The 144,179-nt window shown below is 41.3% G+C and overlaps 3 protein-coding genes and 1 long non-coding RNA gene across 6 annotated transcripts; 1 reads left to right on the plus strand and 3 right to left on the minus strand.

The window, feature by feature from the left end:
- The first annotated feature begins 20,763 nt into the window (after nt 1–20,763).
- Nucleotides 20,764–23,004, plus strand: LOC143138472 (uncharacterized). Its single transcript, XR_012990227.1, has 4 exons — nt 20,764–20,990; nt 21,686–21,716; nt 22,237–22,355; nt 22,702–23,004. It is a non-coding gene; the product is annotated as an uncharacterized LOC143138472 (long non-coding RNA).
- A 13,366-nt stretch (nt 23,005–36,370) lies between these two features.
- rnf213b (ring finger protein 213b) lies at nt 36,371–93,774 on the minus strand. Of its 3 annotated transcripts, none has more exons than XM_076298061.1 (63): nt 93,560–93,774; nt 92,063–92,825; nt 91,068–91,223; nt 90,744–90,907; nt 89,961–90,229; nt 89,600–89,850; nt 89,030–89,236; nt 88,095–88,308; nt 87,925–87,980; nt 87,677–87,833; nt 87,423–87,575; nt 86,508–86,606; nt 86,252–86,380; nt 85,648–85,813; nt 85,133–85,297; nt 84,866–85,012; nt 82,469–83,094; nt 81,798–81,957; nt 75,936–76,153; nt 75,674–75,817; nt 75,417–75,569; nt 60,627–61,914; nt 60,164–60,348; nt 59,864–60,022; nt 55,889–59,752; nt 55,613–55,749; nt 55,421–55,519; nt 55,009–55,127; nt 54,305–54,418; nt 53,784–53,833; nt 53,533–53,683; nt 53,232–53,370; nt 52,920–53,108; nt 52,481–52,611; nt 51,866–52,041; nt 51,526–51,729; nt 51,071–51,258; nt 50,704–50,824; nt 50,505–50,605; nt 49,918–50,097; nt 49,374–49,519; nt 48,721–48,820; nt 48,108–48,219; nt 47,533–47,746; nt 46,974–47,164; nt 46,490–46,612; nt 45,916–46,026; nt 45,395–45,637; nt 45,102–45,192; nt 44,950–44,984; nt 44,582–44,833; nt 43,756–43,912; nt 43,424–43,518; nt 42,313–42,561; nt 41,433–41,565; nt 41,028–41,111; nt 40,603–40,780; nt 40,193–40,394; nt 39,769–39,846; nt 38,556–38,753; nt 38,227–38,316; nt 37,400–37,575; nt 36,371–37,120 (listed from the first exon to the last, which is right to left on the minus strand). In XM_076298061.1, the coding sequence occupies exons 2-63, from the start codon at nt 92,821–92,823 to the stop codon at nt 36,988–36,990; spliced, it is 15,381 nt and encodes a 5,126-aa protein (XP_076154176.1). In that variant the 5' UTR covers nt 92,824–92,825; nt 93,560–93,774; the 3' UTR covers nt 36,371–36,987. The 3 variants fall into 3 exon arrangements, with proteins under 3 accessions (XP_076154176.1, XP_076154175.1, XP_076154174.1); XM_076298060.1 differs by having other exon boundaries at nt 53,232–53,367; nt 53,784–53,839; XM_076298059.1 differs by having other exon boundaries at nt 53,784–53,839.
- Nucleotides 93,775–98,801: 5,027 nt separating this feature from the next.
- On the minus strand, nt 98,802–118,966 carry nploc4 (NPL4 homolog, ubiquitin recognition factor). Its single transcript, XM_076298062.1, has 17 exons — nt 118,838–118,966; nt 117,598–117,678; nt 112,907–113,016; nt 112,462–112,740; nt 112,194–112,242; nt 111,975–112,069; nt 111,287–111,410; nt 110,517–110,696; nt 109,724–109,810; nt 108,457–108,528; nt 108,055–108,181; nt 107,172–107,332; nt 105,617–105,688; nt 104,392–104,484; nt 103,775–103,891; nt 102,338–102,440; nt 98,802–101,729 (listed from the first exon to the last, which is right to left on the minus strand). Exons 1-17 carry the CDS (start codon nt 118,850–118,852, stop codon nt 101,569–101,571), a joined length of 1,926 nt encoding a protein of 641 aa, XP_076154177.1. The 5' UTR covers nt 118,853–118,966; the 3' UTR covers nt 98,802–101,568.
- A 5,014-nt stretch (nt 118,967–123,980) lies between these two features.
- On the minus strand, nt 123,981–124,761 carry pde6gb (phosphodiesterase 6G, cGMP-specific, rod, gamma, paralog b). Its single transcript, XM_076298929.1, has 3 exons — nt 124,625–124,761; nt 124,284–124,324; nt 123,981–124,057 (listed from the first exon to the last, which is right to left on the minus strand). The coding sequence occupies exons 1-3, from the start codon at nt 124,759–124,761 to the stop codon at nt 123,981–123,983; spliced, it is 255 nt and encodes an 84-aa protein (XP_076155044.1).
- Nucleotides 124,762–144,179: the final 19,418 nt, after the last annotated feature.

Raw genomic sequence — 144,179 nt, forward strand, 5'->3', positions numbered from 1 at the left:
AACCAAAATCTGTGACCACCTCCCCCTCCACCACTGAGACAAGCCCCAGCAGCAGCAGACCAATGAGTTTCATGATGATGGTGATGATGATGATGTCTGTCAGGTCAGAGCATCTCTGCTAAGAGTTGAAGCTTAAATACTCACCACACACACACACACACACACACACACACACACACACACACACACACACACACACACACACACACACACAGACACACAAAGGTCAAAAACCCTGGTGATGATCATTTACACAGGAACTGAAAGCAACCATATATTGTGAAGTAAGCTGTACAATAGTGCAGGCTACTACTTGCAGCACATTTACTTTTTTCATTAGCCCTTACATGTCAGTATCAGCCAAGTCCGTAGCAATATTGCATCAAAGTAAACTCAGTAGTGTAGGTGTTAAAGTTGATGTATAGACCCTTTCAAGAGAGTTCCATTATCAGCATCTAGTTGGCTCCACAAGGCTTCCGTTTTTAACATTCCATATGTTATCTTAATGCAGAGGAAGTAGATTGGGAACAAAATAGAATGTTCAAGCATTGTTTGGGTTTTTATTGTTGAAAGGGTCTATAAAGCCAAAACAAACAGGTGAATTACCGGTGATACAGTACATCCCGGAGGGGACCTCTGAGGCCAAGGTCAATGTGTGGGGCGCTGAAAGAGTAACATTAACTCTTACCGGTTGTTTATGGAAGGTCAGGAATGAATGGTACAATCTGTTAATCACTGGCTTATCCAGGTTATTTCCTGGAAGTTAAAGAAAGAGAAAAGCATAATTTTGTAATGACTGATTGTGCTTGTGAAGGGTATAATCTTCATCCAAGAGATGAAAGACATCTCCATACACACACTCCTACAACTTTCCTGTGCTTGTGTGCCCATTATACACATGAATCATACTTTTCACCCTCAACAAGTGCAAGCCAAGCAAAGGAAAAGGTGCACACTCTGTGCCCCCCGGGATGTGAAAACTGGCATCACAAAGCTTCCAAGGGACACTGCCCCATGACTGCAATTTGCCATTTGTGCGTGTGAACCACCAATGTTTGCACACACATGCATGCATGCACACGCAGAAACACACACACCCACAGACACACACACAAACAGACACACACACACACACACACACACACACATATACACACATGTAAACCCACTCTCTCTTTCTCTCTCTCTCTCTCTATCTCTCACACACACACACACACACACACACAGTTCATGTTGTCATGTTGCCACTTGTGCATGTGAACCACCAATGTTCGCACACACATAAAAACACACAAACCCACACACACACAAACATACACACACACACACACATGTACACCCTCTCTCTCTCTCTCTCTCTCTCTCTCTCTCTCTCTCTCACACACACACAAACACAAACACACACACACACAAAAACACAGTTCATGTTGTCATGTTGCCACTTACATGTGAACCACCAATGTTCGCACACGCATGCATGCACGCACACAGAAACACACACATTTACACCCACTCTCTCTCTCTCTCACACACACACACACACACAGTTCATGTTGTCATGTTGCCACTTGCGAACCACCAATGTTCGCACACACAGAAAACACACACACTCACACACATGTTGTATGTTAATGTTCTAATAAGGTACTTTTTACAATAAATGTTCTATTAAAGACACTTTTTGTCATTTGTATTGGTATTTATGTTCAAATAAGAGCAGTTAAAACTGTCCAGTCAAATTTGATCGCGAACAGTAAATTAAGGGGGGTAGCAAAGAACAGTGTTTAAAGGTTAGTACAACATACCTTTGGTATTGATCAAAAACCCTGGATGATAATTTACGGGAACCGAAAGCAACTATATTGTGAAAGTAGGAAGCAGACTAAATACCTGTCAGACATGCTTCAACAGTACACACCTTCTTGTCCTCTTAGGTCCCAGGTGAAAAACCTGCTAATAAAACCTACTGTTAGAACTAAACATGGTGAAGCAGCAGTTTTAGCTGCTATGCGGCTCAGCTGTGGAACCAACTTTCGGATGACATCAAAAAGGCCCCAACTGTAGCCAGTTTTAAATCTAGACTTAAGACCAAACTGTTCTCAGATGCTTTCTGCTAACTGTGCCGAGTTACAAATTCTGAATCTGCCTTGATAATTATTCTACCTTGTCTTTTATTACTTTTTTACTACTTTTGCCTTTGTTTTTTGCTTACTAATTATTCTTTATTTTTAAATTATTTTACCTTGTGTTTTATGTTTTCTTTTTATTATGATATTTACCTTTTAACTATTCTTTGACTATATTGCCTTTCTATGCTTTTATTTGTTATTTTTGTTTGGTTTTGTTTATGTAAAGCACATTGAATGACCTCTGTGTATGAAATGCGCTATATAAATAAACTTGACTTGACTTGACTTGACAGACTAAAGCAGTGTTTCTTAACTGGTGGGTCGGGACCCAAAAGTGGGTCGTGGAACCATTCTGGGTGGGTCGCACAGCTTGTGATTAAAAATAAATAAAAAAAATCAGCAATTTAAAATGTTACCTTATCAGATCTAATGTTGGACCTTTATTTTGATCAACTTTATTCATAGCCTACATATCAGTCATTGCCATGGACATTGTTAGACATAATTTTAGTGGTAAACGCAAGTAGGCTGCTATTCTGTATATTTGAAGTAGCCTACAGTAGGCTTGGATATGGATTCACTTAAACTGAGGAAAAAATAGGACAGAAACCCCATTGTGTGGTGTGCAGTAGATGGCTGGCACATGAGAGCATGAAACCATCAAAACTAAAATGCCACATGGAAACAAGGCACCCCTGTCAAAGTCATACCTGTCAAGTACTTTGAAAGGTGACATCAAGAGTTGAAGACTTCACAAATGTAGGCTAATGCCAAACAAGTAGGCCTACAGGCACTTCACTTGTCTTACCATGTAGCTCACCATATCCATTGGCTTGAACGCTAAAATATATATGGGTCGCGACTTTATGAACATGGGAAATTGTGGGTCCCAAAGTCAGACCACTTAAGAACCACTGGACTAAAGCACATTTAGGCTACTTGAGCTCTTGAGGTTGAGCTCTCTGGTTAAATGATCAAATAGACAGTAGTGGGGAAATGCAATACATGGGCATACACTCAAAACATCGTGCAATGTGATACACCATAAACAGGACCCTAGACTGGATAAGACTGCAATTGTATGGTTGTTACAGTAGTATTCCATCAAAGTACACACCACTCATTTGTGTAATCAGGTATAAAAGGACAGGTGAATTACTGTGATACATCCCTGAGGTGACCTCTGAGGCCAAGGTCAATGTTTGGGGCGCTGAAAGAGTAACATTACTCTTACCTGTTGTTTATGTTACGGAAGGTCAGGAATGAATGGTACAATCTAATAATCACATTATCATCCAGGTTATTCTCTAAAGGAAGTTAAAAAAGAGGGGAAGAGCATAATTTTGTAATAACTGAATGTGATGGTGTGTGTGTGTGATTAACCAGCTGGCCAATGTCCACCACAGGAAAGCAAGACACTTCACCAAAATGTAGGCTACTTTCTACTATAGGCCCGTTAGCCATGAGTATGAAGAGAAGTCTGTATGTGGTTTGTCTGTATCATGTGTGGTTTTGTTTGGTGTAGGTGCTGTTGTCCTTAGGTACTGAGTACTTTATGCTTAATTATCACCCGGAGAGAAGAAATACTCTTTTCTGATTGGCTGGCGGGTGGCCTTTAATTCTGAATAACAGGACACCGTTCCATATCAATGCTTATGAATGGTAACTATAACAACCATAGTAGGACGACGGTTGCAGCGCTCTAGAATCTTTTGGTTGCAGGCTTCCCAACAATGGAATCAACTGTAAACAAGCTAACTGTCCATGCTAAAGTTGTACAACAAGCTGAACTAGTGAGCTTCTTTTTAAACAGAACCGCGTGTTTACAGTGTTTACAGTGGCAACCGGGTGATAAGCGGGATAACGGCCTTCGAGGTGTGTCCAGTTACGGAATTAATGGACTTGGGCGGAGGCTGCGCGTCGGGGAGTTTTTGCCCCTCGCCCTCGTCCATTAATTCCGTATAACAGGACACCTCGGCGGCCGTTATCCCTTACATAACTCATAAGTACTGTACTTAAATCATTACCATGTATGGTTGTAGGATTAGGTTTAAGTAGCGGTAGAGATGAGAAAAAGGACATTCAAATGCAGCACTGATATGTTTTTATTTACACAAACACCTTCAAATTGACCTGTCGCTAAGCCCCGCCCCCCATTGTTACCGTGTGAAAACTCGGACAAACAAACCAAACTTGAATAGAAATACATTGTGGACAATGGCAGCTGACAGTATATGAAAGCAGGCTTTGAGGACGTTTTGGTCGATAAAAGGATTGACTTTCCTCCAGAAGCTATCAAAAGGGACTTAATTATGCTATGGAGGGGTGTTTTCAAAACTTTAGAATACATACAAGGTGACAAGCAGTTGTGGCGAGTAGCCGTGCAAATCACCTGCAAAAACCACTTACGTTAATGCTAGCTAGCTAGCTAGTGGAAGATTGATACTAAGATATGTTAGGTTACGTTAATATTTCATGTAGTAACAATATAGTAGTTGGTTAATGAGCATTTTCATCTTGGGATTTAACAGGGAACCTGTGCCCACGTTGTTGGCTTAACGTTAGTAGCCTACATTATGTCGAGCTGTTGCAAACGCGAGAGACATCCTGTAGGCTACTGTTGATGAAAATATAGCCTACCCGTTTTCTAGGATCTCGGGGTACCGGCTATCAGTATTACACATCCCCCATGCAAAACGTTTGACCATGGGTATCCGTCGGGTTTTTTGAGTTAATAAACTCCATAAATAACCATTAATTTGTCATTTTATGCCTGCTCCCTGTTGTTTCCTATGGAGTTGTCCGAGCTGATGTCCGAGTCCCGTTGAGGCTGGACTGTCATTGGCTCATCAGCGTTCTAAGGGTGGCGCTTAGCGACAGGTCAATTGCATGAAAACATGAAAAAGGAAAGTGCACTGTTACTTTGAAAGAAACGTTTCCAGTCTATCAGAAGAATATTCCTAAAGAAATAAGGCACTGACACAAGTGGGTCATATATTATTAAAGATACATTTATAAAACTAAATAAAAGTACTGGGGTGTGTGTGTGTATGTGTTTATGTGTGTGTGTTTTTTTATTTGTGTGTGTGTGTGTGCATGTGCCTGTGTGTGGTTTTATGTGTGTATGAGTGGGTGTGTGGTGTGTGTGTGCATGTGTGTGCATGACTACGTCTGTGTGCGTGTGTTTATGTGTGTGTGTGCATGCCTGTGTGTGTGCGTGCATGTGAGTGTGTGCGTGCCTGTGTGTGTGCATGTGCATGCGTGTGGGTGCATGTGTATTGTGTGTGTGTGTCTTCATGTGTGTGTGTGTGTTTATGTGTGTGTGTGTGTTTATGTTTGTGTGTGTGCGTGTGTGCATGTGTGTGTTTATGTGTGTGTGTGTGCGTGCATGCGTGTGTGTGTGTGCGTGAGTGTAGCTGATATGGCCCCCCATGAATGGAATTCCACAAAATTTGGCATGCATTCAGAGGGTGTCATGATGATCCTACACTTCATATTTTTTGCAGTTTTGAACATGGCAGCCAAAGATAGCTGATTACAACGCCTCGTTTTTGCTTTTTCATTTTTAACTAGGTGGCGCTATACATCAAATGAGTGGATATGGGATGGGATGTCATGGCCCCTTGACACCAACATACAAAAACTGTTGGTAATCCTAGGCCCTACTGTTCTCGAGATTCACAGAAAATACACGAATGCACACACACTCACACGCACACACACACAGGCACGCACAAACGCACACACACACAAACATACACACACATAAATGCACCCACACACACACACACATGCACACATACATAAACACACATGTACGCATACACACACACACACACACAGACACTCTCACACACACGCGCACATAAAAAACACACACACATACATGTAGGCAAGCAGACACACACACAGAGACACACACACAGAGATAAACACACATGTACGCATACACACACACACACACACAGACATTCTCACACACACGCGCACATAAAAAACACACACACATACATGTACTGTAGGCAAGCAGACACACACACAGAGACACACACACACACACACACACAGAGATAAACACACACACACACACACACCCCCCATTACCCCCAGTCCCGACACACACACTCACAAGTGAACACACACACACATACACACACACACACACACACACACACACACACACACACACAGACGTACATACACGAAAGCAAACCATCATTAAGGACAGCTCACACCCTGGCTCTGATTTGTTTAACCTGTTGCCCTCAGGGAGGCGATACAGGTGCATCAGAACAAGGACTAAAAGATTCAAGTTTTTTCCCAAAAGCCATAACCACTCTATACAGTAAATTCACACATGCACTGACTTCACAATATATGTATATAGCGTCCCAGAACTGTGCACCTTACCCCCCCCCCCTGCACTACTTATTTTATTTCACGTTGTTATTTATTTTATTTTATTTATCTTACGTACACGTTGGCACTGGAAAAAGGAGTTGCTCTTAATCTCATTGTAAATGTGTATAGTGACAATAAAAGGCATTCTATTCTTTTCTATTCTATTCTATTCAAACACACACACACTCATTTACATACACAAAAGTTGCAAGAGTAGGAGATGGAGACAAATTGACAAGCAAAATTTATTTTCTGAGGAGAGAATGTGCAGGATTGAGCGGCGGTCATATTTTAATAATTTAAATGCTTCATTCTTCTATCACATAGTCTATGTGGCAAGTTCATACTGCATCGATCGAAGGCTTTAAGCCAATGTTAACTTTGAAAAAATATTAATGCTAGCCTTCTAGTGATATTTTAAGTATTTTAAAATATATATATTTACTTAATTTTAACTGACCCGCCCGCAAATGACCCGAATATCATTACAGTAAAATATTTGTTTTATGACTCGTAACCGCGGGTGACCGCGGTGGTCTGCGGGCTACCGCTCAATTTCGGGCAATCTGCACAACACACATATGTTGATCACTACCTCAGCACCCAGGAACTTTCAGCTGGTTTTGCCCTGGAATGCCACTTTGCTTCACATTTGCCAGATTTGCATTTAGCTGTCCAAAATACATAAATTACGGTCACGTCACCTGTGAAAACAATGGCTAACATTTTGTGACATACCTATCATAATTATACTTGTTGCACTCATCAGCTGCTCAGCATGTGGTTAGAAACATTCTTGAAAGGACATCGCTTTGAGGTAGATGGAGCCTTTGGCTATGAATGTGGCTTTGCAGGTCTAGGTGGGTAAGAAATCCCTTTTATGACACTTTTCTGTACTTCTCTGCCTGTGCATGGTTGAGTATGGATTCTTATTCCGATTCTGCTTATCGATTCCAGATCCGATCGATTCCTCATTTCAATTCCAAAATGTTTAGATAAAATATAATAAGGATTTATCTAAACATTTTATCTAAGGATCATGCCCCTCTCCAATCCTAGTCTTATTTGCCATCCCATTCTCCTCTGTGTATATGAGGAACACCTATCGTGCCATTTCAGGATGTTTTTATTCTTGAATGAAATACATTTTAGAGGCATTTTTAAAAATAACTAATAGGCTAGGCCCCGTCACATAATGCAGTAATAGGGCTGTGACTAATGTGACTAGAATAGTTGTTGCTGGCATCAAATTCAAAATGACTATATATTTTCCAATTTTTTTTTTTACATTAACAGTGTCCCAACTTTTTGGAAACAGGGTTGTACATATGTTTTACTAAAGAATACCAAGCAAATCACAATAATTGTAGCTAAAACCATAAGACGAGGGCCGATTCGATAATGTGTTAGAATTACAACTAGCGCATAGGCTGTTACAATGAACATTCTATGGCGATAATGGTTCCAATTGAAAGGACAACACAAAATAATATAGTGTCCCTGTTCTTTTGACCTTTCTCATTGTTGCAGTTGCCTGTCATGCTGTGGCCCCAAGGCTTTGTCCCTGGTGTCACTGCTGGAGGCAAGATCGGCCTCAGTGCGATCTGTCAGAGAGGGACTGGCATGTCTAGTTATGAAAAGGAGCCTTTCAGTATAGGAGGCTCCGGCTCATTCAGCTGCCTTTGTGAACGCCACAGCTGTGTACAAGTGAGTTAATCTATTTATCTGTCTCTGTGTCTATCTATCTATCTATCTATATCTATCTATCTATCTATCTATCTACTATATCTATCTATCTATCTATCTATCTATCTGTTTGTTTATCTAACTATCTTGTTTATCACAATTCTTCTGATTTTCTCTGCAAGATACCAGTCTATGAAACCAGGTTTTCACTTGACAATTGCATCTACTGTCAAGGGTGAAATTGGCATTTACTATAACACACCTTACTTACATGAATCTCTGTAAGTTATGAATGCTTTCATTGCAGAAGACGACACTTTCTATTTCACTTTAGTAACTGAACCCTTTGAGACTGACAGCCTAAATCATTTCTACATTTTATTCATTTCGTTTGACGCTTTTGTCCAAAGCAACTTACAGACATCCATTATTATAGAGCCAGTGTCCTCAGACCAACTCAGGGTTAAGTGCCTCGCTTGAGAGCAACCGGAAATCCAGCCCACAGCCTTTATAGCTACTGCATGCATAAATCAAGAAAGATAGATCTTGTCATAATGGCACCCATTTTGCTATAATATAACAGCATCATGTTAATATTAGCAGTAATTGTTAGTAAAATATGCCATTACTGCTTGCACTACAACAACATATTGTATGCCATTACAGTTTTTCTCAGTCGCTTTGGTGCTCTTCTCAGATCAGAATGAAAATTCTCATAACTATTAGTTCAACCTCCACAACATTTAGTCATTTGTGCGCATCATAGAGCAATTTCTCCTTCCTCTGAACAAATTGCAAATGTGTTTGGACATGTATCAGTTGCTTTCATACAATTCTCTGCTGTTTTATAACATTATAATTTGCTTATCGTCATGTAAGTTAAAATGAACTATACTTATGGATGCTGAATAGTCGTTCCCAATAAAACTAACAGTCTTCATTTCAATTGCTTGAGTCATTACATACAAAATTGTTGAACTAGTTATCTAATTCTGTCACAATGCTGTAGAATTGCAAATAGCATATACAGTAAAAATGTGAAACGTACGTATTCAGTGTCTTGTACTCACTTACCCCCCTAACTACAGCAATGTGTAACTTTACTGTAGTTTTCAAATGGCTGTACAAGTAGTGTATAGTGCTGTCTTGAGCATGTTTTGTTCAGGTAGTGTCACCGAGCTTTTATTTTGCATTGGCCGTTTCATTGACATGAATACTTGCTCTTGAGGAATGGACTATCCATTTTGAGCAAGTGACGTGATTTTGCAGGTTATCCACTAGGTTTTGCAGTTTGCACTAATTGTTTTGAGAAATGCACTAATTGCTGTGCAAATGTTAATGGTGATGTGAGAAAAGCACCAAAGCGACTGAGAAAAACTGTAATCTAATGATAGTGTGACATTTTTAGTGTATATTAACTGTTAAAGGTTGCATCAGCAATTGCAGGCCCAAACATAAACGGTCACATTTATCTAATCTTTCCTCACGATCCGCTAGCTGCCCAACTCATAAGCAGGCCATCAAAAAACGCGTCTTTGTAGGCAGCCTAGGGTCCGAGAGCTGTACACAAAAACAATTAGTGCTATCAACCACTCAAAACCAAAATAAATAGTGTTCCAAACAATCACAGACGAGATGCACGTTTAGGAGAGTTGCACGGGAGGGAGGGGGAGGGAGTAGCAAGCTAGCTCTCTGTTTTGTTTGAACGTCAACAGAAGTGACGTTACCCGCAATCGCTGATAGAACCTGTAACTGGTATTACATGGTTATATCAGTCTTCTGTTGTGTTTTATGTTATTTTTTATTCTAATAAGGCACGTAAAGAAACGGTAGACTGCATTTCGTTGTACTGTTGTCCTTACTTGTGCAATGACAATAAAGTTGAATCTACCCAGCAAACATGCAACCTTCCAGGAACGTTACCTAAAGGTCACAAAAAATAAACCTTTAAAAGACGTTCTGGGCATGTTCTCTAAAGGTATTGTGTTGTGTAACCTTCAGAGAATGTTCTGTGGTATGAACCGTTTTAGCCAGCCTAATCAGCTTCACTTAGAATTGATAATATGTTATTTTTTATATATAAAAATATTTAAATCTTCCTTTAAATTCCTCTGTTTTACTTTAGTGCATCCTGCTTCAAATTTAACAGGTATGAGTTGAAAATATGTTATCTCTCGCAACATGTTATAGATGTACCACCATTTGTGGTTCTTCTATGCAATCATGATATTTATGATAACATATCCTTTTTTTATATTCTAACACATCTATTTCCACGTTTTTCTCAGCATTTTTAATTTCAAGTATTTTTCTGCTAGCTGGTAAGTGATTTTGAGACACATTGTCCATTAAGGAAATAAATTATGAATGTTTCAATGCCATAGAATTAGGTGTTGGGGGAGATTGCCATATCACATTAACTTGCTGAAACTTCCAGTGAAGCATTTTGCCCTTTGCCCAGCATTTTGCACAATGACGCAATCAACAAAAATCTATATTTGATAAGTAGTTAGCCATGTTATAGTTGACTCAGACAGTGATCAGATAAACTGAACACCTTTTCCTTTCTCTTTCAGGTTTGATAGAAACAATAGCAGGTGAGAGCTTTTCAGTCTTATTATTGATCAGTTTTATAATTAAATTGTTTTTTGGTATATGGTGTATAAGCACATACTATGTTCAAGGGGTAACACTACTTGACAGTATCGACATAAGAGTGACAGGACACCGTCATGAACATATGACACTGTCGTGACACATGAACCCTAATCCTAATCTCTAACTCTAATCCTAACCCTAAACCTAACTTGTTATGACAAAAACCGAATGTTAACAGAAGTGTTATGTCATAAACATTTATGACTTGTTTATGACACATTCATGACAGTGTCATGTCACTCTTATGTCGATACTGTCAAGTAAAGTGTAACCGTTCAAGGTTCAAGGTGTCTTTATTATCCTCAAGGGGCAATTTTTATGCAGCCAGCAGAGAGAGCATATTCATAAATAGACAATAGTACAATAATACAAATAGATGTAAATACGACATGAGGGCTCACCGAAAACAGTGGACATAAAAACATAAGAACATAATAAAAACAATAGAAACATAAAAACATAATAACAATATAATAAATAATAAAAGTGCATGTAAAACATGTGAGAGTGTTTAAAAAAAACTGATGACAATGGGTATAAAAGAGTTCTTATTTCTATGTGTCTTACATCTCTTGGACACAAATCTACGGCCAGACGGAAGCAATGCAAACTCTGAAAACAAGGATGACTGGGATCATCCAGGATCGACCCGGCTTTTTTAAGTGTTCTGTTCTTGTGCAGGGAAGGAATGTTAATTAAGGTAGCCCCATGCAATCTTACTACATTCATTAATTAAACATTGGAGTTAAAGACCCATACTAGCAAATAAAAGAAAAAGTAACAACAGATTAAATAAAACAACTATAAAACATCTTCATAAAGGTGCTGTCCACATTAAAATGTCTGACTTTGCGGTAAAAGTACATGCGTTGGTGAGCTTTCTTACACACATTGTTGACCTGATGCTCAAATGTTCATTTGTTGTCAATCACAGTAAATAATAAATATCCCAAGATATATATAATTCTGAACAGTTTCCACAGCCTGACCATTTCTAAAAACAGGGGAAATGGCATCCTGTCTTTTCCTAAAATCATTAAGAGACATACAATGACGGAGTCGTCAGCAAACTTGACCTTCACACGTTGGGATCTGACAGTTAAGAAATCCATTAGCTAGCATAAAATTCCCGGGTCAATGTTGTGTAGGCTTTTCAACCTTTCCGCTAAAATGTGGAATGCAATTAAAAGCAGAAGAAAAGTCAATAAAAAAAGCCACCAATGCCATCAGGGCCTGGACTTTTCCTGTTCTCTGCTAAACTCATGAGTGTTGAAACGGTTAACTGTTTAGTTCATCATAGACTTGTTGCCAAGGGAGATTGGGGCCCTCCTGGACTGAACGGGAGTTGTTGGAACAGAGCATTGTCTGCACTTTAACTTTGTAGCTACATTTGGCAAGCTTAAGTTCCTTCTTAACTTGTTTCTTTAGCTCTCTGTACCTAGTGATATTGCCTTGGTTATAACAGCTATTGCACTGGGCCCAGTTTCCCGATAACGACGGAGACACGCTCTTAAGAGGGTTTTCTACGATTCATCTTACGATCGTTCGTTTGGTTTTTCCGACTGTTTCCCGAACATGCTCGTAGCGTGAACGCATTCACTGTTTCTAAGATGCTCTTAAGGGGAGCTGTCCACGTTAATAGTTCTGAAATATCCTCTAATTTGACGGTGATGTCAGGTGACTGCACGTCACAGCTAGAGGCCTACCATTTAAACTTCGGATCTACACATTAATTCACATCAATACGAAAATAGAAACACTTTGACATCTGCATGTAAGCATCCCAAGTAGGTTATATACCACACATAGACATAAATAATTGTAATTATGACCGCCGCGCAGCGAAGCGGCGGTCATATAGGTTTAGTCAGATTTTTTCTTTTTTTTTCTTTTTCCCATGTCCAAATTTCTGTCAAGGATTCCCGGGACACTGAAAGACCGGGGTACACGAAACTTGGTGAGCATGTAACCCCACATGGATAGCATGGAACCATCGTTTTTCGTTTTGATCTGTAGCCCCCCCGCTGGACTGGACCCCCGAAAGGAGGGTAGGGCAGACACATTTTTCGGTGAATATCTTGAGAACCGTAGGGCCTAGGATGACCAATTTTTTCCGTATGTTTGCCTCCAGGGGTCATGTTAACCCATTCCATGTGCACACATGTGCATAAACAGATACACACGCACACACATACATTCACAGTTATCATACGTATGACACATACTCACACAGTAGACATATGTACGCATGCATGCACATGCACAAACACACATACGCAGGCACACACACAAGCACGCACACACACACACACACACACACATAAACATACCGGTAAACGTGTACACGCACACATACACACCATTCAAAAATTTCTCAGAATTATGAACAGGCAAGATGGGGGTAGGGTTGTATAAAATTAATTTTACATGTGAAATCTATGAATTAATCATGTTTTGGTACTTTTTGTCTAGCAGATACCAGTGAGAATTGAGTGTGGATAATGCAATTTAATGAGACAGTTAGAATCATATAGGCCTTTCAGCGTGATTTATTTTTGTGGAAAAAATGTGCTGGACTGGGCGGCGGTCATATTTTGTACCGCTCTGCGGTACATCTAGTTATTTTAAGATTAGATTGTTGCACCATGCAATAATTTTTCGCGGTGTCACTTAAGAACACGTTTGAAGATAAGAAAGAAGTCGAGTAAAAAAGTGAGGAAATGTGTAGGCCTAGGTTAGATTTTTAATGCAGTACACACTAAACCACATGTTGCTTTCTCTGCTTTTTAACTCATAGGCCTAATAAAATATAGCCTTCACTTAGCAAAGATAATGTCAAACTATTTTGGCAACGTCTCGTTTGATTGCCTTTTTGTCCGCTTTTCATCACATTATTATGACCATTAAATGTAGGCTATGCTATTTTGCACGCTAATGGGAACGTAAATTGGATTATGTATTCTAAGTTGTAATTCCTCTGTATGTCCTGTTGGTGACCTCAGTGAGAAGTACTGTTAAGACGCTCTTAGCCGGTAACGAGAACTCTGGAGCACTCGTAGATCTACGAGTGTTTTCACAACGCTCTTAAGCTACGATGGTTTCGGGAAACAGTCGGCAAATCTTAAGACGTTCGTAAGAGGAACTTTACGACGCTCTTAGGCTTAAGATGCTTTCGGGGAACTGGGCCCTGGTTAATTGTGTTTTTGAGTGATTTAGATACCCAAGGTTTGTTGTTGGGGTAGATGGAAATATGTTTTAAGTCCTCACAAAAAGTGATGTACCCTGAGACTGACTCTATGAGATCATCTAGGTCGTTGCAAGCGTCCTTGAATATATCCCAATCCGTGCAACTGAAACAGTCCTGCAGACAGCGAATTGCCTCCTCCGACCAAACCGGAACAAACCATTGCAATGGCTTCTGTTTCTTCAGGATCGGCTTGTCGGAAGGAAGAAGGTAGGCCTACACAGTGTTATGGTCCAACGAGCCAAGCAGAGCTCGACAGACCGACATATAGCCACCCTTAACTGAACCAAAGCAGAGGTCCAGACGTCTTCCCCTGGTCGACAGTGGTTAAAATCACCCATAACTAGGATCGGCGCATCAGGGGACATCCACTGCAGCCACTGCACAGACTTGGTTATAGCCTGGGTAGCTGCCTCGGCATTAGCCCTTGCGTTAATTGTTAATCAGGACTGCCTATGCAGGGGCCCAGGGTCTTGTGCTACACCCCTGAGGATGACCATAAGTAGGGGTATCCGACGGAGCCTCTGGCACACGCCTCCCCGTCTCCCTCTCTTCCTTACTCTGTCGGCCTGTATGTTCCGCCACGATGAATGTGGCGGAGGGATCCACGACGCCCGCATCGTTTTTCCGTAGAAGCAGGAGGAATTCCCAGCCATACTGGAGAAGTTTCCTGGAGAGTCCACTCAAAAAGTGCAACAAAGTATAAAAAGCAGCACTATTGTCATACCCTGGTGAGTTATTATTTGCTTCCGTAGCACGTAGATCAGATTAAAACAAAACAAAAAATGTTAGTATAGTAGAACGATGCAAGACAGTTAGGACACACAACACTACAACGTGTACCCTCCACTGTTACTGCCTGTCGCCATTAACAGCGTCAGCCTCTAATGCAGAATATTTCTCCTAATAGGGCAGACAAATAAGTAGGCACCAAACTGTCCACTGCAGGGTTAATAAAAACAACTGTGAAACCCTACCAATGTATTCTATCGGGAGTGTGGCAGAAAATAGGTTAAAATGTCTGTTAATCTCTTACAGGTTTGAATTTAGAAGAAGTGCCATGGCACACAGAACTTCAATATGCAATTATTTATTAGACCAATGTTTCGGCTTGCGCCTTCATCAGGGTCATTTTCACAGGCGCAAGCCGAAACGTTGGTCTAATAAATAATTGCATATTGAGGTTCTGAGTGTGCCACGACACTTCTTCTAAATTCAAGTCTTATTTACCATCATGAGCACCTCACTGTGTGCGTTTACCATCATCAAACAAATCTCTTACAGGTAACATAATCTGCAATGGATCCATTGCACACATTGTGCTGAAACAATCTGGGGAAGGGCAGAAGCTGAGGATTGGCGATTCCAACTGCACTCTGTTGTCAAACGGGACTCACCTGTCAATTGACATGCCCCTCGATGAGTGCGGCACTGAAATGGAGGTGAGACTTCACACCCTTAAGCCATATTAGAGCTCAGACTGATAGAATTCTAAGCAGTTTACAGTACATACAAATAAGCACACCATATAATCAAAGAAGAAATCGGAAATGCAGACGTTTTGCTCTACACACTTTTTACCTCTGCCTTCGAGTGGATACTGTGATCTTCGGTAGGCTCAGACGGCAAACTTTGATCTTTGCTACCCCAGAGCTAACTTACAATGCAACTTGCCATAGTTAGCTTCAATTAACACCTGGATCTCCTTATATGGGCAAAGATGGCAGCTTTACTTCCTTTTTATAGGCAAACTTCAGAGGTCTATTAAGCAGTCGGAATCAAACCTTAGTCATCCGCTTGCATGCTGATGAATTTAACCACTGTCTGGAATTGTAGCATGTTGTTGGTGGTCAAAGAAAATCTTTGGGAATGAGTATGAACATGAAAACTGAAAGTGTCTACATGGAGTGTCTCATGTGATGTCAATGATACGGTCTGCGGGGGAGAGTGTCAGACCCAAAGCAACCCCAGCAAGCCAAGGCAAGCTTGGAATACATAGGAGCTTTACTTCAAAAACAGTAGCAACCACCAAACCGTGTGTAGAAAACAACAACATCAACAAGCGACGAAGACAGAGGGCTTAAATACAGTACACAGGAGTAACAAGATTAACATGGCACAGGTGGACAAGGAACAAGGTAAAACAAGAGACTTAACAAGAGGATTAATAGGACTAATAATCAGGGACAGGTGACAGGGACAGGTGAGGAGCGGAGACAGTCAAAATCAGGAACAGAAAGCGCATAACACAGGACGCAGGAAGAAAATACAGGAGCACATGTCACAGGAGATAAACAAAGGACACACAATGGAATTCTTTTACACAAACTCGCGTCACAGATGTACGTCACAGACTTGGAGGTGCAAACAATCGGATTTTTGGTTATTTGACCATCAGTTAACTTCGAAACAGGCATTTTACCTTGGATAGACAATAGCAATACATCATAGGAGTGATTAATGTCAAAAAATCTAGATTGGAGTAACTCAACATTTGACACCTCTGATGTGTTGAGTGTTCTAAAGACATCAAATAGTCCGCTAGAGTTACCAAATGAATAGCCAAGAAGCCAGAAGTGAACACGCATGGATGGTTACAAAAGCTGTGCTTTCATCTTGCAACTAAACACAACAAAATACTTGTATAACCCTTGAGCCAGCTCCTTAATGATCTCAATGGCGATGCAGCGTTTGTTTGCACCTCCAACAGTATGGCGCACTAGCCCGGAAATCCAGACCCTGGAAATCTAGAAAGATTAAGATGACTAAAGGAATTATCCGGAGTAAAATGCACTTTAGATCAATGTACGGATGATTGGGAGTACATACGTTGAATTGACATCCAAATCATGTAATTCGGATGTGTTTTGAGAAAGTTCAATGTTACCGTTTTTAGTCAAAACTCGTTACCGTGGAAGTGAGAAGGGCATATTATTTTGCCGCCAGTGTTGGGCAAGTTACTTCAAAATCGTAATGTACTATGCATTACTTATTACTGTCATTTCAAAGTAATTTGTTACATTATAATATTACTGTCTCTGAATTGTAAGGCATTACACTACTATTGCATTACTTTTAAGTTACTTTCACCAAAATATCTAGAAATATGGATTTGCCATTCTAAATGCAGTTTATTACACTCAATGCAGCTTGCTCTTCCAATGGAGGGAGATGTGGTATAGCATAATAACTGAGCTAGGCTTAAGGCAACAGTAGAATGCAATAGGCGCAGTGCTCATAATGCAATACAAGGAACAATCATAGTCAAGTCAATCAAGTCTGGTAAATTGTGATAGAAATACTGTAACTTTAAGGCCTAGGCCTACTCATTAAAATCCATAGAGAGCCTACTATATTGTAAATCAAAGCTTAAAGGAACCGTATGTAAGATTGTGGCCAAAATGGGTACTACAATCACTTTCAAATTACTGTAGAGCGGTGTATCCCCTTCCCCTCCCCTCTGACTGGCAGAGTTGGCAACCGGATGACGAAACACTACTGACTTTGTGATTAGTAGCTAGGTGGAGGGTGGCGCATTAGGCCAAAACACAACATGACAACATCAACATCAGTTGAGGGCTGCAACTTCACTTTTTAAATCACAATATCCTGGCCAGACTACTGTTGTCAGTGATATAAGTATTTGAAATGAACATGATTTCTTAATGGCTAGTGACATATCAGGGCAATTTTATGATTAATTGAAATACATTTTTTACATACGGTTCCTTTAATAAAGACATGTCAAGATGGTGGCCTGCTGGCCATTTCGGTGCCCTAAGTGAGTGGCTTTGAGTGAGTGACATTTAAATGATAACTTAAACACCTAAAGTAAAATAAAAGGCCTATTATTTACAGACCATTACTGTGTATTTTTAAACATTAATTTCTGAAGAAATGCTGTTTTACTTATAAATGGTGCACTGTCACTTTAAGAGCATTGATCTTTACGTTGTCATAATGCCCTTTTGCTAGCTCTTGTTTACAAGCCTTATTTGTTTGAGTTACATTGATAGCACAATATTAACAATAATATGCACAATGTTAAGTTGTTTTAAGCAACCTTCATTGCTTTGGAAATGGAAGTATGCAATGACATGTTGCTTCACATTTCGTGAATACAAGTGAATTATGAGCCTGGTATCCATCTAGCTATCTGAATGGAATGCGTTTCAGTCGACTCAGCATATCATGTGCTTCATGTAGCCTAAATGCTTGGAAAACGAATGATTGAAGACCCACCAATTCTACGTGGTGATTGAGAGAACCCAAAATGTATCAAACTTGCATGTAACATCGTGTTAGTGCATTTTGACATTGTAAACGTTATTGATGAAGAGTGAAACGCAGTTTGCAGTAAAGCTACTATTCATTGGTTACATTTGGGTGCCCCCTCTGTCCTTTGGTGCCCAACGCAAAGTGTGTGATGCGCGTGGTGGGAGCGGTGGCACTGCCAGGCTACACAATCTTTTTCTGCATTTCTATCCCTTTATTCTCTTCAATTCAAGTTCACAGCACAAAGCTGGCATGCACAACAGCATAGTTTGTGTTTTATCAAGAATCAAAAAGATTAGCGTGGCACTACTTTAGATGTTTCATTAATTTACTTGTGCTATTTCGCGAGCTGAGAGATCTTTCGGTTTCGCACACAAAGTTTACTAACTATTATGTTCTTCATAGCCTTGTCTCTGACAAGCTGAAAATAATGAGCGTAGGCTTATGTCCATCCAGCAAATAGAGTCCACCTGCGAGTCTGCTGCAGCCACAGTCATATTCAACCAGTATCAGGAGATAACGTTCTACTATTTTGCGCGGTTAACGGTTAACGTTCTACTATTTTTTCTCCTCTCTTGTTCTCGCGTGGTGTTTGCGAATATGTATCAAAACAAAACAAGCGCTTAATTTTGGGTTAAACTGCATTGTAACGCGCGTTACTGAAGTTTGTACCGAGTAAATATTACCCAATTTTTTTTTTGTAATGCCTTACATTACCGCGTTTCCGCAAACAGCAATATATTACAGTAATTACATTACTTTTGTAACGCATTACTCCCAACACTGTTTGCCGCTACAAAACGCTATTTTTATACCTCTTCTACAGTTCCAAACAACATTACACTTACGTGGTAGTGAGTAGAGGGTCCCTAAAGCCAAACCGAAGTATCCCAAGGTCTTTATGTGGTCGGATAGAGAGTCCAGAATGAATTTCATCAAGCCAGTACCTTTCCGGAAATGTTGCCATCTTTGCTGCCATCTTTAGGGGAAAGTCCATAGGAGTCGATTGCCAAGTGTGCTCTGGAAATTCACAATTTCGTCACCGTTTAAAAAAAAAAAAAAAAAAACATAGTCCAGTATTTCTTTTGAAATTGAAATGAAGTTGTATGTACGAACTTTCTCAAAACACATCCGAATGACATGATTTTGATGTCAACTCAACGTATGTACTCTCAATCATCCATAAATTGATCTAAAGTGCATTTTACTCCGGATAATTCCTTTAAGCATAAACTGCTCACAGAGTGTGACGCCTTTTGTCCACGAATACACAAATTAGTTTGCATTGTGTCCACAAAATGCTGAAGAGAGCACATGGTTTGGTATGATTTTTTAATAGTTATTTTCAATTTCGGTCTTCAGTGCTAATCTGCCTCTGTTCTTATTACAGTGCATGAAAATGCACTGTACTGTTATTCCAAGGCATTTTATTATAGTGCATGAAAATGCACTATACTGTTCTTCCTAGGCTTCTTATTACAGTGCATGAAAATGCACTGTACTGTTCTTCCAAGGCTTTTTCTTCTGCTTCTTCTTCTTCTTCTTCTAACGCATTTAATGCAGCTTCAACCGTTTAACGTAGAAACTTCATTCAAACTGCGTTGCGTAGGTCTTACTTAGGACATGGGTGCTATGTATTTTTCATCTTTGTAACTTTTATACTTTTTAAACTATTAATTAAAAACTACTCAAAATACTTAAAACTTAAAACTTAACATTATGATTATGACATCACAATACGGCCGTTAAGCAATTAGAATCCTATGGCAGGTGTTCGGGCCAACTGCATCAACTGCCAATCTCAGGCTTTAAGCATACAAACTGGCCCTATTAAGACTACACATCCTGTTCAACTGCTTCCTCTGCCAAAAACTGTTTCAAAATAAAAGTCCTCACTACAATATTTCACTGTTAAACAATTTAACCCTTTAAACTACTGAACTTTTTAACTGTTCAGCCATTGTAACTGTTACTTGTCATCAACTATCACTCCTACCGGTTGTGGCTAGATGGGATACAGCTAACAACGGAAGTCACGTAACAGATAGTGAAATCTCCAGTGAAATCTCCATAGAAATGAACAGTATCAGGACAGGAAGTAACCTAACCCTAATCCTAACCCTAACCCTTAGCTGTATCCCTTCTAGACACCACCACTCCTACCCACTGTAGCTAGTTAGCATGGTTAGCATAGTTAACATGCTAGTTAGCATTTTTAGCAAAACTGCTAAAAATGATTAGCTAAGTTAGCTAAGTCACATGGTTAGCATAGTTAGCATGCTAGCATGTTAACATGATAGTTAGCATTTTTAGCAAAACTACTAAAAATTATTAGCTAAGTTAGCTAAGTCACATGGTTAGTATCAAAGATCCTTAATATACAAAGATAAAGCAGCACAGGCTTCTACAATGGAATGGAATTGTACACAGTTCCTGCCTCCTAAAAAGGCGTGGTCAGAATGCGCTGACGCTACCTCGTTGATGAAAACGTCAAATATTTTTCATTTTCGCGCCTCTCTCTTGCTGTGACCAACTGGAGCTGGCCTGGGTGACTGAATTTGGTACATCGTCGTGGCAAGATGCGGTCTGATTTCCAGGTAAGTGGCAGTTTGAAATGTGGCAAGGTATTTGTGATTAGTCTGTGTCAGTGTAACGAGTTATCTATGTAGTAAAATGTCTGCGGAGTTTAGGTAATAACATTATTATTATCTCGTGTCGCCGTCATGAATGTTAGCTCATTGAGGAGTAACGTTAGTTGACGTTAGCTAGCTAACCATCTGATACCGATAGCAGAGCTAGCTGAGGCACTAGCTACCAGATTAATTTGGTAGTTAGGCTACAAAGATAATTTACGAACCTGATATTTGCTCTACCTAAATCGGCATCACTATAGCTTGTGGATCAGATCTACTGCAAGCGACATTGATTTAGCAGTTTTGAAATGTGTTTAGTTGCTAGTAAAAAATGAGTAGCTAGCTACCGTATGTACACAGTTGTTGGTGCACTGAATTTTATTATCAGCCTAGCGTAGCAGCTAGTGAAACATTTAGTTTTACGCCATATTCTCTGTCTGTCCTTGATGACGCGACGATTTTCTCTACTGATCTCTGCCCCGATCCTGCACATTACATATTTTTGTATTAAGTTTGTCTCTGATGGCAAATGTGTAGTCAGGGTGGCGCTCAACGATTGTGTTGAATAACGTTACATCAGTTGTGAGTAGTTTTTCTCGGATGGTCTTGCACAGACCCTTATCAAGCAGCCCTAAAATGAACGTCAATTCTCTCCCCAGTTGTTGGACGAGCAGAAGGACGCTATGGATGGTGAGGATGAACCCGCGATGACAGGGAGGAATGCACTTGAACCTGTGTTATTCAGAGGATAAGTCAATGCTATGTACTGTGTTCTGTAACTGTCCGCTCTTGTGGCCATTCAAATGTATAGGGCAATTCCACGCAAAACTGTAACATCCATAACACCAACACAATGCCATGGTATTTAGTTGGCATTATGGATGTGACAGTTTTGCGTGGAATTGCCCTATACAAGTTACAGACTTTCAAAGTTAAACATATCAAATATAATTTCATATAGGCTACTAACAATCAGACCTGAAGACTTCATGAAACACTACCAAAATAAAGTTGAAACTAATTCTACAAAAGGCACTCCAAAGGAAAAGCCTTTTTGGCTGCATTGGCCAACATGTTTCGACCAACAGCCTGTCACTATGAAACTCTGTAACTAGATTTAAACTTCCCTCTGTATGGAAAAAAAGATCTATTATTCAACATTAGTTAACACACTGAGAATGATTGCTGCACTATATGTATTGTTCTCTAGCAACCTGAAGGTCCAAGACTCAATCCACTGAAGGCTCTCCGTAAGATGGTGGATCTGATGTCTGCTTTGTGGTCCTATAGGACGACGCCATGGATTGGGGTCAGAGATGCGCCTGAGAAGTAAGTGTTTGTGTTTGTAATCAAGTGCTGTAATCACAATTTGACTGATGCTAAAACTGGAGTAGGGGATTTGAATGGACATTTATACCGTGAATTTAAGACATCAAAAAGCCTGTTCATGGCCTCAAAGAAGTCAGTCGTAGTATTTGCCTAACTTGGCAGCCTCTCCAGCTGTATCATAGTCTTCAGTCCTATTGTGTTATCACAGCATTTATAGTATGAAGGATCATATTAAGCAAAGCAATGTGCAGGTGTAGTAACTTAATTTCAAGAACATAAGAACATAATTGTAATTCATGATGTTTTTTTTTTTTTTTTACTTTGCGTGGTGTTGTCTCTGTTTTAGGTGCTGTAAATGCTGGCCATATGACTTCAACCTTCATCCAACAAAACGAAGAGATCCTGCTTTCCTACACTCCATTCAGGATGTTAGTTAATTCAAAGACAATAACAGTATTTAGTTTTGTAAATGCTTAACTACCACTCAATGCAGGACACATCTACTGGCAGTTGATGGAGGGGGTTTAGGGCAGTTGTGCTATTCTTTTCCTTGTGGGTAGACTGCAGAATGTGGCTATGTATGCAGGTGTTAAATTGTGGGATTTGTTGAAAATGTGAATTTCAAATAAAACCATACCATTCAAAGTTAGCCTCACACACTTTATACCCTCCTTTCCTCAGGTTTACTTGTTTGGATCGGATGGACAAGTCGGCACTCCTTATATTAACAAGCTACCTCTTTCTTCTACTAGTTCAATAATATGGTATCTGAAAGAGAAATGCCAGTGTTCATCATATTTTTAGCCTTATGTCAATGAAAAAATAAGTGGTGTATTTTCATTGTAATTTGCGTGGATAGTAGGCCTAAAGATATGGCTGTGTGGCGGCGCTGTGGGATACATCGATTGGCGCTACTTTATCAAACATCAGAGGTAAGGCTAATTGAGAAAGCAGACGTCTGGTTAGGTGTGCTAGTTAGCAACTTGTTAACCAGGGGCACGTTTCCCATAACCATAGTTGCTAACTAAGTTAGCTACTTTGTTGGTTACAATGCAAACTATGGTTTTGGGAAACGCACCCCTGGCTGTCCAGATTATTATGTGATATGACCTACTTGTTAAACAATAATATGCAATACTATAGTACAGTGGTTCTCAAATGGGGGTACGTGAGATTTTAAAATATACAAATAATTTGCAATAAATGTAGTCATGGATTACTATCCAAATGTTTGAATTTTGTACGTGTTTATTAGTTCCAAAGTTTAATAAATTAGACACTGATGGCACAGTGCTCTGTTTTAAATCTTTTTTTTCTCAACCAAAAATGCTTTGCGCTGGTTAGGGGGAAGGCTACTTGGCTGAAAAAATATTTCACAGGGGGGTACATCACTGAAAAAAGGTTGAGAAACCACTGCCCTAGTTTATGTGTATGGCCGTCTGCTATACAGCCTATTTGAACGCAATCCATTTTCGCGATTGAGTGATCAACATCGAAGTGGTAAGCAACGGTAACTTATTCCAGAGAACCTTCGGCTACTTAGTAGATCGCGTGCCAGTGGGTTACAGAAACAGACAAGTGGCAAACAAAGTCGTTTTTCTCATTAACTGTTCATCTGAAAAACGCCATGTCGATGTCAGAATGTAAGGAACACATGTGAATTACAGAAAATGCATTAAAATGCCCAATCTCGAGCTGTATAATTAAGGGCTGGGGCATAATCCGAGAAAAAATTATTTCTTCCATAGGGCCACAGTGTAAAGAATCTCTCGCTAGTCTCCTAAAAAGGCGTGGCGCTAGTGAACCCTACGTCATAGGGGAACAGGAAGAACCCTTCTGTGAATCGTCTCGCTTTATCAACCGTCTCTGTTAGTATAGTTAGCATGTTAACATGCTAGTTAGCAGTTTTAGCAAAACTGCTAAAAATGATTAGCTAAGTTAGCTAAGTCACATGGTTAGCATAGTTAGCATGCTAGCATGTTAGAATTAGAATCCTGTGTAGAATCCAGTCTCAGGCTTTAAGCATACAAACTGGCCCTATTAAGACTACACATCCTGTTCAACTGCTTCCTCTGCCAAAAACTGTTTCAAAATAAAAGTCCTCACTACAATATTTCACTGTTAAACAATTTAACCCTTTAAACTACTGAACTTTTTAACTGTTCAGCCATTGTAACTGTTACTTGTCATCAACTATGACTCCTACCCACTGTAGCTAGTAAGCATGGTTAGCTAAGTAACATGGTTAGCATAGTTAGCATGCTAGCATAGTTAACATGCTAGTTAGCATTTTTAGCAAAACTGCTAAAAATGATTAGCTAAGTTAGCTAAGTAGCATAGTTAACATGCTACTATGTTAGCATGCTAGTTAGCATAGTTAGCATAACTGCTAAAAATGATTAGCGAAGTTAGCTAAGTCACATGGTTAGCATGCTAATTAGTATAGTTAGCATAACTACTAAAAATGATTAGTGAAGTTAGCTAAGTCACATGGTGAGCATAGTTAGCATGCTAACATGTTAGCATGCTAGTTAGCATAGTTAGCATAACTGTTTAAAATGATTAGCGAAGTTAGCTAAGTCACATGGTTAGCATAATTAGCATGTTAACATGCTAGTTAGCATAGTTAGCCTAACTAATACAAATGATTAGCTAGGTTAGCTAAGTCATTTGGTTAGCATAGTTAACATTTTAACATTGTTAGCATGCTAGTTAGCATAGTAACTTGGTTAGCATTGTTATCTTTGTTAACATAGTTAGCATAACTACTAGCAAACATTGGAGCCATTCCAACTGTTAGTTATCGTCAACTATCTGCCTAAATAATTTAACCATTTCAATTATCAACCTATTTAACTGTTCAGTCATTCCAACTATATTAAACCTTATCTACCAAGCAAATAATTTAACCATATGAACTCTTCATATTTTTGCATTTTCATGCACTATATTTCCTTCAGGAAATGCTTTTCTAGTTGATTATTGACTTGCCTCTGTGAAATCTTTGCCGCTAATATTTTGCTCCCCTCTGTTTTTAAGGATGATGGAGAATATATCATCTTTACCAATGAGATTGTGTCCTATGATAACGCTGTCATAGACAGGAATCCTTTCGAGGATCTTGGATTTTCTTGCAAGTATCCCAAACTGAGTAAAGTGGTGACTTTTAAATACAATGCTCACCACCAGCCAGCAATCAATATCACGTCGCAGAGAGGCTTTGGTAAGTTCACATTGCAGTTTGAATTCTTCAAGTCAGAGGCATACAGTCAAGTAGAGGAACCAAACTCCTACCCTCTGGAGTTCGACCTGGGAGCGATGATGTACATGCAGATCGAGGCCATCTCTTCTATTCCCAACACCGAGTTGCGAGCACTCGATTGCACCGCTGCTCCTACTGATGTTCCTAGCGATCAACGTAAATATCCGATTCTTCAAAGCGGGTAAGATCAGTTGTGAACGTTTATGAAGCATCATGCAGGTGCAAGATAGATCATCTACTAAAGAATTAACCAGGTCTATCTGACATCCACAAATTAGATTTATGAAGTAGTATGAAAATGACTTTCATTAATATTGAAAAAGGGATTATGTGTTGATGAGATATTAAATGCCCATATAGGGGAAATTACACAAATGGAAATTGACACAAATGTTTAAGTGATAACCCCTTACAAGACAGACTTTCTAATGAGGAGACACAGCACTCAAAAAATCCTCCATAGAAATGCTAGGGGTTAGTTTGTAACGCCGTTGTCTACACATATCCCACCCTGATCCCACCCCTTCCTCGCCAAAACGTTGACATGTGTATACATTGAGCAAATTATGTGGTGTGTTGTACAGACAATCGCGCCAATCATGTGTTGTGAGCTCGCTGATGGAGCACGGTTGGTGTCGTGAAACCTTGCGCACGCACATTTCTGCCGAATAGGATGCCCGATGAGTACTCAAGTGTTGCATTATGGCCGCTGAGTGGGGGGACTTGCCTAAAAGGACTTTGCTTATACTAGCCATGTCTCACCAAACCACATTTGAACAGAGTCTGGGCACACATTGCAGACTGTTTTCAGTCATTGCCAGTGACGTAACTATAGTAGGTGCAGCAAGTGCAGTCGCACCAGGGCCCGTGACCTCCCCCGCCCTGCACTAGAACTTTACCATTAAGAATCAAACTATCAAATAAAAACGGCTAAATCAAATTACCATCTTTCTTTGTCGTCATACTGTTTCGCCAGAGTATCTTTCTTTATTAAATATTGGGAACATCGTTGACGAAAGGCTTGTAAGATGGCCTTCTTCTAATGGCCTAATTCACGCATATTGGGGATTGTATGCATATGAATGATTTTGGTTTCTGCACGGTTAAATAAGTTAGGCTACATTAAGTTTTGTTTCTGCACAGTGCGAGTTTATAAGCAAGCAATCTACGCTTGCAGTTTCAGCAGAGGGTTGAAGAGGCGCATTGAGCGCATTGAGTGTTCCCATAATTCCATGCGAGTTGATGTTAATGCAGTAATATTAGATTACCCTGGCCTGCAGGCTGTTAATAAAATTATTTTTAATGTTTTCACATGTAATGGATCCTATGTAGTCGTGTGTTTTTTATTTGAATTCTAATCTGTAACTACTAAACTACTCCGGTGCCTCAGGCCCTTTGCATAAACAATTGAAGTCATCCTTAATGTGTATTGCATGTATCAGAGCTAATTCATCCTGGGCCAAAGTATGTCGGTATGGGGCCCGCGTAGCACTCTCGCACCTGGGCCCACCATTGGTTTGTTACGCCACTGGTCATCGCATGCTTATGGATGTGTTGGTTAATTCCAAAACCATTAGTGTCCAAACTATATTCTCTGATCTCAACTAAAAGCAAGCTGGCTAGTGGCTACAATTATGCTGCTATTTTACAGATGTAAAGTGGATGAGACTGTGGAGATCTATACCAATGGCAATAACTCAAAGGTCCAGTTTGCAATGAAGGCTTTCAAGTTTATCGGCCTCCATGACCAGGTAATGATCATAGCTTATTGTGCAGACAGTCGACTGTTCATGCAATGTATATGTAAGCTCAGTTATTGTCCTTTTGGTTCTTGTGATTAAGCCATGTCCTCTGTGTGCAGGTGTTCATCACCTGCTCCACCATCCTCTGTAAGGCTGGCATATCGGGCAGCACGTGCTCTCAGGGCTGCCCTTCATCACGTCGGAAGAGGGAAGCTCCCAGCCTGACTGATGATGATTTTCTCCCCACTGAGGAGCATGAGAGCGAGCATTCTCTCCTGCCTGTTGGCCAGGTGACCTACCTCACTGAGCACCATAGGCGCAGCAGGGATGCCCTCCTCGAGACCTCACATCACTTCATCTCCCAGGGTCCCGTGCGTCTTAGGCCCCAGCGAAGTGTGCCCGATCAAGGTAATGTAGCCAGAGACCACTTGACCAGTGATACGAAGGGTAGCAATCAGTTAATTAGAAATCCTTTTCCTGGATAATAACCTCTGGTCACGTAAAACAAAACCTCAGTACCAGTGTCAGTGTGATTTTTGGCTCAGTTGGACAGAATAACAGCTGTCCTTTGTGCAGAAACATGATTTGTTTCAAAGTATTGTATGAAATGAGTCGCTGGTGAAGGATGCGCTCACAGCTGTGATTCGACCTGAGAGGCAGATGCCAAATGCAGAGTGCAGCAGTTACAATCACAAAGTGGGCTAACTGGTTAGTGCTTCAGACTTGTAACCAGAGGGTTGCCGGTTCGAACCCTGACCAGTAGGCACAGCTGAAGTGCCCTTGAGCAAGGCACCTAACCCCTCACTGCTCCCCGAGTGCCGCTGTTGTTGCAGGCAGCTCACTGCACCAGGATTCATTTGTGCTTCACCTCACTGTGTGCTGAGTGTGTTTCACTAATTCACGGATTGGGATAAATGCAGAGACCAAAATGTCCCTCATGGGATCAAAAGAGTATATATACTTATACTTACTATCATGCCTATATTAGCCATTTCAGAGAATTGGTGCTCCCTGTGGAGGTTGTTTTAAGTGCTGTTGTTACATTCGTGTTGTTAAGTTTACCCACTCGCCTCTTGCGAGTCATGAATGTCTCTGAAAACGTTCCCCTTTCTACAGAGGCCCAAAAGTTGGACGCAAACCTAGAGATGCTCTTTGGAGCAATCCTGGTAGCTGTTGCCATGGTTTGTGGAGTGGTGATCTACAAAACCAGGATGTCAAAGGTTACATATGAAAGGCTGGTTTAAAAAGGTCGAAAGATGTTTTTGTTTAGAAATTGCTACCATAAATGGGAGAAACAAAACACTTGTTACATGGGACTTTTAACTGGTTGATTTGCAAAGTATGCCAGTTTAAGTCATGACTTAGATGCCCTCTAATTCTCTTTGCTTTAACCCTCTGTTCTTGTGTTATCTGAATTGTAAGTCTCTCTATCTCTCAGTAAGTCTGGTCACTATTATGTATTCTAATTGTAATACATAATTACAATTAGTTGGATGTATTAAAGTATCTATCCCCTGGGGATCAATAAAGTATCTATCTATCTCTATCTATCTATTCTCAATCTCAAGTAGATTACTGTAGGATTGATTGGTCAACATGTTTTGTTCTGTTTGCCTGAAACGACATAGGACTGCCATAACATAGAAGGAAATTACATTACTTTCACTCCCTTTCAATGACACCTAGAAGGGACGAAATGACTTGAGCAACCTCTAACTGTTACTTTCTTTGTACAGGGAAGACAGGATAGGTGAAAGGAATGCTGTATAGGGGAAAGTGCAGATAGGGGTGTTGCAGTCTTTTTCCCTTCCCCACGTTACATCCCCCAGGGGAAGGTTTTTGGCTTTATGTCCCTCTGACAAGACAATTGGGAATGCGATGTTTTGATAGCACAACTGGTGTGGGCCTTAGGACAGCACGCCCACTGAGGCTGTAACTTTTTGCTTAGGAGAGGTCGATTCCCAAGTGCCTTCTCAGGAAGTCAGGTAAGAATAGGTTTACTTGGTGAGACTACGTAAAAATGTGGTATAAAATGTCATATAAATGTGGTATAAATTATCACTATGGTCTGTAAACATCACGATGAGACAAAGAGTTTGAAACAGTAAAACATGGATACTGTTAAAAATCTTGGTGTATTAATTGACAGTGATCTAAATTTCAACAGCCACATGAAAGCGATAACTAAATCAGCTTTTTACCACCTCAAAAATATTGCCAAAGTCAGAGGGCTGATGTCAAAATATGACTTAGAAAAACTCATTCATGCATTTATCACCAGCAGGGTTGATTACTGCAATGGACTGTTCACAGGCCTTCCTAAAAAGACTATTAAACAGCTTCAGGTGATACAAAATGCAGCAGCTAGGATTCTAACAAAAACTAAAAGAACTGACCACATTACTCCAATTCTTAAGTCCTTGCACTGGCTTCCAGTAAGTCACAGAATTGACTTTAAAGCACTATTGCTTGTTTATAAATCAGTAAATGGAGCAGGACCTAAATACTTGTCAGACATGCTTCAGCAGTACACACCTTCTCGTCCTCTCAGGTCCCAGGTGAAAAACCTGCTAGTAAAACCTACAGTTAGAACTAAACATGGTGAAGCAGCTTTTAGCTGCTATGCGGCTCAGCTGTGGAACCAACTTTCGGATGACATCAAAAAGGCCCCAACTGTAGCCAGTTTTAAATCTAGACTTAAGACCAAACTGTTCTCAGATGCTTTCTGCTAACTGTGCCGAGTTACAAATTCTGAATCTGCCTTGATAATTATTCTACTTTGTCTTTTATTACTTTTTTTTACTACTTTTGCCTTTGTTTTGCTTACTAATTATTCTTTATTTTTAAATGATTTTACCTTGTTTTATGTTTTCTTTTTATTATGATCTTTATTTGTTATTATTGTTTTGTTTTGTTTATGTAAAGCACATTGAATGACCTCTGTGTATGAAATGCGCTATATAAATAAACTTGACTTGACTTGACTTGACATGTAAAACATGGGATACGTTGGTATTTGAAACATTATGTTGTAGTTTCAAATGACTAATTACTTGGATTTTTATTAAATACATTTTTCACATCAGTATTTTATTTTTACATTTTCTGAGCCAGTATTTGTAGTTTGTAACAAAATAGTTTTTGATGCTCTGCTCTGTGAGCAGTTTATGCTTAATGACTCCCTTCATGCAAGCAAAAAATGTTACACGTATGATCAGTTACTTTAGTTTTTGCCTTTGTAGCCTAAACCACACTCTTCCTTGCTTGAAACACCTTCGTTAAAATGCAAAAAATTGAAGACTGAAACTAGGGAGTCCCAGTCTAGTGGGTGTTTGGGAATAAATGCAAGCTCAGATGCTCACATAACATTTATTTTGTGTAGACTTTTTGTGGTTGTGGTCTTAATGCAACATTTTACAAAGCACTGACAGAGCCCCCAAGGACTGTGAGCGGGTCAACAGCAGAAAAACCTATTTAGCAAGCAGAAATATCCCAGCCCCGTGTTTAGGATTCATCGTCATGTACAGTATCTTCCATCAGAAAACCATCGCAATAGCGAACTTTAGCATTGTGGCTAACTAACTTAGTTCCTGTCAGTATGGTCAGAAAATAATGGGATGACAGGCGAATCAGTTCCAGTGCTGTTATCAATTTGCTCGGTAAAACCGTGTTTATGTTTCACAAATAATGTTACACCAACAATCAAACTAGCCTCCATCACTCAACCAGTGCTAACGTTAACATTATTATGACATTAAGCTGGTGTAAGATTAACATACCTGCAGTAAAAACCAAGCATGTTCGATAAACCTGCTCAGGTTTATTTCGGCTTCAAGAAGAAATGGGAATTCAATTTCACATGAAAGTTCTCCTACCATACACAAGCCACAAAGCTGTGAAACAGTAAGCTATCCTGACCTTGTGTTGTCATAGTGAAGTGGAACAAGTCTAGTGATGTGGCATGTGTGTCTTACAGCAAGACGCTGCGCCATCTGGTGGACAAACTATGTAACGCCAATACTGGAAAGGATGCCATCAGAGAATAGACCTCTCCAGAATAAGTCCCGCCTCCGTAACTTCTGTATCCATCCAACTTCCGGGCGTGGATTGTCTTTGGGAAATAACATGGCGTTTCGAAATATCATACCGGTAAAACATCTGTAGGTAGCAAAGTTGAAAAAGCTGGTGGGCAGATTGGCCTACACACTTCTGCCATATAGTTTCCACTGGATTTTTTGATTGTCGGTGCCGTTTAAGTAGTATACTATAGACTATACTACTTAAACGGCACCGAAAATCAAAAAATCCAGTGGAAACTAGATGGCAGAAGTGTGTAGGCCAATCTGCCCAGCAGCTTTTTCTACTTTGTCACCTACAGAGTTTGACAGGTACGATCTTTCAAAACGCCATGTTATTTCCCATAGACATTTGACGACCGAAGGTTGGATGGATACGCAAGTTAGGAGGCGGGATATATTCTGGAGAGGTCTATAAGGGGAGAACTGCCACGCTCGGAAAACTTCCGGTTTCTGAACTGGTTGTAGTTCCTTCTGTGGTTCCACATGAGGGCGCTCGTCCACGAGTGCAGAATGCATGGAGGTCTATGGAGCTGTACCCCTCAAAATCCACTTTTCTCTGGTTATATATTTTTTTCAAGTAATTTGAATATTGTATTCGAAAGGGGGGGGGGGGGGCAAAGAAAATACACTTGGTTGAGTATTATATTTTTTAAAGTCACTTAATTGTTCTAAAAAGCCTTTCAAACGTGTCAATGACGTCATTCATTAGCACAATGTTAGCGTGTTATGGGCAACAATGACCCAACCTGTAAGAAATCAAAAGGATATAAGTACTCGTTCATTCAACTTTTGACCTATAACCCATGTTGAAGTTGAAGCTACAATCAAATCTGAGATTTGTCAAGGACAATCAGGTGAAAGAGACAAATTTAGCCGTCTAGCTCAATTGACTCCCATTCATTCTGCACTCATGGCGATCGCCCCCAGTGGAACTCTGGTGGAACTGCAACCAAAATTCGGTACAATGGGACTAAATAGAGCTGCACAGTCCCGCACACAGCCGATGCCGGATGTAAAAAGTCAATGCAATTTCTCCATTGACAATTGCGGTGTAAGCCATAAAAACTTAACTGAGAAACGCACAATACATATGTGGTGATATATACAGTATATGTACATTACATGTAACATCTAAAATATATGAGTCCTTCAGTTTTTCTCAGTTGCTAAAACACTAAAATCCATTGGCTGAAGAAAGTTCTCAGTTGCTTGAACTCATTAAGCTAATTATTCAGTCTGTTGTCAATACCCTAAACCATTTCACATGGTAAAACACAATTTTTAGAAAATCTTTAAACACATTCTGCACTAATGCTCATGTACTGTATCCATACTGGTAAACACAAGTGGCAAAAATGAAATAGAAATAGACATACACATGTCATCGATTAAACACAACCACTCAAAATTGATTTCACTTTTTTTAAATGATGTGACAAAACCAATATACGCCAGTTCAGAAAGCAAACAGGTTGTTGAAGGTGGGAATGAAAATGGATAGAAGAAACTATGTAAGAGGATGAGTGCATATGCAAGGTGGGGGATGAGGAGGAAGGGGAGGATGGCAAGAAAGAGGATTTTTATTGGACACTGTAGTACAGTGCATTGTAGGCTGTATACTGCACTGTAAACAAATCGTATGGCCCTGCCATTTGTTTACAGTACTGACTGCTCAATAGATTTTGACTGGTGCAAGTTCATATCAACAAAGAACAAGAATCAAAGGTCAAGTTTGTGAGATGCAAGATACTGTAAAAATAGAGGTACAAGGAGGAGGAAGAACAAAAAAATGCAAAGAGCAAAGCAAAGTAGTAATTTCTACTTGATGTTTCCTGTTTTGAGGCGAAAGTTTGATTTTGCAAGAGGAGTCAGAGGTTTTGTAAATAGTGCTTGTAAATAGGGTTTTATGTTTAATGCTTTAAGAAAATGGAGCAAAGTTTCAGAAATTGTTTTTTAGCAATTGAAAAAAACTGTAATTGTCGTCACTTGTGTTTACCAGTATGGATGACATGTGCATTAGAGTTCAGAATGTGTTTTGAGAAGGCGAATGTGTTTAGAGTTTTGCTGAAAAGTGTAAGTGGGATCTGCAAATTGTGTTTTACCATGTGAAATGGTTTAAGGCAGGGGTCTCAAACTCAAATGAGCTGGGGGCCAATTCTGCCAACGTCATCTGATTGGAGGGCCGGCTATTTCTGACAATGTTCTTTTTTTCAAATACCACACAAAACTGCAAACAGAAAGTGCAAGTGTTTTTATCTAGTTTTAGACACCTCTGCTAGCAACCTTAGCTTATAAATAAAATAATGATGAAATAAATATTAATACAAATTATAAAACAAATGAAAAGCATAAAAACAGGTATGTGTGTGTTTCACACCAAATACCTCTCACAACTTTTTTAAACCTGGCAAACTATAGGCGTCAGGGTTAAGAAAGCAACACCATTGGATTTTTATATCAAAATTTCAAAAGGCCATGGCTTGAAAGTGGTCAGAGATAAAGTCCTACTGTAAATCTTTGAGTAAAGCAAAAGTTTATGAAGGGGGTAAATTTACCCATCTAATTTGCCACTGGATGGCAAGCACCTCAAATTATGCACCTTTCAGTAAATACTGGATGAACATATTTGAGCAGGTTTACTTTCCTTTTTTCATATTACCCACATAACAAATTAACAGGAAAACACCTAAGATGTATACCAACACCTAAGATGTATATGGTTTCTAAACCACAAGGCCTACAATAAAGTATTCTGGTCAAATCAGTTCCTATCGCGGGTAATCTGAGTACCCAGAAGTTTTTTATTGCGGGTGACTTTGTAGTTTAGAGCCCTATTTCTACTAGCCCTGCTGTCTGTACCACGTCCATTACGGACACTATCATCACGATTACCACTGCAACTTCCAAGCTATGTTGCAGAGGGTGGAAATAAGCATGGTATGCTTAGTGGACACCGTCGTATACACGCAGAGGCACCTCCATTCAATAGACGATCGATCATAATCTCCAAAAGGATATTCTCCTTCAGAATAGGTGAATAACATAGCCTAACTAAGACTTCATCACACGTAAACGTTTTTCAACATTTGTAGGCCTATATTTCTGCTTAATTTCTGCTTCAATTTATGCAACACTATGGTCTGCATCGCTTCCGTGTCATTACAAATGCACGTCTTTGTGTTTCTCGCGTGTAATACAAGTATTTCCTGAAAACGTTGCACAACGATTTTGGATTTGAATGAAGCTCTGGATGTCTAGCACATAGTGGAGCAGAGTACAAATGAGATTTGTCACCGTACTTGGAACTATCGTCTATTTTAATCAGTATCGTTGTTTGTCGCAATTAAAAATAGTCTCAAGGGCCGGATTACATTATTATTTTGACATACGTCGCGGGCCATAATTGGGCCGGACGGGCCTGGTGTTTGAGACCCCTGGTTTAAGGTATTGACAACAGACTGAACAATTAGCTAAATGAGTTCAGGCAACTGAGAACCTTCTTCAGCCAATGAGTTTTAGTGTTTTAGCAACTGAGAAAAACAGTAAAAAACTTTAAAAAGTATTTCATAATGAGGGGGGAACTAATGTAGCCTAAGGTGTCTCTTATTTCATGTTGAGGTTTGCTTCCCAGCATGCATTGCAAGTCAGTTGCCTCGTTTATAGGCTATTATTGTTATTTTGAAACAATATGGTTGAAACAGTTTAGCTTAGGCTCAACTCTTACTGATGTTTTGAACAATAAATTGAATAGTTTATTTTTTAAAAAAAGAAACCGTGGACGTGAAACTACTAGTTCTGACCCAGTATAAAAGTCCAGCTGACAATTCCATTGTGTATCTTGTTGGAGGACATAAGCCTGAATGGTTGAAAATCAGCTACACACACAAGGTAAGTTCATACATACTATGTAATTAATAGCAAAATGGATAACCATGAAGATGTGATCTGATGTTACATAGGTTGTCTCTCTCCCACAGTAACAGTAATATCACCCGATCAAAGCATTCGCTGTGCCTACAGGTATTAATTGGCCTATGTACAAGTGCTGTAAGAAGGGTAGTTGTCATGTAAGGCACATACTATAATTTTATTATTGTTGCGGTTACGGATTGGCAAATTACGTTGCGGTTACGTAATGAAACCTTTCACTTGCGACGTTGCCGCAATGTTGCCTGAAGTTGTTGTTAAGGACTGGCGACGTCGGTAACTTACGTTACGGTTACGAAATGGCACCTTTCAATTCCACGTTGCTACAACATAACCTGATGTTGCAGATATGGATTGGCAACGTTGGGGAGTTACGTTGCAGTTATGAATTGTCATCTTTCACTTTGCATGTTGTGGCAACGTTGCTAAACAGGACTGGTGGCGTCGGTAACTTACGTTACGGTTACGGAACGGCAACTTTCAACTCCAGGTTGCTGCAACGTCACCTGATGTTGTGGTTACGGAGTGGCGACGTTGGGGAGTTACGTTGCAGTTACGAGTTGTCACCTTTCACTTTGCATGTTGTGGCAACGTTGCTAAACAGGACTGGTGGCGTAACTTACGTTACGGTTACGAAACGGCACCTTTCAATTCCACGTTGCTGCAACGTAACTTAATGTTGCAGTTACAGATTTGCAACGTTGGGGAGTGACGTTGCAGTTACGAATTCTCACCTTTCACTTTGCATGTTGTGGCAACGTTGCTAAACAGGACTGGTGGCGTCGGTAACTTACGTTACGGTTACGAAACGGCACCTTTCAATTCCACGTTGCTGCAACGTAACTTAATGTTGCAGTTACGGATTGGCAATGTTGGGGAGTGACGTTGCGGTTACGAATTCTCACCTTTCACTTTGCATGTTGTGGCAACGTTGGATATTTTGGGTCATTCAGTTACATTGCAGCAACGTACTGGCAATGTAACGGTGCTAGCTGGGAAAGGACATTCAAATGCAACACTGATATGTTTTTATTTATACAAACACTTTCAAATTGCCCTGGACTACATGAAAAAGGAAAGTGCACTGTTAACTTGGGAAGAAAGGTTTCCAGTCCATCAGAAGAATATTCCTAAAGAAATAAGGCACTGATGCAAGTGGGTCATATATTATTAAAGATAAATGCATTAAAGATCATTCACAGTATGCCATAGAGTGTTCAAATGAAGCATTTTAAATTACACCTATGTTGTTATTATACATTATGATGTATATCCCAGCAGTGCAAAGAATCTATATTTACAAAATGTGATCAATACATCTCATAAATCAGGTAAGTAAAGCCCACATCCAAAAGCATAAAAAGAGACCAACGCAAGGAGAAAAACAGTCCATCCCTCCACGTGCTTGTTTCAGGTAGGCCTACGGTTAATGCACATGCAATGTAATCAGTGTAAATTCAGAGAATGCGACACATAGGTGATGCAAGGAACAGTTGGTTGAGGGAGACAGGGAGACAGAATTTCACAACAAAGGACCTGCTGTTCAAAACAAAACTAGGACACAAATTTGTAAATAAACAAACAAACAAAGAAAGCCCTTAATTCTGACCCATTTGGATCAGTCAAACCAAGGCCACGGTAAATTTCCAGATCTCTGCTGATTTGGCCATAGTCAACTCCTCTGGTAGATCATCGAGTTCGGGCGGGGGTGACATGCCCTTTTGGTCTAAATGGTTCTCCAGGGTGGATCTGATGCTGAGAGAGAGAGAGAAAGAAAGAAAGAAAGAAAGAGAGAGAGAGAGAAAGAAAGAGAGAAGACAGTCGGACAAAAGAGGAGAGGGGAAGAGCAGTGGAGCAACAGTTAACATTCTAGTCCACTGTTCTCAACACACACATTCCTTTTCACTCTCAGCCCCCAGCTGCTTCCTCAGTGGGTGACCAGTGCAAGCTGGGATTGACTAGAATAGATGGACCAACAGACTGGGACTACGGGAGAGTGTTATGAGATGGATGGCAGAATGGAATGGGTCTTACTCCCAGTGCGGTGCGTAAGACTCCTCATTCTCAGGGTTGGTCTTCAGGAGAAGTATCTCATGGACCTCTCGAGAAAAGAAGTCAACGTCAGTCAGGCCAAGGAACCTCCTCAATCCAGTCCTATCCTCTTCTAAGAGTTTGCCCCGGAACTCCTTGGGAAGGCTTTGGAAAGGATCCTATGGAAGACAAAACACTTCAGTAAACCAAAAAACCAGATGGTCACACACTCTTTTGTGTAGCATATGATGGCGCAATGCTCACATGAGTGTATAGTAGCTAAATGTATTAAGACACCATATGCAATATATACAACAACAATATATGTATTCGTTTTCCCTATGCACAAATGAAATGAAGTTTTTTCCTCTAGGCCCAGCCGTATCCAGCAGGTTTTGAAGAATAAATGAAATATACACAAAATATTGATTATTGTATGGCAACTATTCAAATTATTCAAATATTTGAGAATGTTGTTGAAACACTGAATTTCATCTCAACACTTTTGGCCACCACTGTATATTGTATCTGACAGGGCATACCGGAAATGCTGTTCATGGAGGTGAAATGATTTACATAAAATGCAAAATCATTAATATCGCCTTCCTGCATACATCAAATATCATTGTCTGGTTGAGAGCAATTATTAAAATATGGATACTTTACAATAGCAGCCCAAGATTTCTCAGTAATCTAGAGTCTCTAGAATAACAAAGCAAGTATTACTTGTATGAATGGTCAGAAGGGCAGCTAATGACATCATCAATGACATAACTCAGTTAACTTTCAAGACCGATGAGCGAAACACACACATACATATACACACACACCTGTCCTTTTCTGAGCATCAGCTCTGATTTCCAGCAGGTAAGGAACTGCCAGGTGGCCACACAGTGCTGCAGGCTGTTCTCCCCCAGCGCCTGTGGAACATCAGACACACAGAGGAAGGGGGGGGGGGGGGGCAGCTGCATTAGGTCGCTTACAAGAATTAAGTTATCTAGGTTGACATTTGAATCACAGAAAGAATAGGGAAATTAAATAAAATGTTATGCTTTTCCCAAGAGTCCAAATTATCATGAAAAAAACATGCCTTCACTTGTGAAGATGACAAGATAACAAGAATGATAAGTATTGAACAGTTATCTGTTCCGACCAGTACCTTGACCATGTTGCTGGATATCTGCTGACCCATCCTGAGTGAGTCCCTGAGGTAGGGGACCAGCATAGGTTCTCCACCACCACCGGTTTTCCCCAGGAACCGCAGGCCGATCTCCACAGCGAACACAGCATCGCAGACGTCAGTGAAAGACTTTAGCACTACCTTCATGTCTCCAAGCACAGAGCCCTTCAGAGGTTCCTGGAAATGATTAAGCATTTTATTTACACTGGTGTTATTGTGTGTTTTTGTCTTTCCCATTCTCTCTATTCACATCAAGTCAGGATGATTATCAAATAAGAAGAATCTATTTTACACTATTTACACTAATGACTTAATTAATGACTTAATTCATTAATTAATTACAGTTTTTCTCAGTCACTTTGGTGCTTTTCTCAGATCAGAATGAAAATTCTCATAACTATTAGTTCAACCTCCACAACATTTAGTCATTTGTGCACATTATAAAAGCAAATTGCAAATGCTTTTGGACATGTATCAGTTGCTTTCATACAATTCTCTGCTGTTTTATAACATTATCATTTGCTTATGTCATGTCAGTCAAAATGAACTATACTTATGGATGCTGAATAGTCGTTCCCAATAAAACTAATAGTCTTCATTTCATTGCTTGAGTCATTTCATACAAAATTGGTGAACTAGTTATCAAATTCTGTCTCAATGCTGTAGAATTGCAAAGAGCATATACAGTAAAAATATGAAACGTACAAATTCAGTGTCTTGTACTCACTTACTCTCCTAACTACAGCAATGTGTAACTTTACTGTAGTTTTCAAATGGCTGTACAAGTGTATAGTGCTGTCTTGAGCATGTTCAGGTAGTGTCACCGAGTTCTGACCTTTTTTTTGCATTGGAACTGAGTCATAATGAAAACATGAAAAAGCCATTTGACTATCTTGTTCATAAACGATGGTGTCAAGACTTCTCATTTTGATGACACTGACAGTTTCATTGACATGAATACTTGCTTTTGAGGAATGGACTATCCATTTTGAGCAAGTGACATGCTTTTGCAGGTTATCCACTAGGTTTTGCAGTTTGCACTAATTGTTTTGAGAAATGCACTAACTGCTGTGCAAATGTTAATAGTGATGTGAGAAAAGCACCAAAGCGACTGAGAAAAACTGCAATTGACTGTTACACTGAATCAATTAAAAAAAAGCATGATATGCGTTGGGTTAAACAGAAATTTTACCTGGGGTATTTTACGGCTGACATCTGCCAAGATAACAGAGAAATCCTGCTGATGGCGGTTAAGGTACTTTGAGGTGTCCTGCAAGCAGAGTGATATGGTAAAGCATTGGTATGCAGTTATAGATGCTATTAAAATGCCTCTGTATTTACAGGGACATAATGAAAGTTTAGACCTATGTCATCAGGCTTACTGTATTTGTTTTAGGCATTTTGGTATTGACACAAGAGAAAAAGGGGGAAAAAACGGCAAAGACAGAGCTCAAAGAAAGACATAATTTGAACTGAATGCACAAGAAATATGTATTGAGCTCATGACCTGAATGAATTTTACCTAAATGAAAAGTAGTAATTGCATCTGTAATTTTACAAATGACATCATTTTGTGGAGTAGATCAAGGGGATAACATTAACAAAAAATAACTCACTACTTGGATAAGAGGTTTTCCTGCCAGGAACCTACGACAGAGTTCTCTCTGAATGCCCAGCAGGTTGTAGCTCATGTCCGTCTGTCTGCCTGTCACCAAGGTGTAATGACAGTGAGCCAACACCAGGGGCAGCAGCTCACGCTCTGGATGACACAGGGCAAGCTGGGTCTTCGACAGCCCCTCCACAGTGATGCTGTAATCACTGCATTGGTAATGGGGAGGAAAAGAGAGACTATCAAAGGAACTGTAATGGAACTCACAAGGAAATGTAATGCTTTGCTGCAACTGTCAGCCAACACAAGTACATTTACACACAAACAGCCAAACATACTCACACAAACACATAAACAGATGCATGCATGATGCATACAAACACACACACACAAACACACACACACACACCCACACACCTGTCATCCTGATTCAGTGTCCGGGTCTCTCTGACCAGACTGTTGTGGGTGTCGGACAGGAAGTCGATGAGAACTCGGAGGCAGGAGCCTGGCCCATGGCGACTGGGAGACAGGTACGCCCCTGAGCTCTCCATCGACAGGGCCTTTCCACACAGATCCTTTGGAACACCTCTCTCAGCTAATCATAGGACAGAAAGATCAATACATGCATGCCAAACACACACACACACACACACACACACACACACACACACACACACACACACACACACACACACACACACAAACATGAAAAATATGTACATAACATGAAAATATATACCGGTATATATTTATTCTAGATGGACATACACATACACATGCACCAACATTTGGGGAAAAAAAGTCAAGTGGAAATGAAGAAAAATGCCTTCAGCTATACTCACAGTCTCTTGCCAGCTCCATCCTGAGACAGTTCCACACTTTTATAAACGTCTCCACTCGGCCCACCAGCAGTGTCTTCTGATTACCTAACAACAAGCAAATAACAAGTCTTTCACACATGCTCTGTCTGCACTGACAACCAGTATCCGCCTTAAACTGATCTAATGGTATGAATACTCACTGAACAAATAGACAAATGAGAGATGAGTAATGTCAGTTTTTACTGTACACACAATATAGACTGACACATAAAACATGCTGGTTTTAAGCGGCACAATGCTACAGTTGATTTACAAAATGTTCAGTGTTTCTTGTAATCATATGTCATACGACTTAAGGGTAAGTGAAAGTCTAATTGACAGAAACCGTGATGCCTCTGTAGGAGTTATCCCCAGGCTGACACGAACCTTTGTGGATCTGCTGCAGCACCTCTGTGATGGTCCTGGAGGACAGGTCTGTCTCTGTGGGGAAGACCCGCAGCAGGTCCACCTGTAGGGCCGCCAGCTCCAGCAGATGGCCCAGCTGCCTCACACAAGGGACCTGATACGGTTGTACAGGAACAGTTACGAAGGATGAGAGATGACGTTTTACATTAACACGTTTTACAAAGTGCCATTTCACATTAACATTCATTTACAACAACTAAATCTGCTACCATCTTTCTAAAACATGGGGTTTTGGTCAAGTGTTTTTTTTTTATTTTTTTCCGATTAAATAAAAATTGTGATCCCACCAATATCTTGCGGTGGTTTGTTCTGATAGTTGTGGCCTAAAGTTGCGCAAATATGTGCGAAAATGAGAAAAGGCCGAATCATAATTGCAATTGCAATTCAGGGAAGTATTGACATTTCTGTGAATTTGGCATATGGCAAGATCATAAAATCTTGGGGGGCCTGAATTCTCTAGAAGCATTTACCAGCACTTAACAACATCCCCTCTTCTTTCTTGAATAAATGTCCAGTGTAGGGCAACCCGATATCCAACCGTGCTATTTTATTCCTTGTCAATATGCTCGATTAATGATTTGGATACACAGCTTTCAAAAACAGAAGTAATATTGAGCTTTTGCCTTTATTTGGACAGGATGGTGAAGTGTGACAGGAAGTAAGTAGGAGAGAAAGATGGGGTGGGACAAAATGACCGCAGGTCAGATTCGAACCTGGGTCCCCATGCGCACTTGTGTATATATATACAGTATATATATATATATATATATATATATATATATATATATAGATAGATAGATAGATAGATAGATACTTTATCCCAAAATTTTTGTAATGTTACCTTCTTGAGGAAGAGGGAGAGCAGAGGAACCGAGTCTCGCTCATGGCTCTGCTCCACCACCTGTGTGAGGCGCTCCACACTCAGGTTTTCCGGAACGTTCCAGAAGGAGGAATGGTGGGTGGGGCAGTCGGAGGGCAGGGGCAGCATGGGCCGGGGGTCGGAGTGGAGGAGCCTCATGAGGGGGCTGCCAGACAATCGGTCGTCCGCACTGACCGCCTCCTGAGCTTGTGTTAGCTTCCTGTTCAGATCCTACGGGTACGTGTTAAAAAGTCTCTTTAAAATCATTGAAATATCACACATAATCCACCTTTGAGACTATAACAATTAATGAGCAATATGAAGAGAAATTAAAGATGAATTAATTGTCTTGAGGGCATTTTGTCTATCTATTTATTGTTCCTGTCTATTTGCACCAGGGTGATACCAACGAGAAGGGGCCGGCTGCAGAGCCGCAGACCATAGCAACCGATCTACCACCACCAATCTACCACAACGGATCTAGCACCACATGCGCTGATGTTCTTCTTACTTAGATAATAGCTGAAACTAGTTTAGTTAGTTTAGTAGCTGGTGTGTCGTGTTTCATTGGAATAAAACAACATCTATTTTTTATATAGATATATTTTGTTTTGTTTTCTGTGTATTTCGGGAGTATTTCAACCACGATTGCACTGTTATCTCGTCAGTATATGATAACGTTTTGACTATGTTACAACTGGTACGAGCATGACAAATAAAGTGATCAAATTGCAAATTTCTCCATCCTCCATCCTCTGTAAAGGAGCATTAAAAGTTGATATGAAACTAAGTTAGCATAAGCTATTAGCTAAGTAGAACATCAGCACAAGAGAACATCAGCGCATGCATGAGCTAGCTGCTAGATCCGCTGTGGTAGATTGGATGCTATATGGTCTGCGGCTCTGCAGCCGGATACTATTGATACCAACAGCTGGAAGCAAATCATACTAAGCTAATAAAAGCTGCTTTTGGTTGTGATTCTGGTAAGGAATAATGAATAATTGCAAATGTACATTGTTCCTGTCTAGGGATTTTCATTCTACAAGATGCAGAGCAAGTAGCAAGTAGCAACAAGCAAAGGTGATTTCCAAACCTGAAGTGTAGGAGTGATGACAGAGTCACAAACTGTTTTCTCCCATCGCTCACGACCCTGTCTGGAAGCCAAGTCTGCCCTCTGCTGGTATGAATCTGCAAACACACGAAGAGCAATTGCAGTGTTATTTATTTCTAAATAACAAGAGAAGATTGTAAAGTTCTACTTAAAATAATGCACAATCTCTCTTTCTCTCTCTCTCTTTCACACACACACACACACACACACACACACACACACACACACACACACACACACACACACATACACACACACACACACACACACACACACACACACACACACACACACACACACACACACACACACACCTCTGGCTGAGGCGCTTAGAATCAGGTGCACGATGATGGCAGTGTCATCCATGTTCAGGTCCAGAGAGCGTCCCAGAACCTTCATGTCCTTCTCCAGGTGATTGTAAAGAAACTCAATGACATTGTGGACTCGGTGTTGTATCATTGCGCGAACTCCCTTAAGTCACAAAGGCATAGAAGGACTGTAAGTGTAAATGCAGACCTGAATCTACAACTGACGTCTAAAATCTGGGACAGTACAAGTAATGAACAGTACAAACAGAACATAAAGGCATCCAATGCAGTTTCAGGGGTTATTTTTGCTACTGGGCTACCCCTATATGTGGATTTGTTGACAAACCAGCAAAGATAAACTCCAAAGAGCCATGTCGACTGACAAGTAAATTTTATGTGATTTTATGCAAATAGTAGGCTTTCCTGTGTATAGGCCACATTGTGTATAAACCGCAGGACAGTGTTTTATGCAAGTTGAAAAAACAAAACCATATTAATACCATATTAACTGCCCTCGTGTATTAACCTCATAGCTGAAGAAATTTTGTAAAATCAATGTATAAACCATGGCTAATAGTTGGGAAATTAGGGTTTTGCACAATTGCCATCAAGCAATTCATGATCCTTCGGGGAGAGCAAGTTTCTTTTACAGTCTATGGTTGCAAGGCTGGTTCTCTGTAGACGGCTAGGTTAGAACTATGCTAGGCACGAGATTCTCCCTATTACAGGTTAGTTTACCATCAAAATTACTTCTAAGCTGTTATATTAAGGTAAAACACTTGCATAGGATATCTCCAAGAATGACAGAGCTCTAGGGCTAACGTTAGCCTACCTGCTGATTTTGAGCTGCCCCCAACAGCATGGCCAGATGAGTGAGAAACCTGAGCAGGCAGGACTGGACAGAAGACATCTGCCGTTCGGGGGCCTCTGACCTCAGCCTGGCCTCTCCCAGGATGTGCCCGGGTTGTGTCTGATCGCCCACTCCTCCAGTCGCAAGGGTGAATCCTGCCACGGGATTGTGGCTCACGCCACCGATCGGAATGCCGCACTCTGGACATTTGGATACAGCCACAGGTTTTCCACACTAAAACAGATGGCAGACGACAAAACAGAGAGATTGTATTCCAACAGTAAGTGGGTTAAGAAATGGTATGGCATGGTACTGCACTAATATCAAAAACCCAAGATACTCTTACTTACCTCTCCGACGAAGGAGAGATGGCCATTGGCACATTCTGTCAAGAAGAAAAGCAAGCTATTCTGTAACATCCTCATAATCCAGTTCATGACTTTAAAAGAGGAAGAAACGTACTATGTAATGATGGAGTTTCCTCGCGTCATGAGATACTTACTGTACGTCTTCAGGTTTTGTTCCCTCCCAGTCGCCATCCACTGTTGTGCTTGACTGCTGTTGTCATCTGGCATGGTTGGCAAAAACGCACCCTAAAAATAGAGTTAGTTAGTTAATAGAGTAAAATTGAAGGCTTTAATCATAGCCTGTTTTATTCACAGACACACTTTATTACCAATCTATTCTTCCACTTTTACCAAATATCTTCAAAAGATCAACTACAACTGTAAACACAAGAACACCTCCATTTATTGCCCATGTTATTTATAAACCCGATTGTAATTGTTTTCTCACTGTCATGTTCTGTGGCTGTGAAGCGATGCGCTGGAGCTGAGAGAGCAGCCGGTTCCCACTGTGGAGAACGCTGCCTGCGTGGACCAGCAGCTCCAGCAGGGTGCGCCGGCGAGCAGACATGCCACGGTCCAGTTGTAGGGGAGAGCCTGGTCCTCCGACCCGATTGGATAACAAAGCAGTGCAGAAGTCTCTCAGGTCACCAGGTACATTAGTTTTTAGGAAGTCCTCTAAGGCCTTAATCTCCTGTGTAAGGAAGGCAGACCATCGGAAAAATGGTCAATGACCTTGACATACTGTGAAAGAGAAACAACTTGCAAAATAATGTAGTGCAGTGAAAAGAGGACATTTTAAATGATTTAATTTACAGTATATATTGATATTTGGTAAATATAATTCTAACAATGTTTTTACTTACGTATTTCAAAGTTAAACGGAACTACAATAAGCGACTGTGTCGAAGTAACTTAGGAGGAATTTTAGATTGCATTTGATTTGCTCCCAAGATTCTTGGCACTCGTTACCTGTGGTCTTGGACGGAGGTTAGAGTCTGGGGACACCAGGCGACAGGTGACCTGTCTGAATACGGCCAGTGAGAGGGGCACCAGGCCAGCCGCACTGGAGCCACCGGCAGCCTGGACACAGATGAAACAGAACAGTCAGATTCTTCCCTGACCACTACGGCAGCCAGAACTCCACATTTTCTACATCTTAAAGGCCCAAGTATACTTCTACAGATGCAGATCTGCAAAATTTGTCACACTGTATGTCCGGTCCATATGGCCTTTCCGTGCTGCAGCCAAATTTTGTGTCTGTGTGGGGATCTTGCGTATTACCTGTGCATACAAGTGGATGTGTGGTACAACGCCGATCCAGTTGGAGATACACACACAGATACATAAGACTGTATGACTGTACAGCATAACCGTACGCGCAGAAGTATACTCGTTGCTTTAAACTTTTTTTTTTTTTTTTTTGCTGAAGTACCGATGAATGCCTAATGCTAAGAAGTAGCCTATAAGTCATGAATCATTTAAAACCATTAAACCACTTTTAGGTTTTGTAATTTGTATGCATAGTTACTCTTCGATCACAGACCTGGAGGACAGCTTTCAGGGCATCTGTTCTAGTCTCCATCAGTGCCTGTCCAACCCCATCCCTAAGCGTCCGGTAAGACTGGCCACTGCACAAGTACCTATCCACATCTGCTGGAATTAGCCTCTGAGGAGGAGACAGTAAAGTCAGCTAAACAAAGGAGAACTGTGATCTGCACTTCATCTCGTAACTGGTATCTAAAGTTTACTGTATATTAGACTGAGTTTAATGGTATATGACACAAAACAAACTTTGAAGCAATGTCAAATACATGACATTTGAATATTTTGAGCAGGTTTTATATTCCAAGTCAGAAGTTAGCTTTTACTTTTTACTTCACTTCACATCTCATGTCTGAGAAAAACATCAAGTATACCCCACTGTCTTTAACATCCTGAGATATAGAAAGACAATGCCGTCAAGTTACAGTGAAACCTGATAAATCTCTCTGTCATAGGGAAGCAAAGCCACCTGTGCCACTGCTCACCTGCAGTCGTATGACGTCCGGAGGGAAGGCCCAGGCCGAGGGGGGGCTGTTCATGAGGGCCAGCACCCCGTCCATGCCAGCCAGTCTGTTGAGAACCCGCAGCAGGTACACACGGTACCAGTCGTTCCCACGGTACGCACAAACCGCCTTCACCTGCTCCAGGTACTTCTGCTCCAACTCCCCGAGCTCACCTGGCCCGAGAGAAAACAGAGGTTCACTTCAGAATCCCCTGCATGACTTTACAAAAACACTTGACAAGCTTTATGTGACGAGACAGGAGAGTAAAAATAAGTGCTTTTGAACGAATTAAGTAAGTACTGTACATGTTATTCTAAGACAAACTTTTCACACACATGCAGACACACATACACACTTGCATACATACGCACACACATACACACAAACACAGACACGCAAACACACACACACACATGCACACACGCAAACACACACACACGCAAACACACACACACACACACACACACACAAACACACACACACACACACACACACACACACACACACACACACACACACACACACACACACACACACACACCCTGTGGTTGCCCCAAAGCCTTCTGCAGCAGACTGGCAGCGGTGGCGAGGCAGAGTCGGAGTCGTGCCAGGGAGAGAAGGAATTCCGCTGGGTCCTGCTGCCTGGTGGGGATCTGCCCACGGGCCAGTCGGCTAAGGAAGGCCATGTCCTCCTGCAGAGTCTTCCTCTCTGCCTCCCTGTCCTTTACTGCCCCAGCTGAGCAGCGCAGGGCATCCTGTTACAAAGCAGAAACATCACAACATCCAAGACCATCAGAATATGTTAAATATATACAGTACATGTGCTTTTTAGAGGCTTTCGTTGGTAAACTAGGTATCACATAGTAGTAGCCTCAAGGTGAAGATGTAGTTATTGTCAACGGTCAATTAATGATGGCATAAAAATGTGACCGAATATTGAGACACTGACATGATCAGTCCATTGCAAGCAAACTCTTGACAAATTGACTTTAATAAAAATATATATATAAATAGCATATACACATAAATTAATCACTGGATTTGCTAACTCCCAAATAATACAGTAACTGGTCAAACTGAATACTTCAGAAAATTCCAGGGAGTTGGGAAACATACTTGGAAACAGTTGACAAATAGCAGGTAGAGCTCAGTGCGGTCCTCTTTGCTCATCAGGTTCTCCGCCAGGTTCTGTAGATAGTTCTGGATATGACCCTTCACCTGCTGGAAGCTACAGGATAAAGGAACAACAGATGATGTTTAGTGTGCTTGTGTGTGATGGCTGTGCCATTGTGAGATAGACATAGTTTAATTTGCCTTGTCCCCATAGAGTAGCTGATTTCTCTGATAAACATTTAGAATTTCTCTGAAAATTCCTAGAACCCTGTAAAGCCTTCTGTTGATGCTATCCATAGACACACAGACAGTGTGTGTGATGATGGTGGCCATAACGTTGTGTGTCTGAATGAGTCAGAAGTTGTGTATATCAAGTAACAGGAGGAGCTTTCATTTCCTTTGCTTTGTCCCAATTAAACCATCTCCTGATATATCTAAAAAAAGCTCTTTCATGAAAGGCTCCTTGAGGTTACTTGATGTAAGGAGCCATCCCCTGAAAGGATAGTATTACTTGTACATGACCAAATTACATGGTTGGACAAACCTACACCTTGTACTGTGGCCACCCACCAGGGGGCAATACAGAGGTGTCAATGCTCTGCAGCTTCAAGCATACCTGTGTTGCAGAAGAAGTTTGGGGAGTACGGAGCGAACAACCGGGCTCTGGTCAACACACTCGAGGAAAGGGGTGAGCTCTCTTGTCTTGTACACATCGCCTACAACATGAAAATATAAACGTCACCACTAATAGGTAAAACTGATTAAGTGTGTCGTACTAAGACATGGAATTATGATAAAGATGAAAAGAGTTAATGTAGCCACCTTAAGTTATCAGCAGACAATTCACCATCAGAGTACTGTTAAGTTCACTATAATATTACACCACTTGATATGAAAAGAGTTATTGTAGACACCTTCAGTTATCAGCAGACAATTCACCATCAGATTACTGTAAAGTTCACTGTAATATTACACCACTTGATATGAAAAGAGTTAATGTAGCCGCCTTCAGTTATCAGCAGACAATTCACCATCAGATTACTGTAAAGTTCACTGTAATATTACACCACTTGATATGAAAAGAGTTAATGTAGCCACCTTCAGTTATCAGCAGACAATTCACCATCAGATTACTCTAAAGTTCACTATAATATTACACCACTTGATATGACTTAACTCACTCATTTTCTTTCAATTCAGTTTCTAACCATTTCCTTACAAATGAGCATACATAGTCTCTAAGAGCAGTTCTCTGCGTTATTTGCAAACCTTGTGCAGAGATGAGGAGTGAGAAGAGAAGCTCCACCACCTCCTCTCTGGGGCTCTCACCCTCACACAGGCAGAAGCGAGACACCACCTCCAGGAAGAAGGAGTCACAGCACCTCCTCATGTGGCGGTGCTGCTCCAGTGATCTCCTGTGATAGGAAACAGCAGTTCAGTGCCTGTTTGCCTGTGCTGTCACCTCAAGTCAATGGCATGAGGTGATACAGATCCACATATAGCTGATCAGTCAATTAAATTGTCAATTAAATTGGGAATGCTTCTAATTTATGGGCTCCTCATTTATAGTTTATCATATCTTTAATCTTTGAACTTCAGTATAATATGATCAGTATAAATCAGTATATCAGTTTAACAGCTTATCAGTATAAATCAGTATACCACAATTACAAAATGGTCAAAATCATTAAACTTAATTATTATTTGCAATTACAAGAAATAATCATTAGCTATTCAATCTAATAATTAGCTATTCAATCGTAATAACAAAATCACTACAAAGCACATATGCCAGTTTTTATTCTCCACTCACTTGATACTCGCAGAGACCGCCGGCTGGAAGTCCGCTGGCAAGTCCGTCCTGCATGCGGGGCAGCGCTTCGCTGCTGTCTGAACGATTTGTTGGAGGCACCGCAGGCAGACGATGTGCTTACAGGGCAGAACACATGGCTCTGTGAGAGACTCCATGCAAACTGGACATATCAACCCGAACCTGCGAATAAGCGGGACATACACAGTGATAGAATAAATACTGTAGCATCAGTTTCAGTGTCCTGAATCAGGGAAATAGTGGATGAGGCTGATGGATGAGTTTTCAAGTCTGACAATTTAGGGAGATTTCAATTAGTCTCGACAAACACTGCAACAAGTCCAAATAAGCAAAATCTCAGAAACACACATCCGCAAGAGATGCACAGCACAAACTACACACTCCATGCATTCTGACCTGATCAATGTCTTCATAGGATGACAATAAATTCCAAAAATGTCTGTTTTGGAAGCATTACAACATTTCCCTGTGACCATCTTATCTGTCATTGTTTGTCATACAATATACAGTAGTAGGTAGTATCGTAGTGTTATGAAAGGTATTGGATGCAAATGAGCAGTTCCATTTACCGTAAGTCTCTGCTGATGGACTCATTATGGTAGGAGTTGAGAATGCGGATAAGCTGCTCTAGAGAGTCTTTGCTCTGTAGATCCGGAGCCTCCTCCATCAACTGTAAAGAGAAAGAATCCCATGAGATGAACCTGTGATGGCACAGCAATACGGAAGAACGGGTATGTTTGCAAGTGTATGTGTGCTTTCTGTAATTGCCTTATGTATAAGACTGCAGTGTTTTAGTGTCAGGGCCTCTACTCTGACTTCCTTCTTGTTGACTTCCAGGACCACTTGCTCAATGAAGGCAGCCACTACAAGCATTCCACACCACACCGTCCTGCAAGAAATCAATCTGGATCAAGCTCTCTTTTCTTTTTTTTTTCTTTTAAGGAAAAAAAATTCAACATTGAAATATTAAGGATAACATAATTGGATTTTATGAGATTTTTTTACTATCATTCTGGCTGATACGTTACTTGTATGCCATTTCTTCCTATTTTACATGAACATTTTAAAACTTATTGACTAGCTCATCTGATGTTATGTATTTCTGTTAGAAGACCTGTTTAATTGATGAAGTTACCGAATAGCATTCAAGTGTTGGAGGCAGCCAGCACTACAGAGGGCGCTGTAGTTTTGCCCAAAGGCTCTCTCCACACAAGGCTTCAAAACCTGCACTCTCTGCAGGAAGGCTCTGCTCTCTTCCAGAGAGGTCACTGTCTGAAGCTTTGTCTCTTCCACACACATTCCAAGCGCCCAAATGTCTTCTTTCTGTGATGGAAAGAAATGTAAATTAACACACCAGTCCCCTAGTAATTCCTGCATAGTGGTTAAGGAGCTGGGCTAGCATGCAGTAGCCAGAAAGCTGTGGGTTCAAGCTGTGGGTTCAATTCCTGACTTCCATCATTGTGTCCTTGAGCAAGGCACTTAACTCTTGAGTTGCTCTGAAGGACAATGTAACAATGCCCTTGTAATATAAAAAGCGCCCTGCTAAATGAATAAATGTAAATGTAATGTTAGTCAGTTTATTCATCTCACCATTTCTGTAGCCTCTCGTTGTGAATCCTTATTTAGGATCTTAGCAGCTAGATGGGGCTGCAGCTGCAGAATATGAAACAGAGTGTCCAATCGGGATGAGTAATGTCTACTTGCGGCAAGGATCCAGGCAGGACAGAGTTCGGACGCGACAGACATGGATTGCTGCAGAGCAAAGATGCAGCCCAGCACCGCTTTGCAGAGAATCTGCGGAGATGTTATAGTTCTTGAGAAATGTACCAACAGAACTGGTGGTAAAATTGTTTCAAAAATCCCATATAAAAAAGAGATTTACTTCAACTATTATACAATTCCCTGAAAATGTGTGCAAGCAGACCCTCACCGCAAGTCCTTCCTCCGACTGTACTTTAAAACACAACAGCACAAAGTCACGCAAATAGAGCAGGCCAAATTCCTGACGACCTTCCTCTGAGAGCTTCCCCAGATATCCACCGAGCTTGCTGCTGGACGCTGAGGCAACAAACTGTCGAATCCGTTGGCTGCCCTGCTGCCGATCACCTGAGCAAAACAAAAAAGAGGGCAGGGAAGACATACATATAAAATTGAGTTTTCTTTTCAGATATACACAGAGGTGTTACATTACACCTAGTGCTATAGGTAGAGGATTTCCCACAGCATCCAATCAACAACCAAGCCTATTCACCGTCAACTTTACCAGTTTAACTCAAACTTGCAGTGGGATTGGGCTACACATGAGTCTCTTGTACTCTCAGAACCCCTACTGACTTTAATGTAAGTCAATCCAAAAGCAAACGTTATGAAATATAGCCTACATTATGAAACTACATTATGCAACAAAACCCTTTTCTTCTCCAACCAGGCTTTAAACACTAGATTGAGACAAAGAGTAATATGACAAATAAGTTAAATCAGACAGTGTTTTTGTAACGCATGTCAATATAGTTTTTTCGCTGGCGCTGTTTTATCTGGATCTCACCAGGAACAAACTGGGACTCCTCCCACAGGGCGTGGTAGTAGGATCTGATGAGCCAGCTGAAGGGAGCTCGACAGGGTTGCTCTCGACCTCCCAACATCAGATTAGCCTGCACTTTAATCTCCTCTTCTCCTCTGCAAAAAAGAATTAAGGATGTGTTACTTTTAGTTTAAATACTGATGAAGTACAACATATTCACTGCTTACTACGGACACTTTTATCCAAAATGACTTACAAGTACATATGGCAATTATTATAAGGGGAGGTCACCCTAGAGCAACTTGGGGTTAAGTGCCTTGCTCAAGGGCACAGCGGTGACAGCTGGTATTTGAACCCACAGCTTTTCTGGCTACTGCATGCCAGCCCAGCTCCTTAGCCACTATGCTACCACCACCACTTTTCAATATCTGACTGGTTTTCTTCAAAGCAAAAGACTAAATACCTTGATGTCTGTGAAAAGGTTAGGTCCAATATTTGCTTGTCATCAAAGATGTCCAACCAAAAATCGATCAGCTCTTCACTTAGGCCAGCAGAGTAAGCCAGGTCCAGGTTAGCGTCTCTGTCAAGAACCTCGAGGATACGGGCCAAAATTGGGGTAAGAGTTGATAGCAGACATCGCCAAAGGGTATGCCTGAAAAATCACAGGACAGAGAAATAATAGTTTAATTCTCTCCAAATTCAATCAATCAACAAACGATCACTCATTAAATATTTTATTCGGAAATTATTATCCTAAAAAGTCATGTCATTTTACCTAAGAGTGCCACTCTCTTGCAAAGCTTGTCGCTTCCCAGCCTCCTTGCTCACCCAGTCTTTTGGGTTTGGCATGAGCTCTTCCTTTTGCGCCAAGGCGTCTACAAGTCTCCTCAGCAACACCTTCTGAAAACGTGCTGCTGCCATGCAAAAATATAACATACACATTATCTAATATTCCAATTATGCCTTTCACTGGCTTGGACTTGCATCAACATTGAAAGAATGCAAAGAATGTAGCCTGTGTCATTGTATACAGTTGCACTGGCAAGAGATTTTGAAATTATGTGTGGTTGGCTTACCACTGGATTTTCCATGGGATCCCTCAAGAAAGCCTAAAACTATACGTATACGTTCCATACTCCTGGAGTTTTGGGTATCTTTCAGCAATGACACTGCCTTTTGAATACAGGATCTCACAAGGGATAAATTATCCAGATGTACACATTTTCCCTGCACAGCCACACAAAGTTCATGATAAGGTCCCAATGTCAACAGTAAATATTGTGAAACTTTTGTACTGATAACTATAAACATACAATACAATACTTACATGTCCGGTCCCCATTGAAGCAACAGAACTGTCTTCTGTGTTCATGGCATCTGTATCTATTAACAAGCAGTTTCATCAACTATTTTCAATCACAGCCTACTTGGGACTCAGATAATCATGAATCATCTCTCGTCTAGGGAATATTGTCTTGAATTTCCCCATGGGGATCAATAAAGTATCTATCTATCTATCTATCTATCTGTAACAAGCCCTGTATGACACAACTTTGTTTAAGCTATAGAAGACAGTAGTCTAGAGTTTGGAGAGGACACAATTGTTCCATTAATTATGTATAGCTGTTTTGTCTTTCCTTAAAATGGACCTTATGATACACTGCTGATTGATTCTGTAAAAATTTAATTATGATGGACTATGAGCCGATTGAAAATGTTCATAGAATATTTCTGTGCAATTGCACCTAAATTGAGCATTATAGAATGAACTGTACCGGTCTACATGCTGTTCTAAAGCGATCCATATCTACTTGCTAACAAGTGTGCTGTGGGGCACTGTAGGCGTACCTGGACTAGGTAGAGACATCAGCTCACTCATGGAGGCGCCACAGAATGCAGAGAGGTCTAAACTCATGTCTTCCGTATCTCTGAGATCATCAATATGCACAGAGAGCCACACACCTAAAGCACATTCCAACATTAAAAACACAACAACAGTCACACGTCAATGTTTATATTACATTGTTTACCTGGACCCACAATGTGCAACAGAGCAACTGAATATATAGAATTTGGGTACCACTTTAGTTTAGTTTTAGGAACACATGTTAGCCATTAATGCATAAAATGTGTACGTAATGTGTCGTATCTGTACGTATTAGTGCTAAATAAGGTCTGTATTAAGTGTCATTACACATTTATTAGGTCTTTATTCAACAATTTACTGAATAGGTGATTTATTCTAGGCAAATCATTAAAATGCTGTTGGTCTTGATCCAAGGTTATTAAATAGTATGGATGATAGTTTGATAGTATGGATGAAAAAAGAAAGTTTATAGCATTCTAATACATTGCCTTAATATGTTACTATTCTGTCACTATAAGTCACATATTCAAACAGTGTATTAGGAGAAACTCTCCCTTTTGATCCATACTATATACCAGTAACCGTAGATCAAGACCAACTAGTAGCTTATTACCACGAATAACCCTAAACTAAAATGTTACCGCAAATGCAAACTGCAAATATATTTCTCATCAAAATGACATACCCCCTTGAAAACCAATGTATTGAGGTCCGCCTGTCATTCTAGAGAGTTTAGTGATGAAGACCACAGAACAACAGAACTCATCAGACCCCATGGCGATCAGTTCATTCATAGTGGAATACCTGTGAAAACGATTTTTGGGGCATGTCAAATGTATTCTATTTCTGAGTGATACAAACTACATGCATACATAAGCATTCAATATCTGAGGTGCCTTCAAATTAGCAAAAATAGGCTAAGATTTGTGAATGTTTAACAAAGTTTTCTTTGAGGAGGTAATTCTCCGAGAACATGCTAGGAGTTGTGTGAAATGTAACCCGAACAGTAACCATAACCGGTGAGATGGAATGTTTACACAAAATCATTCAAATTAATCTGTTTGGAGAAAACATTTTCGCCGAATTTAAACTCTTACTTTGCCGATGCTATAAGTTCCTCACTGCATTTGGATTCTTCCGTGTCCATCTGAACCAGTAAGATGTGGAGGGATTGACCAGCATTGTGGAGAAAGTGCCTGAAAGTGTTTTTAATATCAGTCAACCATGTTAAAAAAACTAGTTGCTCTAGTCATGGATAAACACTGGTGAAACCTGCAAGCCTCCATTACCGGATTTTGCTGCAGAAAGAAGCCTCTGTGTCAAATTGATGAAGGGAGAGTAGAAGTAGTCTTTCAGTGGTTAATCCCAGAGCCTTGGCTATTGTGCGCACATCAGCTTTTGTGAGCAAACTGGAGAATGTAGTTATCTAGAGACAAACATGCTTGTTATTATGCCATTAGTGGAATTACGTGAATCCAATAGCACCAATGTGACTTGGTTTAGTTACTGATTAAAATGAAATAATTGTAACTTGCAACATGTAAAAATCAACATGTAAGACATACCTCTATAAATCTGCAGTGGTTTTCAGGCTGGTTCAGATGGTTGTTAATGAAGTCTCTCAAGGAACAATGGTGCTGTCTTTGAAAGTACATTTGCTGAAGATCCTCTCTCTCCTGATTCCCCAAGTGTGAATACTTTAGTCTCAGCACTGAGTCAGGTGTAGAACAGTTTAACAGGAATGTCTTGGCAATGTCAAAGACCTCCTCCTCTTTTTTGTAATCTGTCATTTCAGAACAGTCCTCCTCAACTGTATCTTGGTCCATTTGCACAGCGTCATCCATTCCTGATGATTCTTCCTCCACAGCCATTCCTGAATGAGTTTCTTCTTGTTCTTGGCCTTCAAATTCCCCTGTGGAAGTTTCCTGTTGATCTGGAAGACTTTGCATCTCTATATCTGACTGACCAGTGCTGTCAAGGATCTTCTGCTGATTATCGCCAACAGCTTCCAAAATGTCCCCTCTTTCCCTCTGTGTGTCAGATGTTGTCTGCTCCTCAATGACTGACTCGTCTGGTACATCATCTTTGACATCTTCACCATTTTGAGCCATTTCACTTCTCAGCTTGTCTCTTTTCTCCAATGCCTGCAAGAGGGCACAGGCACAAGCGTCACTATGGAAACCCACAAAGACTTCCGATGGCTTGAACTCCTCAGAGTGTTGGCAAAATTCCTCAACCCATTCCTTGAGCTTTCCCAGGACCCGGAGTTGCCAAGGTGTGAGATCAGTACTCCTGTTCACTCTGTGTTTCTCCAGTCTGTTAATAAGAGGCACTGGGAACTGTTTGTACACCTTCTCCTGGTCCTCCACCACAACAAGTCTGAAATCCTTGTGAACTCGGCATTTGACTCGGTGTGATCCAAGTCCCAGGTCAACATACTGCTGTCCACTTAGATACACATAGTACTGATTTAACGCATCATACAGACTCTCATAGAGATTCTGAAGATTCAGGAGAATGACTGTGCGGCCAGTCTCCATGCATGTCTTCACTCGATTGACATTGCGGCAGATTTGAGAGTATTCTTGGTCTTTGGGGAATCCTGATCCAAAGACAATTTCTGGAGTGGGATACTTGCTTTTGGAAAAGATCTGCTGCTCCAGGATGTGAAGGGCAGCATTGTTGGTTGTGAGCAAAAGAAGATATCGGCATTCGTTGTTGTGAAAGTCAAGATTCTTTTCAACCATAGTTAAAGTTGAAGGCCGAGTAATTTCTTTAAGGTTTTGGAATACATTCTGAAAATATGAGAGGGGATCAAAACCATCACACTGACCACTGAAGTTCCGCAAGATGGCCTCCGCCAATTCGCTCTCACTTGGTTCGTTGTCTGTTTTTTTCACAATGGCAAAAAGCATTTTCACCAGGCTATAGTAGTCTCTGAGCCCAAAGAACTGGGTTTCGTTGCACATTTTCAAAAATGCCTCTGCTAATTGTGGGAAGAGGTGCTTGATTTTCAGTAAAATGGCCTTTGAGGATGAGCATATCCCTTGTGCTGTTTCTACCAGTTCTTTCTCACTTGGGTCCCAACGAGAGACAAAAATCCCTCTGTTCATTTTGGCTGGATCTAGGGCCCAGTTTGAGATTCCAACAAATCCTACCTTCATGTGTGGATCCGATTCATCACTGTCAATGGAGCCGTCCTCCAAAAGAGGATGCAGAGTCTTGAGGGGCATCTGTGGGGAATCTTCTGCCAGGCCAATCTCATCCAGAACCACCACTGAGACATACCTATCCATGTCCTTTTCCTTCTGGAAACGAGCACAATTTCGGAAAGTTCCAATGATCCCTTCAGGACTTGAGTGGGGACTGCACTGGAAGGAGACCATGTGCACCTCCTTGAGTTGCTGAAAGAACTCACAGTGTGAGTTCTGTCCCTGCATGGCATCAGCAACAACAGTCTTGGCAAGAGATTTTGAACTTCCTGGTTTGCCAACAAGGAAGAGTGGAATTCTCAATTCAATGCAGACCACCATGAGAAAGACATTTTCTTTCAGAGCTATGTTTTTGGCTATTGTTTCTCTTGTCTGAATCTCACTCAGAAACAAGTCCTGACATGTGAGGATTTCCTCTTCAAGGGCACTCTGGGTGTTTAGTGGTTTGGGAAAGTGTCGGCTAACAGTGGTCAGATATTCCTCTTTTGACTCCAGGGATGGGTAATAGCAAACTCCCACTGCAAGGGCAAGGCATTTCAGAGTAATCAGGGCAGTGTTCCTTTGGTCACATTGAGGAAAAAGTTGGTCCCTATGCTGGTAAAACCAGACTAGCACTCTCATTGACCTCTCTACATCCCTCAAACTGACAAAACTGCACTCATTTTCTCGACTGCGCATGTACCTTTGAGAGGCTGCCAACACATCAGAGATAATACCCTGATAACTCAGTGGCAAATCGTAATCTTGAAATTGATTCCAAACTATTTGCTTAATATAAGATTGCTCAGCTAAGTTGCTCAGCTGCCCAAAATCCCATACTAGGGGTATCAAGCTTGGAGGTAAGGGGTGAACCCTGTAAACCAACTGCCGCAGGGGGACTTTGCCAAGTCGGTCCTCAGTTTCCCCTGCCTTTACTCTGTATCCCAAGCCAGCACGCTCCAAACGTGCCACCATATCTGCTGAATGTCTCCTGTAGGGATTGCATGCAGCTATGATCTTCAAACCAGAGTTGGCTCTCAATGGGACTCCTTGCACTGTCTTGTCACAGAGAACTTCTTTGATGGCAAAGATAGCTTCGGTTGTGTTGGCCTCATCAAAAAACAGAACAGTGTCTAATTCATGATGCCTTTGATTTTCAATTGCCAATATTTCAGCCTCTTGTACCTTTCTATAGATGGTCTCTGCTGTGGTTCCTCCATGAACTTTGACAAGTTTCATATTTTGGACATTTTTGCCTTCTCTCTGAAGATCGCACAGGAAGCGAACAAGTCTTGTCTTTCCACAGCCTGTCTCCCCCATGATGATCACTGGAATTCCACAGCGGAACCTCATATGGATGGCCAACATCTTCTTCACGTTATCAGCAGTGAGTTCATAGGTTGGGTCTGGATCAAATCTGCCTTTAACCCAACCCAATTTTGCGCCCACAACATTGGAAATTCTTTGAATTTTGACCTCTCGAGGCAAGTCCTCAAAATCCTCTTGCAGAGAGATGTGCTGTCTCTCTATACCTGCAAACAGCTCTGGTGACATCACATTGCCCACCAATACGCTTCTGGTGACTGGATCAATTGCATTGAGGATGTTGTTTCTGGGGTTTTGCATCACATTAAATCCAAGAAAAGTCATAGACATATGATCAGCATTGAAAAAAATGTATGGGTGAGGCTCTGTCTCCCAACGTTTACGTATAGTCAGGTGAGCCAGAGGGTCAACTTCACCATCACCACTGCTGATAATGGAGGGACTCTGGTCAGAGATATCCAGGGATGGTGACGCAAAGTCCTGGGACATTCGGATCATGAACTTCACGATGAAGCTCTTAAATCCAGGCAATTGGTCAGCAAGAAAATCTGCATCACAAAATATAGAGCTCTCACAGTCTCTTAACTGCAGATTGAGAAACCAAGTAAAATGCTTCAGTTCAGCCCAGGATGGGTCTTTCAAACCACAGTTGGCCAGCAGGTGATGAAGGCAGTCAATGTGGTTTCCCTCTACAGACCCTTCCGCATATGCAAAACGATCCAAGTTATCATTTCGGTTGAATCTCATTAGAAACTGATATGGCCTTTGAATCCCTTCACTCTGAAACTCTTGGTCATCCATCAAAGGGTCCAAGTTTCTCTGCAATTGTTTGTTCCTGATTTTCAACTCCAATTGTTTGACTTCATTTGGTGGTCTGCAGTGGATGGTAGGTAATGTGCAAAGAAGCCCTGTCTGTAGAGAATAGAAATTAGCTATATTCTGAAGTGCTTTGACAGAAATAGTTGACTATTCAGTATTTCAGAAATTATAGAACTTATAAAGTGCATTGCACCAAAGTGGCACCTCTTTTGTTGATGCTTGACCATGAAATGCAGAGTGTGGTTGTAGAACCTCAACTGACATCAGATGAAATGCATTTCTTCTCCAAAGATTTCCTTGGTTGTCACTCAAACATCCAAGAATCAAGAACTGAAACAAGAACTCCTCCAATCCAAGCTGAACCTACAGTTTAAGACATAATTTCAGGAAAATTGTTAAGTATGGTATCTCCATTTAATGCCCTTGATGATGAGATATTAAGAATAAATAATAGCATACATTCATATTAAGTAGCACAAAACACAATTCCAATGGACTACTTACTGCAGCAGTATCAATGTGCAAAAGAACAGGATCTTGCTCTCTCAGGTGATTCAATTTCTCTGTCAATATCTTCAGGAATGCACTCATATTTACTTGTGGCTCTATTAGTCTGATCCTTATGTATTGACCACCACGAAATGTAGTCTTGAATCTCTCAAACAAACGGGTGATGTAGAGGGATTTTCCTGTGTGATGAAACAAATGCTATTAATCATAACAAGTAGCACAGATACATAGGACTGAAATAAGCTCTACTGTAAGTGAAACTTGCTACAATGCTCAAGCAGAAGACAGCAACTCATGTGCAGTTAAGTTAGTAGTGCAGTTTGTCAATCAAGTATTACTTACACCAACATTCAAAATCAGCAATAACTCAAACAAAAAATAATGTTAATATATTGTCTAAAAATGTCATTATCTATTTTAGTATCCTACATTAAATTCGAGAGAGAAATATCCTCACCAACAGCAGGACGTTCAGATGATATGATCCAAACTGATAGGTTGTCTGGGTAGACACCTTGGAGATGGTGTAGATGTGAAGGAAGACTTAAGTGGTGAGAGAGGTACCTTCTTGCCCTATCAGCTGGGGCACTTAATCCTGCTTGAACCTTGAAGTTGCTGAAGAAAGATGGAACGTATCTACCCTGGTGTGTCACAGGGCAGACCATCACCAACCGATAGTGAGGACCTGCCTTTTTGTCAAAGGCTTCAAAGTGCTCCCCCAAGGCCACACTCACATCGTAGGGCAGAAGGTCTGGATTTATCAAACTGTAGATCTTCTGGCAATTCCTCACAGCACATCTTGTGAGACATCGCCGCAGAAATATTTCAACTTGCTCTTCTGTGGTGTCTTCCTGGCACATGAGGACCTCATCAGTGGAAGGAAGTGTCTGGTCTGGACTTTGAATGTAAACAGACAGTGCAGTTCTAAGCACCTCAGTTGCTGGGCAAAGAACAAGGTTAGGCCTGCCTTCCTGAAAACCGGGAGGAAGTTTCCGCTTGACTTGATGCTCATTCATCTCAGAAAGGAAAGTGAGGAAACTCGCCAGGGTTCTAAGGTCTATTTGTTCTGTTAAGTACCTTGACATGTCTTCTTTGAAACTCTGCCAAAGGTCTTCCAGCCTCTCAACAGTGCCCAGGTCCATTATTTCATCATGAGGATGAAATGAGGGGCGAGAGTCAATGGATTCATCATTGCTATAATCCAATTCATCTTCAGACCCATAAACACTGCTATCCACACTACCCTCCTCACTGATTTCCTCAATGTTTTGTAGATCAGAGTCTGGAAGCTCTGCACTGGTACTTTCCACAACTGTCGCCTTCTCTAAAGACTTCTTAACATCACTCAGTGTACAGCCTGATTTAATGGGGGCCAGTAGATGCCAGACCTTCTGTGGCACAGAAACCCGCTTGGTACAGATGCTGTGAATTGATTCGCTCAAGTAGACCAGTTGTTCTGAAGAAAAGTGGTTCAGAGTAGGAAACTGTGACCGTATTTCAGATAAAAAAGCACACCAGTCCTTGTAGCAAGACTCCATGGAGCGGCTAAGCTCTTGTAGACGTTCTGTGACCTCTCCTTGATACTCCTTGACAACATCTTTTTGTAGCAGATAGAAATGCAACCGAATGCAGGGCTGCTCCTCATGGTTGCAATGGACGCTGGCTTTACAGTTCCGGAAAAGCATGTTTCCAGCAGACTGGAGTTGTAGAAGGATACCAGCCAGTATCTGAACTCCTTCAAATACCTGTTGATGGAGTCAAGAGAGTTAATTTGTTAAGAAAGTAGTCCCCCAAAACTGGAAATCTAAGAACTCATGCCACATCACCCACTGGATCAACCTAATTGCAGAATACATTTCAATGGAAAAAAATAATGCTCTCCAAAAGAAGCATATGTGAGCCTTTGAAGATACCTGGGGCCTATTGCACAAAACTAGGATAAGGGATTAAGCCGGGATATCTTGGTTATCCTGGCTCAATTAATCCGTGATCCAGTTGCACAAAAGCGGGATAGGGGGCAGCAGGATATTTTATGGTATAAGTTACCATGGCGATTTATTCTGTGGAGCTAGCCTGCTCCAGACCAGGCTAAATTCCAGGATCTATTTAATCTCATCCCTTATCTCAGTCAGCAGTCACCACAAACGGAAACCAATAGTTATTCCACTGCCCACTACACATTGTTATCACATATACCTAGACCCACTGTCATTATTTAAACGTTTGTAATCATTAATTAACTCTTACATACTCGCCATTCCCGACCTGTCATGCGACAATGTGACGTCACGGGAGTGCCTAACCATTTCGCGCGTGGTGGTCGCGGCACTAGCTGAAATATTCTCCTCAACAGAGGTGTTGTTTGTCGCTGTTGTGAAAAGGCTATCACTACCTACTTCACTACACACTGTTTGTTGCTGTTGTGAAAAGGCTATCACTACCCACTTCAAGCAATGAAGCCGCTAGTTGCCATGGTGAATCAGTGAATCTGTGATCGGTGGCGGGGTCTATTTGAGGGAGCCGTGAGCGCGCACTTATCCAGGATAGGTTTCACCTGGCTTGATGAATCCGTGTCTGCTCATCCTGGCTTGGTCTTTGTGCAACCAATTAAGCCTGTACGCTCTTGTTTTGGATTCATTGAGCGCAGCTCAGTAACTTATCCCGGAAGTCCTAATTCTGCGTTTGTGCAATAGGCCCCTGGTCAGAAGTCCATGGCGAGTTGTTTATGTTATTTTAAGAGAAAGTGATTAGGCGAGAGCACAGCTGAAGGCGCACTGTCATGAGATATAAGCAACTACTCTGTAGGATAAACTTTGTTTTATTCAGTCATTCAAATATAAAGTGTTTTTTCCAGCCTATGTTTTCGATGCTAACCCATTGTCAGTCAATAGTGAAAGTAACTACGGTAACTATGAAGAACTGTTTTGTCGTTGACTGACACCAAGGTGAAGTTAGCTTCACTTTGCACTTTTCACTTTTAATATACGAGTGCAAATGCGTGAAGGCGATACTATGCTAGGTTTTAGTAAAGGATGGTTTAGTGGAATAACTGTTCCATACAGTCTCAAGTGCAAGCAGATTCCTTCAAATGTGTCACTGACTGTCAAAATACCGTTTGAAGTTGCGCTCCAAAACACACCCATGACTGATTAAGAAACATAAGGCGCACCTTCTTGCGCCGTGCACCGGACATTTCATAACGTTTCATAACTAAACCACACACAATACGGACTGGAGAAACCCCGAAATTTGTTTAAACTATTCACCAGAGACCATGCGCTTTAGACATAATAGGGCCCCTTGTCTTGTCCTAACAGTCTGATCCAGTCCCACTGTCTTGTCATATGTCTGTGTCATGGTCTTAGCAGACATAAACGTCAAGCTTATTGTTTTTCTATGTTTCGCTGCAATTGTTGTGTTAGAGCGCCATCTACTGGGCGAAATGGTCATTTTCCCGGTATGCAGAAATGTGTTCCGCCTACTTCCTGTTCTCTCACGCACGGAAAAGAAGTACGAGTTGCACGGATGTTTTAGTGTCTCGTGAATATTCAGCTACCAGTTTACAGCGGCTAGCGTGGTTGAAACGTGGTAGCGATGAAGTGTGTTATTTACGTTTGCAGTCAGTCATATTCTATGTGATTTATATTCCTAAAAAGCATAAATGAGCTGAAAGAGATGTATTTCTGTGTTACAGTTTTACAAAATTAATAAAGGAATGGGAGAAACTGAACAAAGGATCAAGCTGCATCGACGTTCTTTGTATCCTATAGCCTAATGTTTAACTTGCTGGATAACTAATGAGCTAAAGTTAGTGAGGCCAGTACAGTAAAAAGGCAGACCCTCGCCTGTCAAGACGACAAAATCTTCGCAAACAGCCGCTTGCAAGTAGTTCACCCCGATCTCCTGCTCCATACGACATGGAATCTCAGACAGAAGCTCAGCTACCCGCCGACTCCACCGAAGCAGAATTGCAAGAACTCGAGGTCAGATCTCAAGCAATGGCATCCATCTCCTCCCGTGCATCGTCTGCTCGTGCATCAACTTGCAGTTCAAGAAAGAGCGCCATGGTAGCAGCAGCAAAAGCCAAAGCACAAGCAGCCAGAACCAGAGCAGCCTATTCTCAAAGAGAAATAGAGATGAAACTCCAGAAAGCAAAATTAGAAGCTGAATTAGAAGCTCTCCAATGCAATAAAGAAATGGAAGCTGCAATTGCAGAAGCAGCAGCTCTGCAAGCAGAACTAGATGAAGATCAGAGTTACGGATATCCAGGATCAGAGGTAAATCAAAGATACTTCACAGCTCATGATTCTCTGTCAAGACAACAGACGAAGCTAGAAAGGGAAACAGACCTGCTAAACCCATTTAGCAATTCTTCACCAGAGCCACAGTGGCATAGGCAACCAATGCCACCAGCAACAATGCACCACAAACCGTCCCCAATCAGCAATAAAGCATGGCAGGGAGCAAATGGCCATACACTCCCCAGTCCAAATCCATTTTTCAGTCCACCCTCTGACCACACCCCTAATCAAAACAATCATGATTCTGCAACCGCAGATCTGGCCAAATTCATTGCAAGAAGTCAGCTGGTGTCCACCGGGTTGACGAAATTCGACGATAGAGTAGAGAACTACTGGGCATGGAAGTCCTCGTTCTGCAACACCATAGACAACATTGGTGTGACGGTAGCAGAAGAAACTGACCTCCTGATAAAATGGCTTGGCAAAGAGTCGTCAGAACAAGCACGCAGGTTAAAAGCAGCCTACATAAGAGATCCCGAGGGTGGGCTCAAGACCATCTGGCAGCGCCTTGAAGAGTGCTATGGCACACCTGAAGCTATAGAAGGGGCGCTATTTGCAAGATTGGAGAGCTTCCCGAAAATATCCAACAAAGAACCTGCAAAGTTGCGTGAGTTAGCAGACCTCCTCCAAGAGCTGTTGGCTGCAAAACAAGATGGGTTTCTAACAGGACTGGCATATCTAGACACAGCCAGAGGAGTAGCTCCAATTGTTGAAAAGCTCCCGTACAGCCTGCAGGAGAAATGGATGTTTTACGGTTCTCAAATTAAACGAGAGCGCCGGATTCCTTTCCCCCCATTTGGTGTATTTGTGAACTTCATTCACAACCAAGCTAAAGCGAGAAACGATCCTAGTTTTAACATATCTCCTCCCACAGCTCCTGCCATCAGGAGAGACAAGCTCAGAAGCCCCACTAGTAATACCAATCAGTCAGTGTTAGTTCACAAAACCCAAGTTGGTGACTCTAGCCACAACAGTGAGCCAAAAGTGGACTCTCCAGATTTAACCAAACACTGCCCAATTCACAAAATGCCTCACCCGCTAGGAAAATGTAGGAACTTTAGAGACAAACTACTAACAGACCGCAAACAGTACATCAAAGAGAACTCCATCTGCTTCCGATGTTGTGCATCAACAGCTCACGTTGCCAAGAACTGCAACACAGCCATAACATGTGCGGAGTGCAAGAGTGACAAGCATGTCGAAGCCCTTCACCCTGGTCCATCACCGTGGAAAGCCAAACAATCCCCACCCATCTCAGACAACGGCAGGGAGGGCAGAGAAAAAGTACAGCCTCCAGAAGCTGTAACATCCAAGTGCACTGACGTATGCGGTGAAGGGGTGAGTGCAAGAGCTTGCTCAAAAATCTGTCTAGTCAGCGTGTATCCCCAAGGTCGCAGAGAGACAGCTACAAAAGTGTATGCGATCATTGATGAACAAAGCAACAAGTCTCTTGCCAGAACAGACTTTTTTGAAATGTTCCATGACAAAAGCTCCCCATCTCCTTACACATTAAAGACGTGTGCTGGCAGTGTAGAAACATCCGGAAGGAGGGCATGTGGCTACATGATTGAATCATTAGATGAGAAGATGTGCATCCCTCTTCCTGTTCTCATTGAATGCAATGAACTCCCCAACAACAGATCAGAAATTCCAACTCCTAATGCTGCTCTCCATCACCCACACCTGAAAAGCATAGCTAGTGAGATTCCCCCCTTAGATCCCAATGCAGAGATACTTCTGTTGCTAGGCAGAGACATTCTAAGAATACACAAAATCCGACAGCAGATAAATGGACCCAATAACGCCCCATTCGCTCAGAAATTAGATCTAGGCTGGGTGGTGATAGGAGACGTGTGTCTTGGCACAGCACACAGGCCTTCATCCGTCACCGTCCACAAAACATGCGTTTTAGAAAATGGTCGCCCTAGCTACCTCACACCCTGCTACAGCCACATGCATGTGAAAGATCCCACACAAGGGAAGTCCTTGCTGCAGTTTCCTCCACCTCAGCACTCAGCTCCTCTCTACAGCGACAACTCAAGCACCTCAGTCTTCACCTGCACCGACCAAGATCATCAGCCTGCTCCATCCATCGAAGACCTCAAGTTCATACAGATAATGGACAATGAAGTTTTTCAAGACGACACAAAAAGCTGGGTAGCACCCCTTCCCTTTCGGTCTCCTAGGAGACGTCTGCCAAACAACAGAGACTACGCGCTGAAAAGACTCAGGTCAGTGTGTCACACTTAAGGAAAGAAACCTGAAATGAAAGAACATTACACACAGTTCATGCAAAAAATGATAGACAACAAACATGCTGAACTTGCCCCAGCCCTTCAAGAAGGAAAAGAATGTTGGTATTTGCCATCCTTTGGCATCTACCATCCCAAAAAGCCAGAGCAGATCAGCATAGTGTTCGATTCAAGTGCACAGTATGATGGGACTTCGCTCAACAACGTCCTCCTCAAAGGGCCAGATCTAAACAACAACCTGCTAGGCGTTCTGATAAGGTTCAGAAAAGAGAAAGTTGCTGTAACTGCAGACATCCAGCAAATGTACTACTGCTTTGTTGTCAAAGAGGAAGATAGAGACTACTTGAGATTTCTGTGGTTTCGCAACAACGATTGGAAGAGTGACATTGTGGACTACAGAATGCGCGTCCATGTGTTTGGGAACACACCTTCCCCTGCTGTGGCAATATACTGCCTCAGACGAGCTGCAAGAGAAGGAGAAGCAGAATTTGGTGCTGATGTGACGGCATTCATCGAAAGAGACTTCTATGTTGATGATGCACTGAAATCCTTTGCAACTGAGTCTGAAGCCGTCAGTGTCATCAAGCGAGCACAAGAAATGCTCTCCCGCTACTGTCTCAGACTGCACAAGATCACGACAAACAGTGCAGCTGTGATGAACGCATTCCCCCCTGAAGACCGTGCGAGTAGCATCAAAGACTTGGATTTTTCTGCAGGTGATGCTCCCATGCAGCGCAGTCTGGGTATCAGCTGGAATATACTCACCGACACATTCACCTTTCATGTGCAGAAAGACGACAAGCCTTTTACACGCAGAGGCGTACTCTCCACCATAAACAGCATCTTCGATCCTCTTGGATTTCTTTCACCTGTCACAATACAAGGCAGGTCACTGCTTAGAGTGCTGTCCATGGAAAATGGAGACTGGGACTCACCACTCCCTGAAAATCACAAAGCAGAGTGGACAAAGTGGAAAAGTTCGCTCCAATGCCTCCAAGACCTACAAATTCCCCGCTGCTACACATCTCTCTCCCCATCTGGGGCCAGCTCTAGAGAGTTGTGTGTGTTTGCAGATGCTTCTACGAAGGCTATCGCGGCAGTAGCCTACCTGAAAGTGACCGATGCAGATGGCCACTCTGAAGTTGGATTCATCCTCGGCAAAGCAAAGCTGGCCCCTGTAAAAGAGACTACAATCCCCAGACTCGAGCTCTGTGCAGCAGTCCTCGCTGTGGAAATAGCAGAGTTTGCTATGAGTAGTATAGACCTACACATTAACTCTGTCACTTTCTTTTCAGACAGCAAAGTTGTGTTAGGCTATATCAATAATGAGCAGAGAAGATTCTATGTTTATGTAAGCAATAGAGTCCAACGTATCAGACAAGCAACTTCACCTCATCAGTGGAGATACGTCCCCTCAGAGCTCAACCCAGCGGATCACGGCTCACGATCAGTGCCTGCTGCCTTATTGAAAGACACCACCTGGCTGACTGGACCCAGCTTTCTGTCTGGTAAGCGCCCATCTGATCAGCAACAATCATACAGCATCTTAGACCCCCTAGCAGATCCAGAAATACGGCCTCAAGTGTCAGCACTGTTCACCCAAACCACCAAATGCCATCTAGGGGTCGAGCGTTTTGAGCGTTTTTCAAAGTGGACCACCGTCGTAAGAGCAGTTGCACGTTTGACTCACATTGCTCAGTGTTTTGCTCAGACCAACCAAAACAACAGCTGCAGAGGGTGGCACATCTGTAAAGAGGCAGTCAAAGCAGACAATCTGGAAAAGGCAAGAAAACTTTTGATCATGAACATGCAAAAAGAAAGCTATCCCAACGAATTCAACAACATTCACAAACAGACGAACATAATCAAACAAAGCAGCATCAGAAAGCTTCATCCAGCAATTGATGAAGAAGGACTGCTCCGAGTTGGTGGGCGCATATCTCGTTCCAGCCTGGAGATAAACAGAACAAATCCTCTCATCATCCCAGGTCAGCATCACCTAACAACCCTCATTGTGCGTCACCATCACGAAAAGGTAAAACACCAAGGCAGACACTTCACAGAGGGGGCCATTAGGGATGCTGGAATGTGGCTAGTAGGAGGGAAAATGTGCATAAGGGGCACACTATTCAAGTGTTGATAGTATATTTTTTACTACCATATTTCTCTTGAGACTCAATCAGGACGATGCAAGTCAGTATCCAGGCTTTATTCTTTTCAATGAGGGGCCTAGTGCCCCTCAAGGGAGAAAAGTACATGTTTGTGTCACCCCATCATGGGTTTCACCAGATTCTCAATATTCTCTTCTAACTTCTCTGACTAACAGAGACCATATTTAAAGTTACACACAAAGAAGGAGTGACCTCTAGGTCCAACCCAGTTTGAATATGCAATAGAAAGGGAGGATGAGGATTAGGCCTTCATCAGGTCTGGTCAGCTTCTATTATCTTTTAATTAAAACTACCCCCTTTCCTGGGAAGTCCTTCAGAGGCTTGGACACATGCTGTTCTACAAACATTCACACCTTGGCGATGGGCAAAAGGCATAAACAATGGATACACTGCATACAGACCAAAGACACACACACAGGGTACACATGGGTACACAATCACAAATGACCATAAGAACTATACAGTCTTCAAGTCATAAAGACTTGAATCATTAAACCATTCACATAAAATATGAATACAAAATATTCCCTTCAATTCCCCCTTTTCAAGTCCTTAAAGACTTGAACATCTAAACTTGCTTACATAAATTATGAATCAGCTTATTAACAACAGAGGACTTTTAGGGTGTGGAAGGAGGTTACAGATAAAAATAACAACAGTAGAAAGACTGACATCGTCTATCATAGAAACAGCTAAGAAAATGCAACCAAAGCCAGTTTCCATTCTTCGTGTGGTGCACAATGTTTAGTATGTGTATGTGTGTGCAAAATGTGCTTAGGGCGGCGCTTGGCTCTATTAATAGGGGGCGTTCCCCCACACCCTGTGTTCCTCTTCTTTTTCTTCAATGTTTCCTTCTCCAGTTAAAGTATACCAACAAAATAAAAATTCTCTAGTCTGAAGGTCAGGGTCGACTACCTGGAACCTTCGGATCCTTGCTGTTTTTGGGGGTTATTCTGCCCACAGCAGGTCCACTATTCTACCAATCTTTCTCGTGATGTTCTGACTAAGGTCCTTTTGTGGGATGTTACACAGGACTTCCAAATGCTGCTCTCCCAGGAACACTGAAGTCTGCTGGGGTCTCCAGGGGAGGTGTTGGTTGCTTTCCCCCTTTCGATAAGTTGTGTCTCGTCACACTTCTGAAGCCAGCGGGGGAAGTGAGATATGCGTCGTTAGGATGTTTCTGGGTCTGCGACTGTCTGAGTCTGTCAACAGATCTTGCAAATACATGTAGCTTTGGAGCAAAAGGTTTAAGCTTTCATTCCAGTACTAATAAGGAAATTATTATTCAGTGGAGTTCAACATTTTTCAAAGATGACGTCAGCTGCAGTCAGGTCTGTCTTGACCTCTCAGTTATACCTCCAAACACGCAAACAATACAGTACATTAACTTTGAGGCTTGTGATGCCTCAGAACAGAATTCCTAGTAATAATGTAAACATTTCTTATGACGGGTAACAAAACATCTCGTCCAAATCTAATAAACAGTGTTCTTGAGAAGTACGAGGTTCAAGTCCTCAACCTGTAATGTAACAGGCTATTTACACACATCACCATTGTTAAAAACCATCAACATGGTAAGGGTCTGTTTGTAGACATCAACTATCATCCGGTGATGGGTGGCTAGGAGAAAAGCTTGTAAATGTATGAATTAAATCATTACAAAACAACAAACAAACAACATAAAAATGAAAATTCAACCCATATGTTTTCTAATGAAATTAAAATATATCAGCCGTTAAGGCAAGCAAACAGACCATCAGAAATTAAACCAATGAGAACAAGGAAAAAAATAAAATTAAAATAAAATAGCAACACAGCCAGAAAAGGCTCAAATGAGGATTATATAAAATTATCCTCCTGTTATCTTAGCACCTATAATGGAATTGGGAAATCTGTAACCATATCATCTGAGCAACAAGTATTCCTAGTCAGGACAAGCTGAAAAGGAAATCAAATGAAATAAACCGTAGCATAAAGAAATAAAAGGTGCAATAGAATAACAAAAATAAAATTCAAAGTCAAAGAGAATCAAATCAAAGAAAGTATAGAAATGATATTAGTTACTACCAGCATCTGTACAGCCTAGGTGCTTTAAAGCAACAGAATCTTACAGAGTCAAGCAGTGCCTTGCAGTTTCACACGTCAACAAAAGTATGCAAATGTTTTCAGTTTCTCAATTGGAGACAGTCACACCTACAGTATGGGTCTTGAGGGTCAGTAAAACAAAACATTAGGCATTCAAAACAAAATGACAATTTGAGCAATAAAACCAGTAAACTTAGAAAGTATTTCAAGTCAATAGCATCTATCTCCCCCTTTTTATAGTTTCTTAACTATAACCAAATAAAAGTCATTTCAAACATAAAGAAACTCAAGTTGTGGGTATGAATCCATTCAATTGAACATTTGCCCACATCAAACAAGGCGTAAACATGTAGCAAACATTTCCCATTGGCATACAAGCAAAAATTAAAATCTGTCTTAACATGTTAAACCCCAAAAGACAAAATAAAGAAAGACAAATGGTTGAAATCAACAATGGTTTATATCTCCCCAGTGAAGTTCCTTTGTGTCCATGGGGGAGAAGCTGGGGGGTTGGTTATAGAATACAGTGGTGCTAAAACAAAGGCAGTGAGATAAGATAGCAAAAGGTGTGAAAACTTTTGACCCAAGAAAACAGACAAAAGAAAGAACATAATTTCAACAGTTCAAGACTTAAAATAAAGTAGGCCTAAAACATCATAAACAGCAATCCATTTCAGCTGGGAAATAAAAGTTACAGGAAAAGAAAAGGTACTTGATACTAAGTCCTTGATCCTGCTAAGATTATAAACTTGCAACAATTCCTCACCCATACATTTCAAAACATAAGGACTTGAAACAAAAATGGAAACAGACACATACAAAGAAATAAAAAAATTTCACACACACAGGGCCGGCCCACACGCGCATTCATTCATACTGGACACACACAGCTCCATGGAGCTGGGGACAACTTAAACGGGCTGCAGGAAGAATTTCCTGCTTAAAAAAAAACGGAACAAAAGAAGTTTAGTCAAGCCTTTTCAGTTAGCTCATATTAGCTCACAAAGACATCGAGGCGCCTCTAGCGGCAGCTAGTTAGCTCAGGCGTACTTAAAAGAGGCCTAACCATGCTCTCTTGAGGTTATGCTATGTTTGCACACTTGAAAAAGGTTATTACGACATGAATCCTGGTTTGATCATCCATCATAAGTCTCCATAATTTAAAAAGTTATTATTATCAATCCAATTTCAAATTAGTTGTATTTTATCAATTTGAAGAACACAGTATCATATCCACTCCAATGTTTTTACTTTAAACGGTGGAAAGCGTCATTCGACGCCCCAACTATTAACTTACGCTTTCAGTGCAACATCTTTATAGGCTACTTCAAACTGTGATCTTAGTTACACAATCTAGAGATGGTTTCATACATCTGTTATGACCAGCAACACTCTTATGCAATTTCATTTTCAGGTGAGAGTCTAGGCAAGCAGTCCCCCAATGTAGCCGTAAAAATGGGGACTGGCCAAGAACCCCGGCTACCCCTGAAAAGCTTAGCAGCTAATCCGATAAGCTCCAGATTGTGTCCATAGGACCGAATATGTTTCTGTCTAAAACATACATGGCTATTTCCAGAACTATTGTTCTAACGCCAGTCTCATAGAGACGAAAGTATTCTCAGTGATACTTACGGGCCATTTACAGGAACAAAACAAGCTTGTTACTAACGCCCAACAGAGCTCCCTGCTGGAGCCCGATAGTCTGACAAGAACTATATAGGACTTTTACCCAATCTCACCACCAGAAAATATCAATTGCCTTACCTTAAGAGTGTGCCGTCAAAACACGATGTTGAAGATCTCTTTCAGCAAAACGTTGAATCCAATTCTAAATCCAAAGTTTTTATCTCACGGTTGGAACCTCCATAACTGATAGTATATTTTTTACTACCATATTTCTCTTGAGACTCAATCAGGACGATGCAAGTCAGTATCCAGGCTTTATTCTTTTCAATGAGGGGCCTAGTGCCCCTCAAGGGAGAAAAGTACATGTTTGTGTCACCCCATCATGGGTTTCACCAGATTCTCAATATTCTCTTCTAACTTCTCTGACTAACAGAGACCATATTTAAAGTTACACACAAAGAAGGAGTGACCTCTAGGTCCAACCCAGTTTGAATATGCAATAGAAAGGGAGGATGAGGATTAGGCCTTCATCAGGTCTGGTCAGCTTCTATTATCTTTTAATTAAAACTACCCCCTTTCCTGGGAAGTCCTTCAGAGGCTTGGACACATGCTGTTCTACAAACATTCACACCTTGGCGATGGGCAAAAGGCATAAACAATGGATACACTGCATACAGACCAAAGACACACACACAGGGTACACATGGGTACACAATCACAAATGACCATAAGAACTATACAGTCTTCAAGTCATAAAGACTTGAATCATTAAACCATTCACATAAAATATGAATACAAAATATTCCCTTCAGTGTGTCACTTGCAGAAGATTGCGAGGCAAAATAGAAGATCAGATGATGGCAGATCTACCTGCAGACAGGCTACAAGTAGCACCTCCTTTCACTTACGTTGGCCTGGACGTGTTTGGGCCTTGGGAGGTAACCTACCGTCGGACCAGAGGCGGCCAGGCAAGCAAAAGGTGGGCTGTGCTGTTTACATGTCTATGTGTACGAGCAGTACACATAGAAGTGATAGAGACTTTGAGTGCGTCCAGTTTCATCAATGCTCTTAGGAGATTTTTCTCTATCAGAGGGACAGCAAAGCAAATTAGGTCTGATAGAGGCACAAACTTCACCGGTGCTTCAAAAGAGCTGGATCTTGAAGATACAAACATTCAGCGATACCTGCAAGACCAACAGTGCACATGGATTTTCAACCCCCCACATGCTTCCCATATGGGGGGTGCATGGGAACGTCTTATTGGTGTAGCACGCCGCATCCTAGACTCCATGCTTCTGCAGCAGCGCTTTTCCTCTCTGACTCACGAAGTCCTCGTCACACTAATGGCAGAGATTTGCGCTATCATTAATGCAAGGCCTCTTCTGCCAGTTTCCACCGACCCAGAAAGCCCACTCATCCTTACTCCATCAATGCTGTTGACGCAGAAGACTGGAACACCGTCGTCACCTCCATCAGACTTCGGCAAAGCAGAAATCCTCCGTCAGCAGTGGAAGCAAGTCCAACATCTGGCAGAAACCTTCTGGCACAAATGGCAGCGAGAGTACCTGAACACTCTGCAAAGCAGAACCAAGTGGCAGGACAAAAAGCCCAACTTGAACGAAGGAGACATCGTCTTGATGAGAGACAATGCAGTGAAAAGAAACCACTGGCCAATGGCAATGGTCACAAAAGCACTTCTCAGTAAGGACGGTTTTGTAAGAGCTGTGGAAGTCAGAGCAATTAAGCAGGGAATTCCTAAAGGGTACACCAGACCCATTTCTGAACTTGTTGTACTGATTTCTTCCAAGCAAAATGTTGAATGTGTTTAGGTAATGTAAGTTAGCAGATATGGCATCCTTAAGATACCAGGCAGGGAGTGTCATGGTCTTAGCAGACATAAACGTCAAGCTTATTGTTTTTCTATGTTTCGCTGCAATTGTTGTGTTAGAGCGCCATCTACTGGGCGAAATGGTCATTTTCCCGGTATGCAGAAATGTGTTCCGCCTACTTCCTGTTCTCTCACGCACGGAAAAGAAGTACGAGTTGCACGGATGTTTTAGTGTCTCGTGAATATTCAGCTACCAGTTTACAGCAATAAGTCGCTTTAAATATAATTTGGTTCCCTATGAGGGCAATGCCTGTAAGTATTATTTCGTTTGCTACATGTGTGTTAGGTAACTGTGTGACATGCAATATAAGCCATTTTAGTTCATTGATATGGTTTCTTATATCGTAATGGCGGCTAGCGTGGTTGAAACGTGGTAGCGATGAAGTGTGTTATTTACGTTTGCAGTCAGTCATATTCTATGTGATTTATATTCCTAAAAAGCATAAATGAGCTGAAAGAGATGTATTTCTGTGTTACAGTTTTACAAAATTAATAAAGGAATGGGAGAAACTGAACAAAGGATCAAGCTGCATCGACGTTCTTTGTATCCTATAGCCTAATGTTTAACTTGCTGGATAACTAATGAGCTAAAGTTAGTGAGGCCAGTACAGTCTGTTTTTCTATCTTTTTATCACTGTTTTGTCTTGTGTTTCTGTCCCACACTAGATCTATGTATGTTACCCTTCCACTTTTTACAATATATCTTCTTGCTAAAATATGGTAGGACAAGTGAATGTAATTCATTGAGCTGTATTAAAAATAAAGTTGTCCTCCAAAGAGGGGGGGGTGGCAGGATAAAAAAAAAAGAGATGTTTATAGACAAAGGGCCCAAGAAGCATCCATAATGTACAAATTTCCCGTGTGTAGTGCACATCATGTTAAGAAACATTTTGTGAGGTGTGATTCGTTTTTGGGTTATTTTACCTGAGTGAATCTGTTGACGTGCTCCTTCCCGTGATCTCTTTTTGATGACATCAACATGAGCTTGTTCTGTAGCTCCAGCAATTCATCCAACCCATATGTCTTGCTTCCATAATGGTTTTGCACACTCACTAAAAGCATGTTATGCAGGCTTGTCTAAAACAACACAGATAATGCAACACAGTGACATTGTACGGTGTAAGTACAGAATCAGTTATAGTGGATTAATTAACAGCTGATGCAATTTTCACAGCATTTACCTTGCCATTTTGATCCTGCAATCTTTGCACTTGGTACACCCCATGGTTATTGATGTCTGATGCAAGAGAAAGTGATGACTGTTCCACTGATCCATGAGTCTCTTTCAGCCCTTTCAACCAGTCAAGCCAACGGTTTGAATCTAGCTGAGGACAAAAAAAAACACACACACACAAATTCTTCACTAACAGACTCCAAAATACGTATGAGCTCTATGCTGTAAGTCACAAGAAGATATTTTGATATTCTTTCTCTAATATTTACTAGTTTCTCTGGAAGTTTCTCATCTCTTTCCAGGGTGTCCCAAAGTTGTTTAGTACAACCCATGAATTCCTTAAATCCTGATGTGGTCTGCATGAAGTAGAGAAGTGGACTATAGCCCATCACAGCGTCATGGAAGTTGGCAACTCTGTCAATTTCAGTGTCATTCTCGCCAGCAGAAATTGAAGCCAAGTCCACAAAGACCTTCAGATCACTCAGATCTGTCAAAAGTAAAAAAAATGGAATCAATATTTTTGAAAAGTTATGTGCTATGATGATGTAAAATATTGCCTAGATAGCTAAACATTCCATTGTTTTTTTTTTTTTTTTTTTTTTTTTTTTTTTTTTTTTGACCATTTTTTTTTTTATTGGTGTTTACAACATAGAGGACAGACAAGTAAACAACGGTAATGAAAACAAACAAACAAACAAACAAACAACATTAACCAAAATCATACACAAACAAACAAATAAGCATACATATTTTAACTATATAACCCAGTCATGTTCATATTTAAGCTGTAAATTAACTCCATGACATGAACAGAAAAATAGCAGAGTATGACACATTGTGGCAACAGATAGATTCTTATCGATAACTATCAGAATAAAAATAAATAATAAAAACAAAATTATTGATCTTTATCCCATTTTTTCGTGATAGCTAATTTTCTCCAATCATCTAATTGTGGTTTTCTTTTATTTTTTATCATGTTCTTAGTCATTAAATAATGGTGTTTTAGAAACATGATGAATGGTTCCAATGTAATACATTTTTCTTTTTTTAAAATAAAATTTTTTCCAAGGAGCACAATAATGTTTAACAGCATATTTTGTTCTTCCTGCAAACCCCAAATTATATTGATTGTTGTTATTGGTAAGTCAAGTCCTTGCTCAGACAGCCAAGCTGCCACCTTGTGCCAGAAAAGCATGACATCTGGACAATACCAAAACAAATGCATGGTGTCTTCCTCTTCTTCACCACAGTATCTACACATATTGTCTTCATTTATTCTCCAAATCTTTAACATTTTCTTTGTTGGTAGAATCTTGTAGAAAATTTTAACTTGAAAGGCCCATACATATGTTGAACAGGATGATTTGTACAGATTCTTAAAGACATCTAACCAAGGAAGTGGAGTATCAAAAATACTTTCCCAGTAGTCTTGAAAATAATATGGAGAAATTGCAGTATTTTTAAAAAATAAAAAGAAGCTGTACATGTCAAAATTTACTTTTTTATGCCCCAACCATTTATAATTGTTAATAGCCGGACGGCAGACACCTAGGTTTGCATTTGAATCAAGTAGTGCTATTTTCCAAGATGAAGGGATTGCTGATAACAACTGGAAATACTGTAGTTTTGGACAAAAGTCTCCATATATTGACACAAAGGATTCATAACTAAGAAATTGTCCTTTACTATTCAATATGTCATTTACAAAAAGTACATTATTATCTAAAAATGACTGCCAATATACAGGTTTTTTGTCTATGCAGATATTAGAATTAAGCCACAATATCTGTTGTTTAATCTCTAATGTATTATTTGGCATAGAGAACTGAAAGCAAAACCACATAGACAAAGAGTTTCTGAAAAAAGGGGAAAGATTAGGAAAAATTTGGTTCAGGGTTACTTTTGATTCCTGGCCTAGCTGAAAAAATGGATATAACTTACCTACTGATGTGCCACATTGAGCTATGAATAATTTAGATGAAAACCAGTGTTGATTATTATATAATCGTTGAATCCAAGCACCTTTTAAGGCCATATCCAGTGTCGCAAGGTTCTTTAGTCCTAAACCTCCATTGTCACGTGTATTGTACACATATTTGCGTTTTATTTTATCAGTTTTACCATTCCAGATGAAATTAAAAATTACTTTTTCGTATGCTTTTATGAACATTGTATCAGGTGAAGGTAAGGCTTGCAATAAGTATGTAAATTGTGACAGTATTAATGAATTAATTACTGTTACCTTTCCAAATATTGAGAGATATTTACCTCTCCAGGCCTGAAGTATCTTATTCATTTTCTGAAATTTTAACTCAAAATTTATCTTTACAAGGAGCTTTTTATCTTCTGGTATATATATCCCTAAAAGATTAACAGGGCCTTCTGAACATTTTATAGGCACCTTACAGGAAATATAATTTGAATTTTTCAGCGATCCAATTCTAAGAATAGAGCATTTGTCGTAATTTGGTTTTAATCCTGAAAGTAAAGCAAAGGAATCCAGTTCTGCGATAAGAGAGTTTAATGACAGAACATCGGGTTTAATAAAAAATGAAGCATCATCGGCATAAAAGGAAGACTTTGATTCTAACCCATTTATTTCTAATCCTTTAATAGTTGTATTATTTCTTATTCTAATGGCCAGCATTTCAATTGAAAGAATAAATAGATATGCTGAAAGGGGGCAGCCTTGCCTCACTCCTTTGGATAGGGTAATTGTATCAGAAATGTGCCCATTGTTAATTATTTTACTACAAGGATTTTGATACAACACATGAGTCCATTTAATAAAGCTCTCACCAAAGTTATACACATTTAGACATTGATATATAAAATTCCAATTTATTGTATCAAATGCCTTCTCAAAGTCAGCTATGAAAATCAGGCCGGGCAAATTTTCTTTATCATAATAATCCATTATTTCAAGCAGGCGTCTGATGTTATCGCCTATAAAGCGTCCTTTTAAAAAACCAGTTTGATCAGGATGTATTAAGTCCTGAATGACTTTTTTTAGTCTAAGTGCTAAACATTTGGCCAAAATACGTGCATCACAACATAAGAGTGTAAGAGGTCTCCAGTTTTTTAATTTCACAGGGTCTTTTTCCTGGCCCTCTGCATCATGTTTCAAAAGTAATGAAATTAAACCTTCTTTCTGAGTATTTGATTGACAACCAATCTCAAAAGAATAGTTATAGCATGCCAGCAAAGGAACTTTAATTTCAGTAAAGAATATTTTGTATACCTCCACTGGTATTCCATCTAGACCTGGTGCTTTTCCATTTTGAAAGGAACAAATGGCATCATATAACTCTCCCTCAGTAATAAGACCTTCACATAATTTTTGTTGAGCATTAGTAAGTTCTGGGTGGGGATACATTTCCATATGCTCAGCCAGTGAAAGATGAGATAAATGATGTGCCTCTTCGTTGAAAATCCCATTATAATACTCCATCAATGTTTTCAGAATGCCATTAGTTGAAATAACATTTGTTCCATCATCTTTCAAAATTTTTGATATATTCTTTCTGGGATAATTTCTATTTTTAAGTTGCAGAAAATACTTATTACATTTTTCACCCTGTTCCATCCATTTAGCTTTACTTCTATATATAATTCCTTTGATTTTATTCTGATAGAATCTCTCTAATTCTTTTTCTTTATCGTCTAATATTTGGAGATCTTGTTCAATGCAATCAGATCTATTTGCATCCAAGCGATTTTTAATGTTTTGCACCTCATTTAATAAAATTCTTTCTCTATTACAGGTTTGTTTGTACTTCCATGAGGAGAACTTTATAGCATGGCCTCGGAAAGCACATTTGAATGTATCCCATACAATATGTGGATTTGCTGAGTCAGTGTTAAAAAGAAAAAAATCTGAGATAAATTGCTTTGTTTTAACAATGAAATTTACATCTTCTAACAATGATTGATTAAATTTCCAATAGCCTTTACCCCTGTCAGTGTCAGCAAACTTAAATTTTAATATAATAAGATGATGATCAGATCTAAATCTTTCCGCAATTATTACTTGAATAGCTTTTGCTATAAGAGAGAAAGAAATCAAGAAAAGGTCTATTCTACTTGCAGAAGCATTCCGCCGCCAAGTATATCTAATTAAATCTGGATTTTTTAATCTCCAAACATCAAAAAGATCCATTGCAGACATCATAGATGTAAGAGCATGTCTTTTCTGTCCATAACAGTCCCTGCCCTCTCCAGCCCTGTCTTTAGAAGGTTGGAGGGCAATATTATAGTCTCCAGCTTGAATGACAGGAATATCATAATTTCTAATCATATTATAAACAGTATCAAAAAAAGTTGGATCATTATCATTTGGAGCATAAATATTGACCAAACAGAAACGTTTACTTTCAATTTCAACATCTAAAATAATTATACGACCATCCATATCACGTTCTATTTTATGCACACAAGTTTCAAGATGCTCTCTAAACAATATCAATACTCCTTTTTGGTTTCTTGCTCCATGATTAAAGTAAATAGACCCCTTCCATTCTCGTCTCCATTTTTCTTCCACATCCTGAGTAGAATGACATTCTTGTAAACAAATTATATCCAAATCCTTTTTTTCAGCTAACCAAGTAAATATTTCACTTCTTTTCGTGTCATTAGCCAGTCCATTACAATTATAGCTGGCAATACACAGGGATTCAAGGCTCATAATGCTTTAAATCATTAATTAGCTTTCCTGCCAATAGAGTTTTATTATTCTTAGTGACCTTATTCTGAAAACGAAATGTTATGTATGCACAAACAAACAGAAAACAAAACAGAAAAAAAAACAAAAAATAATTAAAAGGAACATACCGTAAGATTGACATATTAAAAGACCACAGAGTAGGCCATGTCAGTCAGTGGCAACAATAACAAAACTTATCCCAGGGAGATCAATTCAAATTCATTTCGATTCACCTTAATTTAGGCTAAGTTATCATCATCATCATCATTCGGTTCCAATAAAAAGAGCCATGGTGTGATTGTTATGTCTTTGTATAATTCGCCGTCGATATAGAGTTTATCAGCAACAAGTCTTACCCTGCCCTTTTCTTTTTTGTCCTTTTTCTCTTTTTTAAATATGGGAAGTAGTGCTTTGCGTCTGTCCACAATCTCCACTGGGTACTGCTGGTTAATGCCAAAGTGTTTCCCCTTAAGCTTTGGCCCCAGCCCGAAGACCATCTCTCTGTACGTGTACTGCTCGAAGCAGGCGATGATGGCTCTTGGTTTGGCCTGCTCCTCCGCCTTCGCAGCATTCGAATAGGAACTTTTCTTGGGTCTTGCTGGTCCGAGTCTGTGCACTCTGGGGAAAGCAATCCGTTGAACAATCTCTTCCTTGATACCCAGCTCGTTGGTAAAAAAGGCTTTGAGCACATCTCTCACATTCTCATCCTTCTTCTCGGGGATACCGCTGAATATCAAGTTGTCTCGCATTGACCGCGCGGTCATCTCCAGCATTTTCTCCTTCAGCTTGAGGTTTTCCCTGGTAACATCTCTGACAGACCTCTGCACCTTCTTAACCTTTTCTTTCACAGACTGTAGATCATTGCGTGTCTGCTCCAGTGATATCCCATTTGCAATCACAGTCTCTTTTAATTCTTTGATATCGTCCGACATTGAGTCCAACTTGTCAAGTTTCTTTAATTTCTCATTTATATCGCTCAAGATTCCCTCCATATCAGGCGTAAGTGAAAAAGAATTATCCGGACTGCTGTCTAATTCCGAGTTAAGTCGTTTGTTTGGGGGCTCAGATCTTATTTTGTTTGAAACTCCGGGCGTCTTTGTTGCGTCAGACGCCATCAATCAAACAATCGGATCAAACAATCGGATCCAAAGTGTGCCACTGGAGCGTGACGCCAACTTAAATTTGGCCCATTCAAAATCAAAAAAGTTTCTTAATTGAATTCTACCTTCAATCCGCGAAAAAAAATACTTATAACTCTCCCATATTTAATAAAGTTTGCCACCCGACATCACCTGCTGCTCACTCACTCGCGCATGCTCACGTTCATTCCATTGTTATCTACGTGTACAGAAAACTCTACATGACTATTTTCAAGGTGGCAGCATTGATGTTTAATCATTAATTTAATTATTGAAAGATCACTCACTCTTGAGATTGTTTTGGACCCAATCTACTAGACAGTGGCTGTCTACAAGTGCTTTTAGACTGGAAGTGTGCTTGGGAGTGACTCGGGACAATGACTGCCGAGCACTGATGAGCTCATTGCTCAGTGATGACAGGTTTCTCTGTTGGAAAGACGCTTCTCTCTGCATAAAACATGACTTAGTTAGTGGAATTACAATTGGCCACAATAAGATGGAATTAAGAACTTACAAATTACACTTGTACACTTATTATTACACTTGTGTACAAATAATAACAACCACTACAACTGTATCTATACGATAACACAAATGGGCAGCCGTGGCCTACTGGTTAGCACTTCGGACCTGTAACCGGAGGGTTGCCGGTTCGAACCCCGACCAGTAGGCACGGCTGAAGTGCCCTTGAGCAAGGCACCTAACCCCTCACTGCTCCCCGAGCGCCGCTGTTGATGCAGGCAGGCAGATTAGTGTGTGCTTCACCTCACTGTGTGTACACTGTGTGCTGTGTGTGTTTCACTAATTCACGGATTGGGATAAATGCAGAGACCAAATTTCCCTTACAGGATCAAAAGAGTATATATACTTATACTTAAATACAGCATACTGTGCTACATACTATAATACACTGATAAAGGTATTTTAGTCAGAGCCAAAGTAGTATGCATTCTCTTACCAGTTGGGTGAGACAGTGGATTTGACCAAAGTCTCCTGTCAACTGCAAACTGTCTCTGATGTCCATAATAACACAGGCAGATTCTGACGCATCTTGGAGCTGCCGGTACTGCTGTATCTGCGGAAGTCTCTGCTCAGCCCATCCGGACTGCAGGCCTTCATGAGTAACCAGCATGCGCTCCAAGAGGACAAGCTCCTTTTGGATTTTGGCACCGTCGCCTTGGTCTCCTGCCCTCTCCAGAGTCCTATTCAGCTCTTCAAAAGTCACAGACGAGTCTGCAATACTCAGACCGAGCTGACGGAGGCCATTGAAACAAGGGTCCCAGACTTCATCACAGACGTATGACAGGGTGAGAGTCACTGGCCTGTCGCTGGAAGCCCATGATATAATTGACTTTGCCTCCTCTTCCCAGTAGCTTAGGAGGAGGCTGCTGTCTCCCACTTCAGACATTTCCCTGGCCATCTGTAAAACCTCAGGTTCTAATCTGTACCATAATACCACTCGGGATGCCACCTGTTCACACAGTTTATGAAGATTGAAGGGTTGAACTGACACCAGTTGATTCAAACGAGTGCTCTCTAGATCAACGCCTCTGTGGCACTGTTCAAGGGTTGGCATCTCTTGGGCTGTTGGGATAGCAACAACATGTTAGCAAGATACTGTAGCATTGTGGGACTGTACTTTATAGATAAAATGAGAGAGAATTGAGAACACCTATTAATTGAATGTAGAAACTTTTATAACTTAAAATCTGATCCTTTTGGAAGGGAATTTGTACTAATCAACAGCTGAATATTCCCAACTTTGTTGAAAAAAGGCTAACTGTAAATAAACTAGATGTACCGCAGAGCGGTACAAAATATGACCGCCGCCCAGTCCAGCACATTTTTTCCACAAAAAGAAATCACGCTGAAAGGCCTATATGATTCTAACTGTCTCACTAAATTGCATTATCCACACTCAATTCTCACTGGTATCTGCTAGACAACAAGTACCAAAACATGATTAGTTCATAGATTTCACATGTAAAATGAATTTTATACAACCCCACCTCCATCTTGCCTGTTCATAATTCTGAGAAATTCTTGATTGTTTGTGTTATGTTTATGTTATGTGTGTGGGTGTGTGTGTGTGTGTGTGTGTGAATGTGTGTGTGTGTGTGTGTGTGTGTGCGTGCTTGTGTGTGTGCCTGCGTATGTGCCCGTACATATGTCTACTGTGTGAGTATGTGTCATACGTATGATTACTGTGAATGTATGTGTGTGTGTGTGTGTGTATCTGTTTGTGCACATGTGTGCACATGAAATGGGTTAACATGACCCCTGGAGGCAAACATACGGAAAAAAATGGTCATCCTAGGCCCTACAGATCTCAAGATATTCACAGAGAACTGTGTCTGCCCTACCCTCCTTTCGGGGGGTCCAGTCCAGCGGGGGGGCTACAGATCAAAACGAAAAATGACGGTTCCATGCTATCCATGTGGGGGTACATGCCCACCAAGTTTTGTGTACCCCAGTCTTTCAGTGTCCCGGGAATCCTTGTTGGTGTACGTCACTAAATGTACACATAAATGATTTTATTGTAAGGCCCCCCATGAACGAAAGTACACAAAACTTGGCATGCATTCGGAGGGTGTCATAATGATCCTACACTTTTAATTTCGTGCAGTTTTGACCTTGTCAGCCAGAGATATTGTGATGAAAATGTTTTGCTTTTTAATTTTTAACTAGGTGGCGCCCCCTTAAGACCAACATACATAAAAAAGGTGGACCTCCTAGGCCCTACGGTTCTCGAGATATTCACAGAAAACTGTCTCCGGCCACCTACAGGCCAGTTGGTGTATAGTAACATAAATTAATTTATTGTGTGGCCCCCCATGAACGGAATTCCACAAAATTTGGCATGCATACAGAGGGTGTCATAATGATCCTACACTTCCAATTTCGTGCAGTTTTGACTATGTTAGGTCACAGATACCTTCAATTACAACACCTCATTTTTACTTTTTTGTGTTTAACTAGGTGGCGCTATACATGAAATGAGTGGTTATGGAATGGGTTGACATGGCCCCTTGAGATCAACATACAAAAAAAAAATGGTCCTCCTAAACCCTACGGTTTTCGAGATATTCACAGAAAACTGTGTCTGCCCTACCCTCCTTTCGGGGGGTCCAGTCCAGCGGGGGGGCTACAGATCAAAACGAAAAACGATGGTTCCATGCTATCCATGTGGGGTTACATGCCCACCAAGTTTCGTGTACCCCGGTCTTTCAGTGTCCCGGGACTCATTGACGGAAATTTGGGCATGCGAAAAAAAAAAAAAAAAAAAAAAAAAAAATTCTGACTAAACCTATATGACCGCCACTTCGCTGCACGGCGGTCATAATAACTGACTTACCAACAATGAACTCTGAGACCTTCCCCATCATCTTGATGAGATTATCCATGTTTGCTTTCTGATCACAAAAGGCCTTTAAGTCATTCTCTCTAAGAAGTAATAGTTTCTCTAGATCAAAGGTTACTTCATCCTTTTGAATTCTTCTAGCTAGAAACCAAGAGGGAATGGCAATTATAATTATGAAAACAACAACCAACAATCTTGTCAACATAATATTTGATGAATATACTTTTTCAGAAAACGGAGTTCATTTGAAGAATGGCTTACCTTGAGTATAAAGTTTTTTGAAGTTATCTCGATGTTTCAGGGTGGTTTCCAGATGACCAAGGCGAATGTCACCCTGATATAAGCCTCTAACCAGGTAAGCAAAGGCAGTCCGGCATCTCTGTATTACTGCACCAGCCTCATCATCCAATGACCATGTCTGGTTGCCTGAAGTAATTGTCAGTTAATTGTAATTTATTTGTTACATGCCTGATTGTACAAATACAAATGCAGTGTGCAAAGGAAAGAATATAGTAGGACACTATTGGTGCATGCATTCAGAGCCTCTCGTATTGTTTTATCAACCCACGGTTTCTGATCACATGATAAACTTTACAGTTACCCCGGGAATGATATTCAGTTGTGAAATAAAACTCTTCACCACAGCCGTAAACTCATTACTGTATATATATTATATATAAGAAAGCCATATAATGGATAACTACAAGTCAGTGAAAGGTTTGGTCGTAATTTTATAAACCTACAGGTACAATAGTCTGATCTGAGCAAGAACTGACCTTGGGACAGTAGCTGGGAAATGGCAGAGTGAGGAAATAAAAGCTGGCCAATTGGATCTCTGGTGAAACGCGTCGAAGACTCCAATATAATGGCAGACAGGATCGAGGAGGGGAGCACACTAGAGCAAGAGAGGAGATACTTCACAAGATCTCCATCTCTCCCATTCTGTAAAAACAGAAAACAGGTAAATAGCAGGTAGATATCAACAAAACATAATGTAAAAAAACTGTGGTAAATTGCATATGGACACCAACAAAAACTGTAGACTGGTTAAGACAATAAACAGCAAACAGTTATTGTGTGCACATCCCACCTTCTGGCAGGTGCAGGACAAAAGAAAACTTACTCATTGTCTTAATTGAAAAAATATAATGTCCGCAACACTGCTTTTGACTCCCATATATTTAATGCATATCTTCTTCTTCAGAAGAAGACCCAGTAGGGTCGAAACGTTGCCTGTTGTGCATTAAATATATGGGAGTCAAAAGCAGTGTTGCGGACATTATATTTTTTCAATTAAGACAATAAACAGACCTACTGTAGAAGTTAACCTACTGACAGGCTGAGGAACATCTCAAACAGCTCATTATTCTGGTCACTTACATGACAAATGCTCTTGATGGCTGCTGAGCATGAGTCTTTAAAGCAGGTCTGGATGGTCACATGTGTTTTCTCCATGGCTGTGACAATTGACTCCAGACAGCAGAGAGCAACCTTGTCATTGTCCTGGACCTGCAGGACCAACAGGGCACACAAACCATATTTCCTCGATGTACAAAACTGGCACATAAGGTATGTGCTTAAAATGTCATATTTTTGAAGGTAAATTTTGAAAGAGAAGATCCAGGAGTGATCCTACCTGAGAGATCCTTTTTCTCAGGTCCCTCTCCAGTCGACTCCTCCACTGATCTGCCACACCTTTGACTGAGCACTCCACCCCAAACAAGGCATCCCACAGCTGGCAGGAAAAGAGTGTAAAAGCATGTGTGAGAAAATACTGTTGGGGCAAAACGTCTCACTGTTGTTTCTGATGAATCTCTCAAAAACAGAGCACATAAAGACTTAAAGTGAAACATGGCTGCTTGACTCACTGTTTGTACATCATTGTTCACTAAGGTTGACTATTGTCTATTGATTATTGACTATTGTTTCTTCCTATGTCATGCCGAGGACAGATGAGTGGAAATACTGTATGCTCACAAGCAGTGTTGGGAAGTAACTGAATACATGTATTCGGGATTACGTATTCAGAATACAAAATATGAGTAACTGTATTTAGTTACAGTTACATTTTCAATGAGTGGTATTCAGAATACAGTTACTTTGGCCATTTTAAGGGGTTACTTTTAGAATCCTTCTCATATGAATTTCTGGGCTTTTTGAACTGAAATTCTAATATTTCTGTGAGATGATCTTGTGCACTAACAAAATGTATAATGTTTCAGTTTATCCTATAAAGTTAAGTTGTGGGTTTTTTGCTGATATCGCCTGTGGGTCTTACAAACTGAAATAGCAGCTTGATTTCCCACTTGATAAAATGTAAAACAGCGCTTATGTAATCCAAGTATTTAGAATACGGTACTTAGATGGAGTAATGTAACGGAATACGTTATAAATTACATTTTAGGGCATGTATTCTGTATTCTGTAACTGATTACATTTTAAAAGTATTCTTCCCAACACTGCTCACAAGTCTAGAAGCTATTTCACAGACTCTACACATGGAATATCTATGTCTAGGGTTTCCAAAAGATGCACATTAAGAGACAGATACCTCCATTTCTTTCGGACAGGAAAGGGATTTGTTTTTCATTAATGGAAAGTTCTGAAGAAGATTGTCTCTCCATTGACCAAAGTCCCGTTGAGCATTTTCCAGTATCTCAATAAGCTTGGTCTGTTTCTTTGTACCTTCCTCACCCTCATAAGTCTGTAACAGAGACTGACATTAGTACTGCAGTATTAGGCCAGATACAATTAAAAGAAAAGTTGAAAATGTGAGATAACGGCTGAATGGTGGCAGTGAGGTACCTTCACAATCAGAATGTCCAGAATTTCAGCAACCTTTAGTAAGAGCTGGAAAGATAAGACTGCTGTTTTATACGAAGTGCTGAGCCTTGCCATCTGATAAGTGCTTTTGTGAACTCGGCTACAACACTGGAAGACACACGCAACCTGCTCGAATCCACTGCAAATGAGACACATCACAAATTAAACATGATGCACATTTAGTGCTACATTGTCTTCACATTTTCATTTTCTAATTTCAAGAAAATTACCTCTCTTTTTCCTCCTCGACTCTCTTTAGCACAAGGGATAGGATGCCCTCAGTTACCTAAGTGTATATGTACATACAAAACAAAACAAATCACAAATTGCACAGATACAATTATTGATGAAACTGAGTAGGTATTTTGCCATACTTGTACATTCATACTTGTATGTGTACCTTAAGGACTCTGGGAGTTGTATTATTGTCCGGACTTTGCTCATACTGCCTCAGTCTGTACATTAGACCCTGAATCACATACTTTGGGGCGATTTTAGTCCGGGTGACAAACTCAGGAATGTCCTCCAGGGCCACCATAGATATCCAGCTGATTAAAATGTGAGGCCTCTCCTGGGCCACTGATTTGTGATCGTCAAGAAGCTGCATCATGAACCTACAGTAAGCAACAAAAAAGGGAGACATTGTAGACATGCCAAACTTCCTCTTGACCACTCAGATCCTCCAATGTTGCCCTTTGGAGAAGAGAGGCAGCTTTTTTGTATCTGAAAAAAATCTTAAATCATATCTGCATATTGCCTAACCCTTTTGTAAGGTTTAACATTTGTATCCTTGTTTTTATTTCATAATTTTATTGTTTTAACCTTTTATTTTACTTACTTTTGTCTTATTTATTTCAAGCATGTTTGATAGACTCTAAGCATCTTTCACATCTATTATTCTCCTGCAAAGCATCTTGTATTACAGTTCTTCTGTGAAAGGTTCTATATAAATGTGATTGATTGACTGGTTCAGTGAGTGATTGATTGATTGATTGATTGATTGATTGATTGGTAGGCGCCATACCAGCAAAGCCTGAGGTGCGTTCAAATTCGCAAACAAAGGTGAACGTTTGAAAACGTCTTGAGTTGCAAGAACACTTACAAACGGTTTGAGGAGGTAGTTCTTCGCAAAGTTGTTGAGAGTTGGACAGAGAGTTACCATTGACATGGAACGCAAAATCGTTCAATTTTATCTGTTCAATACAAACATGTTTGCAGCAAATATTTCATTTGAAGCCTCTGGTTTCAATGAAACAAGGCCAGGGAAACTAGTCATTAGCCTCCACACCTACTACTACTGTTAACATGTCACATTATTGGTGCTGGAAATGTTACCTTCTCTGAACAGGGAAATTTCTGAGACGCTGTCTGAAGGAACTGTACTCTATGTATTCCAAACCAGCCCAGTTCTGCTCCTCCACTATGGGCCCAAGCCTGCGTGAGTCTGCTCCTGGTTGCCTGAGAGTCTGCAGCAGTGGGACCAGCAGCACCACCTCTGGCACCATCTTGTTGATACAGTTATTCATCAGACCACCGACCAAACTGAAAAAGATGAAAAAAAGACTGAGCATTAGTTTAGGTACTTCTAAAATTCTTTATTTCTATCAAAAGTACACTGGATCAGAATTACAGACGGCACCATACATTAGCACAGGGATTATAAGACACTCTTGTGTCATAAATAATAGGTAACATTTTTTATTTTTAACAAATGACAATCATAAACCACATTATCTGGTTGAACTGACACCTTAACAGTTAACAGGTGTTAACTGCCTGTGCCAGCCAAAGGTTTATGGGTATATCCATTAGCTCACAATTAATTACATTTTCTGATGAACCATAGCCAATCACTCCTTAAAGTAGAAAACTGAAATCCACACTTCGCCTCTTTGCTGAACTTACTTTGCTGAAGCTGAAAAGGCCGCCTTCATGTCATCCACATGTTTGCTTTCTAATGCCTGTGAGGAAACCAGTTCACAGAGCCTACCCCAGCTCTTTGTGTCAAGGTCAACACGACAAGCATTGCAGACCTGGAAGACAGCAAAGGCTTGCAACAAGAGATTGTGTTTGTTTTGCAACGGTTTGTTTTCAGATTTTCCCTCAGTCTCTCCAAACAGGAGCTGGACCAAACGTGAGCCAATCATCTCTGATGCCTGAGAAAAGGAAAAGAAAGAAATGTACAGGCCAAAGTAGCCACAGATGAAGCGTTACACAGACATCATGTGGACAAATCTTTACTCAAAGCATTATTTCACTCCTTTACCTTGACCTCAGGAGGGTAGAAGCCACCAGGATAAGAGATCCTTTGGCATGCAGATATAAAATCCATTTGATAACTGCGCAAGTGCTGTGTAAATTTGCGAATGGTTTCTTCACTGGACGGCTCCCATTTCTGAAAGATGAGGTTCAACAACTCTCTCGCGGAAGCGTCCCAGGTTTTGGAAATGGTCTTTTCTGCAGACTTTACCCAACTTGTAAACCAGTCTCGAATTGTCCAGCAAGGATTAATGTGGCCCTCATAAAGGTGCAATTCTGAAACATGAGTGCCATTGATGTCATCATATTGATAAATAATCTTCTGAAATATTATATCTGCCATTACAATATATTGGTATACTTAAAGCTGCAGTTGGCAAGTCTGACAGATTGATGGGACTTAGCCAAATGTTTACAACTCTCATGCCCCTCCCCCACTACCACCGAGCACCCTCTCATCGAGTTCATGCTCGTCAGTGCGCACCAGACTGCACCAGATTGTGATTAACAGTCAGATCTCACACAGCCCTGCTCTGATTGGACCAGAAGAACTGGGAGCTGTGGATTTTTGCAAAACAAATAACAGGCTCTAGGTGGAGGTATAAGTGCGTTTTTTTTTTCTAAAACCAGCTGATTTATGTTGTTCTGTCTGGGCATAGTGTCGGTTTCAGTGAATATGATCAAAAAAATCTTGCCAACTGCAGCTTTAAGGTCAGTGTGCTCCTACTCCATACTGAATATTGACTTTTGTTTATTTATAGCTTCCATATTATAATCATTGCAATATTACCGTTGCCTTCAAATGGAATTTGAATGCTCCTCAAGGCCATTTCCTCTATTTGTTTTCGGTGTTTCTGAATCCCATATTTGTATGTGAATACAACGCCTTTGTTAAGTAATCTTGCATCTACTAGCCAAGTTGCTTCTACTAATGTTCCACCTTTTCCAAGATCTCTGTGCAATAAATAAACATATTAATTAAACCGCACGTGGTTGCATGTGAATGAAAGAAACATAAATAATGCAACATATCTATATAAAACAGAAAAAAATAGAGGGCAGAGGTCCTCCTAATGTGATAACATCTGCAACAATTCTTACAGAAAATACTCACATGCAGTCGACTACAATAAGAGAAAATGTTTCTTGCTCAGTGAGTAACAGCAGAGTGTTATGATCTCTGTTGAACCCAAATTGTCTGTCCAACACTGCATACATATGGAAAGTGAACACTGGAATTCCAGGGGGTGCCCTGACTGGGGATGGTTTCCTATAAGGAAAAACATCTATATGTAATAACACATTTAAATCATTACAATGATTATACTACATCAATACATAATTAGCTATAGGTGTAATAAAGACAATATTTTGTAAATCTTTTCTAGGGAGATAGGTAGACAACATGTCATCATGTTGTGATTTTGATGGTGGTGTTGATGATGCTTTTGCATATGTACAGGGTCTAGAATTAACCCTGGCCATTCATTAATTGTACAAATTATGTTAAAGGCTCAGTCAGGGATTTTATGCGATTTCAAGCATTCAGCATCACATTCAGCAATCATCTCATGACCACTAGCTGCCCATTCCATGAGTACACTGTAAAAAAAACGGTCTCTTTAAGCAGCCCAGGCTCCGAAAACTGGAAACAAACAAAGTGGGGGCAGCCTGTCATCAAACAAAAAACAAAACCCTGCATGGAATTTCTCTGGGAATACTGAAGGTAGGGGTGAGCTACCTCTCTGGTATGTTTCGTTTCATCCTTGGTGAAAATATAATGTACGTTTTTTTGCACAAAAACACGTACATCTGCTAACGAATGTAAACATCAACGTGTACACAAATAAACACGACTTCCTACGAAATCCCCAACTGCGCCTTTAAAGAGCTGCCATTGCCGGGTTGCTGAATAGCCATACATTTACACTACATTTTAGGGCTCGTCAAGTATACAGTAATTCAAAATGTAATAGTAAATAGGCCTTTGTGTGGTTATTTTTACTATTTTTTAATTGAACTGACAGAACAATAGGGTTATGATATGTATCTTTACCAAGATATGACATGACATACTGTATGTCGTGATGAGAGTGATAGGCACCTCACCTGGTTTGTTTACTTTCTGTTTCTTTCCCTTTAATTTTCTCAGCTGCCACTTGAGCGTATGACTGTCTCCCTGCGGGCGGGTCAGTGGATGACCCCAGGTGCACGTCGTCATCAGTGTCCATCCTCTCCACGTCTCTGTCTTGGTTCTCTGATGTTTCTTGCTGATTGGTCCTCTCTGATACTTTGTCATTGTCCTTCTCTGATGTCTCCTGTTTCTTCTCCTTCTCAGACACCTTGTCTGTTTCTTTCCCGTTGGCACCTCTCTCTCTCTTCAGAGAGCCCTTTCGTCGTTGCTCCGTCTCAGGTGGCGAAGGCTCCTTCTCCTCACTGGCTGCTGCTGTTCCAGGTTCCGTTCGCTCTCGTGTCCGCACTGCGGTCTCAGTAGTGAGTTCTTCTGTCTGGGTTTCCTGTGTCGTCTGAAGGACTGAGTCGGTCTGCGTTTGTGCGTCTATCCCTCGATGTCTCATCACATTTAGGGCGTCGGGTTTCCCAGTCTCCCCATCTGGACCTTTACTAGCAGCCTGGTCATCGCTGGACTTCTGGGTCGTATCTGGAGGAATCTGACTCGTGTCCTGCTTGTTCTCTTCTTGTGTCATTTCAGTAATGCAGTCCTCCTCTTGTTCTTGAGTACCAACTGAAGCAGCACTAGCCTCCAGTGGCTGAGCCGCCGCGTCTTTCTTCCTCTTGGGCCTATTGCCCTTCTTGTGGAAGGTCTGCTTTGGGGCATCTGCCCTGTTCTTGTGTCCCCTCTTCCTCGGCATAGCTGTGTGACCAAGAAGATAAATAACTCTCACTGTGCGATTAACACACCAGCCTACTTCCCAGCAACATGCCAGCCCCCCAAACAATTTCTCCCATCCACAATTTCCCTCTTAAATGATGACATTGCACTGATCACATTGCACATTTCATTATGAGTGTGACTTTTATGAGTGTACATGGTTAGGCCTGGGCTATATATTCCTACAATCCTGGGATTATTTCCTGATGGACTAGGCCTACTGCCTGAGTGTCCTGCTCAGCAGTGTATAAAGTTGTCAATTGGAGATTGCATTCTCAGACATCATGATGAAATATTGCCAAGGCACTATTGCAATCGCACCTGAGATAAGATAACTATTTCATATAATTCCTCGCTGAACTAAGTTTCATTTCCTCATTCATTACTAGTGCGTTTCACCAGACTCACTCATGAAGGTGCGCAGGGTCAGTCTAGCGCTTAGCACCGTCAGGGTGGCTGTATCTTACGCCATGAAACTTAAGCTTATGAAACTTTAAGCCCATTCAATTGAATTAAAACTGTTTTCTCCTAGTATATAAAGTGCATCAGTCATTCAATTCAAGAACATTATAAATGCAATAATTTGATAAGGGAAACAGCCGAATGCACTCACACCGCAGCATCGCATTTACCGTTAGGGCATAGCCTTCAATGGTAGGCTATAGTACACTATTAAACTTTATCAGGGAAAGCAGTGGAGAAGGCTGGGTACAAACCTGGGCAAAGAAGCCAGTGTCTTGTTAAGAGTCTTTTTCAAACTCGGCGGCGGCGCATCCAACAATGTCTTCAAGTTTCACATCTTGATTGAAGCATAATGTAGGATTCTTAGCCTATATTGTTTTAACTATATAACTTTTGTATAATAGACCTAAAACAATTTAAGATATGATAACACCAGATAGCCTAAGATGCAACACTGCTCCCTGTTTACTTGCTAGAGTCGCACTGAGCTTCAGTAAAGCTTTGGGGAAACCAATTGCGCAGTGTTTCGGTTTCGTTTCTGTGGTTGTTTTCGTTATACTATAAAATGATCAGCCTAATTAGGTTTCTGAACAAGATTAACTTAAACATCTTTTCTTCCAAATACCATAACCCTATATTAATCGGACAAGCCACGCACTAAAAGCAAAAATTAAAACTCAATTCCAAGTTTGTAAATAGTAAATATATAAAAACAAAATCTGGTGTCTAGTGAAACAGCGCCCCCGCTCACTTTTAGGAAGCAATACAATGTTTCCTCTGAATAGAAACACATGATAAGGGCTGTAAATCCTGTTTCAGAGGAGCTGTCAGTACATGATTTCCATTCCATCATAATAACTATGATTGCCACCCATGATTGGGTGTACCCATCTTATTTAACTGAACAAGAACATTATAAATATATTAACCTTGACCTGGTGTTCAGGCTTAGGATTTTGAGGGGTCGGGTACCTAATAACCCCCTCATTAACATCAAGACTCATTAAGAGTTATGTACACATCATTTATTTCAAAACAGTGAAGTTCTCTACCGGCTGTAGTAGACAACACTTTATTATTTATCTCAGAAATCACACCTTCTGTGATTAATCAGCTTACATACATTGCATCCATCCAGTCTTTGCATTAAAAGGCCACAGAGGTTTTCTGTGGGTAGAGTGGGCAGAGGTTTTCACATCATGTCATTACACCGCTCTCAAATCACACATTGCAACAGAGGAACGGTCTGTGTCTGTGACTAAATCTTGTCTGAGCAATTAATGCACCTGTCAAATTTGTGTCCTTATGTATATTTATTTAGAATCGTGGGCACAAATGAAGAAGTTAAATATGTGTGTGTGGCCCATTTTGTGAGGCTGCTCAGGCCCTTGAGTTGTCTGAGGACAGGGGCTTCTTGACCCGCCTGACCACCACTCTGCTGCCCCTGCGGCCCGCTCTGCCTCCCTCCACAGCAGGCTGGGGCACCTCCTCCTCGGGCAGGGGCGGCCTCTCCGGTCTGGGTGGCGAGGGGCTTCTACCCACTCGGGCATCGTCCACGAAGGCCTCAACGCCCTCAAACTTGGTGGTCAGCTCACCAAGGCGCTCCTTGAGTGCGTTGAACTCTTTATAGAGGTCACTCAGTGCCTCAGAAAGAGGCTCAATCCTAGAGAGAGAGAGAGAGAGAGAGAGAGAACAATAAAATGAGGAGATAGAAACTAGAGAATATACTAAAGTCTGTATTTACCTGGAAAAAATATTTGCTAGCTTATTTAATTAAACTTATTTACAAAAAGAGTTGCACATTATGTACTGTACCATCTTATAACAACAACAAATTGGTTCAGTTTGGTGTTTCCACCTAAGGGACTCACCTTGCATAGTCGGGCAGTACAGTGCTGTGATCGTTCAGGAGCAGGTCTTTGACCTGGGTCATGATGGCGTACTTCCAGTTATCCAGCACCAGTGTGAGGTTTGAACACCCCCTAGTGTTCACCTTCTCTGCTGCAGTTAAACACACAACAGACAAGACATGCATTATACACACACACACACACACACACACACACACAATTAATGTGAAATACAAATGATAATCGCTACTCTCTATGATACGGTTACCTGATAAAGTACCTAAGAGAGGTACACATGACAATGGCCATAAGATTGTATAAGACAAACGTACACACACACACACACAATTAATGTGAAATACAAATGATAATCTCCACTCTCTATGATATGGTTACCTGATAAAGTACCTAAGAGAGGTACACATGACAATGGCCATAAGATTGTATAAGACAAATGTACACACACGTACACACACGTACGTACACACACACACACACACCTGGAGCTCACCCTCAGTCCTGTAGTCCCACTCTGCATTTTGTCTGCGGGACTTCTGAGTGACAGCCAGAGTGATCAGAGAGAGCAGTACTACAGCAACCCTCATCCTGAACATCACACACACGCAAAACCACACAGAAACCAATGATCATCTCCCTCATGCTCTTTGTTTGGGTACATTTAATTCATAGGTACAGTACATTTGAATTTGCCTTACATAAAAGTGCATAAAATGTTGTATAGCTCTATTATACAGTATTTTCTATCAACTGTAACTATGCCATATTCCCAAATAGTGCTAAAATGAAGCATCAGAGAATAAACTGAAATAAAAGTGGAATAACTGAAGTGTGATGGAAGAGAGAGAAAACATATCTGTCCCAAAAAACCTGTAGATGTATCAACAATTCTATTCCCTTTCCCAAAATTCTCAAAGTTCAAAATATAGACTAGTATCAATCTTTTGCACTCATAAAAAAAAAACTGTTTGCTTGGTTTAAACACTTCAGGAGATTTTAGAATCAATTAAGATATGGGACTATTTTTACTATTTCAAATTTGTTCTCCAATTTTTAATCTGCAGAATTTCTTTTTATATAAGTTATAATTAAATTGTTAATCATCTGTGCAGACACTAAGCTTCACATACCTTACAGAGGAGATGTTTTATTCCAGAGATCCTCAGAATTTTTAATATCCCTTTGGTAGTGATTATAGCACCAGCACGCATGGACTTATATTCATCTGCCTAGCAAAACCCAACCCTCTCTCCCTTGTTGGGAGAGTTTTTGTAAGAGAGGTGTGTCCATCCAGAGCACCCCCCCTCCCCCCAACACACACCATACACAACTTCCAATATCTCTATTCCAGAGTGTTTTGTGACTTTATGTTGAAACACCGCAGCCTTAACAGGCTGACATTATTTACAGTTTAATAAAACACTATTGTCTGTTTCAGCACAACCACCTATGTCCTTGTTAGTCTAGTGTGGCACATACCTAACACAAGTTACAATTACCATGACCACTTGTATGTGTGTTTAAAACACAGAGACAAAATTGGGACAACTAAAACAGCCGCTACTGAGACAAGATAATGGCAGGGTCCACTGGTTTTGTCTTTCATTTGGAAAACTTGTTTCGGAAAACTAAGACGAGACTAATAACAGATATTCACAATGAAAGGGGTCAAATGTAAGCACGCCGATTCCTTTTCACAGGGACTTGTTCACTTCCAAACACGCAGGACACATAAGACGGCCAGAGAGAATATGTGTGTGTGTGTGTGTGTGTGTGTGTGTGTGTGTGTGTAATGGAGATTATGTGAACAGAAAGGCAAAAAATGTCTTGACATGCTGCATATGCATGTGTGTACTTGCACGTATCCACCCAGGCGTTGTAGGCCTCTACAGGCTTCCACTGACAAACATACTCCAACAAGTATGACAGCTCGTACTGAACCAGAGACTGATCTCAGCGCTAACTCTCTCTGATGATGACTGATGATGATGGCAACAACCTTAAGTCAGCATTACCCTGTTTGGTCAGTTTATCTGTCTCCACATGTATCTATGTAAAATAAATGTTTCCCCACTTAATACACTTTTGTCAAATTCAGTGAATCACATCATCTTTTTCTTCCTGTCTGTGTGAGCATGTGTTAAAGACAATTCAGTGTTTGTAAATGGATGAAAGAAAGGGGCGAGAGCATGAAGGTTGCACTTGAGTTAGATATCAGCCATCTCTAGTGCAGCTGCATGTTTAACATACATGTATATCACCTTTACTCATTTAGCAGATGCTTTTATCCAAAGTGACATACAGAAAGAGAATGGCATTCAAGCTAGTGCAGAGGAGTACTTAGCTAGGAATTAGTGCTTCAGTCAATACTACTATTTAGAGGAGTTTATACTGCAATACTACATACACTTGCCTAATAATGCTTGCAGTGACTTGAGCCATTTGCCAGAGTGATGGGACTACTTGAATTTGACCTTCAGTTCTCCTGTACTTTTTTTCAAGAGCTTTTAGACAGAGGGCAGGGAAGGTTGAGCGATGGGGCAGAGGGCATCACTGCTGACAGAGAAGGTCAAAGTCCCTTCTCAGTCCCTGTATAGTCACCCACTATGTGGATACTGTTTTTAGACTTGATTTAGATTTTGTGTTATTTAGTAAAATTTGTATTTTAGTATATTCTTTATCTTCTACTGCCCTTATTGCTTATCTGTGTTTTTTTTTATATTATATACTTTTAATTACTATTTTCTGCTGTTAGTGAATGTGGGTGTGATGTCTGTATGCTACTGAAACCTTGAATTTCCCCTTGGGGATCAATAAAGTATCTATCTATCTATCTATCTATCTATCTAAAGGTTTGAGGAAGGGCAGAAGAGAAATCATGATCAAAACAAAAGATGTGGAAATAGGAGAATCATCAAGAGACAGGAAGAGTGTAGGGGAAAGGAAGGGCAGGAACATATTGACGGCCAGGGTCCACATGTAGAATATAGTTACGATTAGCTCACGTGGGCCCGAGGGGCAGCAGCAGCGTTTGATGTCGACGGCGCTCACCACCACGGCGGACATTCCAGAGCTTCATCTGCGCAGCATCTGTGATCCCAGAAATGTCCACCTGAGACTGGTCACTCTCTCACACACGCACACACTGATATGCACAGGCTCCAACTTGGCCCCATAAATGTTGAAAGGAACTATGGTTTGCATCTGTAAGTTTGCAAATGGCAAGACTATGAATTACAAGAGTTCCTCGATTAATTAATAAACAGGGTTGAAACTCAACACACACACACACACTTTAACTGTAGTATACCTTGATGAGCATTCTAATGGGCTTTTGCTTAAAGAGTTAAACTGTATGACCATCAGACCCTAAAAGAAATAAAAGACTAAAACTAAAAAGCTTTGAAGTAAAAATACTTTTGTATTCATCAGTAGGCCTGTACTCTGCTGGAAAGTAAAAATGAACTCATAAAGAACATCAATTACTAGACCACACTAAACTGACCTGTAGCCCAGAAACAAGCCTGGTTTGAGACTTTGAAAATAAGTCCCCTTAACTTTCAGATTTATAGTAAACTGCACGTGAACATAACCATTACCATCAACAAACAGCCGAGACGTCACATCCTTTGAAAGGTATCCATTTTTATTGTTTAATTGGTATTTCTGAAAATGCCAACCCAACCTACAGCATACAATTGTAAGGGTGTCCTTCCGCTCTGGGTCAGTAAGCAGTGCAGTCAGCTTAAATTTCACTTGGGGGGGAGGGGGGGGGGGGCACAGCATCTTCTCCTCAGGAATGGCAGGAGAGGTTGGGTGAGGGGGAGATATGCTGAAGAGATCAACCTTTTTTTTATTTACCTTTTTTCAATGTCAGAAAAAAAACAAAAAACAAATGCAATCTTTGCCTTTTCTGCGCCAGAATTACTCCCAAGCACTTAAGTTAAATGCAGTAAATCATAAATAGAGCATAACTTAGAAGCCATGGTCTCACCACACCAGCCTGTTACTCTCACTCCCTTGAAAAAATATAGAACAGAAGGGGTAGCTTTTCAGAACACCCGTGAGTGACGCGAAGGAGGAACAGACGAGTGTGTTCAAGGAGCAGTCCTGGAGACTCATCCCAAAGACCTCTCCTCCCCTAGACGTACCCTATAGACGTGCGCAGCGGACTGCAGATATGTAAAACAACATGAGTGGATCACCTAAGTGTTTGTTTAAGAGGAAAATATAGCCTCTTTGATTTGTTTTGGATTCATTAGAGTACATTTATACATTTTTCTTTTTTTTTTTTTTTCAATTTTCAAGTGCTTCAAAAAGCAGTCCAAGAACACTTGTTTTTAGTGGGCATGGATATTTCACACTAGTATAGTGCTGGAATGACGTTTTGGAGGTGTTCTGTTGTTTCTCTTCCTTAGGTGGGGACTTCAGGAAGAAGAAAAACAAACTGTCTAAACTCTCCTCCATTTCCTTTGATCCCTCCCTTCCTCCCTCCCCAGCCCCTCACTCTCACAAGTACTGTGCACCATCGGCCAACTAGAGCGGATGATATTTCTGACCTCTCTCTGACGGCATACTAATGCAGGCTCTGCAGAGGCCAAACGGTGAAATGGAAGCACATTCTCCCGCAACTCCCTCACCGCACGCACGCGCACTCTTCAGATTGCTTGGGGCTCGATAAAAAGGGAGATAATGAGAGGGAGGGGAAAGAAGTCAGAAATTGCGGATAGGGGGAAGAGAGAGTGAGCCAAGTCCAGTTGGAAGGGAAAAAAAAATACTGTCTTGAATAGGACAGGTTCAAACCAAAAAGAGTAGGGCAACTTTGGAATGCAAATCCTTGCACACTTCCGTTCCATAAAGGTGAACAAGAGGTGAAAGAAAAGTGGGTCCACCAACTTCTACAATGAATCCAAATTATACAGCCAAAGTATCATGATTTATACCATACTGCAAGTTGTATCAGAAAGCAGGTCCACCTTACTTTCTTAAAAAGCCTGTCTTAGGCTCAGCTGTGTTATAATACATGTTCTATGTGGAGGCTATTTGGACAGTGATGATTTCTGACCTTTGCTTTATCTACTCTGAAAGCCAGTACACTAACCTTTCTATCTCTGTTTTTCGGAAGTCAGAGGAGTAAAGCCAAAAATCTAATTCTGTACCAGAAACCTCTATGGCCCTAAGTGCCCCCCCAAAAAAAATCAAGATTCAGACAAATGCGCAGACACACACTTTTGGATTTCAAACCAAACCCTGGGGAAACCAGTCATCAACCAGTAAACGTGACGGTTCAACATCCACACAGATGTTTAAATGGTTAACTTTATCCATTCCAATTGTAATCCATTAGGCTAAAAGGAGTCATGGCAAGGACTGATTCGTATGCTGTATGCACAACAGTAAAGCTGGAGGGGCTGGCAGGTTGGGTTGATGGTTAATGTTTGGCCGTTGGGTTGGGTGAGTATGATACTCAGTGTGGCCCGAATGGAACTGTTACAGAATGCATCTCATTTCTGTGTGGTTCATGGTGTGTGGGGAAAAAATAAAATACAAATCAATTCTCCTTCAAGTCCAGAAACCCACTGCAAGTTCACTAAGAAAATATTAAGTACTGGTTTCAATATCTCGCATGTAACTATTACACCGTACAAGAGAAGGAAAGGAAAGCAAAAACAAATGACACGAAAAAGAAAGCGTCGCATCAAGTTAAATTAACAGTGTCATTCCTGAAACTCATATGTACACAAATCAATTTTCAAGGCCGAGGGAGAGCTAGCGATTGGACCGATTTGAGTCATAGTCCAGATTCAGGAGGTTTTTGATGTTCTGATGCTCAAAAGAGCAAGGTGGCAGGTAGGGATTGGGGGGGGGGTAATGCGGGGCTAGGGGTTAGCGAGACAGCCTCACCAAGGTGCTTTACCTAAAAACATCCCTGCTGAACTGCAAGAGCTATGTATACACAATCATTTGTTTTTTTTTTTGTTTTTTTTGTTTGTTGTTGAAGTGATCAAACACTGCACAGTGACGCTGCTTGTTGCCCCCGTTGGCCGTCTGGACTGGGTATTGCCGCAGTTGCCACGCACCCCTCAACGATGTCCGTGAGATGGAGGGGGTGTATGTGTGGCTGTGAAGGGGTCAAAGGGAGGGGGTTAAGGGGGAAAGTGGGGACCAAGGGCGAGAGCCAGAGAGTGAGAAAGGGGGGGAAAGAGAAAGCGAGAAAGAGGGGGAGAGAAAGAAAGAAAAGGGGAGAGAGAGGGAGAGGGGGAGAGACAGAGGGAGAAAGAGAGGGAGAGAGATGGAGGAAGCGGCCCAATCTGGCGCCTGATCCCAGGCGCCGACGCAGTCGGCAGCGCGGCGAGGACGGGATGTCGGTGCCCTCCCCCTGGTGGCGGGGAGGCCTAACTGCGGGGCAGGCTGCACATCTCGCACAGCTCGGTGCCCGGCTGGTTCATGAAGGTGCAGTGCAGGCAAGACCACATGGACGAGGACGAGGCCGGCGCCGACGGACCGCCCATGGCATAGTCGCTCAGAGACTCCGCTTGCTGCCCACCCACAGTGCCTAAAACACACACACACACACACACACACACACACACACACACACACACACACACACACACACACACACACACACACACACACACACACACACACACACACACACACACACACACACACACACACACACACACACACACACACTCTTTAGGAAACCTCTATATCAAACTGAATATAAGACACACTAATAATGCAAAGATAAATAGACCTATACACCTTTCCCTATTCTCTGCCCCAAGACCTTACACAGTCACATACCAATGGTCTTCGTTGGACAAACACCAAAGTAAAGCCAAAGTTTACAAGAGTATTACATTTGTAATATGCACACATTACAATACTTAGCACACATTACAACAATCTAGGTCTGCAGATTCTTGTCATTCAGGTCATTGTCATTTCAAGACATATTTACCCACAATGCATCAACAACCAGGTCAAGCAGCGAGTCCTGTCCCAATGACGTTATACTCTGAATAGCATTTTTGACCATAGATGTGATTAAAAGTAGGCCTACCATTCACCTTCACAGGTCTTAAAACACAGACTGGTTCAGACTAAGGTTGTGGAGGGTCATGAAAACATGTGTAAGACTGCAGAAGAACTCACTACAGAGCTGCTCGATGGTGGCCCACTGTTCAGACTTCTTCCATGTCAGTGCCAGCTCCTCGTTGGAGGTCTTCACAGCATCCAGCAGGAGACCGATGCTGTCCTGTTAAAACACAAGAACACACAGAGATAAGAGGGGAGGGGAAAGGCGTGCAAAAAGGATGGCAGTCTTCATTAGACATGGCGAGAATGACAATATTTAGTCTTGGAAGTCTCTAGAAGTCGAGAAGATTCAGGATTTCTTTTAATGTCGCATCTCATTATAGAGGTGTATGTTTTGGCTCCTCAACACTGCCAGGAGAGGTCATGAGGTCACGTTGCCTGGGCACGTAGAGCAACATCTCTGAACGTGTACAATTGCCGACGACAACACCAACACAATTGGTTAAGTATAAATCCCCATGTGGTTGTGTGCATTATGCAGCTGGATAAATAAGTTGTTATATGTTATTATAGATTACTACATGGCTCTTCAGAGTACTGCAGAGAGTTCCATTCACATGAATGGGCCTTCCCAACATCCGGAGGTCTGTTAAATGAGAGCTTCCTATTGCAACGGAATTTCATTGAAAGTGAAAGTCAGCTAGTACGGAACACCTGAAACTGTCAAGTTCTATCTGTGTGGCGAACTATTTATTTTGTCAGCGGAAGCCACGAAACGGTAGCAAAATAATTTTTAAAGACCCATTGTGTTAAGTTTTTTTTCTCGTTTTGGCAAGTAGCGTATAATAAGCGGGATAATGTATTGCCCGCCGGTAATTATCAGAAAATAAGTCCCTTCAGGTCGAAGCAAAATTCCTCCGCTGCGCATTGGGGTTCTGTTCTCCCTGTCGGGACTTATTTTCTGATAATTACCAGCGGACAATACATTATCCCTTACGTGAAGCTACGGCGGCCGGAGCCTAACCCTTCAGCCATCTATGCTTGAAATCGGTTACACAGTAAAACAGTGTACAACACACGCTGAACCCAGCACTCTGATCCTCTAAGATGGCTCACGCCTGGCCACCATCTGAACTTCAGGAGGGAGCTCTTGGTTGGGCCTCTTAACAGTGACAACGGGGGTAAAAAAAAAAAAACTGTTACGCAATGCTTCAGGCTTTCTCGATAACAGCCCTCATCAGAAACAACACCACATGTTCACGTTCTGGAAGACCTACGTGGTTGGGGATGTTTTTGTAGATGTTTTTGTAGATGAGCGTAACTAACGTGGGGTTAGATGCTGAGGGGCACTCTGTGCAAAGGTTTGAAATAAAAGAGCTGGCCACCGAGGAGAGCAGATGCCTGTGGGGCTCCCCGTTTTCCACAACAGGGAACATATGGCAACGTTGCATTCCTTTCATGGTGGGATGAGCAAAAAGGAAAAGGCAATTTTACCTATAGCGCATTTTATACACGAAGGCAATTCAATGTACATGCATGTAGATGTGAACTCACCCGTAAGGGCATGACTTCGTTAGTCACCAGGAAGAGAAGAAGGTGGAAATCGGAGATGATGTCCAAGAATGACGAGGCAGAGCACTGAGAGAGGTATGTCGCCAAGCTGTGGAAGTCCTGCAGTCACACACACACACACACACACACTTCATTTTAATATGGGCTATGAAAAACAGATTGTTTTGTAATCAGACATGCATACAACATCAGCACTAATCAGATACAGATGCACATTCAACAGCTTTGTTTTTCAATGCCTACATAGCAGAGTGAGCATGACCACTTCAATACCTGCCAAAAACCCAGCTATTAGACAAACAACTGAGGAGAAAGCCCTACAAAAGCCAAAGGCTTTAAGATCATAGCTTGGACTTTACCAAACAAACTTATGATATGTATGCCGTGCTAGAAAAATACAATGATTCAATACCATCTGGAAAAAAATGTATTCATCTGTTGGTTGTTAAAACTAAACTTTAATACCACCAGCTCAGTGAAAACATTTTTATATAGCTTTCTCCAATGGTAACCTCTCATACTGAAGTGCTAATGGCTCTGTATGGAGCACATCTTTGAGAAGCTGCCAGTGTATTGTGTGCGTCCTGTGCTAGACGTACCTGTGTCTCTCCCAAGGCCTCTCGGTTCTCTCTGGGGAAACGATGCGTGGAGGAGAACGTGTACTGTGGGTCCTTGGGGAAGGTGGTGGTGATCTGGGGTCAAAGGTCAAAAGGCAGGGAGATTAGGCCTGCTGGCATGTCTTCACTTGTACCATTTCACTAATCTCTTATTACACTGCACCTTCACATGGTATGTTTTATTGGTTTAACCCATTTACTCCTAAAATGCCTGCTAAAAACGCCTATAGAATCCTATGGCATTCTAGACTAAATAACCTTATTTCCTGAGGGTTTTCTGAAAACATACTAAAAATGTCTACCAAAATTTAATATCTAAGCCTTTGTAGCACCTAGAAACATGAAATAAAAAGCATGCTGCGCTAAGCAGCATCCAGCGCGAATGGGTTAAATGCCTTAAGAACTTAAGCCTGGTAACTACACTCATAACAAAGGCTAGGGATTTGATGTCGCCCAAACCAAAGTCCCTGAACGCTATGATTCATTGTAAGTGAATGGTCCACAAATGCATAGATTGTGTTACGTCCAAACTATTGATTCAAAATGGCCATTTCATTTATTACAAAGAGAAACAGTATATAAATGGACTGCCACTGGCTAATGCTACCATAGAGTGAATGGAGTAAGTCATTGACGTGGCCAAGTCCCCCAGTTTGTTTTTGGCAGGAATGGCGCGAGGCCTGGCGATTTACTGCACTCTGGCACCAAACCAAGCTCTGTCCTGCCAAAAGATGGCAGGGCCTTTCATAACTGGCATCTAGTGGCCCTTCTGGGTAGACCCGTTCATGTCCAGAGCGAATTCCTCAATGAGAACAAACAAAAAGTACCGCTGTCTTTTCGGTCACATGGGATTTGTGGCCCTGTCCAAACGCACTTGTGTCCGCATGTTCCAAAGCTTTTCTTAAAGAGAACAAATACCTTTGGGCATGCCACAGTCAAATAACATGTTGACAGTTTCTATTCCGGGGGCTATGGCAACCAAATCAACAAGCGTGCGGCTGCATTTGTTTGTGCATGAATGGAACTTGTACAGGTACAGGTGAACAGGTGTGGAGAAGAAGAAGGACGCCATGAGGGACTACTCTTCACCCTCAAATCAGCATCTCCAAAAGGATATTTCTTACTGTACTTCACATCTATTGTTGTGTATTTAATTTCTATGTTCTGTTGTTCAGTTGTTTACTCACAACAAGTGGCATTTACTCACGTCTATGATCAAGTACTCCACAGGTAGGGGACGGGCTAAATATGTGATGTCGTTGCCAAACTTGTCTTTGTCCTGTGGGGAGACACAATAATAAAAGAAAGAAGCAGTTCAGACACAGATCAGGAGGATAGGCCAGAGAGACAGGGGAGCTTAAAGCTCTTTGGCAGTCATTCACACACAGCCAGGTGTTCTTTGGAGCCAAGAGTGCAGTGAAGCAGATGATGATGAACTGGGAACACTGTGTGTGTCTGGTGTCTGTGTGTGTGTCTGTGTGTGTGTGTGTGTGTGTGTCTGTGTGTGTCTGTGTGTGTGTGTGTGTGTGTGTGTGTCTGTGTGCGTCTGTGTGTGTGTCTGTGTGCGTCTGTGTGTGTGTCTGTGTGCGTCTGTGTGCGTGTCTGTGTGCGTGTGTGTGCGTGTGTGTGCGTGTGTGTGCGTGTGTGTGCGTGTGTGTGCGTGTGTGTGTCTGTGCGTGTGTGTGTCTGTGCGTGTGTGTGTCTGTGCGTGTGTGTGTCTGTGCGTGTGTGTGTCTGTGCGTGTGTGTGTCTGTGCGTGTGTGTGTCTGTGCGTGTGTGTGTCTGTGCGTGTGTGTGTCTGTGCGTGTGTGTGTCTGTGCGTGTGTGTGTCTGTGCGTGTGTGTGTCTGTGCGTGTGTGTGTCTGTGCGTGTGTGTGTCTGTGCGTGTGTGTGTCTGTGCGTGTGTGTGTCTGTGCGTGTGTGTGTGTCTGTGCGTGTGTGTGTGTCTGTGCGTGTGTGTGTCTGTGCGTGTGTGTGTCTGTGTGTGTGTGTCTGTGTCTGTGTGTGTGTGTCTGTGTCTGTGTGTGTGTGTCTGTGTCTGTGTCTGTGTGTGTGCGTGTGTGTGTGTGTGTGTGTGTGTGTCTGTCTACAGGGGGGACCTCACAAGGAGATCTAAGAACACTGTGTGGTGCCTGTCACTTGTCAATGGTTTCGGTCACTTGGAAAAAGCATCTGGGCCTAAGAGCCAGACTCAGCAGTGATGACAGGATAAGGTGAAAAGAAAAGAGCTCTTTTCACCTTCTCTTTCAGAAGAGCATGTTCAGTACCGAGGCAAAAACTAGGTCAAGTGTGTTTCCATTCATACATTTCAAGAAAATGAGACGAGAGATTTGGTATTAAAAATGTAAATCTGAGTCTGTTGATTTTGGGATACAATGACAATTCTGTGCCGACATTCAAGTGAACTCATGGGGGGCGCTGTGGCGCAGCAGGCTACAGCGTCCGTACCATACACGGGTCCGAGTGCCCACGGGGACCCAGGTTTGAGTCCGACCTGCGGTCATGTCCCGCTCCCACCCAATCTCTCTCTCCCATTCACTTCCTGTCTGTCTTCACGGTCCTATCATAATAAAGGCAAAAAGCCCAAAAAATATACTTAAAAAAAAAAAAAAAAAAAAGTGAACTCATTACTCTGCCTTTGGTGTATAAGTATATGTTTATATACCTACATCACACATCATGCCCTTTGAAGACTACTCTTTGATGTGAATCAATGTGTGTCATCTGTGTGTGTGTGTGTGTGTGTGTGTGTGAGGACGTACCTTATAGAAGACGTCAGGCACGTACTGCTCGGTGCTGGACTCTTTGGCGTAGCCGAGCTCGGGCGCGTCTCGGCAGGGCAGTAGGCACTCGTCGCGCACCAGGGCCTGGCACTGGTTGGACACCTGGTAGCCCTCAAAGTGCACCTGGTTATCTGGGCCCCCTGAGACAGCAGCACACGCACAGGGCCACGGGTCAGTGAGGCGAACGAGGGGATAACAGCAAGCTCGTCATAGGGTTCTCCATCCAGGGAACACACATGCTCATATTGCATAATTACATTTATTTAAAGGTTTCTAAGCTAAAACATTTTTTGTCACATACAGCAAAACATCCCCTCACCATCCACTAGCAACCTGTGCCCCAAATGCACTGTAAAAAAAGCGGTCTCTGCCCCGGTTCCAAAAACGGCAACAAAAACAACTTGGTCCAATATAAACATAAACTGTTCCAGCCAATAACCGACGAAATGAGGGTTTAGGAGAGTTTCGATAGCACGGGATGGAGGGAGAGGGAGTAGCGAGCTAGCTCTCCATCAAGAGAAGTGACGTTACCCAACATCGCTTAGAGCACCTTTAAACTGGAACAGGGAGGCTACACAGTATCTGCTGCAGCAATTAGCTTCCACTATGATCAATCGAACTGGCTACACCAGACGTGATGGTGGTGCATTCTTTGAAAATAATTAGACCAGTTTTTGAAAAAGTATTTTTGCTCTTCGCGGACGGAGCGTTTCACTTGCGGACCCGGTGTAGCTCTGGCCTAAGGCCGCTAATTGATTTTAGACCAGCTTGGGGGCCCTGTTAGGCACTATGGGACTAAGCAGAGGCCTCAAGGGGCAATTGGACGCATAGTGAGGACGTAACAGTGGGAGAGTTCATTTACCTGTGGCTACTACTGTGAAAAACTTGGAGCCAAAATGGCCGTCGGGGGAGAGCCGGCAGGCGTTGGGTTGTTGGTTCTGGAAGTTTCCGGCTGTGATGCACTCCTCAGCGCTCAGGAAGTACGAGTCCTAAAGAGGAAGGCCACATCATTCCATTAGACTACACACCCTGATTGAACAAAGTCCCCAGAAAATGACACTTTCTCTGAACGTGAAGTTGTGCACACAATTACACCTACAGTAGTAGCAGTATCAAGAACAGTGGCTATTTTCCAATTTGCATACTTCTGTGCTTCAATACACAAGTTGTGCACTCTTATTAGGCATTGTAAGTACAGAAGTATGCAAATTGGAACACAGCCAGTATCAGACAATTATGCTTAGTGACAGTATGAAGAACGTACTTTATTCCTGGTGTAGCGTACTGTGCCTTTTCTAGTGTCCTCAGACAGAAGGTCTGTAAAGATCCAGCCCACCTGAGTGAAAGAAGGGTACCAGTTACAGACTACAGCACTTGTCACATGGAACACATTCATCATTGCACATGACTGTAGATCCGATGAATCCATCACCACCACTACCATTCATACTAACTTGATGTGCTGATGAACTAAGCTAACAGAAGTAGCAAGGAGAGTGTCCAGGGTGCATGGTCACAGTCACGCCTGTTCTCAAACACACACACACACACACACACACACACACACACACACACACAGATTGCGAAAACCAGGAGTGAAGAAAAGGGAAAGCAACACAGACACACACACACAAAAACACATGCTCACTCTCCAACATGTAGGCATATGGTGGCCATTTAGACTTCATGTGGAGTGTGGAGAGGAAAGCGCTTGGGGAATGCAGTTATTGATTAGTGCTGCTGGGGGAAGTGCTGGGGGTGTTGGGGCTTCACCCATAGCTGTTAGCTATGATCACTGGGAATAGAAATATACAAATAATCCTGGAGGCACAAACACACACACACACAACACACACACACACAGCCAAAGCTGCCGGGCGGATTTCGTTCATGACAAGCAGAAACTTGACAGGGACGCCTACTCAACAAACAGACGGTGATGGTGGCGTATGTGTGTGAGTGAGTAACATGAAACCCTTGGGTAAACTAACAGCTGGGTTTTCATGTAAGGCTGCTTGACACGGGTATCCTGACAATGAAGCCTGGGTGTTTGAAAGGCCAACCCTTGTTAAGCTGATTGTGTCCATAGAGAAAAGCTCTAGAACAATCCAGAGCTCCAGGGCAGAAACATTGACGGTATGACCCATAGTTGCAATACACATACATTTGCAGTGTCATTCCAGAACGCAATAACACGAAACATTCATGTTAAACAAGATGACACCATTCTTTTTGGGAAATGAGGTAATTTGCCGTCCTAGAGTTAGATGAGGGGACACATACTGTACACTTTTCTTGACTGTGCGTACAATAACCCAGTCTGACACCATTAGCCTAGCTTAGCATAACTCACTGGAGGTGGTTTAGACCATATAGCTAACCTAAAGCTGAAAATGTATTTTCCACAAAAATGGTGTGTTCCTTTAGGAGCTCTCTCATCATTAAGTTAATTGCTGACTTAAAACGTGGTGGTTCTGGTTATGTCATCTCCGTCTGGGTCGGTAGAGCCTGACACACTACATGGACCGTACCTTGCGTAGGCCCAGCTTGGCAGCAATCTCCTCCACGGCGGCGGCTTTGGGATCCTCCATCAGCTCCAGGCTGTTCTGGGTGCCGATCTGGACAAAATGGAGGTGGTGAATAAATATCAACACAATATACTGTAACTACGCCAAACAATGAGGTCCATGGTCAGCCAGAGAACCACTAGAAAGCATCCACTCATTTATGGCCCCTAATTAACTGACCACAAGTAGAACCTACAGTGCACTTTGCCTTCATTAAAATGAAGCCATCACCATCTAGTGTTACAAATATGCTACTACAGATAAAACATGCATCTGTGGAGAAACTTAAACAGTCAGATATGTATTTGCCTTAAAGAAACAAACAGCTTAATCATGTTGTCTGGGGGAGCTGTGGTACAAGTGGCAAGGTCTGTACCACATTTGGGTCCAAGTGCCCACGGGGATCCGGGTTCGAACCCCTGGTCATTTCCCGATCCCTCTCTCGCGCTCTCTCTCCCACCACTCAATTACTGTCACTCTTCAGTGTCCTATCCAATAATGCCCCCCCCCCCCCCCCCCCCCCCCCAATAAAACCCTTTGTCGTTCCTTGCTTTCTACCCCTCACTTGTGGGGGCTTGCATTAAAATGAAGCCATTGCAATCTATTATTACAAATATGCTGCTACAGACAGAAGCATACATTTGTGGGGAAGCTTATCATATATTTATTTGCCTTAAAGAACCAAACCACTTAATTATGTTGTCGATAAGCAACATTTCCCCCTTCACGTCTTGGCTCCTTGCTCTCCTTCGCTCACCTGTGGGGGCTCGTAGATGGCGGCCACCTCGGCGCGGATGCCCAGCGGGATGTCCTTGTGCTCCGTGTACCTGCCGTACAGGTAGCCCATGCGCTGGCTGCCGGTCTTCCTCCAGAAGTCCAGGAAGCGGTCGGCGACGGTGTGGTTCTCAAACATGATGTTGTCCACATGTCTGTATTTCTGTAAAACAGCGCAATGACAAAAGATGAGAGGACCCGAAACAATTTACACAGGCAGCTCAGGACTGACTATGTGAGTGTTGATGATTAGACTGTTTCCACACCAGACTGTCACCACACAGTTAACTACAATAGCAACAAAATATGTTTTGCTTCCATTTAAAAATATAAATCAAGTACAGTGACACATGTTAACGTAGGAATGACAGACATCCATCCCTGTGATTTAAGGTTATAATGGGTGAGAAAAGATCAGAATCAAAATATCAGCATACATGACATGATGAGTAGCTTAAAGTAATATTTCAACTTGATCATCCAAATGTTCACATTTAAAAGGGCCGTTCACACCAAGAATGATAACTATGACAATAACGGCAAATGAATAACTTAAATAACTTTAGCTAATAAGACTACGTCCATGCATAAACGATACTGACATGAAGAATGATATCGCCAGTGTCACTTTCAGTTATTGATTCAGTTAGCTTTCTTGGTGTGAACGGCCCTTATGGCTGCCGGCAATTTTTTCCAAGCAAAGTCAGTCTGACACAGTACTGGATCAGTGAATGAGGTTTCCAGAGCCCTTACTTGTCTGTTGAGCGTAATGGCACTGGGTTGGCATTTAGTGCAGATGCCCTCGGGCCAGGGCGGGTGCCCCTCGCAGCCTGACTTAATCTTACAGCTTATGTTCTCCAGTGCCACAAATTTGCCCCTGTGGAACAAGAGGACAAAGGCATTGGCGTCTCAGCACACAGAAAGCACCCAGGACGTTTGACTATGCCTGTCTGCTTCTGATAATGGTTTATGCATCATCACCCATAACCATATACTACTGGTCTACTGCCATTCAGCAGCAAAGACTAGCGGTTAGTGAGTTCAATATAAATATGCAATAACATCCATGTCTCAAGCTCTCAAGCAAATCCAACAGCAGCAGTGAGTATCTCAGCTATAATTCAAATGCATAGACAGACAGTTTATTAATAATTGCTCAGCTGCAAAGTGGAGTGGAAGAATGTAACAGAGGTTGCTTTAGGACAGCTCCCCCAAATATGCACACCCTGTGGCTGAACACTTAACAATCAGCACAAGCACTGCACAAATCGGCCTCAGTGGACCATCTCAGTGGAGACTGCAAATGTGGGCCACTGACACTGACACTCCCCCTGAGGAGTGGCCCCTGCTGGTTCTCAAGAGAACGTGGGGTCGCGGCGAGGACCGGCTGGTTCTCAAGAGAACGTGGGGTCGCGGCGAGGGCCGGCTGGTCAGCACTCACTTGTCAGCGCCTCCGGTGAGTTTGCGGATGTAGGCGTGGAATGACATGTGCTTGACCGGCGGGTCCAAGTGATTCAGGTAGTCCTCGTCAAAAGGCTGAGAGAGAGAGAGAGAGAGAGAGAGAGAGAGAGAGAGAGAGAGAAAATATTCACTGCTTTGTTGTTGACTGAGGCAGAGGTACAGGACTCAGATACACACTGATGATGACCAGTGAGCTTACCTCTAGTGGTACGCAGTGCACACATTTGCCCATTTGACCGTGCCGACAGCTGAAAGGACACAGCAGACATTGTTAACAACAGGATTTTAAAAGGACAAAACAAGATAAGACTACTGGAAAAAGAAACGATGAGATAGAGCAGAGGTGGGCGACTTTTTTTTCTCCAGGGGGCCAACGTGACTTCCAAAAAGTAAGCCTCGGGCCACAAATTTGACGACTCATTGAAAGACAAACCGCATGTTGCACACAGATACACAGAGCCACTCACAGCTGTGGGTCCCTGTTGCGGTAGATCTTCCCCTCCTGTTTGGCCAAGAACTGGTCGATTTCGTCCTCGGGGAACTGTGACGACGAGTGCGAACGCGACATGGACGAGAAGGAGGATGAGAAGGCGGATGAGGATGAGGAGGAGGATGATGCTGCTGCTGCTGCTGCTGCTGCTGACGTGGAGGGGAGGGAAGAGGACGAGTGCGGCGTGGCCACGTCCATCACCTCGCTGGACGTGCCCGGGGAGGACGAGGGGTAGAGGAAGAGCATGTCGCCATGTCTACAGAGAGAAGGAGAGAGAGAGAGAGAGAGAAGAGAGAGAAAGAGAGAGATGGATAGAGTTAGATTGCCAATATGAAATTAACAAAAATGAAACACTTGAAAATAACAACACAAACAAATACACAGACATGGGTATACATAGACTCAAATAAACTCAAACTCACTTGATCTTGAGGAGACTGAGGGCTTTGTTTTGGGATAGGATCTCCTCAGTCTTGTTGCGATTCAGGTATATGGAGAAACCATTGGAATTAAAGCCAAACTCTTTGGCCACCTACAGTAAAGGAGATAGAGCGCACACGCACACACACACTTTCAGTCATTTGACCAACACCTTAATCCCTAAGTGACATTAAACTACCCATTACCCAAACTACTCATCAACCCTTGTCTCCTCTGGCAGTCTCAAGACATCACCTTGATCACTTTAGGCTCACTTAGGCTTACTTATCTACAAGTCAAGCTACAGGAGCTCTTTATCATATAGGCAGCATAACGTGTGCCAGCTCTCTGCAACACTGTGCGAGTCGGCATCAGCTTCCATCAGCATCGCACCCAGCCACAGACCGGAACACAGCCACAGACGGATACACAGCCACAGACGGATACACAGCCACAGACGGATACACAGCCACAGACGGATACACAGCCACAGACAGATACACAGCCAGGTACACAGCCACAGACGGATACACAGCCACAGACTGGTACACAGACTGTCTGGCTGGCTGGCTCCGTTGAAATGTGGCTCGTCTGTTTTTTTAAAATGGAAATGAGCTCAAAAAGTTCAAAGACTCTTCAGAGAGCGAGCGAGTCTGACAACGCTCTGGGAATGGGGGACTGTGAAGGCATCGGTGAATATCAATGACACCTGTAGTGCATACATGTGTGAGTTTGAGTGTGAGTGTGTGTGTGTAGAGAGAGAAAGAGCGAGAGGGAGAGGAATCAGGAAAGGCATAATTGAAAGGGAGAGGAGATACTCCTTGGGGAGTGACTGCCGCAGTGCATTGCAGTCTCTCCCAACCCTATGAAACTACACACGGCAATGACCGGGAACTCCAACAACACACGCCACAGCCTGGTGACCCCTCACAGACTATGATCTCTGACCCCTGACCATGACAAGTTAGCATAAAGTTAGCGCTGCAAGCCACTAGCAATCTGGGCATCGACAATGGAAACAACAGAATAAAAGTGCATCAGCTGGGCAGCATGCTGTGCAGACTTGAGTGGTGCCAGAGTCGATGCAAATCTTGAGAAACAAACCCTACATTTTCCAGAACCAGACTTGACAGGCATCTTTTGAAGGTTACACTACCAGAGAGGAGAGGGGGCTCAATTTTGGGAGCCAAAATGTGGTTGCGTGTGTCTGTGCGCCAGATCTTCTTGAGAGCTGAGTATATTACAAATCAGTGCCGCATTTATTTCAGGACAGCAGCTTCTGGGATCCATTTAAAAAAAGCCAGTGTACGAGCAAATCACACCGACAAGACGCCCTTCAGTCAATCAGGAGCACTAAAAGCAGCCGCGGCTGTACACTGGTCTGGGTCAGTGATGGGCTGAAAAGCATGATGATGGGTTCTCTAATGGCTTTCTTTTTAAAGTGATGGCTTAGGCTATTACTAGAACTGACCACTGCAGCAACAAAATGGGTAGGGTTGCATTAAACATCAGCAAGGTACAGGCATAGAGAAGACCATGTGAGTTTCACAAAGAGACTCGGGTCCTTTACCTGAGTGGTCTATGACTTGTATCCAGCCACGATCGGCACCATGCGGGTCTGCCTGCTATCTGTACAAGCCTTAATGTGAACCGAGTTTAGCTAACAGATGTGGTCAACATGTGGCTCAAACCGGACACAAACCCATGTCCAGTCCACGCCGTGAATGGGTCAGACCCATTCTCAATAGTCTGCATGCTGCTATTTGCGCTGCTGCTCAAATTGTAAGTTGCTGCCCTCACGCTGCGCTCTAGTTCTCAGTCTACGGTAGGGTATAAATCTTTAATGGAGCTGCCACAGTTTCTGGGCTTTTTAGGACTGTTTACCCTCCATCCATCCCTCCCTCCCTCCCTCCCTCGCTGCTTTCTTCCACTCTGATCCACACTGTGAGAGAGCATTGAATTGGTGTGCAGTGCACATCAGCGCATCGCTGCAGGAAACGCCCAGGGAAAGAGAGAGAGGGGGAGAGAGAGAGAGAGAAAGAAAGAAAGAGACAAAGAGAGAGAGAAAGAGAGAGAGAGAGGGAGAGAGAAAGAGAGAGAGAGAGAGAAAGAGACAGAGAGAGAAAGAGAGAGGTGTACCGGGGTGTGGTGTGTTGCGCTGCATCAGATTGAATAACACCAGAGTGCTGACAGCAAATGGTGGGCACTCTGGAATTTGCCATAATGAGGAGTTAACGATCTACATCACCTGGGGCCTCATGTACAAAGCTTGCGTACGCACAAAAATGCTGCGTACGCCACTTCTCACACTCACGTCCGGATGTACGAAGACTGATTTGAACGTGAGAATGTGCGGTCCTACACGCAAACTTCATGTCTGGCGTACGCACATTTCCAATGTGTATCGGCGACACTTAGAGGCAATGCAGCGCAACAACATTAGTTGATCGCGAGTCTAGGCCTTTATTTGCACAGTATATTGTGAAACGTGGATTATTAAAAATGATAACACTTCGAAAGTAGGCCTATGTTTCTATATAAATGGACATGCAACATGCTCAAATTCTACTAAGTTATGCAACAACCTATCTGTGATGACAACTGTAGACTTATTAGAGGATACGAATTAAAAGGGAATGTGAAACCTATAGCCTACACATATAGATAGAATAGATAGGCTGACTAATAAGCGCGGATATAAGCTATTTTCCTTAGTGTGATTGACTGCATAGGATACTTTGACTTTCCTCGAGTAAGCATTCGCATTATTGTTGTCACACTTGTGTGCAAATACAGATATGATCCAGAAATCGTAATGTTGTGGCGATGTGGCCTGGATCAACTTTGTTTATTCCACCTCGAGTGCGCGATGCGAGGTAGCCTACTTGGACACGATTGATGTAATGTTTTTTTTTTTTAATTAATGCAATTGTGTTGTAATGGTTCAATGCATCAAACCAGTTATGCGAACCCTGTCACCTACTTGCAGACTGACCAATAATTCTACCACGGTCTCTGACCCTATAGCTAGCCACTGCTACGCTCTGCCACTACTGTTTTTTTTTGTTATTACTTACAGATGATAGACGTAAGATTCTTGCCATCTCGTCGGATAAACACTTCTACCTCGCATTCGCTGGACATAAACTTTTTTTTATTAATTTGATGATTTCAATTATTAAACTTTGGAGCAGGTTCGAGAATGAATGGATCCACAAATGAGTTTTCATTGTTATTAATATTGCAGGATAGGCTATTTTGTCTTCGTGGAGGTCTGCGCTCTCGAGAGGCCTTCTAGTTAGCATATTAAAATGAGTGTGATTGAGGGAGGAGAGAGGGTGGAGTGTAATGCTCGTGCATGTACGCTTAATTTCACGTTAATTGGGATGTACAAAGAAAGGCTGCGTGGAATGCTGCGTACGCACAGTTTCATAAATCAGGATTTTTTTTGTGCGTACGCTACTTTTCAGGTTTGCACGTACGCAATGTTTTAGTATGAAATCCACACAAGTCTTTGTACATGAGGCCCCAGGAGAAGTAGTGGTAGTAGTGGGATGCAGGGTTGGAGCTGGTGTGTGTGTGTGTGTATGTATGTGTGTGAGTTTATATGCAAGCAGTGGCTGCAGCACTTGAAAGGGAATCAAACCTGATGAGTTAATAATCTATATCGCAAGGAGAGGGGTGGGAGCAGGGTTACAACTGGTCTGTGTGTGTGTGTGTGTGTATGTGTGTGTCCTCTTTCCGAATGACTACCTGGCTGGCCGTATGCTGCAGTGGGGCTATTTATAACGGCCCGCTACCCTCCATCCCCAGTACAGTCTCTTTGAAGCCAGCATGCACACTATGCTTCCTGCTGAGGTCCAAAGAGGGTGTGAGCACCTGCCAGCAGAGGTGTTCTAGAACAGAGCAGGGCGGCAGTCAGAGACTCCACTCCTCTCCACTCCTCTCTCTCTCTCTCTCTCGCAGTCTCCTCTTCTGTCTTTTGCACGGCCTCATCAATAAATCAGCAGTGAGAATCATGCGCAAGGAGAAGCAGGCGGAACTGACTGCAGGAGTGGAGTCGAGTGACAACAACCGAGATGCTGGCGTCTGTGCTGTGTATTGAGCTCAGGATTGTAGCCGACTTAAGCACACATAACCGTAAGGTGAGGTCCTCTGGAGGACCTGTAAACACACCAGTCTTCAGCACCATAAATGTTATTAACAAAAGCAAAATATATGACAATTATGTCTTACATTATGCCAACTGTATTACATATATGCTGTGGCAAAAGCTTTTTGGTAAGATTGTGGGGGGGGGGGGGGGGTGGCTGACTATCCTTCCCCAAAGAGGGTCAAAAAAATACAAATGACCCCTTCAGTTTTCTGTCCAAGCACTTGAAAACACTGCCTTTGTGACACTTCAGATGCACCTATACATGCTAAATCACTCTCATTCATTTACACCCATGTCCCCTCTAAAAATACCCAGATGGATTTGATAGCATACTTCTGTCTATCCTCTGTACAACATCTGAACTGATATTCTGAAGCTTCATCTTGAATTCTAGGCTGGCTCTTGATGCGCTCTTGGATACATTGCAACAGGTGGAGTCTCCTTATCATGCACAGGTGTCTGAGGGGGACACAGAACTGCACAGTGCAGGGCAGTTAGGATGGTGCTAGTCCACCAGGTTCTCTTATATTGTGTTACCTTCTTGAGAAAAGCTGCTGCTGTCTCTCTTTTGGTGGAGGCGATCTTCTTCATTCCATCTGGAGACTGGACGCGGATAATCTGTGTGAGAGTCACACATTTTAATGATTATTTAGTGCTTCAAATGACAAGCCACAGAGATTTAGACAGCAGAATAATCCAAATAAATTTGTTTTACACCTACTTCAACCCACACTGACTGTCATCAATGTATGTCAATATGCATCAATGAACTAACCCACAACACCGTTCTGGTGGATGACGACTAACAAGCAAAATTCTAATTTCCACTTCATACTATAGGAATAACTATGTGAGTTAAGTTATAGAAAGCTAAAGAATAACACAATAAGGTGGCCGCTAACCTTTCCAATTTTAGATTAACGTTAGTTCAAAAATCAAGTTGAGATGACGTCTATTCACACAGGATTTCTTGCCAATTTATTAGTTCTATATATCCAATCAACTACAGTTAATCTGTAATCAATAATAAGAAGGCTAACGTTAAGCTTGCCAAGTCATCTTGAAGTTTCTTCATAGTATGCTACACGAGCTACACAGTAACAAGATACCCATCACATATTCTGTCTGTCTGATGACAATTTCTAACAAACTTAACACTGTCAATATAGCTGTTGCTATAGCGTTCATATTGACGTTAGCTCTATATATTAGGCATACCTAGCTATTTAAGTTGGCTTGTTTGCTGGGTAACGGTATCTTCCCACAACTACAATTTACCAACCACACAAGCTACAACTTAGTTGCACAAAAAGCCCGGTGACACATTATTAGATAACTAAATAGGCCGTCTAAATTAGGTTACCTGGCAAACTACTAGACCACTACTAAGTTACAGGCTAGCTAGCGCGTTATCTCTACAACTGTCAGTGAGTTTTCTTTGTCAACCATGTGTTTTGAAACAGGTCGTGGCTGTATGTGTTGTTGACTCGACAACAAAATTGTACTAAGGAGTTACTAATCATGAAACTCTGACCTGAGTCATGCTTAGACATCCGAATAGCGACTGGCGCATATCGTTAGCTACTCATAGTTTAGATAGGCCCATAACTAACGTTAGCTGGCTAGTTAGCGAGCTGTCCTAGCTTGCTCCTGCCAAAAAAGGCTAACTAGCCTGCTAGCTCCCCGGCTAAGAATTCTGCTGCCTCATCACTCGAGACACTTGGTTGGCATTACATTTAAGTTAAATGTCATGAAAACATAAAAGCTTATAACTCACAATGTTATCTGCCATATTGACCGGGCTTACTCTCCCGATGTGCTTCTTAATGAGACGAATGGGGCCACTATTTCGGCGTTTGCAGTCTTTGACTTAGCTAACAACAGTCACCGAAATGAAACTCCATCCCACGGCACAAAAATACTAGGTGCTACACTCTTATTGTTCCGTGTATATCAGGTATCGCACTTGTCTGTTCTACCTGAAACAGTGCATAACAATAAAAGGTTCCGCCATCACATCAACGTTGTCTACATGGTAGTGATTTGGGTAGACATTTCACTAAGATTAAAGTTAAAGTTAGTAATGAATTGAATGCTAATGAAATATGATATTTTCAGATAAAAAATAACGTTACATTCGATTATTACTTGCAGAACCAATCCTTGATTACCCTGCTTCAACCCTCTCTGGCAGAACTTAGAGATGACAATGACACCACTGCTGAGGACAAAAAATGAACCTACAAGAGTATTTCCCTGTTAATGTTTTGTTGTTGTAGTCTACATGTACATGATATTCCCAATAGAATGAATGATTCAAAATCTATGTTTCATTCATTTAAAATAATTTCTTAATTCCCAATGGCAAATATTGTAATTTACTAAGGCTATAGCCTAACACTATTTATTTTACACAAGCAACGGCTTTGTATAGTGAACTTGACCTTGCTCTGATCAGCGCAGAGAGTTATGTTTATGCCATCATCATTGAAGGTTGCTGAGTTTAGTCTGTTCTACAGCCTGTTAACATGGAATGATATGTGCATAGATCTTGAATGAAAAATTGGCACTTTATGTGACCTTGAATTTAGACCACATTCTGTTGAGCATCCAATCAGCTCTAGTGGTGGGCCATGCTATTACTTACAAGCTACCTCATCTATCATGCAAACACTTAATTACATGTGGGGCCTCAAGTAACCTTTCAATCAATTGACCTCATAACTTTGTGGACCCGACTATTAACTCTAGCCTTTAACTTGACTAATGGCAGCTTTGATGAATAAATATCAAGCTACTTGGGAGATATTGTGCAAACACTCAATTTTATGTAGGACCCCATTTGACCTTGGTCTTTGACCCCATGACCTAAAGGGCCAAATCAGCCCATCTTGCTTTGAGTAACTGTGCATGATGTAGACTCCTTGGGCCCTATCATGACATTCTAAAGTGCATCGTCACTCGTCAAAAGTCTATTCAAATTTAGTAGGATGTTCAGTTCACATTGGGAGGGGTTTCGTTCTCAAAAGTGGAGCGCATGGCGTAACAAGGTGTTCCTAGGTCTTTTAATCAGTCATATGGGTGTGTTTGGGGCGTAACATCATTTTAAACCAATGAGAATGACATCTGTCATTCCCTTTAATGGCGCAACGCGCGATATGTCAAATAAATGCATCGGTATTTTGGCATTCAACGGCGCATTTGAAGGAGGCTGCTTGCGAGACCGTATGGAATAGTCATTCTTAAACCATGCTTTACTAAAGCCTAGCATAGCCTTCACGCATTTGCACTCGTCTATTATTTGAACTCATTGGCAAAGTGAAACTAACTTCACCAAGGAGTCAGTCAACGACAAGACAGTTATATGCAGTTACTTTCACTATTGACTGACAATGGGTTTCCATCGAAAACATAGGCTGGAAAAAGCAACACTTACCCTAATGTTGCTCAAATGACTGAATAAAACAACATTTATCCTGCAGAGGAGTTGCTTATATCTCGTGACAGTGCGTCTTCAGCTGTGCTCCATAGGTGTCTCTCGCCTCTCCCCTAATCACTTTTAACCATCATTACCAATTTGCAAATGATGGTGAATAACTACTCATCATGAAATGTACAGTATTTCGTAATATCTTTATTCTAATTATGTTTACCATTGTAATCGTGCAATTTGTAATGCTTTGCATGGACGTGCGCTGGTGTGCATTCATGAATGATAGAAGGATGGTGCGTGCACCTGCCAATATGACTGTTGACATGCGCTCTTAAAATAGCATATGAACAACTCGCCATTGACTTCTGACCAGGTTTAGGTGGTGTATGATAGCGATTTTTAGACAATGCGCCAGGTCCCTCCCTAGGTTGTTAATTGCCACACCCCTGGGCGCAATGCTTAAAAAATAAAGGTGCAAAATAACGAATTCAACTTCGCGCTGGTGAATAACGAACTTTACGCCATGCGCTGGTGACCCAAAATACAGCCCCTTAAGTCACCCTTTCTGTCTTAAAGCTGCAGTTGGCAAAATGTTTTTGATTATATTCACTGAAACCGACTATATGCTCCGACAGAACAACATAAATCAGCCATTTAAAAAAAAACAAAAAAAAAACGCACTTCTACCTCCACCTAGAGTCTGTTATTTGTTTTGCAAAAATCCACAGCTCCCAGTTCTTCTGGTCCAATCAGAGCAGGGCTGTGTGAGATCTGACCGTCAATCACAGTCTGGTGCACACTGACTAGCACAAACTCGATCAAAGGGTGCTCGGTGGTAGTGGGGGAGGGGCATGCGAGTTGTAAATATTCAAAATTTTGGCTAATCCCCTCAATCTGTCAGACTTGCCAACTGCAGCTTTAAAGAAGATCTTGAAGACCCAACTCTTTTGAGAGTAGTCTCCTCTCTCGACAAATCTAAGAAACCAACACAACATGCACTTCTCATGCACTTCCTTCTACCTCCTTTTTCTACCACTATCTCCTTCAACTGGCCTACTTAGATGTCTGCAGTCTCATCATCAGGTGGTAGTATTTATTATAGTATGTATTGCTACCTAAGTGTCCCTTGAATTTTATTGGTTATTTTGTAATTCGAAAATATTCGTTCAAAAAAATATAAAATATTAACTTTCTGTGGAGGGCTGTCATATTCTGGATACTTGACACAGAAAATCGGTTTTTTCTGTGCCAAGAATGGAGGCCTAGTGCTTTGTAGGTAATGAGTAGAATGTATTCAGTGGACCTTTCAATTTTTTTTTTTTACTTCTAACTGTAATAACATACTGTATGTGCACTTTGTGCATCCTCAACAATAAACAACAACAATTTTGTTCTTTTTTTAAATTATTTATTTGATCTCATCCTGTAGAGAACACATGACAGCCATGTTCGATAATGACACAACTATTCATTTCAATCTTTCTGTATAGATCTTATCTCTCCAGCTCTGTCCACCTGGTTTACATTAGCTATAACCAGTTGCAAGAGCTCTCTAACACCATGTCAGAAATAAGGATTAAGAGGAGGACCAGGTCACCATTCGTACAGTATTTTATATGAAGTTGTGCAAACCAGCCACAGAATGTTGCATAGTTCTCTCACAATGTAGATGAGAGAGAGTGTCATGTGCACGAGAGGGACAACACTTTGCGATCAGATGATTCTAAACAGTGCACCTGTGATGAACACAATGGTGTGAAATGACATCTACATGAGATGACATGACATGAGATGAGATGAGATGACATGGGGAAGTAAAGATCTACAAAGATCTATCATAGAATGAGATGGGCATAAAACGAGATGGGCATGAAACACGAATCACAACACAAATGCAAAGAAATCAACTCACACATATATAGTGTACATATATAGTATGAGGCAAACATAAAAACAAAACACTTAGTTTCTTACATGCTTGAGGACTAAGATGTTCAAGGGAAGAAAAAAAACTCATGCAACATCAAAATGGGTGTGGATAATGAATCATTACAATGAGATTTACAAGGGAAATCAAAATGGAACTAAAATTAGTGACAAAAAGAAGATGATGAAGAAGATGATGATGATAATGACTATGATGACGACAATGACAATGACGATGATGATGACAATGGCAATACTATATATTCAAAGGTATAATTAAAGTTGAGCAAAAGAAAGATCAAAAAAGGGAAAAAGAGATAGTAACAACTCTAGATAAGTGCAACACAATGGCTATGATGGAGATAGAGATGAACAGTGCACCACAAAGTGTTAAGAGGGCGTCCTCATTGTACTACTGTATTTGTCTTCAAACATCCCCTGCCCAAAAAAGTGAACCCAGCCCCCCCATAATATGTGCCTTTCCTATAAACAGGAAACCCCACACTACACTCAATGAAAACAGGGGAGAAAAGAATCTGGTGGAGGGTGCATTGACCTCACGATTCTCACATTCACGCCTCGTCCGCAAGCTTTTGGCCTATCCCTGAGAAAACATCTTTCTGACCATACACTAGGTGACGATTCTGTGGAATATTCATCTGAGATATGGGGGAAGTGAACAGAAAATGTTAACCTTTAAAGGATTATACTGATGAGGATACAGGGAGAGGGTGAGGGAGGAATTTGATCCATAGTGTCAGAGGCTACACTTGACAATGGTCAGCAGCATGATCTGCGAGCTCTACAGGACTCTGATCGTTTTCTTCAAAATCTTGGCATGGGTGGAAGTGCCTCCGAGGTGGCAACAGAGACGCCAAGACACATGAAATGAGAAGCCATGCATTTCATGGGTGCACCACTTATTTTAATCTGTTTAAACTCATTTTGAGGCTGCTTGGTTTGCGTATGTTCTGTTCCAGATAAAAAGGAGAGGTGAAGGAGGTGGTGGTGGTGGTGGTGGGGGGGGGGGGTGAGGAGAAAAGAGAAGGTAACAGAAGTACAGAAAAGAAAAGCCTGCTACAGGAAGAGGTGAAGAGAGTGGGGTTGGGAGGGTGCTGGGTTGTGCAGCTGCTGTCTACAGATACAGTGCAGAACTGACCGAACAGAACTGGCAGATGCCAACTCTGAGCCAGATCTGGCCCAGTACAGGGTCGGACCTGTTCCCAAGCAACGGGCTGTCTGGGTTAAAGAGGAAGTGCAGAGACACTACCACTGCAGATGTTTGAGTCTGAACAATATCTTGCAGAAAAGGAAAAATGAAACCCATGAAAAGGATAAGAAGATCAGAATGATACTTTTTTGTGCACTATTTTTCTTTGAATTTTTCTATTTTTATAAACATTACGTTTTGATATAGATATATATTTTTATATAGATAGATGTATGATGAGAGTGTTCCAGTCGGGTTGGAGCCCATGGCCAGGACCATACTGCAAAAGGCCGGTTAGCAGATGGTTTGAAGCACATGGAGGGAATTCTGGGAGTTGGAGTCCTGTTGGCCTTAGATGATACCGTACTTGGCCAGCTCGTCAAGCTCCAAATGATTGAAGGCTTCCCATGGGCAAATGACAGTGATGTCTGTGGATCAAAACCAAATAGATGAGTTCTCAAATATGCTAGAAAAGGCATAAACAATCGTATTGTAATGCATTTAATTTTTCTTTTCTTTCAATCTAATGCATGCCTGAGCAATTGTAAGTTAAAGCTGAATGTTAGTGTATGCTTATTGTAAGGGGAGATCTAATATGAGAAAAAAACTGTTGTTTTATGTTTTCAATAAGGCACCCAATGATCATTCACTCACCAGTGCCTAACCCCTCCATTCCGGGGATATCATCTCCAAAGCTGCAAGGCAAAACAAGAGAGAACATTCACATTTAATTTCATATTTTCCTCACACTCAAAACAGCACAAGTGTACCTGTATACAGCATAATTACATTCAAATACTGATTTATGACACATTTAAAAGTGTTATTCTCCTCTATGTGCCATTGGCTCCTCTAGTATCAAGTGACAAACTTCCATTAATGTTGCATGTTGATTACGGAGTCAAGTCTGCAACCTCCCTTTTCTTTACTGTAAGAGTTAATGTGCAATGATATTGGTATTAACATCCACACTGTCTATCAACGGTCAGACTCACCCTTGGATGCCCTTCCTTGGGGGCTTGCTCTTGAACTGACGGGTCTGCCTCTGCTTGAACTTGGGTGGTCCCTTGCGGGGTGTGGCAGGGCCCCCGACGACACGGGTGGGCGGCAGCTTGCCTGGGTCCAGACTCATGGTGAGGGTGCCTTTAGGGGTGCAGGGTTGGGTCTAGTAAAGAGTCACGATGAACCCTTTTGAGAGAGAACAAATTAGTATAAAATGAACAAATTCTGTTATGAAGTCCAGTCCAGCATTAAGAGAAATTTTTGGTCAATGCTTTTGTGGCCGATACTTCATAGTGCACGGTGCACTGGGGGGAAGACTGAAGCTCTACTGACCATTGGCAACAGTCACTATTCTTTTTTTCCATCTAGATAATACTGGAACAAACTTTGCATGTCATGGTTCTCACAATTAAAAAAGGTGCTTCACTCAAAGGGTCCCCTAAACACCACATCATCCTTCGTCCAGCTGACCCTGCCATTGCCATTTGCCAATCAACCCAATAGTGTAATCCTCTTACACATAGAGACACCAGGCACATGTGCAGTCATACTCCATTGTAATTGAATCTCTGTCCACTCTTCTTCAAAGTGGTTGACAATGAGAGTAGGGCTCAGATGACCCAATTTTTTTTTTAGTAATCCCATGCAGGCTCAAGTTAATAAGTGCCCAGTGTACTGATGCAGCCAATCCTCTCTGGAGATAATCCAATTAAAGCACAAGGATATGATGAAGAACATGCTGAGGTGGCAGAAAGCCTCCAAGGAGACTAGCGGGAGAGCCCCAACGGGTCTTCCAAAATGTCAATGTTTAGCTAACTTGTAAAGTGCAATTTCTGTTCACAGGGAGTAGCCAAATTGGTAGTGACTTGGCCTAATTGCTTTTTGTTCAATTCCAAATCCAATTAAGTTCAATTTCCTCTGCAAATGTGTTTCTGTTTGAACTATTAACATCACATTTCAATCATTGTTGAACAGTTACGGGAAAAACAATAGCAATTTGGGCAGGCAACATAACAAAAACAACAACAATCAGCATTTGCTATACTCTTCTACCGCATTTCATAACAATCTGAAAATCAGCAAGGAAGTCTGCTTGATGTAGGCCCTTTGCACTCTCAGTAAACACTGAAGAGTTGAAGTTATCATACAGATATTCTATTAGCACCATGATCTATTCCAGTCTTCAAGAGAAACCTGAATAGTCCACTCTTAACTCAGCTCAGAGATGTCAAAGCATACCCTGCAGAGAAGACAAACAGTGATGATGGACCAGACTTACCGAGAGTTTGGGTGGCTGGCAGTCTGTAGGCGCCGGAGCACTCTCTTGCTTGCGCTGGTGAAGGTGGCTGGGCTTACTATGGAAACCCACAGGGATGATGGAGTTCTTAAATACTATCTGACCCTCTGTAGATTTGGGAGGGGCCGCCTACCGCCCCTAATCCTATGTCATGGGTTATGGGAGGGGTGGGGTGGAGGGGACAGAGGGAATGATACAGGAAGGGGAACAACAGCTCTAGAAAAGTCAATATCAGGGTTTTTACAAAACAAAAGCTCTTCCTTCACAACACACTTCAGAGATAAATGTTTTCTGTAGTAGGCAGAAATAAAAGAAACTACTCGCACAAGTATGACATACTATCAGTGAAATGTTTAACTTAACCTACAATATTAAGGTTACTATTTCACTTGCAGGTTATTTGGCTGGAAGCAATATTATTGATATTTTATTGATATTTTTTACTGTACCATAAATTCGGTGACTCTAAACATTTTACTTATTTATTTTATCCCAGTGCTTTTCTTATAATATACTTTGTTTACAAACAGAACAGACTTTGTTTACATGATGAAGGGGCAGGGACAAGATTACTCTGACCAGTTGAGATTTTACGCTATATGGTAAATTTCAACTGTGTGTGTTAAGAATGCAAATTCCAAGTCATACAACATACAAAATGCAAAGTTTTATATTGAAAAAGGTTATACAAAGAGGCAGGAATTTTCAAGAATGATCTATACATACTCTGGGAATTATGATTACATAAATAGATTATTAAAATATGTCACAGATTATTGCAAGATAATTATTTCTCGAACAATTGCACTGATAATACTATTATAGTATTATCAGGTAAATAAAGAAACTGCCCTTCTGGAAACTGCCAATCTCTCTCTCTCTCTCTCATAACAATTGTTATGCAATGGCCTCATCATCTCCATCTGGTAACGAGGTTACACCCTCAGTAAACACCGTCAGAGATTGATTAAATGCCATGTAATCCACCTATAGCAATAACTGCTTGTGCAGGGTGCTCTACCACTCAGTGCTCAGAGTCTGGATTAGTGCCACCACCCTCTGGTGCTCCCCAGCTTCATACATCTTCGCCTATTCCTCTGAGGTCTCAAAACAGTGCAGCATCCTGGCCTGGTACATGGCTCACTGACCAAAAACAATTATTCCAGAACACATCAGATTACCTGTGTCCATCTGATTAGCTAATCACATTCAGCAGGCCCTCGGTCTGGATTATTAAGGACCCCCCCCCCCCACCCCCAGCCCTAGCCATCTGTGTGCAATGCTGTTGTTAATTGCCTGGTGTATAAGACAGTGTTTCTGTGTTGTGTTGATGTCCAAATCCTGCAATATCGAGCAAACAGATAACAGATATGCATTCTACTTCCAGACAGATTGTGTAGCATTGCTAATATTTGGATTCCAATATACATTATATCAGAGTCTACAAAGTGTATATTGTATGTAACTCTGCTGATCTGTGATATTGAACACACTTCCCAAATAATTTACTCTTGTGAAATTGTCTCATTATGCTATTGGTTCGTGACGGAGCTATGATGAATAGACTTAATCTTTAGATGTTCATTTCACCAAACATTATTAAGACACAGCATGTGTATAGCCGTATGGAGTACAAAAAAAGGCTTACTAGCATGCAGCTGACAACAGTTCATTGCTTGCTCAACTTTTTTTGTATTTGTTTGTTTGCTTATTTGTTTGTTTGTTTGTTTGTGTCGTGGGATATTGTGGCCCTGACTGCTCCACAAAATTGCATAGCCTGGGCGCCTATGGAGTGACAAGCGTTCATCTGTCCTTCACATGACCATATACATTGAAAAAAATGTATGTCAAAAAGTATTGTGTGCTGTCTGTTAGAAGACACGTGAACACTGCAAGACCTCTCATCCCAGTTTCACATCGATCATTACAAATGAGTGACTCACCCTCATAAAAGCCACTACATCAGACGAATGCCCTCATTCACCTCTCCCTAGTCTCCTCAAGTCCATGCCTATGGGCTGATTGGGGTTGAAAGGGGTGATTTGGGGAGATTTGAATATGGGTCAGTGCATTGTGAATGTCATGTGCTTGTGGGGTTGACCTCTCCCCAAGCCTGCAGCAGGGGGTCACAGGGGGGCAAACGTGTGTTCTGTCTGAGGTTAATGAAGCATGAGGGCTCTGCAGACCTCTGTCTACAGTCTCCACAGCCAATGGGACTCAATCGATCAAAAAGCATGAGTCTATCAGAACAGGGTGGGTAGTCATACTGACATGCAGACAGTGACTGATCAGTAGTTCCCAGATCCCAGAGAAAGGCTGTGAACTTCCTGCCTTCCTTTATGTTGGGGAGTGATTTTGCTTTCTTAACACAACAGTAATCTGACAGACAGGTACAGTTATATGGGTGAGGACGGTGCTTTGCTGAGCAGCAAACCAGACTCACAAGAAATAATGCACACACAGGAGGATACAATGTTTCTAGTTACAGTTTTTTCTGATTGCTTAAGCACATTTTTTGTAACTATGGCTTTTTTTGCAAAACTCTACACACAAATATGAAAACCTTTCACCCAATCAGCAAAACATTGTAGTTCTCTTGCAAAAGCTAACACACCTTGCTTAACTCTTCACACTATTGTAAAAATTGTGTTTTCTTATCAAACAGTAAACACAAGCCATCAATAGCCAACAATAGTAAGCACACAATGTGCCAACTACACACTAATGGTATAAATAAAAAACACATCTGGCTTTTGCTTTCTCTGTGCACAAGGTAGACTACAGTATGTCAGTTTGAGGTCATACTTTTGTCATAGTTCTGTAAACATACAGGGAACCAAACTTCAAGTATTACAGTAGTGTTTATTTACACACATCAAAACAAACACAAGTGTGTTTTTCCAAGTCAAAACACAAAATAGCATTTCACTGAGACAAAACAAATCAGTCTACATCTGGTCGTCTCTCTGAAAATTTCATCTACATCACATGCAATGTCCTAGTCCAAGGCACCGGGGAAAATAAATTCTGGAATGCCGTATCCAGGCCTGACATGACAATATTCCCATGTAGACTGATTTTTTTGCCTGTAAAAGGGCTATTTCTTTCTCTTCTTACCCTTCCTCTTCCCCCTCCTCATCCTCCTCTTGCTCCTCCTTGTCCTCTTCCTTTAACTTCACCTCCTTGTCCTTGTCATTCTCTCCCTCACTTCTTCACCTAACGCATCCTCTTCCTCCTCTTCTTCCTCCTACTTCTTCACCTCCACGTCCTATTCTTCAGCCTCCTCTAATTCTTACTTTTCTCACTCTTCCTGCTCCTTCTATTGTACCCATTGTACATTACCTATGGCTTATTTATAGTGCTTAGGTTGATTGCAAAGTGAACTAATTATCTAAAACAGTTTTCACATGAGAAAGTGTGCCAGAGAGTTGGCAAAATAGTGAAAATAATAGCCATACATGTGTATAGATTTGCTAGGAGTGTGTTGATCATTTGGAAATTGAGTGTAAAGCATGAGTTGTGTTTACAGTTCCGCAAAAAGAGTGCTGTGCAGTGAATTGTGCCTACAGTTGTGCAAAGTGTGTGTTACAAAATTGCAAACTGAGTGCAAAGCAGTGTTTGTGCTTTTAGTTTTGTGAACTCAGTGAGTGGTTTTGCTATAAGTTTTAGTTAAGTTTAGTTATAGTTTTAGAAATTGTGCTAGAAGAATCACAGTTGTGTTTAAGCATTCAGAAAAAACTGTAATGTTTTCAACAAGTTGCCATCACTTCATATTGTCACTGTTTTGCAAAAACATGTGACCTATTTAAACCCGTTACTTCCCCATTACTTATGTCCACTGCCTCTATGAATGATCTACAAATGTAGGTCATATCTTTGTAGGGAATGAGAATGATGCATGTGTATGCATGCACATTTTCTGGTGTATGCATGCCTATTGAGTATTCGTAGGAAAATGCCCATGGCCTACATGAAAACAATTTTTTATTACTTTGTTTTGTTCATACATGATAACTGTGTCTACTGTGGGCCTAGTTAATAATTGTCCAGAGGCATCTGGAAGACTGAGTCCAAGATGTATGACATTTAATAAATCATAGTATGTGCACCAAAAATATAGTCATATGAAGAATCAACGTGCTCCTGTTGCCTCTCTGGGACACTGTCAGCATCGCAGCAGAAGTCTAATTAGTCTAGACATGGTGAAACCAGTGACGCCTTGGCACAAGAACATCCATCCCGAATCCATCTAATAAGTCACTTCTTTGCATTCGCGTCATCGCCACACAGCCCTGGCAGCCCAAAGCGCCCACTTTACTCCTAATCCCCCGTGAGTCAAAGAATAACTCTGGTCTTTGTCTGGCCATGGTGTTGCATACTGTATACCTCTTGGGTGATCAAGCTGGCCACTGCTGACTCACTCCATTCTGGAGATCATGGTCACCACGGAAACCGTGTATGGCCTGGGCACCCGTGACGGCTCATGTTCCGTGCTGCCTGGCAACACTGTGATGCCCTGGCTCAGAAACATGCGGTGAGGGTGATTAGTGACACAGCGTGTGGCCAGAAATGGAACATAGTGATTTAAGAGCCTGCTGAGGCCGACAATGTAGGCGTATGCTCAGTAATGGGAATCGGAACTATCGGTTAAAAATGGAGCATGGTTTTATTAGGGAAAATAAGTTGAATGAAAGGTCAAGACATGGACATAAGAATATGTAGGCTCCTATAAGGGTCAAAGACTGTGTTTATATCACAAAAAATATATTATAAAGATATTGCCAGCCTGACTCTTAGAAAAACGCACATGGCAGGTTGTATGATCATGAAGGAAGGATAAACTCATTCGTTGTTCCCACAACTCCACTATATTCCTGTGGTCCAGGTCAGAAACCCCACAAACATGTTAAGCCTTCACAGCACTATATCAAGAGTGCAAACCATGCAATGGTATTGGGGAGAGTCAACAATTCCTTTTTTTTTTCTTCAACTATGTTCACCAACAACACAGCTTAAAAAAATACAAAAAAGTGGAACAGAATAATTTTAGAGAGAAAACACAATGAATGGAGTAGGTTCAAAATTATGACACACAGGGAAACATTTTTGTGAATGGATTAGTGCAAACCTTCTGTAGCTGAAACTCCAGATTTGCCCTAACTCCTGGGGGTATTCCAAGTACGTGGTTTAGTGACAAACCTGGGTTACTACTGAGTAAGTAGTAAACCTCCCACAAGAGGAGAACTATGGCATTGTTTTGTTATGAGAATGAAGCAAATACAGTTCTTCTATTAGGAGGTTTACCACTTACTGAGTTAATTTACCCAGGTTTGTCACTAAACTACATACTTGGGGGGGTATTCCAAGTGTGTGGTTTAGTGACAAACCTGGGTAAGTTAACTCAGAGAAAGGGGTAAACCTCGTAATAGATGGCCTAATTCTCCTAACAAAACAATGCCATGCTCTTGCTGTAGGAGGTTTACCACTTGCCCTGAGTTAACTTACCCGGGTTTGTCACTAAACCACATACTTGGAATACCCCCCTGGTGGAGAGGGTTAAATATAAACAGTGAAGGAAATCAGTTTATCAGTGCCAGTCCACCTGTTTTCTTGTGCTATGTTGCCCTCTAGTGGTAGGAACTGAGGTTACAGTCTAAGAAACACTTTCAGAGGGTTTATTTAGCTATTTTTGCTGTCAAGATTTCTCACAGAATACATGTGAAGACATACATATAAATACTCATTCCATATACATAAAATAATGACAATGACAATTTGTGCGTATTGTATTTCAAGTTCCGAGAGGATGTGAGTGGTCAGTCAGCATGGAATTCTCCAAGTCACAGCACATTGGGGGAAAAGTTACATTAGAATATTGTGAAATAGTTTAACTTTTCATTTAAAACATTACAACATCAGACATTTCACGTCTCAGTCTCTGAGCTGTAGGCACACCACACAAGTATTGCGAGCTATACAGACTGTAACAAGTATAGTCCGTTTACTAGCATTACTAAAAAATCATGTTTAATAAAATTTGAGGGCCACTGAAGATAAGATAACAAATTTGAAGTTTTTGGAGGAAATGAATTACCACAACTTGGGAGTGGTCATTATTCTTATCACAAAGTGGGGCCTAGTTCTTTTGGGGCCTCTTTCTCTGAAGACAACTCCTCTTTGGCTAATCCTCATGTTTAAATAAAATCATGCCATTGTGCTCACAAAGGCTCCACACTAAAGGATAAATAACAGAAAGCACTGTTCAGTGTGCAAATGTAACAATCTTGAAAATTGCTGTTGATGATCATATAACTACCACTGAGTATTAGGGCCACACATGAAGAGAAACATATTTTTGCCATGACTAGATTAAACTCGACATGTCCACATTAAACTCGACATTTTGTCTTTATTCGACATTCAAAACTAGTTAGTAGGCTATAGTTGTTGCTAAACCCAATTCTGAAGTAGGCCTATAGCCTACAATTTCACCAAATCATCTAGGCTATACAAGGCATTTTGTTGAGTTGTTGGCCAACTGATTGAGTCTGAGACTGTCCGGATTCAGTGGCAGCTACTTTGAAGCAGTCACTCTCTCCAAACTAGTTTTGATTGACATGTCAAGATGAAATGTCGATATTAAAGTTGACATGATATTTCAACATTATTCTCAAAATTTTGAGTTTAATGTCAAGTTTAATCTCATGGCAAAAAAAAAATCTTCATGTGTGGCCTTAATATAACACATAAATACCAAGAGTTATTCATATCTAAACTGATGTGCAACTATTGGCTTCTTCATACTAATTGCCAGCCGGTAAGTGTTACCTTCACATACTTCACTTACTGTGAATTGGATGAATTACATAAATTTCATTGTCCGTGTCTGAACCACAGGGCTGCTTATATAAAGTAGACTGCTGTGTTAAAGTGCTGTTGTAAAGGCAATGCTCTCCAGACTCTCTCACCCTTCAGTGACTGACCAGATCAAGAAAAAAAAAGTCAAATGCCTGCTACAGTCCACCTTCATGCTTGCATGTTATGTAACAGGCACAAACACCCACACACACACAGCCACCCCCACACACGGGTCAATGTTTCTTCAGGAGCCTGATTTCCATTCTCAGGTAGGTCTTGAGGTTCTCGTCCTGAATGTTCTCCTCAATGGCCGCCAAGGCCTTCTCACCTCCGTCGTGGTAGTACTTGAGAAGCTCCTCTGCGTGCTCAATCCACACGCAGTTGTGGCAGCCACTCATACAGCAGCAGGTAGGAGGGGCCGGCGGTGGCCCCAGGTCCTCGGACTTCCCTGGTGCGCTCTGTGCCGTGTCCGAGTTTCCCCCTTTGGAGGAAGTGCTCATTGACACATGAGGTTGAGAAGGTGATGACAGAAGAAGGACCTGTTTGCCAAAAGCTCGATGATGGTTCGTCAGATGATGCAGAAGTCTAACCCCACTGGGTGGGAAGAGGGAAGGGAGACTCCTACCCAGATGAGCTAGGCAGAGACAGCAAATCTACACAAATCAATAAACAGATAAGGACTTGATAAACAATGGCTTCCTGTGCAGTGTACAGTAACACACGTGTATGACGAGGGGCTCAACTGACAAAAGCAGAAACATATCAAGTTTGTAAACTGAGAGTCAATTCAGTCAGTTCAGTCATGAAAATAAGCAGCTTTGATTGAACAAGCATGCAATGAAGTTAAAGTAACATTACACAACAGGGCCGTAGTCACCATAGACATTGAGGGGGACGTGTCCCCCCCAATATTCAAATATGACCAAAATGTCCCCCCCCCCCCCCCCCAATATTTGGACATAGAAAAATAAAGAAAGAATAAAGCGCTATACTAGGAAACCAACACGTATCTGAAATGTAATCAAACGTAAATAACGCACAAATTAGTGACCTATGGTTCCAGAGTAGCCTACACCCCTGAGTGGTTTGTCCTGGTGATTTTCCGTTTTTCGTTAGTGGCGTGCGCTATCAAAAGCTTCCATTTACTGCACCCTACTGTGGTGAGGTAGGGTTGTCAACAATATCGCAAAAGCTACCGGTACAATTTTCACAAAACTTCTTTAAAAGGTGTAGCACAGGCTAAGGAAATCCCATACATGTTTGGACCCGATCAGAATGAAAGGGAACATTTTCCATATTGTAGCCTATTCTCGCAATGATAGCGAAAGTGAAACGTTTTATTTTAAATGATGAATTTGTGCAAGCCTGTGTCATTTCTTTCGCGTCTTTCAACATAAATAATGCATTCATATGCTAGTAGTAATGCCAGAAATTACCGTGTATAGGCCTCTTAGAAATCTTGTTGCATCTGGCATATTATTTAGATAACTTTAGATTACTCAATCGCGCATCCATGCAGGCAAAACGTGATCAAATGTGGCGACGTTTACAATACGTGATAGCCTACAGTTAATGTGAATCGCGGACAATAACCAAAGAAAGGAATTTGCACCTCCATTCACCAATTTAAGGCTGTAGTAGGCCTAGTGTTTCTACATGTTGGCACAAAACGTAATTTCTGTCAGAAGGCAGTCTTTAATGCATACAGGGGTAACATGAGGTGAGTCAGACAGAAGAGGGGCCATGTCTTAGTAGCCTATTCCTGAATCCTGTCCCTTTCAAACTAAGTTAAACTTGTGTGATTAGCCGCCAGCATAATAAAATCTAAATTAAAAGACAAAATCTTATTAGGCTCCAAACCTATGAGTCTAAGCTTTAGTTTAAAAAAATCTTCAGGTGTAAGTAATAAGTTAAAGAACCACATTCTGTGTAATATAGAGGTTATCATAAGATACTCTAGTTTGTAATTTCTTTTAAACTATACATTTTGAACACAAATGGAGTCACGGGTCCAGGGATGGACCAGTGAAGTTGCTTCTTCTCCACCCTTCTCTTTTCACAAAACTCACCAGATGGGGGGCAGGGTATATGCAGGAATCATAGAGTTGAATTTACTACTTTTTACTACCTTTTTTACTACCTCCACAATATTTTTTACTACCAACACGACATCAAGCAGCAGCCCTTTTTTTTTTGGGGGGGGGGGGTACCACTTACTACTTGCTATAAGGTATAAATCATAAATATTAGGTACACTAATAATTTCTAATTGTGATCATTAAGTATGGTCATTGTCAATGACAATGTTTTTTTGTAGTGTCGAGGAGTTCAGTTTCAGTTGTCCTTACCTTAACCCTAGCCCTTGAGTTATCCTAACCAGCCCTTAGCCCTAATAAGGTGAATGATAACCTTGGCACAAATGACGCTAAAACACCAAACATGTGTGGTGAAAAATGAAGAACAAACACCACCGAAACAACTCTAGTCTAAGGATAGGCCCAGAAATCTATTTATATGGATATATAAAGCCATTATTATTGGTATGGTATTGTTGTTGCACATTTGACACAAAGCAGTCCGTGAAAACATGCACATCAGTGGACTGCTTTAATGCAAAATTGAAAACTATGATTTCATTGCATTACTCAGCATGGATGCACGATGCTTGCATGATAAATACTTCCCAAAACAACAGTTAGGTAGGTAGGTAAGGATGCCATTTAGGAGTGTAAATCAAGTTTAATCACAATTTGATAAAATATAGATTCTTTAAGCCAATGATTTGATTATTTTCAATACTTCAAAATGTGTAGCAATGCGATTCGATGCGTTACTGGTCTGTTGTCGATAGGAAATGATAGATTTTGGTTAGTTTTCATGGATTCAAATGCCAATATTATAGGCTAAATTATAAGCCAAATACTGAACATTGACTGTGGAATCAAGTAGGTTACAGAGTTTCTTTCCCCCCCTAAAACCTCCTGCTAGATGCTTTCAAATTTAACATGGTTTTAAACTCATATGTTGCAGTTTTCTGTCACTGCAATAAAACTAGCCTATTTGGAATATTTTGTATAATTTGCTGTTCCTTTTATGAGAACAATTTAACTGATCAAGTTTTCATAGGCTATTGAATGATTTAAATGTGAATGCCATAAACTTAATTCGCCATTAACTAGATTCGCGCAGTTGTCATCTAAATGCAGTGTTTTGTAGGCTATTCAAAGAATTTCACGTTCATCACTCAGTTGTGGTGTAGGTCTGTCTTGAGTGACCGCTGTCCCTTTAAATGTCTGGGACTTTAAATAACGGGACTTTTAAACTGCATGCTGTTTTTGTTGATGGACAGTTCCGTCTTTGATTCAGTTTTCTACCGTTTTAATAAATGACACGCGCACTTGCGTGGTTAAAAGTAAGGAATTGTTTTCACTCGTTTTCTTGCAATTCCGTAACATTAGATACTAGGTCTAGGTTACGTTAAAACAATGTTGTCGGTTACAGTGACTAGTTCGAACTTTGTTACTGATGGGATAGGTGGAATTTTATTGCACGGTTCTGGATGATCACAGTCAGATGGCAGCGCTACCGTCAGCTGAACGAAAGCTTAGGCCTACACTAGTCAAGTCCACAGTTGTTAAAACTTCCAGCTGAAGTAGCCTAGTGTAAACTGAGAGAGTTGCCTCCTAACGGAGTGAGTGTAGCCTATATATTTTTTAGCTGCTATCCGAGTGATAGGCTAGCCTAGGCCTACATCTACCGCTCCTTTGCTACATGAACAAATATTATTAGATGAGTGACAGAAGCACCGGACACCAGACCAGCAGGCCCATATGATAAACGCAGCTCTGGTAGCCTGCGGTAGGGCCTAGATGACGTGAAAAACGCGAGAGTCGCCGAAAAGCATCCCTGCATCCCTGGCCCCTAAAAAACTCTTCGGATCTGCACGATTCATATAAGTCGCCCAAAGCAACGTGAAGGAGACACCGAAAAGCGTGTTGTTTGTATCCCTGTAATATCAACTGAAGCAAAAAGGCGAAAATGTTGTTTGTTGGCTGTCAACCACGGAACTCTACACAGTTTACTTCTACGTCATTGCTATCGACTCCGACTCACTCAGGTCCTGTTAGCACGTATATATTTTTTAATTAGGCAAGATGAAGTTAAAACATGTAGACACAAATATTAAGCAAAATGTAAACTCATATATTGAGGTGGTGATGAAAAATTTACTACCAAGTCAAATTGCATTTATTACCTTTTACTACCTTTCAAGGGCCTTAATTTTGGTAGATTCTATTTACTACCTTTTACTACCTTTTACTACCGCGCGGACACCCTGCGGGGGGGGCATCTGTGTCCAGGGGTTCATAATCCATCCATGCCATGCCTATGTCCGTCAAAAGTTTGGAATAACCTAATTGACTGACCTAACTAACGACTTGTTTGTGATTTTTAATAATAGTTTTGCATGGTAGGAAATGTATTGAAATTCTGTTTGGGGGTCCCTCAGACCCCAACACAGATTTGGTCCCCCCCAATGTTGACATCATGACTACGGCCTTGTTACACAAAACCCTTTTGAAAGTTAAGTTAACGTTTTGTGTAAAACGGAGCTAGCTAACATTAGTTGTCTTCTTTTGTAACGTTAAGGTTTCATTCATTAACATCATGTTAGCCAACTATTTCGCAAATAAATGTTATTTATCATGAAAGTCCCTTTTCTTTTTCATTTCTCCGTTATCCCTTTCATCTAGATCAAAATGACTAACAAAACAACCTAGCAAAGCAAACGGCGGCAGCAGCAGGTAAATTAGCTAACTAACGTTAGGCAACTTTTACCAACCTTGTGGAAGCATGACGTCGCTGTCGCGCCCTTTCCACTAAAAATTGACATGTTACTTATCTTCGTGGTTACTTACATATCTACACCACATCTATTACCTAAGTACGTCGGTATTTTATCCAGGTAAAGGGATCATAGCTTAGCTAAAATACGTCCGAGTCGTCCAAGGAGGCATCCATGTTTGACAGCTAATGACGTCATGTTTGCAAACACACCAGTATCCAATCAAAATAAAGAGACTTAATTCGAATGACCAACCCAGGCAACTGAACAAACAAAGCCTTTCAAAATTCGTGTTCATATTATGTATGAAAACACTATTCCCAAAAAGCATCTAATGTATGATCAATTTTTGTCATTACATCTCGCTCTCCCTCTCTCTCTGACAAGCTTTATTTTTCACAGCGTTTCCCCGCTTGTAACATAACCTATGACATTATTATTTTTCTTTCTTGAAGTAGGCTAGCCTAGGCTACAACCTGCACAATATCCTATAGCCTATTGGTCTTTATGGAACTAAGTTTCAATGGCTTACTGAATTGTTGATTTGTTTTAAACAGCGACTTCAGTTTACATGGGCCTAAACAAACAAACAAAAGAAAGAAACAGACAAACATACAAAAATTAACACATAGCCTCGGCCTAGGCTAAATATCTGCTCTGTTCATGGCAATGATAACGAAAGGCATAATGTCACATTGATTTTGTAATATAATTTATTATTAATAATAATAATAATAATAATAATAATAATAATAATAATATGATAATATGATGATAATGATTGTGAATGTGATGATGATGATGGTGATGATGGTAGGCCTAATTGTGAATGCGATGAAGGTGATGGTTGTGAATTTGAATGTGAATGTGATGATGGTGATGATTGTGAATGTAAATGTGATGACGGTGATAAATTGTGATGATGCTAAAATGAAATAAAATGAAGTAGAGTGTTCTGGAAATGGCCAGCTCTTCCTATCATTCTCTCTCCCATTTCTGTCTTTGTCCTCTCCTTTTCCTCAGCCCTTTTGGCCTCCCATTTCTGCCACTGCCAGGCCTCTTCCATTTCATGCCGTCTGTTCTCGGTCTTCAGGCCCTCCACTTGCTCTGTTCCCTTTCCACTCGGGACACTGCGGATGCCATATACCAAACAAAATATCATGAAATCATCATCATTTTCTGGCATTATGTGTGAAATTAGATAAAAGGTAAAAAACTTACATGGCTGATACACTTGGTTTCCCTCCTCCTGTTGCCTCACAAATGGGCTTTCCACTTTCTTATGGTAGTGATTTTTTTGTTAATCCACCCAATCACTCTCCTCTTTATACTTTTGTCCTTCTGGACACTTGTCTGGGTCTCCATCATGTCCTTTCTCTCAATTTCCTCTTTTGTGTGGCATCCCTGCATGCCATTTAATGTTGGTTTGATCATTTTAGCCTTTCGCTCTACTTTTCTTTCTTTTTGCTCCTTGATCTCCTCCAACCTCCTTTGACGTTTCTCTCTATCATCTTCCAGTATTTCTTCTGTTGTCTTTTTCTGCTTTTCTTCAAGCTGATCATCTGGCACCTGTTCTTTCTGTACTTGTTTTGTTACATCTTTTTTCTCCTCTTTCTGCCTCTTAGTTCTGATAACCCTCTTTTCATGTATTGTTTTGTCATCCAGGATTCCACATGTCTGGTTTTCCATCATTTCCTGCATTTCAATTACCTCTGTTTTCTTGTGATATCCCTGCGTGTCATTTAACATTGGTTTGACCATTTTAGTCTTTAGTTTCACTTTTCTTTCTTCTTCCTCCCTGTTCTCAATCTCCTTCAACCTCCTCTGACGTTTTTCTCTATGTTCTTGCAGTCTTTCCTCTCTTGTTTTTTGTGCCTTTTCTTCAAGCCAATCGTTCGGCACATCCTCTATCTTTACTTGATTTGTTTCAGATTTTCTCTCCGACTTCTGCCTCCTACTTTTGATAACCCTCTTTTCATCAATTTCTTGTCGTTCAAATTTTTCTTTCCTCTTGTGATACCCCTCCTCGTCATTTAACAACAGTTTGATCATTTCAGTCTTTTGTTCCACTTTTCTTCCTTTTTCTTCCTTCTTCTCGATCTCCTGCAACCTCTTCTGACGTTTCTCTCTATGTTCTCGCAGTCTTTCCTCTGTTGCCTTCTGCATCATGCCTTCAAGCCAATTATCTGGCTCCTCTTTTTTCTTTGCTTGTTTTGTTTCATTTTTTCTCTCCTCCTCTTTCTGCATCTCCATCATTTGCTGTCTTTCCATTTCTTTTCTTTTTTCTTCCTCTTTCTTTTCATGGTATCCCTCCTCATCATTTAGCAAAAGTTTGATTATTCCAGCTTTTTGTTGTACTTCTTTCTCTTTTGCTTCCTTCTTCTCCATCTCCTCCAACCTCCTCTGACGTTTCTCTCTATGTTCTTGCAGTCTTTCCTCTGCTGTCTTTTGCTGATTTTCTTCCAGCCAATCATCTGACACCTGCTCTTTCTTTACTTGTTTTGTTTCATCAATTGCTCTGTCATCTAGGACTCCCCATGTCCAGAGCTCCATCATTTTCTGTCTCGCAATTTCCTCTTTCTTTTTGTGGTATCCCTCCTTGTCATTTAACCACAGTTTGGTCATTTCAGCCTTTTGTTTTGCTTCCTTCTCTTTTTCCTCCCTCTTCTCTATCTCCTCCAACCTCCTCTGACGTTTCTCTCTATGTTCTTGCAGTCTTTCCTCTGCTGTCTTTTGCGGCTTTTCTTCAAGCCAATCATCTGGCACCTGCTCTTTCTTTACCTGTTTTATTTCATCTTTTCTCTCCATCTCCCTCTCCCTCTTTGTTCTGATAGTCCTCTCCATCTTCTCCATTTTCTGCATGGACTTGAATCATATACTGTGAGCTGCTTGGATTCAGCAGTTTAAAATTAATGCTTGGCCTACTGGGATTTAGAGATCAAATAAAACAAACTATCAAATCATATTCTGTTTGCTATGTTGTAATCATTCAAAAAATGATTTTTGGACAAATGCCTACCTGTATGAAGTCTGTGCACTCTCAAAGAAGCTTTCTGTTTTTTAGAGCAAACGCAAGTCTTATCTTGTTAGTTTGATATCCAAATGAATGTCCTAGCCTACTTCTGTTTGAGTTCTTTGTTACTATGGTGAAAATGATGATGTCATTTTACTTTACTATTGCATCACACTCATTGGATTGATGGTTAAACTGATCTTTTAGACAGGTAGAATGCCTATTGTGACATCACTTTGCAGCTGTGAAGGATCTGATTAAACATAAGCATGCTTAGCTTATGTTTATGCTAGTTCTTAGCAGATGCTTTTGTCCAGTGACTTAAAATAACATCATAAATTCTACATTGACAGTAAAATGAAAGTACAGTCATATGACCTAAATCTTAGTGTTGATTGAAAGCTGACAGAGCAGATGTTCATTGGAGGACCATAGTGTGGCATAAAGCTGGATCATAGAATTAAAACAAAAAGGTGCAGATCCAGAAAATGTCCTGTAAGCCAGATTGAGGGATTTTAATTCTGGCTGCTATAGGAGGCCAATGAAGAGTCACTAACAGAGGAGTTACAGTACAAGCATTTTCTTTGACTGAGTAAACCAGACATGCTGCTGCATTTAGTTCTTGGGTTAAAACCATGCCATTAAAAGCCTATGCTTCATTTATTTATTATTTAATCAACTAATTTGTTTTAGGTAATATATTTTTTATGTATGCATGTTTAAATGTAAAGATTTATGCATGTTTAAATATAAAGATTTATGAACATACAAAAAATAACAAAATAAGATTTGGTTACTGTTCCAAAAACAGTCAAGACCTCAAGGCAGAAGTTTATATTTATGTTCACAGTATTATGGCCTAAAGTGACAGGTGCTTGCAAGCTTGCAAGTATACAGCTCTCCAGTAGATGTCAGTGACAGCACTTAAGGAGAAGCCTGCTGTATTACAAGAACTGCATTTACGCTCTATGGTGTTTTAAGCGACTGCGACTGTTGACTTCAAGGCACCTAACCCTAACCTTAACCCTAACCCTAACCCTTGCCTGTCTTCCATGCACCGCTGCCATACAACGTTTGGGGCTTAAAACTGCATTTACCATGCTGGGATGGAACTTGAATTTGGAAATGTGTACATCTATTAGCCACTGGCAGAGTTTTGGTCAAATTCACCAGCCACTCAATATTAAATTATTAAATTATTTCTGAAATCTACTGGCCCCTTTCTTATTTTACCAGGACTGGTGCTATTTACATGGATTTCCATCCCTGCCCTGCACACATCATTTCTAAACGGTTATTTATACAGTGTCTTTCAGACAACAGAACCATAATCATTAAAACATGAGTTTACAAGTAGACCTCCTCATACAATAAAGCATAGCCTAATTGATTAACTATATGCAGTCCTTTTACTGTCAAAGAAAGTTTATTTCAGTTTACTTTCTTTTCCTCCATCTTGTTTTTCTATCTCATCACCCCAGAGGTCAGGGATTACAATGAACTCCATTAAAAGTGGTTCAACTGACCCAGTTTATTGCTAATCCGGAACCATACAGTCAGCCTTTAAGGAGCATTAGCTTTAGAAACCAGCATGGCTTTCTCTGGTGAGTGAACAGGTCCATTATTTTCTCAGTGGAGAACAGGGCCTTTGATGTTATGTATGCTGTGTCGTCCAGTGGTTAGCCACTCTCTTAACCATTTTATGTCTTTAGTGAAGCATGAACAGGAATGTCGGATGGGTTGAGTTGAGTGGGTGGAAGGGTGAGAATCCACCAGCAAGGTTGAAATTCCCTACAGAAGAACCCACGGTGTGTTTTGAGTGCAGGCTCCATGGAAACAAAGCATTCTGATGTTGTCACCAGACATGGACCTCAGCCCAATTTTTCTAACATCTAGGGTGTGTTGTATGTATCACAGTTTATCTAGGTCTAGTCGTTTATTTTCATATCTGACACGAAGACACTGAGACAAGGATAAAGAGGCTAAAATTAGACTCACAGTGATTCTGAATTAGTCGATGATACGTAAATAGACCTAATGAATAGATCTATCTTATTTTGTCATTTTTTCCGCACTGTAAATGAGGAGTGCCCAGGGAGTGCTGGAGATAAAGTTGTTATAGTTATCATAAATAGACATACAAATCAAGTGATTACAAGTACCACCACATGTCATCCTTGTAATTGTCCACATACAGCAGGTGTGGCTGGAGACTCCCAAGATATGTGGCTATCACTTGCTGTAATTGCTGGTACCAATATGATGCACTGTTTGGCCTGACAGTCAGGAATGTTATCAGCTCAGGGCATGTCACCAGTGAACCTTATCTGGGATACTTTTGTTGTGATATGGAGGTCCCCCTGATTATGTAAGACTGGAGGCTCAATCCACACGCAGTTGTGGCAGCCACTCATACAGCAGCAGGTAGGAGGGGCCGGCGGTGGCCCCAGGTCCTCGGACTTCCCTGGTGCGCTCTGTGCCGTGTCCGAGTTTCCCCCTTTGGAGGAAGTGCTCATTGACACATGAGGTTGAGAAGGTGATGACAGAAGAAGGACCTGTTTGCCAAAAGCTCGATGATGGTTCGTCAGATGATGCAGAAGTCTAACCCCACTGGGTGGGAAGAGGGAAGGGAGACTCCTACCCAGATGAGCTAGGCAGAGACAGCAAATCTACACAAATCAATAAACAGATAAGGACTTGATAAACAATGGCTTCCTGTGCAGTGTACAGTAACACACGTGTATGATGAGGGGCTCAACTGACAAAAGCAGAAACATATCAAGTTTGTAAACTGAGAGTCAATTCAGTCAGTTCAGTCATGAAAATAAGCAGCTTTGATTGAACAAGCATGCAATGAAGTTAAAGTAACATTACACAACAGGGCCGTAGTCACCATAGACATTGAGGGGGACGGGCCCCCCCCAATATTCAAATATGACCAAAATGTCCCCCCCCCCCCCCCCCAATATTTGGACATAGAAAAATAAAGAAAGAATACTAGGAAACCAACACGTATCTGAAATGTAATCAAACGTAAATAACGCACAAATTAGTGACCTATGGTTCCAGAGTAGCCTACACCCCTGAGTGGTTTGTCCTGGTGATTTTCCGTTTTTCGTTAGTGGCGTGCGCTATCAAAAGCTTCCATTTACTGCACCCTACTGTGGTGAGATAGGGTTGTCAACAATATCGCAAAAGCTACCGGTACAATTTTCACAAAACTTCTTTAAAAGGTGTAGCACAGGCTAAGGAAATCCCATACATGTTTGGACCCGATCAGAATGAAAGGGAACATTTTCCATATTGTAGCCTATTCTCGCAATGATAGCGAAAGTGAAACGTTTTATTTTAAATGATGAATTTGTGCAAGCCTGTGTCATTTCTTTCACGTCTTTCAACATAAATAATGCATTCATATGCTAGTAGTAATGCCAGAAATTACCGTGTATAGGCCTCTTAGAAATCTTGTTGCATCTGGCATATTATTTAGATAACTTTAGATTACTCAATCGCGCATCCATGCAGGCAAAACGT

This window comes from Alosa pseudoharengus, unplaced genomic scaffold (assembly GCF_046254945.1).
Source record: "Alosa pseudoharengus isolate Yale_2024_CS ecotype anadromous, Long Island Sound unplaced genomic scaffold, YU_APseudo_1.1 YU_APseudo_1.1_scf_21, whole genome shotgun sequence".
Taxonomy (NCBI): domain Eukaryota; kingdom Metazoa; phylum Chordata; class Actinopteri; order Clupeiformes; family Clupeidae; genus Alosa; species Alosa pseudoharengus.

Excerpts from the sequence above, each read along its gene's own strand:
- rnf213b (XM_076298059.1), bottom strand. The coding sequence starts at position 92,823 with ATGCCGAGGAAGAGGGGACACAAGAACAGGGCAGATGCCCCAAAGCAG. Across the intron at positions 85,814-86,251 it reads CCATCAAGAGCATTTGTCAT|AATGGGAGAGATGGAGATCT; the intron begins GTAAGTGACCAG and ends CTGTTTTTACAG. Across the intron at positions 53,371-53,532 it reads ATCCCATGGAAAATCCAGTG|CAGCACGTTTTCAGAAGGTG; the intron begins GTAAGCCAACCA and ends TTTGCATGGCAG.
- nploc4 (XM_076298062.1), bottom strand. Across the intron at positions 113,017-117,597 it reads CAGCAGCTTTTCTCAAGAAG|GTGGCCAAAGAGTTTGGCTT; the intron begins GTAACACAATAT and ends CCTTTACTGTAG. Across the intron at positions 102,441-103,774 it reads ACGAAGTCATGCCCTTACGG|GACAGCATCGGTCTCCTGCT; the intron begins GTGAGTTCACAT and ends GTGTTTTAACAG.
- pde6gb (XM_076298929.1), bottom strand. The coding sequence starts at position 124,761 with ATGAGTCTGGACCCAGGCAAGCTGCCGCCCACCCGTGTCGTCGGGGGC. Across the intron at positions 124,325-124,624 it reads CCAAGGAAGGGCATCCAAGG|CTTTGGAGATGATATCCCCG; the intron begins GTGAGTCTGACC and ends TTTGCCTTGCAG. Across the intron at positions 124,058-124,283 it reads AATGGAGGGGTTAGGCACTG|ACATCACTGTCATTTGCCCA; the intron begins GTGAGTGAATGA and ends TTTGATCCACAG.